The following is a 123,272-nucleotide window of genomic DNA, read 5'->3' on the forward strand; positions in this document are numbered from 1 at the left end:
TTTGTAAATTACTGAATCAACAGGTATGAGAAATGTGGAGTTTGTGGGGCAGCATGTTTATAATGGAAAGGGCCCTGGCTTCAGTCAGAGGGCCTGTATTCATATCCTGCCTCTAATTACCTGTGTGACGTCAGGCAAGACATTTCATCTCTCTGAGCTTGTTCTTTCATCCTGAGGTGAAGGGTCTTTAATAAATATCCTGAAACTATGATCTGATGACCCCCAAGATAGGAAGATTATAGTGTAGTCATGACTTTTCTCTGTCTGTTTATGTAGTAAGACATATCCACTTAGGTAAATTATCCAGAAGTATAACAACCATAGTAGAATTTGGGTATTTGGCCAGATTCTTTTGTGTTTCTATAGAGTATTAAAGTAAAAGAACTCTTTTTTAGAGTTGTCCATGTATATCTTTCATATTGTTTAAAATGTTGAAACAAACCATTTTGACCCCTAATGTGAAGTGAACAAAAGATAGTCTTAGGTCCCATAGGGTATCACTGGTTTCTGCTTAAGCTCATATTTCTTGACAGGCTTCATCACACAAAGCAACTGAGAGACGTACTTCCAAGACACTCAAGTATGAAAAAGATGGTTTTATCAAGTCAGAATTACAAGAACTAACAACCAAAAAAGAAAAAACTTCTTTGCCAAAAATAACATCTGAAACCTCAAGTGAGAATGAGCCTTTGGAGGGTGTTGAGCACAAAGCATTGCCGCCAAATAATGAAGCTAATACTTCCAAGATTTGTGAACAGCAAATAGAGAGGAATGAGAATGGTCTTTCTCATCATGCTCACTCCAGAGATGTGGGTAACAGTTGCTTAGCAAAGACTGAAACTGACTTGGCCCTCTCAAAATATAAAGAAAATCTGGTAGAGGAAGATGTGTGTAAGCACAGTGCTGTGCTGCTCGGGGAGGCTGGGTCAGAGGCAGATCCCCAGAAGACACCATCCCACATAGACAGTAGCATCTTTTTAGACGAAGATAGCAATCAGCCAATGCCAGTGAATCGATTCTTTGGAAATGTTGAGCTCATGCAAGTAAGAATAAGTCATTTGTTCTCTTTTCTCTTTGAAAACAACAAGGTGGGCAGGTAGTGTGTTAGAGTGGAAAGATTGCCAAACATGGAGGCCCCAGAACAAGGTTCACATCCAGCACTGCCACTTTCTGAGAACCCACTCTCTTCATTTCTAAGAATGAAAGGGCTGGATTCCGGAGGTCCCTTCCAGCTTTAGATCTGGCATTCGATGTGGGAACAGTATTCCTAAGTTCTCAGGGTATGGTTAAAGTAGCAAGGATAAGTGAAAGTGGATGAAATGTACTCACTCAACAAGTAACTTCTTGCCTCTGCCAGATACTTCCCTAATACATGGGGTGGACCTCCTGTGGCCAACTTATGGCCGTAGGCAGGAGCTACCAGGGTGGGCTGCATGGGTGGGTTGGGATTGGCATCATTGGAGGGAACTTCCGAATCCATAGATGTTTATGTGCCAGGAACTGTGCTAACCAGTATTGACATAGAGACAAAAGATGATCAGCACTGTCTATTGGAGGGACACAAAGTAATTGGGGGGTAGAAGGGTGTACGGGAAGCAGGAGGTCAGTAGACTTTATGGAGGAGACAGTGTTTGATAGGGATCCTAAGAAGTCAGAGCAAGGAGGGAATGTGAAATTCTAGGTGGAATGTCATGGTGGGAACAAGGAGGCCAGTTTGGTTGGAAATCATAGCTTTCGTTAACAAACTCCATATCTTATTCTTTTCCCCAAGGACCTTCCTCCAGTTTCTCCACCTTGTCCTTCAATGAGCAGACGGGAATTCAGAAAAATGCACTTCAGAGCCAAAGATGATGATGATGATGATGCAGAAATGTAGATATTTAATAAAACACTATAAAATTATATCTATTTTTTATACAATAAGGACAGTTACCAGTGTCATGCTATTACAGATGATTCTAGTTGCCACATGTCAGTATCAATATAAAATCTGTTCCCATGGGAACTTTCCAGCTTGAGAAGTAAGCTACTCCTAGTTGATAAGTTTGTAAAGCCACTGTGGGAAACTCATTGAAGTGGACTTGGAGATTGTAAAGCTCCTATTTTTTCTTTTGGGGGATGATTGAGCAGAAAATTTTGCATTGCTTCGTTCTTAACCATGGCAGCTCCAACTACTTGAGATGACTATACCTTCTAGTGAAGTAGGTATATTATTTTTTATAATAAATTATGCTTTGAGTAAGCCCAGAGGGGCTAAGAAAGGGTGGCACCTTTATAAATATAAAATGGCATCTAAAATTTGTTTTTACAATGTGTAAGCAAGCATCTGTTCTACTACCAGTCCTGGTTATTTGATGATTCCAACAAGTTACCTGATAAATTCACCTGTGAGTGAATTTTGTACTTTTGTTGTTTCCATATACATATGGACTAGTGGTTACTAGAGATGTTTTAAGTTAAGTTTTGCAAAGGCAGTCTTTAACACTAGAAAAGTTTGTGGGTTTTTTTACAGTCATAAGAACCTTTAATTTTGTCCCTAAGTGAACAGTATTATTCCTTCCAGAAATATCTGACCCGTTAATGGAGAGAGCAATTACTTGACTAAAGACCAAGCACTTAATTCTTTCTCCTAGGGGTTTAACTAGTGTTAAGGCTCCAGCACCCATTAAACAGCCTCAAACAAGGAGACTGGAATAAAAGTAGGGCTCCACTTAAAAGGAAATCACCCCATTTTTTCCAATATTGAAGGGATTTTTTCCCCCTTTCTATCCAATATATCTTTGTGTAAGTGGTTACGAGTAAAAAAAATAGTAAATAATGTTGAATATATTCTAATTACTTCCCCGCCTTCATTTGTAGAGTAGTTTGATAGCAAATTAAAATGAAGAGAAATTTTTCAACTTCATTTCATATGCAGTTCAAAATATTTGCCCTAGTTGACTTATTTTTTCCCCCAGCAGTCAGTTTTTTTTTTTAATTTGATCATTTTCCCATTAGGAGATATGACCTTCACTTACTCCAAATAATTCTATGATTTATTGGTCAGTGAACTACAATACATTTAATAACATGGACATGTTGCTTATAATCCATTCATATTATGAAAGCTTGGGAAAATAATTTACAGTTTGAGATTACTGCATGAACTTGACTATTAATCATAACACCTCTCACTGGTGGTAATTGAGTTGCCTCAAAATTTTAGAACTTTGTGTTTGCTCTATTAGTTTCTGTGTACTTTTGTTTTAAAATTAAATCAGAATGTTACTGACCAATACTGCTCATTATTACTGCTGTGTTCCAATAAAAAAAGTTATATTGAAAAAATTGTGTATTCATGGTGCCCCTGTTCATTTGCAATTTTTAACTTCAACTGGTAACATCATTATCCATCATGTTGGTCCATAGCCACTTTCAAAAACTTGGTGGGGGTTTTTTTCCCATTTGAAATCTAACCGAGTTAATTTGTTCTCACACATGAATCCAGTGCTTTTCCACCCAAGTTTACTTGGGAATGTTTTAAATTCTTCAGACACAGTACTGCATTGCCTTGGCTTAAGTGCTCCAAGTTGCTAAGACACTTGACTAGGCTTAAGATGGGGGCTTTAGGCAGAATCATTTATAGCCACTCCCCACCTTTGAGCTTCTAGGGCAACGACTATTTAGATATGGTGTGTAAAGTATACCTGTGCTCCATAGAGGATATAAAATACAGTTTGTGCCCCACAAGGACAAACTGGTTGGGGAAATCAAGACGTGAAAGATAATACATAGTGGCACTGGAAAGGTGCACAAGGGCCCAGGGAGGGAGCAGCCCAGGTAAATACTACAAGGTCAAAGGGTGGGTGCAAGGGTGGCCAGACCAGACTTCATGGAGTACTTGAGAAGGGGGAAGATCAGGGAGGTAGCAAGGACAAGGTGCACAAAAACAGTTGTATATTTAGGAATAAAACCTCCACGTGATCCAATAACTTCACAAAGGAAATTTCCTAAAAATGTTTATAATCTGAGCAGTTCTAAATTGGCCAATTCAGAATTATTCTGGAACGAGGCTACATCAAGTGAATGTATGATGTTCCCAGGCTTTAATAAGGTACAAAATAAAAACTTCTTTTTGAGACATTTTCTTTATTAAAAAAAATATATTAACCAAAGTATAAAAACGTATTACCAAAAAAAACCGCCTTTGTTGAATACTCCTGTGGCAATTATAGGACATTTATGAGCATTTCAACTGCTGCTTTCATTCCACTATCAAGAACTGATGAGGAGGCTTGAGTTACCAAATGCAGATAAAATTTCTTGAGAACAGCGTTAGATGACAAAACTGCCAAAGGGCTCGGGCTGTCAGAGCATGCCCAACTAGTTCGTACATTAACTAAACCTCTGGTTTTTTCCTTGAAGGTATCTTTGGTGGAATAATGCCATCGAGAGTGTTTCATCTTAAAATGTCACCATCAGACAGGGGTCAAACTTTAACCTGTCTTCCCCCATCACTGAGGGTAGCATTCTTGTCGCTTCATCAGTCTGCCTCCCCCAGATTTGGAGTCCGTGAACCTATATGAGAAGCCCAGCTCTGCCACATATGTTTTCCCTATTAGAAGTATGCCCCTTGTGAGTGTGGATTGTCTCATTCCTCATATTTGTAGCTCCAGCACCTAACATGGTGCTTGGCCACACAGTAAATATTTCGTACTTTATTGGTTCATCTTGGGCAAATCACTTTCCCGTTTGTAAAATGAGGGGATGGAATCTCATCAACATTCCTTGATCCTGTTTGCTGAACTTGTTAGTCCAATGTTCAGGCTGGACACGACAGAACATCAATTGGCAAGTTTTCATGCCTTCGTTGAATTCTAATTCATGTCGATTTTGCTATAAGTTGAAGTTTCAATTGTTTCCCTTTTCATTTTTCACATTTTCCAGATTCCCCATTGCCACAGATATTTAAGTCACAGAATTTCAGAGCTGGAAGGGTGGGTGGTGATCTTGGTGGCCATTGGCCTGAAACGTGAGCCTCTGGTCTTGAAGACCTCAAAAGAGTGAAGCAGCACTACCAAGAACAGTAGTGTAGTAGTGTGCCCATTCTGCTTTGGCATAGTTCTTGTCATAAGGAAGCTTTTCCCTGACATCATCCCTGAATTTGGTTCTTCGGCACTTAAATCCATTGCCCCTAGTTCTACCCACTGGAGTCAAACAAGAACACGTCTGATCCATCCTCCATAGGACAGTATTTCAAGTACTTAAAGACTGATATGCCCCCTGAATTGTCTTCTCCGAGCTAAACCTCGCCATTTCTGTAAACAGACCGTCACATGGCATGGACCTTCAGAGGGTCTTCAGGATTCTGGTTAACCCCCTTCTAGATCCTCCATAGCTTATCAATGCCCCTCCTAAACTGTGCTGCCCAAAACTAAACACAAAATATCCTTCCCTGTCCTCAGGGGGCTTAACTCTAATAGGGGAGACAACATACATTTATCAAACCAGACAAGACAAATACAGGCTAGATGGAAGGTAACATGGGGGTGACTAGCAATGGGAGGACCAGAAAAGGCCACTGTGGGGAGGTGCCCCTTGAGCTGGGTAGAAGGCAGAGATTCAGAAAGTCAGAAGTCAAGATGGAGAGCATTCCAGGCATAGAGAAGAGCCAGCCCAATGCAGAGAAATGAATGATGTAATGTTGTCAAGCAGACGGCAATGGCTGGACTGTAGGGTGTGTGGAGAGAAGAATGTGAAATGATTGGAATAGAGCCAAGTTGTCAAGAGCATTCAATGCGAAAAGACTTTCTATTACTAAAAATAATAGGGAACCACTGCAGTTATCGAGGTGGGGTGAGACCTATGGTGAGACCTATGCATGGTTTAGGGAAATCACTGCGTAAAGGGTAGATCAGAGTGGGGAAAGACTTGAGGTAGGGAAAACAACTGAGAAGGCTGTATTATAGCACAGGTGAGAGGTAATGGGAGGGCCTCAATTAGGGTGGTGGCTGTGTGCGTGGGAAGAGAGGTATAGGAGAGACATAGGTAAATTACAAGATTTAGCAACTAATGGAGTATGTGGGGTGAGTAAGGAGGTGAAGATGACACTAAGGCTTGAACCTAAATGACTAGGAGGGTGGTGGGGCCCTTAGTAGTAATGGGTAAGGGTAGGGTGAAGCCAAGATGTCAAAGTAACAGGAAGCAGTGAACTTCCTCCCTGCCCTGCCAACACTGGGAATGGGGTCTGGCCAAGAGCATGGAGGGTTTTAGCAACCACAGAGGGTTCTAGCAACCACAGAGGGCAAGAGGAGATCCCAGATCCATCCTGGGGCACCTTGACAAGGACAGGTAGCACCTGGAGCTTTGTCACCTACTATCCAGTTCTGGGTCATAGATGCAGGGTAGCACACACACACACAGCACAGGTCCAGGACTGTGTAGCAAGGGAGGAACAGGTGCAGAAGCAAACATCGGTAATGTGGCTCAGAGCAGAGCTGGTTAGCTTTTACCCCAGTCTGAAGCCTGCAGAGGAATACCTAGGATGGGAATCCCAGACCAAAGGGAAGCCTATAATTCTGTCACTCTGAACCAGCAAAACTTCCTAGCTGGCTGACAGAGGCGAGTCCAGCAGCAATCTATTTTGCTCAGGCCCAAACCCAGGTCAGAAACTTGCAGCATGCAGGCCAGAGGTAAAGCAATTAGACTCTACCCTGAATCAAACTACTTTAGGAGGGCTGAAAGCTTACAAGTTTCCCGTCTGAACTGTCTCCCTGGGATTCCGAAATAACACAACTCTCAGTTCCCCCAAGAAACCAGCAATAGGATCAGCTTAGACTGGAAACAAACAAACAAAAAAACACCATAAAAAGCTACTATGGTGACAGGGATGCTCAAGACACAAATCCAGAAACAGAGGATGATTCTAAAAATCTACAAAGTCTCAAAGAAAAACAGAACATGAACACAAGTTCAACTAGAATTCTTGGAAGAGATAAAGTGTTTTAAAAAGAGCTAAAAAGATGTTTTTGTCAATAAAATGAAAGTGCTAAAGGGAAAAAAACGAAAGTGAAAACTGTGGAAGAAAAAAAATTAGAAAAGGAATTAACAGTTTGGCACAAGAGGTACAAAACCTTGCCCAAGTAACAAACTCCTTAAAAATTAGAATGGGCCCAACAGAAGCCAATAACTCCATTAGAAAACCAAAATAGTAAAAACAAAGTCTGGAAAAATAGAAGAAAATGGAAGGTATCTCACAGCAAAAACTGACTGATGATTAAAAAAGATTGATGATTAAAAAAAATTAAGAAGCACTGCACTACCTGAATGCCATGACCAAACAAGATCCTAGACATTATATTTCAAGAAATTTTATAAAGAAAACTGTCCAGATCTCTTAGAACAAAAAGGCAAAGTAGAAAGAATCCCACCGCCACCTCCTGAAACAGAGAAAGAGGGAAAGAAAATTAGAGGAAAAGTAGATTAAAGGACAGACTAGTCCTAAGCAAAGCAAACTCTCAGATGATACAAAAATATTTATAACTCTTTTTGAGGTAGTATAGAATGGGAATTTGAGAGAGCACCCATAAATTGGAGAATGTCTGAACAAGTTCTGGGAAATAAAGGGGATGGGATACTACTACTGTGCTATAAGAAATGATGAAAATGTTAGCCGAGAAACATGGGAAGACTTACATGAACTAATGCAGAGTGAAGTGAACAAAACCAGGAGACTAATGCAAACAATATGGTAAGGACAAACAGTTTCAAAAGAATTAGGAATTCTGATCAGTATAATAAACAACCACAATTCCAGAGGACTGATGATGAAATATGCTTCCTACATCCTATCAGAGAGATGACTCAGAGTGCAGACTGAGACACATATTTTTAGACATGGCCAATGTGGACATTTGTTTTACTTAACTATACCTATTAATAACAGGGTTTTGTTTTTCTTCCATTCTCAATTTAGGGGCAGGGAGAGGAAGTAGATTTTTGCTGATGAAAAAAAGTAATTTTTCTAAAACAGTAATAGGTAAATTCATAAAGGAGTTTTAGGGGCAGGGGGCAGAGCTGAGGGGGTGAAGATGAGCTCTGTTTTGGCAATGTTGACCTTTCAATGCCTAAAGGATATCTAGTTTGAAATGTTAAATGCAACTGGTGATATAAGAGCTCCGGAGACAGACGAGGGCTGGATAAAGAGATCTGGGAAGCATCTGTACAGGGATGGTAACTGAATCTCCAAGCCGATGAGGTCACCAACTGACATACTTTCAGCTGTGTCCAACTCTGTGACCCTATTTCTTGGCAAAGACACAGTGGTTTGCCATTTCCCCCTCCAGCTCATTTTACAGGGTTAAGTGACTTGCCTAGGGCCACCCAGCTAGTTATTGTTCGAGACTGGACCCTACACTCTATCCACTGCAGTGCCACTTAGCTGCTCTATACTATAGATATGAAAAAGAAGCCCAAGAGAGAGCTGCAGGGCACACCCATAGTTGTGGGTCAGACAGATAGGAAGACAGCCAAGAGAGAGCAGTCATGAAAACCCAGAGAGGAAAGAATATATATCCAGGATCAGAAAATGGTCAATGGGGTGAGAGGCTTTAAAGAGGTAATAAAGATGAGGACTGAGAAAGATCAATTAAGAGATCACTGGTAACTTTGGAGAGAGCAGTTTCATTTGCATGAGGATTTTGGGAAGCCCGAGTCCAGAAGATTTAGAAGGGCATGAGAAGATGAGAGAGATCAGGTGTCAATGGCTTTGTCAAGGAGTGTAGCTGACAAAGGAAGGAGAATATAGGAATATGGTGGGCATGGTGGGTTCCTGGCAAGGTAGTGGAGTACGAAGGTGAAAAGGAGGGCAGGAATAAGCCACAGTGCTAGGAACTGAACTAAGCACTTTTACAAATATTATCTCATTTGGTCCTCCCATTTTATAGTTAAGGAAATCGAGGCAAACAAAGGTTAAGTGATTTGCCCAGTCACACAGCTAGTGAACATCTGAGGCCAGATTTGAACCCAGGTCTTTCTGACTCTAGGCCCAACATTCAATCTACTGCATGCCTTTGTGGGCAGCAAGGAAGGAGTCAGTAGGTAAGAAGATCTGGAAGATCAGAGAGAGAGTGGAGTTGACAATATGGGCAGTCTGCTAAAGAAGATGGGAGAGGGTAAGACAGAGGGGCTAGTCTTGGCAAACAGAGGGGCCACCTCCTCAGAGGTTGGAGTGAAGGAGGATATAGCGGGAGACAATGTCAGAGTATTGGGAGATGAAGAATGGGTGGAGAGATCTCTCAATGAGTGGCCTCACTTTCTTTCAGTGAATCAAGAGTCAAGTTCCTCAGCAGAGAGGTTTGAGGAAGGAGTGGCATGGGAGGCTTGAAGGAAGATGAAAAGGTTGGGAATATCTATGCCCCTCAAGCAGCTAGGTGGGACCATAGTGCACAGAGCACCAGGCCTGGAGACAAGAAGAAGCATTCCTTCAAATCTGACCTCCGACACTTATTCGCCTAATGCCCAGAACATTTGTTGTTGTTTAGTCATTTCAGTTGTATCCATGCGGCCCCATTTGGGGTTTTCTTCACAAAGATACTGGAGTGCTTTGCCATTTCCTTCTCCAGCTCATTTTACAGATGAAGAAACTGAGGTAAACAGGGTTAAGTGACCTGCCCAGGGTCACACAACTACTGTGTCTGACGCTAGATCTGAACTCGTGAAGATGAGTCATCCTGACTCCAGGCCCAGCACTCTATCTGCTGCACTACCTAGCTGCCCTGCCTAGAACACAGTAAACATTTAAAAAATATTTATTTACAAAATAGAAGTGGTATTTTTTTCTTAATTCAATATGTATGTTTCAGGAAGATGACTAGCATCATCTTTGCAGATAAGAAATTTTGGCACAGGAAAAACAAACTTTAAGTTAAAATTAAAATTAAAATAACCCATGATAGTACATGATCAGAATACATGTCCATTTCCTTCTTAAGTGTCTCACACGCAAACACACACACACACACACACACACACACATACCCCCTCTACCACCACCGCCAGCCCACTTATAGCCTAGTAAGAATTCATGCATAGGGTTCACAAAACTGAATGATGTCCCCCAATGGCTTAGAGACCCAACATGCCTGTTCAAACCTATATCCCACAAGCTAGAATTATAAAAAGCAAGGATTACTATTTTTTACTATGGAAGAGATGCCTTGAGTCAACAAAATACTGGATCAATTACGGGGGAAGAAAGTTCCTTAGTTCACAGAGCACCATTTTCTCTTAGCTAGAAACTATTATTTCATGCTGAGCGCCCAACAATCTGTTTTCTAATAGAACTAACAACATGACCAAGGGGAAAGACCCAGAAATCAAGAAAATTGAGGAGAAAAAAAGTAACAGAAAAGACTCTATCTAGAGCTACTACATACTATATAGACACAGATCTAGATACAGAGAGCCAAACAGAGATAGAGGGATAGGGGCTAATATTGTTCCATTCATATGGGGAACTCCCAGGTGAAAAAATTCCCTCCACCGATGCAGGCCAGCACCTTCTCAGCAATTTAGACAGTTGTTTAGAGCATGAGTTAAGTCACATGCCCAAGGTTACATAGCCAGGATGTGTCAAAGGTGGCATTTGAACCAAAATCTTCCTGGCCATTCTGAACAGATATATATGTGTGTGCATACACATACACACCTATATATACATATACGTGTGCGTGTGTATGAACATACACAGAGATGTGGGGTAGCTCAGGGGCACAGTGGATAAAGTGCTGGGCCTGAAGTCAAGAAGACTCATCTTCCTGAGTTCAAAATTTACTAACTGTATGACCCTGGACAAGTCACTTAATCCTGTTTGCCTCCATTTCCTCATCTGTAAAACGAGCCAGAGAAGGGAATGGCAAACCACTCCAGGATCTTTGCCAAGAAAACCCAAATAGGGTCACAAAGAATTGGACATGACTGAACAACAACACAAAGACAGAAACAAACATACATTTTCAAGCTTGGAATTAGCCAGAGACAAACAGAAAGTAGCCCCTTTATAGAGGCCCTGCATTAAGGCACAATCAGATGTGTACATGAGGTAGGCTCCCTCCCTGGCTTTCCACTACTGTTCCCTGTGCCTGGACTGCACTCTTTTCTTACCACCATCTTTCAGAATCTCTGGTTTCCTCTAAGCTCAGCTCAACTGCCACCTCCTACAGGGAGATTTTCCTGATGCCACCTGTTACCAATCCTTCCTCCCAAAACAGAAATTGTCTTCCATTAACTTTGTAGATACTCTATATATCACTTTAGGTACATGTGTTGTTTCTTCTCCTCCTCCAATATATATAAGCTCATTGAGGGTGGGAAATGTTTCGTTTTTGTCTGTGTATCCATCCCCAGCCCTAGGGCAGAGAATAGTACACAGTAGGTGCTTAATAAATGCTCGCTTCTTCTCCTATTTGAGCCTGTTTCTTTCTCTATAAAACAAGGGGAATGGAGCAGATGATCCCCAAGTCCCCTTCTGGCTCTAAAACCTAGGAAAGCAATGGGATAGACGTCACTGACATCTGCGGGCAGCACGTTTTCTGACAACCTGCTTCTTGGGTTTGTAAATCCTGGTTTCATCGCAGCTGAGGTTATGACTACTTTTCTTATGGCAGGCAATATGCACCAATTTGAGATTATCGGAGGTAAAAAGCAGGCTATAGAAATATTCCCAGTCTACTTCTTTCCCGTCTTGCTCAGCAACAGCTTCAGCCAGGGTGGGCACAATGGTGCGTTTTTTTTCTATTCTGCAAGAAAAGATGAGTTAGTTATTGGCTCTCAGAAAGTGGGCAATTTCCTCCTCAAGCCAAAAGAACATCCAAATGACAGGCTTTTTACTTGCTCATTTGAGGACCAGCCAACACATTAAACCTAAATTCATTTTTAGCAGGTTTTTCCTTTAAAACATAGCTCAAGTACTATTTCCTTCCTTTCCTGGCTCCTCCCTCCCCTGGCTCTCCAATTTCTAGCGCTCTCCTTCCATAATCCCCAGAGATGAATTTGTATTTTTGTTTGTTCCACATCAAGAAGAATATTGGGCAAGTTACTAAAAAATTATTTTGTAGAGCTAGAAAAAATATTTACAAAAGGTCAAGAATATCAAGGGATTCAATGAAAAGAGAGAAGGTGACTTAACAATACCAGAACTCAAACTGTATTGCAAAGTAATAATCATCAAAACAATCTGGTACTGGCTAAGAAATAAAGTGGTAGATCAGTGGAATGGATTTGGTACACAATACACAGTAGTAAATGACCAGAATAATCTAGTTTGAAAAGTCAAAGGATCCAAGCTTTTGGGACAAGAAATCACTATTTGACAAAAATTGCTGGGAAAACTGGAAAGCATGAGGTATAGATCAACATCTCACACAACATACTGAGAAAAGGTCAAAATGGGTACATAATCTAAACAATCTAGACATAAAGGGTGATAACATAAGCAAATTGGGGGGGCATGGGATAGCCTGTCAGATTTAAGGATAAAGGAAGCATTTGTGACCAAACAAGAGAGAGAATATTATGAGGTATAAATGATGAGATTTGATTATATCAAATTTTAAAAGTTTTGCACAAACAAAATCAATGCAGCCAAGGTTAGAAGAAAAGCAGGAAACTGGAGGAAAAATTTTACAGCAAGTTTCTCTGGTAAAGGCCTCACTTCTCAAACATATAAGGAACTGAGACAAATTTACAAGAACATGAGTCATATCCCAATTGATAAATGGTCAAAGGACATGAAGGCAATTTTCAAAAGAAGAAATCATGGCCATCCATAGTCATGTAAAAAAACGCTCTAAATCACTATTGTTTAGAGAAATGCAAATTAAAACATCTCTTGAGGTACTACCTCACCCCTATCAGATTGGCTATTATGACAGAAAAGCAAAATGATAAGTGTTGAAGGGGATGTGGAAAAACAGAGACACTATTGCACTACTGATAGAGTTTGATTTGCTGCCATAACCAATCACTATAAATTAAGTGTCTTGATAAGTTACCAGACATTCTTAATAAGGTTATTAACAGAAGCCCAGTAAAGTAAGTACATAGGTGCCAAACATTCAGCCCAGGGTGTGGCCCCAACCAGATTAAAATTCAATTGGAAAATATTTGGCAAAATTAATAAAAATACAATAGAATATAGATGATATTAATATGTAGTTTTCAAAGCTGATAGTGGCCTGTAGGGATCCTTAGGTATGGTTGAGTGATCCCTGTTTCTATTTGAGTTTGACACCACTGGCACAGAGAATAAAGAGCTGGCCTTAAAAGAGCCAGATTGACATGAGTTCAAATCCTACCTCTGACACATGGGGACTATTTGACCTTGCACAAGTCACTTCACTTTTATCTTCCAGGCAACTCTCTAGGATAGCAAGGTATTAGTAGGGGAAGCTCCCTCACGAAGGAGTTCCCAGTATCAATGAAATCACACATCAGGTCCTATCCCTATTAACAGCAGACATGCTGCTCCCTTGGTTGAGTCACTTGGCTCTGGATACATGAATGGTGCTGAAGATTCCTAGTTTTACTTACTTGTGATCTAGGTTCCATGTGCTGAAGAGAATTCGACTTTCCCGATTGCTATAGGGGTTGATGGAGTGTTTAGACAAACAAGCATCCAAATCGAAAGGACCCTAAAACAGCAGAAAGGGAGACAAGTAGATTTAAACTCCAGTGAATTCACTGCCCTTCTATCAAAGGGCAAATTTCTGTAAAACAAATTTCTGTAAAAAATGAATTCTATTATCCCACTGAATTTTATGCCAAAATGGGCAATAGCTTCCCATGGAAGGGGGAAATAAGCTCACAATAAAATAAGCTGCAAAGCTAGACATCACCTCCTAACCAAGAGGAGATGGGCTTCTCCTACCTGGAGGTAGAAGAGATCTATTTTTGGACATGGCCAATATGTGTGCATTTCTTTTGCTTGATTGGGCATATTTGTTACAAGGGTTTGGTTTGGTTTTTCCTTTTTCATTTTCCAAATGCAAACGGAGAATATAAATGCTTATTAATTGAAAAAACTATTTTTGAGACCAAAAGAAAAAAAGAAAACACCAGCAGCCTCTCTACACACAGTGATGGTTTTAGTCCCTAATTAGTAGTTGGTTCTAGAAGTATTTTCCTGATGCCAGAATTCCCTCCTCCATAGCCTTGTACCACTAACCCCCTAGACCACAGAAACTCCAATTCTACCTAGAGAATTCCCTGATTTTGCTCAGAAGCCATAGACTTTTTCTAGAAACATAGTAAGTGCCTCATAAATACTCTTGGGATAACAAATTTATTATCTGGGCAGGTACAAAGTCTGTAAGACTGGGCTGAAATATGACATATTAGTAAGTGCCAATGTAAAATAAAGCAAGCTCCTTGACAGCAAGGAATGTTCTGATTTTGTCTTTAAAGCCTTAGCCTGGCTCCTGGCATAAAGTAAGCATTTAACGCACACTTGTGGAAGGAAGGAAGGAAAGGAGGGAAGGGGGGAAGGAAGGAATTCTCCAGCCAGAAAGGTTCTTACATTCTGTGCTTCAGATTAGACAAAATAAGTTCTCTACCTTTCTAATTTAATCAGTCACTAAGCATCTATTAAAGCACCTACTATGATTCTAGCTGTAGAAGTGAACTATATGTTATGCTTGTTACATTCTAAATGTGTTTTCAAAATTGTTTGTGGGTCTCGCCCCTTAGCACAGTGCCTGGCACATAATAAGAAATTAATAAATGTTATACAGCCACATCATGACTAGTTTAAATAATGAATCCCTTCAAGTGGCCAAATGTGGTTGAATTTACACTGAAGTTTTAACTGTGGAAAATGTAACTGGTTCAAACTCAATGGAAATAGACAGTGAGAATGCGAAGTACCAAAATACTGCAGCTACTTCAAGGGATATATCGTTCACACTAATTGGTGTGTGTGTGTGTGTTTGTCTATGTCTGTCTCTCTCCCCCTTCCCTCTCCCCCTCCCTCCCTCCCTCCCTCTCTCTCTCTCTCTCTCTCTCTCTCCATCTATCTACCCATTTACCTATTTCTCCATCTATCTCTCTCTCCATCCATTCATCTGTCTCTCTCTCTCTATCCTCTCTCATTAAATTGGCAGGCCCTGATGGGCAGGGATAATGTCATTTTCGTCATTCTTTATGTCCCTAGAGCCTAGCATAGTGCCATAGCACAGAATCAGCATTTAATAGATTCTTTTTGACCAAGGTTCCATCTTCATATCCTTAGCACCTCAAAGAATATCTTTGTTTCACATGGTCACAGAAGGGCAGAGATAGAAGGGACCTCAGAGGTCATCTAATCCAGCACTTCTTAATACGGGGTTGCGACCCACAGTTTCAGAAGTGCTGAAAGGGTCTCGAGTGAAAAAAGTTTGTTTAAGAAGCCCTCAATTCTAATCCAACCCCTCATTATATGGAATTAGAGAATGAAGTTAAAAGAGGGAGGAGATTTAGCCAACATCCCCCAGCTAGTTAGTGGCAAAGCCAGGGCTAGAATCCCACTGCGCCCCTGCTGTGTGCACTGAGCACCATGTGCCTTGAAGATCTTTCAAACCAAAGCTCAATAACCACTTGTCAGAGATGTTATAGCGATTCCTTTCACATATGGCTTAGATTAGCTGGCTACTGAGGTCCCTTCCCATTCTCAGGCTCTGTGATGCTGTGACTGTTCTAGCAAACACAGAGAAGACAAAGGAAGTACAAAGAAGTTGTTTCTGGCCCAGAGTAGATATATAGCGCTTTTTATGCAGGGCACATCTCTTCGAAGGATGAGATGGCAATGAGGAAAGAGTAGAAGGCAAAGTTAAAATGCATCCTCCTCCTCCTTTTGGTTCCCATGCTTTTGGGTATGTCTTCTTCCTCCTCCTGGACTGCCCTCCCTTGCTCCTTGGCTCATCTAAATTCATTAAGACCCAGCTCAAGACAAAGCCTTCTCTGATTTCCCCAAAATCTTTCCTTTTCTGAATTTCTACATCCTTGATCATCAGAATTATAAAGCAGTGCTTTGTACTAGACTCCAGACTTGGGAGGTCACCAAAAGGGGGAACTCCTGGTATACACACTCCCTCCTCAGATGCACATATGAAACTCTTCTTAATACCTTAGCTTTGTACAGAAGGCTAGGGAGTAGGGAGTCTTGAGTTCATTGACAGAGCAGATTCTCAGGTGAGGGCACTGCCTCTGCCAATGTATGTCGACACCTTCTTTACAACTTACAACTTCAGAGACTGACCTAGGAGCAATGAGAGGTTAGGCGATATGGCCAGTCACTCAGCCAGTAAGTGTCAAAGGTGCGACTTAGGTCTTTCTGAATTCAAGGCTCGCTCTTCTGGCAGGCTGCCTTCCTAGTGAACACTTGATACAGAGTTGTTGAACTGTAGGAAAGACGTCTTTAAGGTCAGAGCTGTTTACAATCAGCTACACAAACAAAAAGGAAGATGATGAGAAAAACTGCAGTCTCCCCAAAGATACTGTTGCAGCAGGAAGTCTTTTAATGTCCCTTCCCTTGCTTGGACACTGACTGAAGACTGAGCAACACGCCACCTGCTGCTCAAACCACTTAGCAACTATAGGAAGGCCACAGCTTCAGGAGGTGGCTTGTGCTGGAAATTCAATTTGCAATTTATAAATGGCAAAAAGTGCCACTTGAATTGCTATTCACACCCCAGCAGGGACAAGGCATTAGCAAAAGCCCCAGGACCTCATCACCACCATGCCAGATGAAATCTGCCAGACCTACTGCAGAAGAAAAATGGAAGAGGCTAAGGAAGTGCATGATTTGCATATGAATCACTCCCCCCTCCACCTAAACCCAAGCAACCTGGTTTCAAGGTCCTGACATAGATATATAATAACATATAACATATACACAGGGCAGCTAGGCGGAATAGCAGATAGAGTGCTGAGCATAGGGTCAAGAAGACTTGAGTTCAAATCTGGTCTCAAACACTGGCTGTGTGGCCCTGGGCAAGTCACTTAACCCTGTTTGCCTCAGTTTCCTCATCTATAAAATGAGATGGAGAAGGAAATGGAAAAACCGCTTCAGTATCTCTGACAAGAAAACCCCAAATGGGGTCACAAAGAGTTAGACATGACTAAAACAACCAAACAACAACATAACATATATAATAATAAGCAGAAGACATATAATATATAATCATTTTAGGATTATTAACATAAACTCTGACCCACATGGAAAAGAACGCTAGTACGTAGTACTATTTCTGATCCTACCACCTACTTGGGATTTTGCTGACACTCAAAATCCAAGCCCAGGATTGAACCCCTGAACTACATTTCAGTCACCCTATTTGGGGTTTTCTAGGCAAAGATACCAAAATAGTTTTCCATTTCCTTCTTCAGCTCATTTGACAGATGAGGAAACTGCGGCAAACAGGGTGAAGTGACTTGCCCCAGGGTCTATGGCTGGATTTGAACTTAGGAAGATGAGTCTTCCTGATTCCAAGCTCAGTGTTCTACGGTGCCACTAGATGCCCCCAGAACAACATAAATGATTTCTACTATCATGCAGTAACCATAAGGCAAAGAAGCAGCTTTCTTTCATAGAATCTCAGAGTCACAAAGGACCTCAGTGCCCAGCTAGTCCGATCCATAATGGAATAAGAATCCGCTTTATCACCTCTCCAACAAGTGTTCTTCTTACTCAAATGAGACACTCCACTTCCCATTTCCACACACTGGCTGTTCTCAATGCCTGAAATTCACTCCATCCTCCCCTCTGTGTGCTAGAATCCCTCAAATGCTCCCTTCCACATGAAGCTGTTCCTAGTTCTCCTTTCCCCTGCTAGTGCCTTACCACCACCACCCCCAAAAATTATCTATCTCATATATACCTTGAGTTTGTTTACCCTATTGGATATTAAGTTTCTTAAGGGAAGGAACAGTTTCTTTTGCCTTTGTATTGATGGATACCCTACTCAGTGTTTTCAACAATCTGACTAGCAGCTGCTGTGGGGGTGAAAAACCAACACAAGCCCAACAACAAGAACGCTGCCAGCATAGGTTCTTTTGATCTGCTTTACTAAGGAAAGCAACGTTAAGGGGTTAACAATTTTACTTTAATCCAGCATATAGACATCATTCACTTAGTTCAGGAGAAAAAGCAAGCACCCTGAACTTCAGAGCAAGTACAAACAAATTACAAACATCGACAGACAGCCCTTGTCTGATTCAAATCCCAAACCAGAGTTTAACAAAGTCCCAACATCCGGTTTACAAGCTGGAGGGCTCTTAGCTACAGCTGCCCGGAGTCTCCGCATCATTGAGATACCAAGAGTGAGAGCCCTAAGAAAATGGCTCTGTCTTCCCTTTTTTATACTGTTTCAGACATTAGCAACTAACACCCATACTTCTTGCTGATGTGAACTGTTGCTGTCCTCTCCTCGTACAGTCATGTTTTGGTCTGTTTTTTAATTCCTTGGTGGGCCTTGACATTTCTCTTTATTGAACTGAGTGCCCTTAGATTTGGCCCACTGTTCTAACCTGTCGAGATAACTTTGGGATGCCAAAGGCATCATCTGATGTAATAATTAAGCCTCCTAGCTTTGTGCCTCATTGATAAACAAGCATCTCTTATCTCCATCCCAGTAACTGATAAAAATATTGAACAGGCAGTAGCTATGTTTTGCCGAGATGTTGGTTTGTTTTATTTCCTCTTTCTTTTTTATTCTTCCTTACAAAGGCTCACTGTCTGAACAGGGCCGGGGAGCTGGAGAGATCTGGAGATGAAGCTGATATATACCATGCAAACAAAACATATCAATGAATTTTTTAAACCACATTGAACAGAACAGGGCCAAGGACAGATCCCTGGAGCATTCCATGGAAAGAGGTAGGATAAAGAAAACTAGAATCGGAATCAGAGGAACTGAGTTCTGGGCTTCAGTGTCATCTGTAAAACGAGAGAGTTGGATCTGATAACCTCTAAGGTCTCTCCTACCTCAAAATCTATCATCCTGGATACTTCCTCTCCAGGTCCATTAATCATTCTGTTACAAGATACTGGATTGGGTCTACACTGGCTATGCCACCCAGTTGTTGTTAATCTCCCCTTTCTTACTTCTTAAAGAACCAAGTCATAGCAAGCTCTTTGTTTTTCCCCCTTCCATGCAAACTCCTCTGTCTGGTATTTAAAATTCCTAACAATCAGACCTTTATTTAATACCAATTGTCCCTTTCTTTAGGAAACTCACCAGTTCAGGCCCACAGATGATTGGATGACCACTTGTTGGGGGTGTTGTAGGAAGGAATCTCACAGGTGCAGACTGGACTAGATGGCCTCTGAGATCCCTTCTATCTCTGAGATTCTGAGATTCTAATCAGAAAAGGGTAGGATGCAAAAACCTTCTTTTAACTAAAAAGCTAGGAGCTTCCATATACCTCCCAATTTGGTTCCCTACAACCCCAGATCAGAACTTGGCAGCCCTTCAGGATAAGAGCAGAGTGAGATCCTGAGGGCTAGTCCCATAGGTAACAGCTGCTCACTCTTGAGTGAAAGCCCCACCACTCACTTGACAAGAGAACCAGCCTTCTGCTGTACAAAGACGCTCTCTCCCTTTGTCTCTCCTATCAAAGTAGCTGCCATTATAGCGCACCGATTTCAGTTTCTCACACATTTGGCCGATGATGTTCAGATATTCTGCTCGAGGCTGGGGATCGAGGGTGGAGGCATGCGCATTCACCTATAAGAAGACATGAAGCCCAGAGAATCAATCATACAAGATGTGATACAGATCCTTTGCTTCTATCTGATGCATGGTGCAATGGAATACATTTTTCGGGTGGACCTGCTAAAGTGTCCTGGCTTTCAACTAATCACTAAACAAATTAGCCATAAGGTAAGAGGTGCCTGGGGCATAGGAATAAAGAGCTGGCTTCATCATTTGGAGAGCTGGTTTCAAGTCCTACCTATGACACATGGTGGCCATGTGACCCTGATCAAGTTGGCCCAGGCAGCTCTCTAAGCCTATAAAGCTGCACAGAAGGTACATTGGTATAAGAGATTTCTTCACTGGGAATTTCTGACATCAATGAAATGCCAGATCCAATCCAGTTTTTTTTTTTCAAATGCCAAGCTGAAGTTTCAAAGACACAACATAATCACCAATTAGGTAAATAGATACAAAATAAATTCACAGAGATTTGGCATGGGGCATTAACCATGGGAGGTAGAGAGATAATCAGGAAAAACTTCTCTAAGGAGGTTGCATATAAACTGAACCTAGACAGGACTAGCAGGTACAAGAGGTATCAGTGAGGCAGAAGTATAATCTGAGTACGGAGGCTGGAAATGTAATGTCATTTATTGTATAGTCGTTTCAGTCCCGTCTGACTCTTCATGACCCCATTTGGAGTTTTCTTGGTAAAGATGCTGGAGTGATTTGCCATTTCCTTCTCCAGCTCATTTGACAGGTGAGGAAACTGAGGCAAACAGAGGTAAGTGACTTGCCCAGGGTCACACAGCTAGTAAGTGTCTGAGGCTGGATCTGAACTGAGGAAGATGAGTCTTCCTGACTCCAGGCCCAGAGCTCTATGCACTATGGCGCCACCTAGCCACCCTAAATGTCATTTATTAGAAAAAGTAATAGGCCAATTTGGCTGAAGCACAAAGTGTAGGAGGAAGAGAAACAGCCTAGAAAGAAAGGCAAAAAAGGAGTTTTAAATGCCAAACAGGAGAGTTCTGTTTTATCCTAGAGGCAGCAGGGGGCTTCTGTAGCTTGCTGAACAGTGGGGTGACTTGGTCAGATCCATTTTTTGGGAGTAGTTTGGAGGCTGAATTGGAGAGGGGAGAGAATGGATGTAGAGAGACCCATATGGAGGCTCTTCCAAGAGTCTAGGCCAGAGGCGATGATGAATCAGGATGTTTGTGGTAGAAGTGAGACGGGGACAAATGCAAGGGACAAGATGACATAGAATCAACAAGCCTATGCTTTCAAAAATAAAAATGAGACCAAAGCCCAGGACCTCCACTTGCATCTTTATTTACTGGAGCATCTATCCAGGCTTACTGGCAGGCTCTGTCTCAATGGGAGCATCACACTGCTTTTCTATTAGGCTAAGTTCAAGCAGGGCACGTACATATCATCAACCTGAGAGCCCCGTGAAAATTCGTGTTTTCACTCAGAGATGCTTTGATTGGTCTTGACCCAGAGGAAAGGGTTGACATGCCTGCCGCTGTGCTATGCACTTGTGTTGTCCCAGGAAGCGGATTCTTCAGTGCTACAGAAGAACGCAGATGTTATGTTCAGCCAGGGCAGAATGGGTGGGAAGAGGCGGGAAGAGAAAAAACGGAGATTCCAGCCCCTTGGAAACAATAGCACCAGCTGTCATCTTGCATGTCGGGAAAAGCAGAGCCCCGGTAACATTCTTCCCCCAGTGAAAACGATGCAAAATCTGTTCAGATACTTAATAAGGACTGGGCCCAAGGAATCCTTCCATGACAACTCCAGGAAAATGTACCCACTACTTTGCCCTCACTTTTTTTAAAGTCTGAAATTCTAGAGCAGGTGTGATCTTAGCTATGAGTTAAGTGGGGTAAGTGGGACATGTCATAAGACCTTTCTCATCTCCCAAGATCTCAGTTTCCTCATCTGTAAAATGAGAGGGTTGGACTAAATGACCTCTCAGGTCTCTCCCAGTTTATAATCCATGATCTTATGATCATACTTTTAGTAGCAAAGTACAAGATCTCAAGAGGGGCAGCTAGGTGGCAAAGTGGATAGGGTACCAGCCCTGGAGTCAGGAGGACCTGGGTTTAAATCTGGTCTCAGATACTTACTAGCTTTGTGGCCCTGGACAAGTCACTTAACCCTGATTACCCTTTCCTCCCCCCCACCCCACCCCCCTGCATATACACACACAAAAAAAGATCTCATGAATAATAATAATAAATAATAATACTTAGCATCTATGTAGAATTTTAAGATTTATAAGGCACTCAGTTCATCCTCACAACAGTCCTAGGAGGTGGGTGCCTGTTACTAACCCCATTTTACAGATGGGGAAACTGAGGCACAGAGAGGTTAAATGATTTGCCAGGGTCACACACAGCTATTAAGTATCTGAGGCAGACTCATTTCTAAAATATACAGGGAACTGGGCCAAATATATAGGAATACAAGCCATTCCCCAATTGAGAAATGGTCAAAGGATATGAACAGGCAGTTTTCAGAGGAAGAAATTAAAGCTATCTGTAGGCATATGAAAAAATGCTCTGGATCACTACTGATTAGAGAAATGCAAATCAAAACAACTCTTAGATACCACATCTCTCCTGTCAGATTGGCTAAAATAACAAATCAGGAAAATGATAAATGCTGGAAAGGATGTGGGGAAATTGGAACACTGTTACATTGCTGGTGGAGTTGTGAGCTGATCCAGCCATTTTGGAGAGCAGTTTGGAACTATGCCCAAAAGGCTATAGATATGTTCATACCCTTTGACCCAGCAATACCACTTCTAGGGCTGTATCCCAAAGAAATCACACAAGCGGGAAAAGGACCCATGTGTACAAGGATATTTATAGCAGCTCTTTTTGTGGTAGCCAAGAATTGGAAATCAAAGGGATGCCCATCAATTGGGGAATGGCTGAACAAGCTGTGGTATATGAAGGTGATGGAATACTATTGTGCCATAAGAAATGGTGATGATGCAGACTTCGTAACAACCTGGAAAAACCTACACGACATAATGCTGAGTGAGCGGAGCAGAGCCAGGAGAACGTTGTGCACAGCCACAGATATATGGATCCTGTGAGGACCAACCCTGACATACTGCGCTCTTCTCAGCAACCTAAGGGGCAAGGACAACTACAGGGGACTCAAGATGGAGAATGCTGTCTCCATCCAGAGAAAGAACTGTGAAGTTTGAATACAGATCGAGGCGCACTACATGCTCGCCTTTTTTGCTTCTCTCTTGTTTTTGTTTTTGGGTTGTTTTTTTTTTTTGGTTCTGTTTCTTCTTTCTCATGATTCATTCCATTGGTCAAAATTCTTCTCCACAACTTGACTAGTGCATAAATTAATTCAATGCAAAGTTATACATGACAGTTATATGAGATTCCATGCCGTCTTGGGGAGGGAGGGGGGAGGGAGGGGAGAAAATCTGGAACTCAAAACTATGTAGAACCGTATGTGGTAAACTAAAAATAAATAAAGAAACTAAAATAAAAAAAAAAAGTATCTGAGGCAGAGGCTGAACTCAGGTCTTCCAGAGTCCGTTTCCAACTCTCTACCCACTAAACCACCTAAGCTGCCTCAGAAATAAGAGAAAAATAGATCTCTACAACTAAATGATTCTACGGAAATCTTCTGGGTTCAAATCCCAGCTCTGGCACTTAGCTGGCAGAGTCATCTGTGTGACTTTGGGCAAATCATTTCACCTGCTGTGCCTGTTTACTTATCTATAAAAGGAAGAGGTTGTACTAGATGTCTGGTGACCCTTTTAGCTCCAAGTCCATGATGCTATGAGTCTTTTATTCGTAAGTGAGCTCTCAAATCTAACCATTTATAGCTATAGAATTAAGTGGAACCTTAGAAGTCTAAATCTCTTATATTACACATGAGAAAACTGAGGCAGAGAGAGGTAAACTGACTTGCCCAGGGTCACACAGACAGTAGGATTTGAGGCAGGATTTTAATTTGGGTCTTCCTGATTCCCCAATCCAGCACTCCCTCCACTGATACATAGGATCATAGATGGCATAGCTTCAAGATGGAATCTAGTTCAACTCTCCCATTTTACAGATGAGGAAACGGAGGCCCAGGATGTTAAGTGATTTATCTGAGGCCAAGGAAGCAAGATTTGATCCCAGGTCTTCTGACTCAGGAGACAGCATTCCTACCACTCCTACCATACTGAGATTCTGAAATAACAAGAGGGCAAGCTCTCTTTCTCATCATCTTCAAAGCAACTGCAGAAGAGTTGGCTGAGCACCTGGCCAAAGCAGGGCCCAGGACCATGGGAAGCAATCCCACAGGAGTCTCCTGGATTTGGATCCTTCCCATAGGGTCCATTCTCACAACACAGTGGGGATCTGGCCAGCCAACAGACCTGGCTTGGAACAGACACTCACCTCTTTCAGATAACCCCGTATGCGGCTCTCACAGCTGTACCTCAAATAGCTAGACTTACTCTTGAACCGAGACTCCAATCCTGGAAGGAAAGAGAGGATACCAACATGGAACACACCAACAGGTCAGAAAAGGCTTTCCTAATGGCCTAACAGCATCCTACCGTGGATTCAGATTGCATGGACCTGTTCTCTTGACCAAAATGTTTATCCTCATGGGCTTTTCTTAGCCAAGACTTCTATGGCCCCATCCTGACAAACGGCCTGAATTTTGAGAAATAAGATTATATGATCATAACTTTAGATCTAGAAAGGACCTTACAGGCCATATAGTTCAACCCCTTTATTTTTCAGATGAGGAAACTGAGGCCCTGAGGGAGCACCAGGCCTGAAATCAGGAAGACCTGAGTTTAAATTCGGCCTCAGACACTCACTAACTGTGTGACCCTGGGCAAGTCACTTAAGCTCAGTCTCAGTTTCCCTATCTGTAAAATGAGGAAAATAACAGCACCTACCTCCCAGGGTTGTTGTCAGGATCAAATTAGATATTATTTGTAAAGTGCTTAGCATGGTACCTGACACATAGTAAGATATGTGTGTGTGTATACACACACACACACACACACACACACACACACACACACACACAGGGTGTCCACAAAATCCGTGTACAATTTAAAATAGTTGCAACTTGTAAATTGCACACAGACTTTGTGGACACCCTGTACATGTGTATGTATGATAACAATATAAATATATTATTATTATCATTATTATTATTATTATTATTAGACACGAGGTGGTAACAGAGACAAGATTTGAACCGAGGTCCTCTGGCTCAAAAGTGAGTACCACAATGATGCAGAATCCCTTATAGTTAGCTTAGTAGCAGAGAATGCAGTTCTTAAAATAACATCATAATAGGTCTCTGGTCCATTAGCACACACAAAGATACCACCATCTACAAAAACTTTCAGCTCTTGGGAAGCAAGAGAATTAGGTCCTCCACCTGCAAGTTCAGATATTTAGGTCTATACATTCATTTTCCCAGTAAGAGCATGATTCAGGTGATACATACACACTTATACAGGCAGCATAGCACAGTGGAAAGAATACTGAGTTTGGAGTTAGGAAGATCTGGGTTCGAATCCTTCCCCTTACATCTACTAGCTGTGTGACTATGGCCAAGTCGCTTGATTTCCCTGAACCTGTTTGCTCATATGTACAATGAAGAAGGTTGGATTAAAGTATCTCAAAGGTCCCTTTCAGATTTAAATCAATGATCCTATCACCCCTTTAAGTGACACCCTAGGACTAATCTGAGAAATAAACAAGCATGGCAATCTGCATTGGTAAGGAAGTTCCCCACGCTGATGAAACATGAAATCCGAGATCCCATCATATATTTTGATCACGGGTCTGGAGATGGAAAGAACTTTAAAGGCTAAATAGTACCACTCCCTCATTTTACAGATGAGCAAAGCAACCCTCAGAAAAGTTAAATGACTTGTCCAAAGTCACCCAGGTAGGAAATAGCCATCAGGAGATTTGAACCTTCTGATTCCAGATCAATTGCTCCACAGTTCCACATTGCCTCTTAACTTCATGCTTTTACACAAGCCCTTATATTTGAAAAACAACCAGGGTGAAGAGTAGGACTTCTATAAAGTCCCCAAGTAATCCAACAAGCTCAGTTGTTGTGAACATTCTGTCCATGGTTCTCAGCCCAATTTGAAAGGACAGGAGCCTAAACGAGCCCCAGAGAACTGTGCTCGTTGGATCTGACCTGAGAGGGTGTCAAGTCCAATCCCCTCCTTTTACAGATGGGGGAACTGAGAAAGATAAATCGATTTGTCCAAAGTCACACAGCTAGTAAGCAGCCCAGCCAAGATCTGAAACTGGGCCTCTAACTCCAAATCCAGCAACCTTTTCTTGCTTACACTGGTCTCTCCTTGGTCCAGTTTGCTTGGATAACTGAGACAGGACTCAACTTCCTGGCTCAGGGGAGCACCTTCCACCCCCAAATCACGACAGTTAATAAAGCAGCTCTCTGAGGGAGCAATAACGCAGAACATGCCTTCAAACCACGGCCCATCCTCCTCTCGGGTTTCTGCCTGGATGTTTTCATTAATGTTGTGAAGAAAGTCCGCAAGAAGCTTCTGCCTTGAGGGAGCCTGCTCATCAGAGAGCAGTTTCTGAGCTGCTTGAATGATGTCCGCCTGCGGCTGGTAGAATATGGTGAGAAAGCGATGGATGTCACTGATATCTGCCCCAAGAAGGAAAAACAAACAGCATGCACAGTGCACTTTAGAAGGTTACTCATTCCAGACTTCACCATGAAGGCCACAGTGGGATCCAAAAAGGCTTTTAGGACTTTCAGGACTTCAGTAATTCAAGACATCAGAGCTGTCATTTCAGAACCCCCGATTCCCATAGTAACTTAGCTCACATTTAGGGAAGAGGAAAGTAATTTTCTTCATTATATTCTTATCCTGAAATTAAGTACAGTTTCTCATCCACCCAACTGAGCTACTTTGAAAGGCACAATATGGAAAAAGCTAACTCTGGTACATGACAGGAACCATTAGCTTTTATTGCTGCTTTCATGAGATGCTGTACTTTCTTCACATCCTCCATCCCAAAGTTCTTCAAGTGTTTGTTTTACAAATAATTAAGCCTCCCAAACTACTGAGAGGTAGGAATTCTTAGTCCCATTTAATGCAAATGGTGCATTCTCACTTCTACTGTAGCCACTGTTTCATGGGGAAGTGGGTTTTGTCCTGAGAATGAGCAGAAGCCAGTCTTGGCTGTCAGGATCTTTCTGTATATAGGTGGAAGGAAGCAAGTCTTGCCTTCAAGGTGCCTCCTCACCTAGATGAAGCCAACAGCCTATTAACTGGTCTCTGAATCTGCTAAACAAAACCAAGAACAGACCACACCAGAATGAACTGAGCCAGGGTGAAGAATGTGAAAATAGAAGCGTGATGCAATAATAAATAAAAATCATACCAAAAGGCAGGTCCAAGGACCAGTCCTAGGGCCAGAGAATAAGTGATGAATTATGCCATCCTCCACTCAATAAAGAGGTAGGGGAAAGGATGTGGTTCTCTGATGTGGTCATGCTACTAGTAGGTCATGGGGTCACAGAATTAGAGCTGAACTGGCCTTCATCTGATAGATGAAGAAACTGAGGCCCAAGGAATTTAAGAGACTTGTCCAAGGTCACACAGGTAGTAAAAACAAAGGTAAGATTTGAACCCAGGTTCTCTGGCTTCTGAACCAAGGTTCCTTCTACTGCACCATGACAGTTTGATTCAACTATTTCCATTGTTAAAAATGTTTTGTTTGGCCTTGGTTTTCGAAGAGGACCATTAAAAGTGATGATTTGGTGGCAGGAAGGCCTATCAAGAAATGCCTTGAGGTAAAAACAAAAGACATCAGTAAAACTTAAAATAGAATTAGAACAAAAAAAACCCCTAGAACATTAGAAATAAAAAAGGAATGCATTATATAAGACTATGCAACACAAGTTCCCAGCAGGCAGGGGCACATGCTGGGTCCATGGCTCTGAACACATTTGTGGATGAAATCACAGAATAACAACATGGGGCAGCTAGGTGGCACAGTGGATAGTGCACCAAGCCAGGACTCAGGAAGACCTGGGTGCAAATCTGGCCTCAGATACTTCCCAGCTGTGTGACCCTGGGCAAATCACTTCACCCCGTTGGCCTCAATTTCCTCTTCTGTAAAATGAGTTGGAGAAGGAAATGGCAAACCACTTCAGTATCTTTGCCAAGAAAACCCCAGATGAGGTCACAAAGAGTGGGACACAACTGAAAAACAACTTGACAACAAAGCATTTACATAACATTTTAAGGTTTGCGAAGCACTTGACAAATGCGACCTCATTTATCTTCACAATAACCCTAGGAGGTAGCTGCTATTACTGTCCCCATTTTAGAGATGAAATTAGAAGGGACCACAAGGGTTCCATACACCCTGCTTCTGGACATGACTGGCTTCACTGATACAATACCAAGGGTTCTATCCTCCTTACAGAGCTTTGCAGAAGGGAGGCTTCATCCCAGCCTCCCAACTCCTGTCATCTTCCTTAGGTCTCATCAAAATCTCTCCTGTTTTAATATGATTCAACAGGCATTTCAGTAAGTAACTACTCAGCGTCACGCGCTGCACTAGGTAGTCAGGGGGTTAACAAGTATTTAAGTGACGGTGATGTATGCCAGGTACTGTGCTAAGGAGGAAGGGATAGAGAAACAGCAATGAAAAACAGTCCCTGCCCTCAGACAGCTTCTAATTCTACAACCCCAGGTTAAATCTGTTTTCATCTGTGGAGATGGGCGATTGTCTCCAGGATCATGGTCATGTGCAAAGAGCTCTGGGCTGAGAGTCAAGACAATGCGGTTCTTGAGAGACACGAGTGCAAATTCTCATGCTCTGTGACTAATTCACCTATAAAATGAGGTGGTTGGACGATACGGGATCTAAACATCCCTTCGGGTTCTAAACCCACGGTCCTCGGTAATGCAATTCAACAAGCGTCAAAATAAGGCGATGCACCGTGCGGGGCATACAAAGAAAATACATGGAAAAAGTCCTTTCCCTCATGGAGATTATATCTTTTTGACGTATATAATCCCTTCTTTTGATATATTTTGTTGTTGTTCAGTTGTTTCAGTCATGTCCAACCCTTCATGACCCCATTTGGGGTTTTCCTGGCAAAGATACGGGAGTGGTTTGCCTTTTCCTTCTCCAGTTCAATTGACAGATGAGGAAACCGAGGCAAATAGTTAAGTGACTTGTTCAGGGCCATACAGCTAGCAAGTGTCTGAGGCTGAGTTTGAATTCAGGAAGATGAGCCCTCCTAACTCCGGGGTGGGGGGGGGGGGGTACTCAATCCACTGCTCCACCTAGATGCATATGTGGGTATACGTATTATATGTGTGTGTATGTATATATATAAATATATATGTATATGTACATGTGTATATGTATGTATATATACTTATATTCACATATAAATATATATACTTATATTTATACACTTATATTTATATGTGTGTGTATGTATATGTATGCACATATATAAAATTCCTCCTCTTCGTCCCAGTTTCCTCCTCTATAAAATCACTAGATGGTCTCTAAGGTTGGGGTTGGACTACATCAGTAGTTCTTAGCCTGGGGTCCTTGAATGTTTTATTTTCAATATTTTGATAGCAGTATTTCAACATAATTGGTTTCCCTTGTATCTGATGTATTTTATTTTATGCATTGAAGAATATTATTCTGAAAAGGAGTCTATAGGTTTCCGCAGGCTGCCAAAGATTTCCAACCCTAGACTAGATGGTCTTAAAGGTGCTTCCTGGTTCTCAAGCTCCCCTGACCCTGGTCTTGACTCTGAATCTGTGTAACCTGGGATACACTGATAAATTAAATGGGCATTTTATTAAGTGCCTATTATGTACCAGGCACACTATGCTAGGTGCTGAGGTTAGAACCACCAAAAAAAAGAGACAATCTCTGCCCTCAAGGCTTCTTTATCTCTCACTGGAGGATAATAATGCCTGCTCTTCATACCTCACAGGGTCCTTGTGAGGGTTAAATGAGACAAGGTGGAATTGAGAAAGAACCTACAGCCCTTTGAGGCAGTTAAGTGGCACCATAGTGCATAGAGTGCTGGGTCTTGAGTCGGGAAAGCTCGAGTTCAAATCTAGCTCTGTGACCTTGAGCAAATCATTTAACCACTGTTTGCCTCAGTTTCTTTAACTGTAAAATGGGGATTATAACAGCACCTACCTCCCAGGGTATGCACTTAGCACAAAGTCTGGCACACAGTAGGTGCTATGCAAAAGCTAGCTATAATTGGTTGGTTGGATGGGTGTTGTCCTTTGTTCTCGAAGAGGACCAAGATGATGACACTATGCTACAGACAAGTTTCAGTGTGCCCAACTGTGGCTGATCAGACCAATATGAGCTCAGAATGCTCATGGTAGAGCATTGGGCACAAATAGTCCATGTGAATATTTGGGGTGGATTCTCTAAATTTGCACATCCTGCTTTTCCTTTGAGCTGTTTCAATTCTGCTTTGCTCATAGAGCACAGCACCTTCTCTGACGTGGGCACACCATACTGAGCAGTCCTGTGCCAGTGTCTCTTATTTCACACAGTCAATTCCAAAGTTCTCAAGAGAGACCTTGAAAGTGTCCTTGTGTATCTTCTTCTGACAATAAAAGCATCATTCATCCTAGACCACCGAAATGGATCTGATGTCTCTCTTTGGCCTTCCCTTGTTCAGCACAAATCAACCCAAGTCGTTTTGCCTTTCCTTGAGAGTCTTAATACCCATACCCTCTCATCTCTTTCACAGCTCTCTTGTGGAACTATTTTTTTTTAAACTTAGTACTTAGTAATTGTTAAGGGTAACAACAATTCTGCCAAAGAAAGAAGAACAAAAGCCTCGATGGAAACAAAAGGGCCTTCCCAAGATAGACATCTCTGCAGCTCCTGACAGCTTTTACCCATGACAAGGACCAAGGAGGGGCCAGACCAGTGTCCCAGCGCTCTGCTGCCCTCATGGCGTGACATCACAGTCATTCCATTGTCTGGCAGCCTGCTCTAGAAGAGCGAGCAGAAGCCCAGAAGCGGGGCTCACATCCTGCCCCTCAAGCTGGCTGACACTATGACACTTAACAAACGATGCCTCCTGTGAGATGCAGACACCTGTGAGGTATTTTACAGTTCCTTTCTTGACCCGCCCCCTCCCCTTCTCTCTCCTCCTGCTCCTCTTCTAGTAAAGAAGTCCTCCCACACCCCAAGGAGCAAATAGTTCTCTTCCTGATGGAGACCATGGTCCAGAGGACCCAGTGCTGGGTTTGGATTCAGAAGATACAATATCACTGATTTAGAACCATAAAGGACCTGAGGTCATTGAGTCCAACTATTTTATTTTATAGAAGAAAAAACTGAAGTCTGGAGAATGGTTCACTCAAGTGGTTAGAGTGAGACTCAGGATTTGAATTCAGGTCCTTTCCACTGGGATGAAGTCCCGGTTCTGTCATTTACTGTGTAACCTGTCAACCTCTCTAAGCCTCAGTGTTCTCACTTCTAAAATGAGGGTGTCAGATGAGATGTCCCCTACAGCCCCTTCTACCAACAGGTCCTGCTCTATAATCCAATTATTTTTAGGATACATCAGTAAAAGCGTCATTAAACATAACTCTCCTTTACGCAAAGGGCTACACAACTGAAATTCAAGAGAAGAAAAATGGCATTGTCTTTCAAAGGAAAGTACTCATTAACAATGGTCGGACGGGAAGCAGAAAAACGTATTGGTCCTTTAATAGGGATAGTAGCTAGCAATTCATAGAGCCATCAATTTAGACCTAAAAGGCACCTGAAAGGCCATTTAGTTCAGCTCCCTCATTTTATGGATGAAGAAACAGACTTAGGGGTGAAGTGCCTTTCCCAAGCCACAGAAAGTGGAAGGGCTAGGATTCGAACCCAAGTGCTCAAACGATGAATCTTGCACTCTCTCCATCATACCCAGCTCCCTCAATTATATGACAGTTTAGGATTTACAGAACATATATCCATTATTTCATTTGTAACCCATCGGGCTTGGAATCAGGAAGATTCATGTCTTCATGAGTTCAAATCTGGCCTCAGACACTTACGAGCTGTGTGATCCTGGACAAGTCACTTAACCCTGTTTACCTGTTTCCTCACTATTAAAAAAAAGATGAGATGGAGAAGGAAATGGCAAACCACTCCAGTTAGTATCTTTGCCAAAAAAAAAACCCAAAAAAAGAGGTCACAAAGGGTCAGACACAACTGAAATGACTTAACAACAAAAGAGTAAGGGCAGATTGTTATCCCTCTTTCATAGGTGAGGAACCAGGCCTCGAAAGGTTAAGTTCCTTGCCCAGGATCACACTGAAGGTGCTGGAAATAAGATTCAAAGGCAAGCCCCTTCTCCCTCCAGGGCCAACATTCTATCCCTATACCAACTGCTTCTGCTGTGGGGTTATGATTATTGGTGGTTGGTCTTTGATCCCTGCCATGATAGATAGATAATAGATGAACAGATAAATGGATATATGAATGGATAGATAGATAGGTGAGAGAGGGATAGATAGATAGGTGAATGGATAGATGGATAATAGATAAATGGACATATATTTGGATGAATGGATAGAGATAGATGGATTGCTAGATAGGCAGATGGAAAAGAGAGAAAGGATATATAGATTAGATTAGAGAAATCTGATCATAGGTAAATATAAAATCTGATGCTTTGCCAAAATAAGTATTTAATATTTATTTTGTAAAATTTATATATTCTAATCATTATCACACAGCCTATTAGAGATCCAGGAGCCAGATGATGGCTCCTTTAAATTTAAAAAAAATTCATCTGCAAAATTTATGAATTGCATATTTTATGACTTCCTTGGAGACAAAAAAAGTGATCACTGCAAAAGTAAAAACGCTGCAGGGAAATATCCTACTGATTCCACGTTTTTAAAAATCTTATCTTGGGACTTAGCAGAAATACCAATTAAGTAAATGTTACTTTAAATTTTTTTTTGTTTTATTTTGTTTTGTGTCATCTGTGAAATTGAACTAGTATGGTGTTAATATGTGGAGGAGGAGGAGCCCTATTCTGAATCTACTACTTTAGTTATTATACTAAAGGATGACTACCCCAGTCATCTACAGAAAGATAGAGAGATGGATGGATGGATGGATGGATGAGTGGAAAGACAGATTCTGTTGTTCAATCATGTCCAACTCTTTGTGACCCCAGTTGGTGTTTTCTTGGGAAAGATACTTGGAGTGGTTTGCCATTTCCTTCTCTAGATCATTTTACACATGAGGAAATTGAGGCAAACAGGGTGAAGTGACTTGCCCAGGGACACACAGCTAGTAAGTGCCTGAGGTCACATTTTAATTCAGGTCTTCCTGACTCCAAGTCCAGCACTCTATCCGCTTCACCACATAGTTGCCCATAGAGAGATAGATAGATGATCCCTTCTTTTGATAAATTTTGTTGTTTTTCAGATAGACAGATAGATAGATGGAAAGACAAGGAAGGAAGGATAGATAGAAAGGAAGGAAGAAAGGAAGGAAAGAAGGAAGGAAAGAAAGAAAGAAGGAAGGAAGAGAGAGAGAGAAAGGAAGGAAGGAAGGAAACAAGGAAGGAAGGAAGGAAACAAGGAAGTAAGGAGGAAAGAAGGAAGGAAGAGAGAAAGGAAGGAAGAAACAAACAAACAAACAAAAAGAATTGGCCAAATGAGAAATGAGGCACAAAAATTCACTGAAGAAAAGAACTCCTTAAAAAGTAGAATTGAGCAACTGAAAGCTAATGACTCTATGAAACATCAAGAAACAATGCAACAAAACCAAAAGAATAAAAAAAATAGAAGACAATGTGCAATATCACTGGAAAAACAACTCACCTGGAAAATAGATCCAGGAGAGACAATTTTAAAATTATTGGATTACCTGAAAGCCATGATCGAAAAAAAGAGCCCAAATATCATCTTTTAAGAAATTATCAAGGAAAACTGCCCTGATATTCTAGAACCAGAGGGTAAAACAGAAAATGAAAGAATCCACTGATCACCTCCTAAAAGAGATCCCAAAATGAAAACTCCCAGGAATATTATAGCCAAATTCCAGAGCTTCTAGGTCAAGGAAATGATAGGAAGGAAGGAAGGAGGGAAGGAAGGAAGGAAGATGGCATTTATTACCCACTTACTATGTGCCAAGCACTGTTCTTTGGACCCATAATGTTCATAAAGGCACAGATACAAGGAAGTGCTGAATGAAGATTAGCATTATGTCTGAGTTCCAGCATGGGATGCAACTTGAGAGTAACAAAGTATCCAGTCCATCTCCTCTTTGAAAAGATTCTTAAAGTAATGGGCATGCCAGATATAGTTCTTAGGACCCCGGAATATAGGTAAAACCTGTTCTGATACAAGGTTACTAAGAGTAATACAGAGCTTGTCTTGCCTGAAAGTGACTTCCTCCCACATCTGACTACAACCTGGGAGTCCCCACTGCATGACTGTCCCAAGTCTTCTCTATTTCAGTGACACCCAGCAATCCGTTCAGACTACTACTTACAGCCCTGCCAGGCCTGCCCAGGGGTCAGAAGCATGAGTTCGGTGTTGTTGGGGAGGCTCTGGAAGTAGCCTTCGGTGAGCTCAGTGCCATCTTCATACAAACACAGGCGGCAGCCAGAAATAGGAAGCTGTTGGTGAGGTAAGAAGGGAGAGGTGTGAGAAAAACAAAAGCAGTTTTATTTACTTAGTTTCCTAGGGTATAATCCTACCCAAAAGCAAAGGGGAAGTATGGTGGGAATTGAAGTTTCTATCTTCAATAATCACGTAGAAATGAGCAAAGGAAAGTAAAATGCTTTAAAAAACAAAGCAAAATACTCAGAGAGGGGCAATTCAGTCAGGTTTGACATTCCACTTCACAGATGAGGTAACTGAGGCTCCAAGAAGAGTTGTGTGACTTGCTCAAGGTCACACAGCTACCTCTAGAATTTCACCCAGCCAAGGGGCTAGATAGATCATAGGCTCCCAGAACTAGACCTGGCATGGCAATTTCAGAGGTCATTTAGTCCAACCCTGTCATTTTACTTTACATTCAACTGAGGCACAAGGTTAGGTGACTTAGGATCATGACTCTAGAGCTGGGGACCTCAGAGATCATTTAGTTCAGCCCCATCATATGAGGAAAGTGGAGTGACTTGCCCAAAGTGTATCTCTGTCTCTGTCTCCCTCTGTGTCTCTCTGTCACACACACACACACACACACACACACACACACACACACACACACGCAGAGATTTAAACTCCGGGCAGCTCCCACCTTGTGCCTGGAATGTTCTCCTGCTCTAATCTGTCTCTTGGAATTCCCAAGTCCCTTCAAGGCTGAGCTCAAGCCCCCAACTGTGAGTAGCCCTTGAAATATTTTGTATTCAGTTTGCATGTATTTTGTGTTTTCTTCTCTGTGTCGATGTTGATCCCCTCCCCCAAGAGAACATAAGCTCCCTGAGGGCAGGGTCTGTTTAATATTGGTCTTTGAATCTCTAGGGCCTAGCATAATATGTTTATTGAATTGAAGTTCCTTCCTCCTTAAAATGAGAGAGGATTGGACTACATCAAAGGCATCAAACACGGAGAGACCAATGTGGGAAAGTACAAGCTGAACCTGATTAAAATGTAATTGGAAATCATTTAACAAAGTAAATAAAAATGCAATAGAACCCAGATAATGTTAAGATGTGTGAAGTGCATAGAGCACCGGGTCTGAAGTCAGGAAAACTTGAGTTCAAATCTAGCCTAAGACACTTACTAGCTGTGTGTCCCTGGGCAAGTCACTTAACTGTTTGCCTCAGTTTCCTCACCTGTAAAATGAGCTGGAGAAGGAAATGGCAAACCACTAAGAAAACCCCAAACAGGATCAAAGAGTTGAGACATGACTGACCAACAACAACAAATGTTAAAATATGGTTTTCTAAGTCAATATGCTGCCCCTGTGGATCCTTATATACAGTTTAGTGGCCCAGTTTCTATCTGAGTATGATACCACAAAGAATAGACTAACTCCAAAGACCCTTCTAGCTCTAAATCATGTGTTTGAGATTAAAAAAAAAAAGCATCTTATACCCCCTCAGGGCTTCAGCCCCACTGATCAAGGGAGGGAAATAAATCATTCACTAGGCACTGCTGAAGCTAGCCTGTAAGTTGCCAGGAAAGCCAAAGTTCAAATCCTACCTCAGGCACTTACTAGCCAAGTGACCCTGGATAAGTCACTTAATATTTCTGTGCCTCAGTTTCCTCCTCTGTAAAATATGAGTAATAATAGCTCCTAGCACACAGGTTTGTCGTGGGCATTTGTAAAGCACTATATTATATAAATGACTCTTAGCTATTATGAATTGCATCTATCTCCCACGGTAGTTGTTGCATGGAAGAGAGGGCTGGCGAAGTCAGGACTGCCTTAATTCGAATCCTCTTTCAGGTACTTCACCCAAATATCTCTGCTTCTGTTTCCTCCTCTGTTAAGATGGCTGGTTGTGAGGATCAAATGATACGTGCTAAGCACTTTGCAAACCTAAACGTTTATAAATGCTAGCTGTTATTATCTATCAGTGTATTAAAACTCGAAGTTCTAAAGCTGGAGAGGACCCCAAAGGCCACCGAGGAAACTGAGAATTGTGGCAGCATAACTAGCATTTATTTACCTAGAGCACTTTATTGTGTGTTCCCCAGGGCTTTACATACTCATGTGAGTCTCGTGACAGCTCACTCTGAGGCTGGCGCTATTACAAAGGAGGAAACTGGGAAACAGTTTAAGGGACTCTCCTGGGGTCACATGGTGTCAGAGGCAAAATTTGAACTCAGGTCTTGCACCAGCTAATTAGCTATAAGGAGTAGTTCAGGCAAATGCTAAATGATTCCACTGGAGTCCAGCCTCGAGGGATTGGGCTAGCCAGCCCGGGTATGCTCTAAGCAGGCATGAAAGGGGACTGTTGTACCATCTGCGACCCCCAGGATGGGCATGTCCCGTCTCCTGAAACCGGACACAAGATCTGCCCCTCTCGGGGGCCTGCCAGCGCTGCGGATTCCCGCGGACCCCAAGGAGGTCTGCAGCGGGTCTGGGCTGCTCAGAGCGGGGCCGATCGTGATCTTCCGGGGTGCAAAACAGCGCCGAAGCTCCCGGGATGCGCCAACGAAGAGCCACCTCCCTCCTCCCCCCGCCTTAACCCCCGGCCCCCGGAATGGCAGCTGCGATTCCCATCTGCCTGCGAGCTGTAGCTCCCGCCTCCTCCCCAAACCCAGGACCGCCCCGTCGGGGGGCAGTGGGGGGGGGGGGGGGTCAGAGGTTGGTGCAGCGGGAGAGGCCGCGGAAGCAAAGAAGGGGGTGCCCCCCGAGCTCCCCGAGGCCGGAGGGAGCGGGAGGAAGGAGAAAGAGACGGAAAAGGGGGCGCAGCTGGAGGACCTGGAATTTCTGACATCCTTTCAGCAACACTTCCTGGCAGTTCTTTCCCGCCACCCCGTATTTGTCCTGGCTGTGGAGCGCCCGCAGCTTGAAGGTCCGGGGCCTCTTGGACATTGCAGACCTCTGCAGAAACACCTTTCTCGTGGCCGAGCCGGAGGATTGCTCGACTGAGCCGTCCAGACCCAGGTACGCTTCCCAGCCAGCCCGCCAGCTGGGTTCGGGGCTTGTGCCGCCACGGAACAAAATAGCTAAAAGCAAGTCACCTTGCCCTCCGGGGAGAAACTACATTACCCAGAAGACTCTGCGGCTTGCCCCCTCTGCGCAGCTGCACAGAGGGCCCGGCGTGGCGAGAGGAGAGGAAGGAAACTACATTCCCCAGAAGGCGCCGGAGAGTTTCGTCGCCTCTGCGCAGGTGCGCGGCTGGAGAGGCCAGGGAGGGGAGGAAGGCGAGGGAGGAGCGTACTCAGGCGCGTGCGCATCGGGGCCCCCGCCCGCCAGGCCGGGGCTCGGTTGTCATGAGAGCCGCGGCGCTGGTCCAGGCGATGGGCGGAGGTGGCGGCGGCTGCCGCTCCAAGGTACCGGTGCCGGGCCACCGGGGGCGGCGGAGGAGGAGGCGGCGGGGCCTGCGCCTGCGCTCGGCGGACTGGAGCGGCGGCCGCGGCTGCTGCTGCTGAGTAGGTGGTCGGGGGAAGAGACGTTAAAAGACCCCCTCCCCACGTCGGGCCTCCCTCCCTTCAGCCGCCCCGGCCGGACCCGAGGAGACCCCGCCCCTCCCCCCTGCCCCTTCCCCCTCCCTCACCCCATCCCCAGCGGAGGGGGCAGGCCGGCTGGGGGAGGAGAGAGATGGGAGTCATGGGTTATCAGAGCTGATAGGGACCCCCAAGACCATCTCGGGCCCCATTCTCGCCCTGCCTGCCCCTCCCCCTCCCCCCATTACCTGCTGGGGGACCTGCCTGGGGGGATGGGTTGGGGAGAGGGGGAGATGAGAGGTATGGGTTACCTGGTGAGGACCCCCAGGACCATCTCAAGCCCCATTCCAGCCCTGCCTGCTCTCCCCCAGCCCTTTACCTGCTTGTAAGGGGAAGAGATGAGAATTATGGGTTATCAAAGCTGATGGAGACCCCCAAGACCATGTCGAGCCCCGTTCTACCCCTGCCTGCCCAGTCCCAATCCCTTTCCATTGCCCGGATGGGGGGGGGGGGGTGGGAAGGGTGGAGCCCTGACCTGGGAGGCATTCAGGATCCTAGTTCGTCCGATCTGGAACAGACCTTAAAGACCATGGGAGCCCCACCCCAGTCATGCCTGCCCAACCCCCACCTCTACTAGGGAACAGGCCTTAGTTAATCAGTCCCCTGATGGGGACGTGGCCATAGTTAATCAGTGTGTAGTGGGCTGGTGGAATGAGCCCTGACCTGGGAGTTATGTGGGATCATAGGCTTGTCAGATCTGGAAGGGATGTCAGGGACCATTTCTAATCCCATCACAGTACTGCTTGCTTTATCTTCCTCCTACACCGAACCCTCAGTCCTAGCCCTTCCTTCCCTGAGGACCTGACAGTGGTGTTTAGTGTCTAGCGGACTGATGGAATGAGACCTAGATTAGAGTCATCAAGGATCAGAGATGGTCTGAGTTGGAAGGGACTCACCTTCCATCCCTGATCCAGCCTGAACACTGGAATGTGGCTGGAGTTAAGCAATAGGAATGATGTGGTGAAGGAGAAGGCCTTAGCCTGGCAGCAACTTAGACCAGAGATTATCAGAGATAGAGGTGGCCCCACCCCATGCCTGTGTGTATCCACCCCAACCTCCCCCCAACTCATACACAGTTAAGCAGTCAATGATTAAAGCAGTATAAGTAACAGAGTGAGATAAATGCCGTATCCTGGAAGTCATATAGAATTATAGATTATCTACTTTTACCTAAGTCTTTTACAGAGGAGAAAAATGAGATCTGTAGAGGGGAGACAAGGAGGTTAGTGGTAGGTCAGGAAGATGGACTGAGGTCATTGCAGGAGTGATTCCTATTTCTCCTTTTGCAGATAGGAAAACTGAGGCCCAGGGAGAGAAAAGGAACTATTGTAAGGTGACAGACGGGGAGTTTGGACCCAGGGTCCTCTGTGTGATTCAGCCATCTCATCTTACAGATAGGAAAACAGGCCCATTGAGGAGTTGTCTAGGCAAAGATTACTGTACAACTTAGTGGCAGAGCCAAGGGAAGGGGAAAGGGAACAAGCATTGATTATCTTTTAAAAAATACATAGATGTAGATAAATTTTCTCCCCAACTACATGTTAAAATTCTTTTAAAAATGTTTCAAAGTTTTGAATTCCCTCTCCCTCCCTCCCTCCCTCTCACCCTTTCTTCCCCCACCTGTCCCCTCCTCTCCCCTCTCCCCTTCCCTGTCCCCTCCTTTCCCTCTCTCTCCCCTTCCTGTCCCCTCTCCCTCTCTCTCCCTTCTCCCCTTCCCTGTCCCCTCTCCCTGTCTCTCCCCTCTCCCCTTCCCTGTCCCCTCCTCTCTCCCTCTCCTCTCCCCTGTCCCCTCCTCTCCCTCTCCCCTTCCCTGACATGGTAAGCAGTCAGATATAGGTCACACTTGGACCAAGCACTTATTAAATAAGTGGCTACTATGTGCCAGGCTACTATGTGCTGAGCACTTTGCCATTCCTATCTCATTTGATCCTGGCAACAACCCTGGGAAGTCTGTGCTGTTATTCTCATTTTGCAGTTGAGGAAACTGAGGCAACCAGAGATTAAATAACTTGCCCAGAGTCACACAGCCAGTAAGTGTCAGAGGCTGAATTTGAACTCAGGATCCTGCCCCCAGGTCCAGCACTCTATCCACTGTGCCACCAGGTGCCTTTGGGCCAGGACTCAAAGCTACTTCTAATTCATGTTTAGTTCAGGACCCTTTCCACTCTTCAAAGAATTTAGAGCTAGAAGGAACCTGAGTGATATCAGGGTGATCGAAGGAAAAGTGTGCTGGCTTTGGAGTCAGAGGACCTGGCTTTGGGCAGATCCCATCACCTCCCTCGGCCTCAGGTGTCCTCATCTGTCAGATAAGAGGGTTGGACTCGTGAGTCCTTTCCAAGTCTAAATCTGTGATCTAGGCCAACCCTCTCATTTAACAAATTAGGAAAATTAACCTGGCTGAGATTTGAGCATAGATCCTTTTGAGACTAAATTCCAGGCTAATTCATTTCTAGCAGGCTGCGGAGACCCAGGGTCCATCCCTGCTCTCCTGGTGGCTAGTAGTGGGACCTTGAATAAAGCCTTCCCTCACCCTGGGCCAGTTTCTCCATCCAAAACCAGTGGTATGAACTTGGTCTTTAAGGGCCCTTCCAGCTCTAACAGTGAGTCTTCAGTACCAATTCCCAGTGGCATTTTGGAGGAAATGGAAAGACTCCTCTCCCCAGAGTCAGGAGCCCTGCATCCCGAGAGCATTTCTGCTGCCAGTTAGTGGTAGAGCTGTCTCTGGACCTGTTCCCTCATGGGTAAAATGAAAGAGCTGAACCAGCTCGTCTCCAAGATCCCCCCAGCACCAAAATCCTCTGCTTCTATTTCATCCCTGTCATTTGAGTCTTGTGGGAAAGCAAAAGAGAGTGTAAGGTAGAAGCCAGAGGATGAGTCCATATTCTACTTCCAGGTCACAATGTGACCTTGACCAGGTCACTTCCCTTCTAGAAACTCCTTTTCCTTAGCTGCACAATGAAAAGATTGCTCTTAAGAATGCCTTCAGAGTCCCTGATATCCTTCTGCCTGTGACTCATATGTGATTTTCTAAACCATGGTCTGGAGCTAGAAGGAATCTCTGAAGCCATCTCCTCCAACTTCAGATTACCTGAGAAGGAACTCAGGTCTAGTCATGGAAAGGACATGCCCCAGGTCCCTCAGATTTTGTGCAACTTTGAGGGGCTGATAAATAGAATTCATCAATGAAGTACAAATAGTGCAGCTCGGTGGCGCCATAGTGCCAGATCCCTGAGCTTGGAATCAGGAAGTTATCTTCATGAATTCAAATGTGGCCTCAGATACTTAACTAGCTGTGTGACCCTGGGCAAGTCACTTCACCCTGCTTCCCTCAGTTTCCTTATCTGGTGAAGGAATTTGGCAGATCACTCCAGGATCTTTGCCAAGAAAATCCCAGATGGGGTCACTGAAAGTCAGACATAACTGAACTACAAGAAATGAGGTCCAGATACTTCATCGAAGTAGGAGAGGAATATAAGTTTTGAAATTAGGAGATCTGAATTCCAGGCCCAAATCTCTGCCACTTAACTCACTCACAGGGTACTATGTGACTGTTTAGGAAGGCTTCCTCTCTTGAAAGTTTAGTTTCTTTATCTATAGAATGGGATTTAAAATGCTTGTGCAATCTTCCTCATACTCTGTATGCCCCTAAGTGTTTACAAATGTGGGCTGTTACATTTGTGACATTGCATTAAGCTTTCTTACCAAGGAGCCAAGGGTGACTGGGAGGCAATGTAGGTAAAGGGGAAATGCACCAGATGCAGAGTCAGGAGATGCTTCCTGCCCCAGATACTTGTTAGCTGTGCTGGTGTATTGATTGGGTAGGGCCCTGGGTTCAATCTTGCCTCAGACACTTGATTGTCTGACCCTGGGCAAGTAATTAACTGTGCCTCAGTTTCTTTATCCGTAAAATAAAGGTGTTAGAATTGATGTCCTTTCTCTAAGGCCCCTTCTAGTTCTAAGTTTTTGATCCTAAGGAGCAACCTGTCAGAGCCTTCATTTCTTGAGCTGTAAAATGTGCACTTTTATACCTGTATGGGCTCCACAGGGTAGTTATGAAGTAAGTGCTTGGTAAAACCTAAATGGTTATTGGCATGGGCGGTAGAGGGCTTGGACTTTCCCTCCTCATTCTGCTCAGGGTAGGGCTCAGGATTTCCTGGCATTCCCACTCTTCGGAGAAGGAGAATTTAAGAGAGAACTGGAGAGTATCTCCCTCCCATCTCGGGCTAGTGAATACGTGCACTCTTGTCTTTGGAGGATGGCAGGTTTGCTGAGTATTGTCCTAGATCCTTGGTGCTGTGTGCTCCTCCGATGTCTGCCCCTCTGAATGTCTCATGGCATTCTCAAAACCCAAGCTCTGGCGGTTCTCAATCTGGAGAGCCTTCAAGGAGGAGCCCTCAGTGAACAGTGTGTTTCTTGTCCTAGAACTAACCTAGCTTGGCACAGAGACTCATCGGGGGTTGGCTACGAAGGGATGGCTTATCTCCTTTGGTCACCGAAGCTCAGGAAACCATCTCCCAAGGCAGGACTTCTTAACCGTTTTTGTGCCTTTTCACCAATCTGGGGAAGTCTTTGGACTCCTCTGAATCATGTTTTTAACTACCAAAAATGCATAGGATTACAAAGGAAACCAATTCTCTCAAAATACAGTTACCAAACTATTTCTAAAAACTGTCACAGCCCCCAGGTTAAGAACCTATGTCCAAGGCATGCAGGTGTTGCCATCTGTGTCAGTAGAAGGATTATCACCCACCTGGGCCGAGGGTGCCTTCTCGAAGTGAGTAACAAGTAACAAGATGTGTCCCAAGCCTGAAAAGTGTATGGGGGTGCTTAGGGCTATCATCCTCTGAAGGGCTCATACCTGCTTTGGCAGAAGAGCCTTCCCACCAGGAACCCCTCCTGACAGGCTTGACAGCTTCTCGTTTGACCCTCCCAGTGGCATCAAAAGTACTCAAGAGAGACTAGAACAATTCCCAGGGTGATCTGAAAGTGAAAATGTTAAGCTTGCACCCACAGAGCGGGAGGTGCTCAAATCCAGCGTCTCTGTGAGCGGCAACGCTTCTAAATTCATTCATCGTATGTGGAATCGATTTTCTTTTCCTTTTCATGCATCCTTGAATTTCTTCTGGGCAAACACGCACCTTGTTGTACTAAATTAGAATTGCATGTAAGTTGTCACAGATTCTGTTTTCAGCTCTGGCCCTTTCATTTTTTTAGAGAACAGCTCTCTTAACTCACCTTTGTTAGGTTATGGAGCCTTTGGAGATTTGGGGTATAGATTTTTCAATCTCTTTGAGTCCATAAAATTGCTTGATACTAAAGTGTTGATGTTTCCTTGTACAAAATTTAAATTTTCTCCAAAAGAAAATGGGGAAATAGGTTTTGTTTTTCTTGTGTCTCGTTATATGTTGCTGAATTGGATTGTCTAGGTCATCTCTAGCCATACAGATAAAACCAGGTGCATAAAGTAGATTTGACATAAAGGAAAACTGTGTTTGTCTATTACCGTTGGGTACTATTCCTGCTGCAAGGGCCTAATAGAAATGCCCAGGGAGCCTCTGACACTTGGTACTTAGGAATATTGCTGAGTAGTATAACAAGCATACAAGTGGTTGCGTGGGACTCAGCAGGTCCTGTGAGCCAGAAGTCCATTCTCATAACTATTTAGCAAAACATGGAATCTTACTGAGTGTTGATGGTATTTTTTTTCTGGCCTGTAAAAGCAGCTTTACTTGTTCTAGTTGTGGATATAATTACTGCCCAAGCAATCCCTGCAGTCCTTGAGGGACTCACAAAAAGAGGGCTTTGGGGTATATGATGCAGACATTGTTACATGTGCCAGGATGAGAAGGGGATGCTTCCAGATCCTTAGTCGTAATAACAGTGTTGCTCAAAAGGTTCTAAAAAAGCGTAAATGGAGAAGTGGAAAAAAAATTGGCTTTGGAGTCTGAAGATCTAGGAACAAGTCTGGACTCCACAGCTGACCACATACTGTGGAACCGTTGATGGGTTTCTTAGCCTCTCTAAGCTGCACTTTCTTCATTCATAAAATAGGAATAGACCCTTCTTTTCCTCACTTCAGAGGGTCAAGTTAGAAATGGTAGGTAAAGCACTTTAGCAACCACAGCATATCCTATCAATGTGGGATTTCTATTTTGATGGGTTTTTCCACTTCTTCAAAACTCAAATAATTTTGAAAAACCCAGTTTCAGCAGTATGTCTGCTCCATCAGTTCCCAAAGTCCACATCCCCTACCCCACCACAAACACACTCACACAAATATATACCCCCCCCCACACACACACACATATATATATATACACACACCCACACACACACACAATACATGGCTATACATGTTCACATATACACCTCACACAAACATACCACACATGTGTACACATACTATACATGCACACACCACACAGTCTCACATATTCCACTCAGACACATACCACATGCACATATGCACACACACACCCTTAGTAGACAATTAGATTCTGTAGTTGGGGGGAAAAAAGTCATCACATGGTCTGCACCCAGCTGGTCTTTAGAGGACAGACACACCACCTGGTCTGCCCTCGTGGTGAGACTGCCTATTAAAGCTTACATTTTGATGCCATAGCTTCTCAGAGCGTTGGTTCACTTCCAGAAGGTGAAGAGGCACCTGGAGGGAATTTGGATGCAGAAATGCTGACGTCTTGTTTGAATGGGTGACTACAAATCTTTAGTCGTTGCTAATAAAATTTTTCAGTGATGCCCTTCCTCATTCTCTGGTACTGAGCATTTTCTAAAAGCAGGCCTTTGCTGATTTCCTTGATGCCCGCTTTCACTGTTGTGGCTTAGCAGGACATACTCACCATGATTTTTTTTATGACATCCTGTAGTAAATTTTATATAGCATTATCATTAACATTCTTATCATCGTTGTTATTATCCTCTACCGAAATTATGTACTCGAGGCTAATGTGGAAACATGTTTTGCATGCATGCTTCATGTGTATAAAGGGTATCCTATTTCTTCTCTATGGGTAGGGGAGGAGGGTGGAGGAGAGTATTTGAAACTAAAAATAAAGAAAAAAGTAAAAGAAAAAAATGAATACTCTACAGTCGTGCTACATTAATTGCCCCAGCACAGTGCTGACTTTGAATTCTGAAGGCTGTGCCAGTGGAGAAGTAACTCTGGCAGGTCCGAGCAGGCTGGAAAGGCTTTGATTGTGGGCGTAGCCCCCTCTTGGTCAGAGGCCGATCTGAAGAGGGGCCAGCCGCCAGGAGATGGTCTTGTTTCACAGTGGCTGTGAAGGTAGAGAGGTCGGGATCTAGGTTGGTAGCAGGAGGCCTCACACTAGCAAGATTGAATTTTGTGGAGCATCATAGCAGCATCATTAGCATCCGTGGCAATAAAGATAACCCCAACCAGAGCTTTAATAGTGGTAAGCAGTGTGGTTTTAATTTACTAGTATTCATGCAGTCCAGTAAATATCCCCAGCGCCAGATCATTACCTTGGACTCTCGTACAGTGCTTCTAGTCTGTAAAGCACTTGAAGATACATTATTATTGGAGCCTTACAACAACCTGTCATGTAGAACAGACAGTGATAATGCCATTTTACAGGTGAAGAAACCGAGGCTTGGCCAATGGAAGGTCACATAACTAACAGCAAGAACAACCATAACTGCCGCTTACACAGCTTGTTAATGTTTGAACAGTCCTTGACTTACGTGACTTTGTTTGAGCCCCACAACAATTCTCTGAAGGTACTACAGATATTCCCATTTTACAGATGAGGAAGCTTGGGTGTTAAATGCCCATGGGCAAAACACAAAACTAAAAAGCGTTTTAGAGGCTACATTTGAAGGCAGGTCTTCTGTCTCTAAGTCTAGCACTCTATGTATCATACCATGCTGTTTCCAATGATCTTATCTTTATGTTAGAATTAACAGAAAATCACCAGGTAATTTTATATATATTCGGGTTTAATAGGAAGAATCTAGATTTTGATTCACTGCCTGCTTGTGATGAGATTTTACTCATGAATGCTTCTTTGCCCTCCAAATATATTGACCTGAAAATTGAAAAATTATTGTTCAATGAAATTAAGTTCAACAAATTTTTAGGCTAGAATTCTGATTAATCACTGCTTTCCTCCTTTTTTCTTCTCTCCTCTCACTTTTTCCTTTAGTAAATAATTGTCCCATTGGTTAAATTATCTTTTCTCCTTAGATAGCCCATGTAACCTTTTTAGCTTTAGGAAAGATAGAGCAAAACTTAACCCTACCTTGTATAATAAAGTTAAAGCTGTCTATAGAAATAGGGTGATGAAAAGATAACGTTTAGAAACCATTTCAAAGGAATTCATGAGAATTATTTTGATTTTGTTTTACTGAAATTAGGCTCAATTACCTTGTGTGTAAATTAAGTCATGATAGGAATTAGTAACAAATAGTGTCATAATTCTAATATTTCTGTGGGGTCTTTTACTTAAAATAAATCTTGTTTATTTTTATGAACAGCCCAACTGTACAGAATGCCACACAAGATTGGGTTTGTAGTCGTCAGTTCATCTGGGCACGAAGATGGTTTCAGTGCAAAAGAATTAATGGTCCATGCACCAACAGTTAACGGATGGAGATCACCAAGGTATTATCAATGAAAGGGAAATGGAGGGTGAAGTAACAACCTTCTGTTACTTAGGGACAGTGTGTGTTGTCCTGAATTCCAGGCCCCTAATTTCATTGTAAATCAGATGATCAAGAGGCTGTGAAGTGGTCATAAGACCCACCTCCACTACAGTTTAATTTATAGTAAGCTGACTGCCTTTAAATAACACCCCACCTAGCAGTAGATGTGTTTCAGCTGGTCTAGAAACCTATCTAAGCGTTCCTTATCCAACAACAAACCTCTGACTTCAGTCTCTTTCTGAAATCTTAAGTCCTGTTTCTGGGTTACTTTTTCTTCAAGAGAGTGGTCTTTTTTCCATGACTTACAATGCCTCGTTGTACTGTTTGTAAAGTTGGCCTCTTCTGTGTTCTTGGGTGTATCTGACCAGTTTTGTTACCATCAGAGGAAGGAGATTTGTTTCTCAAATTTAAATGGAAATTCCTGCATTTGACATGTTAAAATGATTCATACAAGCGTATGTCACATTAAAAAGTTGAGTACAAGTTGACTTGTTTTAAATGGAATCTTTTTTTGTCACTCACTAACACCTTTCTCTGGCATTTTATGTTGGTTCCAAGATGACCATGGGCTCTTAAAGACTCTGTCACTGGGGCCCATGCTCTCTTTGCTCCCACCAAGCCCCAGTCAAGAGCTAGTCAGGTGAAACAGATTATGTGGAAGGCAGCCTAGCTGAAGACAGAAAGGCAGCCGGTTAGTGATCAATGTCACTGCCACAGCACCATAGGAAGACCATCTCCTAAGGGACTGGGGGCAGGGGAGAGTGGGCTCTGTTTTTCATCAGTGAACAGAGACCCCAGCCAGGTGACTTCCCAGAGCCAGGTAAGTGTTAGTATTGTGCTTTACCCGACCCTCTCGCTCTTGGCTCATAAGTTCTTTGTATTCCATCGTTGCCTGCATTAAAGGGTCTCTTGTCTCTATATTTGCATTCCTGGGGCCTTCACTGTACTTGTTGCTCAATTGGCATGTGATAAATGCTTGCTGAGTCAAACCTTATCAGCTACTTTGGCCTAATGTTGACAAGAGCCAACTGAAAAGCCAACACTTCAGCTTTCAGCTAAGGACTTGTTTGGGGTTTTGAAAGCCACTTAAATATATATAAGAGGCCGCTATTGTAGAAAGGACTCATCCTGATAATAGAGCACAGTGGATAGAGTGCTGGGCCTGGAGTCAAGAAGACATCTCTTCCCGAGTTCAAATCCAGCCTCAGCCACTTACTAGTTGTGCGACCCTGGGCAAGTCACTTCACTCTATTTGCCTCAGTTTCCTCATCTATAGAATGAGCTGGAATCAGAAATGGCAAGCCACTCTAACATCTCTGCCAAGAAAACCCCAAATGGGGTCACAAAGAGTCGGTCATGACTGAAACTAATAAACAAATTCTGATAATACCAGAGATCTCTCTGCTTATGTTTTATAAGTTGATAGGATGCTTTCTTAAGGTGGGCAATACCTAGACTAGCCTTGACTGTAGAATATTTACCTACATAAAATGCATACTGCTTGTTTACCACTGAATCTCAGCTGAGCGTGTCCCAGTGGCCCCCTGACTTCAACACAAGCAAATTCCCTGAGGTCAAATGTGTCCCAGGAAGGCAGAGGAAATTCTTCAATGAAGTCTCCCCAGATTGGGGCAGAGTTAACTCTGCAAGTTCAAGACAGCTATCTCAAGGGGTAGAAGCCCATTCTGCTGTCTTTTTGTGGCTTTTCCATGTTGCTCCTAGTTTGGCCCTCAGACCGAGAACAACTCTAACCTCTTCCATGGAAACAGCCTTTCAAATTCTTGAAAAGAGTGATCATGCCCTAGCTTGGTCTCTTTTACTCTGGGCTAACCATACTCAGTTCCTACAAAACCAATCTTCATGGCATCCTTTAGAAGGCATTCTTTCCTGGATGGAATCTTTTGATCCCAACATACTTTGCTTAGTTAGGAAGTTAGGGATTTCAGAATGTTTCACTGAAAATTCTCAGGTTAAGTGGCATCTAGAAGTCAGGTCTATAAATACAAACTTAATTTGCAGCAATAGTTCAAAGAAGAAACATTCTCTTTCAGATTTTGCCAGTTTCCCCAAGAAATTGTCCTTCAGATGGTGGAGAGATGCCGAGTTCGAAAGCTTCAGTTACTTGCTCACCAGTATATGATTTCCAGTAAAATCGAGTTCTACATTAGCGACAGTTTGCCTGAATACTTTGCACCATATCAAGCAGAGCGCTTTCGAAGGCTTGGGTGAGAATGAAAGTACAAAGTTAATTCTTAACTTTAGTTAGTCTCATGATCTGAATTTCTCCCTAGGTCAAAATTTGCATTATTTCTTAGACATACAGCTTCAGTATCTGTTTTGTGTGTTTTTAACAATCATGGAAATATAGTTTGGTTTAGTCTGATAGTTCATTCCCTATTCATGAATAGGCAATAGCTGTGTATGCAGAAAGAACATAATTCCTAAAAGCTGAGTTATCACTCAAGAGTGTGTTCCTGGTGCTACATAAAATATAGATTGACTCTCGGTGTAAACTGCCAACTAGGATCATATTGACATAGCATCGTTAGTTTTTTCACATGCGCTGTTAAAATATTTAAACCACATTACTGTGCTAACTTATTACTAGTTCTTATTCGGCTTTTTAGATATAGAACTTTATCAAACTAAGAAGTCTATTGCTCAGTTACTCATTATGTGGTGATTCTTTTTTTCCCCAGTTTTCAGTGCATTGGATGTTTAGTTTGGTTTTTAACCTGAATATCCTATGGGAACAAAGGAACAATTTACTTAATTGCACATACTTACAGAAATAAAATTCTTTAATTTTGTTTGGTCTTTGCAGTTACGTGTCTCTCTGTGACAATGAAAAGACAGGATGTAAAGCTCGAGAACTAAAATCAGTTTATGTGGATGCCGTAGGACAGTTCCTCAAGTTGATTTTTCATAAAAACCATGTGAATAGGTACAACTTGTATAGCCAGGTAAGATTAATCAATCTTCCTCCCTAGCTTTAATACCCTTTTAAAATTTTTTGTCTAGTATAGTCAGAATACTACATTGTGATTTCATTTTCTTTTTTAAAAATAAATTATTTTATATCCTTTGCTTTTACATCATCAAAATTTCTCTCAAGTATCCTTCCTCCTGCTGTCCCCAAAGAGCCTTTCCGTATAACAGTCACATTTTTAAAATAATCAAGAAAACTGATTCATACATCACAAAAGTCAGAAAACGTGCAGTGTTACCCAACCATGGCCCTCCTGCCTCTGCAAAGACATGTCTCTTCTTTGGGGCCGCACTCGGTCCTTGTAATTTTGCTACGTTCACTTTTAATTGTTTTGTGGTGGTGGTTTTTTCCTTTTACATTGTTGTTGTCTTTGTTTATTGTTTTCTTGGCTCTGCTCATCTCACTGTGTGTGAAGTAATGCAGTGATTCACGATTCTCTGTACTCATCATTTCTCATAGCACAGTAATATTCCATTACGTTCCTCTATCAGTTTGTTTAGCAGTAAGTTCAACTTTGTTTACAGTTCTTAGCTACCACAGACAGTCAGTGTCACTATAAATATTTTGGTGTGTGTGTGTAGCCTTTCTCCTTGTCAATGACTCCTGGGGTTGGGGGGCTTATGCCTAGTAATGGGATCTCTGAGTCAATGGATATTCACATTTTGGGTCACTTTGATGGCATAATTCCAGATCATTCTCCAAAGTAGTTATACTGATTCACAGCTCTGTTGGCCATGGGCCACCAGTGTGCCTCCCTTCCCCTAGCTCCTCCTACATCAACTATTCCCAACTTTTGTCATCTTTGCCAATTTTCTAGTTATGAAATAAAATCTTAGGGTTGTTTAGATTTGCATTTCTCTTATAATTGGTGAATTGGAACATTCTTTCATATGGTTATTAGTAGTTTGAGATTCTTCTTTTTGGGATATGAAGGACATGATTTCATTTTCAAAGTAAACTCTTCTGAATTTTCCTTAAACATAGCATCTTTCATAAAAGAATCTCAAGCTGAATTTAAACTTCACCAAACTTCTATGAAATGATTGTTCTGATCAAAAATTGAAAGCGTTATTTGTAAATGATAGATTGTTCTAGAATCCCATTAGTACCCCTGACTTCTCATTCTTAACAGTTTCCTCTCTTGCAGAGTGATAATGGAAATGGATTTTAATGCAACCTTGTGTGAGTAAATGGTTGCAAAGTTTGCCAAACATACCCATACCCCTCTTTGTCACAAGTGACACACAGGCTTTCAAACACATAGATAAGCTTTTTGACAATGTATAGAATGACAAAATTGAGCCAGAATTGTAAAATATGGTTTGCTTGTTTTATTTTCCTAACCAAAGTCTATGGCAATAAACTAAAAGCATCGGGTTTTGTCACTTCCAAAGCATCAAGAATGATCTCCTGGGAAATCAGGGCTGTTTGTGATTCCCTTGAGTGGTTCCCTCTGGCTTAGAGACCTTACTTGAATACTTAGGTTAGGTGGTTAACTATTTTCATAGCTGTTTTAAAATTTCCCATATTCTAATTAAACATCGTTTCAGCAAGTTTCATCCACACATTTCCAAATAATTAGTAAAACTCTAGGCTTTTCATTTCTATTACTTTTCTCCATAAAATGCCTGTAATATTGATGTGGTCTGGAGGTGACCCTACATTCTCAGAGAGTGCTCACAAAGTGCAGGGCCCTGACAGGGCTTCCCAAGCTGAAAATACTTTGAGTCAGGGCCCAAGAGTGGGATGTATGTCATCTGAGACCCAGCTTAGCAAAATTAATAGCAGCTTCTCACTTGTGAGCAGGCCACCAAGTGAGGAGCTTTTCAGCTACAGCAACCATTTCTTAAACCCAGAGGCATAGTCGGAGCAGAGAAATGATCCATACCAATGCAGCCACAAATCCTTAAAATATTGAAATCTGTGACTGATGGCAACTTAAGATTTTTTAGAACATGAATGATGTATTATTAGGGTTAAAGACAAGGTAGAAAGAATCGTAATGGCCCAACTTAGGGCCTGGCTACTATGGAGACCAAGGTTTTTGTAATTTTGTGTTTCAGTTTTTCTTTTCCTAAGTGAAATTGAAGCTTTTTTTATTAATTTATTTTAAACTTAAATACACAATAAGAAAGGGAAAAGACACATTATAAACTTAAATACTAAAACCTAAATAGAAAATAAGAAAAGAAAAAAAGCATTGCCACGTCCATAGCAGAACATAAGAGAGGATTCAAATTATACAACAATAAAATTCCATTTCAAGAAAGCCTATATAATAAATACTGTACATTGTGTTCAGAGTTGTCCAGCTTTTCTTTGCTTCTTTTTAAGTTTTCTTTTGTTCTCTGTTGTGCATTTTTTCCTTCCTCCCCCCACCAAATTGAAATTTTGAAAGTGCATTAAATTTATTTGTAATAGTATGGTATTATTTATGTCCAACCTACAGCATGAGCAGTCATTTTATATATTAAGCATTCTAGCTTTTGGTAGATGAAGAAGTTATTCTTTTAAATTCAGCTTTTTAGTGTTCACTTGTGAGAAGTTTAGAGAAAAGTAATAGTACAAATTATAGTTTGTTTTGAAGGCACCAAAATGCCTCATACCCTCTGTGTTTAATTTCTGTTGTTTTGAATTTATTTTAGGTTGCTTTAGTGGCAGTTAATATCATCGGGGACCCTGCAGACTGCAGTGATGAAAGCAATATTGTAAGTTTGGGAAGTAAAATTCCAAAAGAAAAAAAATTATTTCTAAATGAAAGTGTTTCTTGGAAAGAAAAAGTGTAATCAAACTGTCATGCAAAGAAACTAACAAAATTTACTATAAGGTGGCCGGTTTTAACTCCTATATAATAATGAAACTTTTCTTTTGTCTGGCATTTCTGGCTCTTTCTCCAGTAAACAAGGGACAGTGAGCCATTTTGAATTCTCAGGGTATTAAGTGATGCTGCCTTGAAAACATAGTTTCTCTATTTTTAGTATGTAATCTTCTATGATATTAAAAAAAGAAATATTCTTGTCTCCAAAGAGCTCCAGAGAGAAGTTGATTGACCATTATCTTGGACAGAGTTCAGAGGATTCAGGATTAGATGGATCATATGTTGGGTAAGAATATTGCCCCTTTTGGAAGATGACTTTGTATAACCATTTTCCCAGGGAGCTTAAACTATTACAGAAATATGAATCATTTCATTAGAATCCTGGTTTTGTGTGCCCTATAGTCTCCTCAGTTCTCAATAAGCCAGTAATTGGATTGTCATAAATATATTTACAGATTAAGGTCAGGAATTAAAAAAGAAACATATTGCATTACCCTTTCAAAGATGACCATATACTTTAGATTGTTCTTCCGTCTAGATAATTGAATTTATCAGGTGCTGCTGAGAAGTTAAAGATATACAGTCATACAACCCAGAGACATCCAGACTATTTCATTATTGCTACTCCCTAGGATTCGCCACCCCTTCCTCCCTGGCCTACTTTTCTGCCTGTGATTTAGGGCTCTGCTAGCAACAAGCAACTTCCCCAAGGCCATTTATCCACAAGTACAAGTCACAAATACTCTGAAGAAGGAAACTCCCCACTTCCCCATCCTGGCCCCTCCCCTTAGTGGTTTTCTCCAGTCTCAAAGATTCAGTGAAGATGAGCCTTGTGGTGATCACAAAATCTTGGAATTTTAAATTTGGGAAGGACCACAGAAATCATAAAGTCCAACCCATATCCGAAAGGAATCCTCACTATGGTCCCCAACAATGGCTGCCATCCAGCCTTTGCTTAAAGTCTTCCAGGGAGAGGGAACATACTTTGTCCCAGGGCAGCCCTTTCTCTTCTGGAATAGCTCCAATTTCTAGGAAGTTTGTAACATCAAGCCTAAGTTTGCTTTTTTGTAATGTTTAGCCATGGTCCCTCGTTCTGACATCCAAGACCAGACGAAACACTGAATCCTTCTTCCACATGACAGCCCTTTCTGTCTTTGAACATGTGTGTCACACGCTCTCAAATTCACTCCTGGTTCCTCCAGTTGATACTTACATGACTTCCAAGGGTCAGGCACTTTACCAATCTGGTTACCTTCCACCAATGATGGTCTCAAACTTCTCAGTGTCCTCCTTAAACAGTGTGCCCAGAACTGAATACAATATCTGAGATGCAGTCTGGCCTGGGCAGAGGACAAACTAATTATCACCTCCTTCTTCCTGGAAGTTGTACCTCTCTGTAACTTCACACCCCGTGCCCATTTTCAGTCTACAGTCCACTCAAACACCCTGATGATCCCTTTCAAACCAACTGCTCTCAGGCTCTGCCTGTCCAGGCCAGGTCTTGGGAAGCTGATTCTCTTTAATGCAGACGTAATCCTTTGCATTTATATCTATTGAATTTCTTCTCATTTGAATTTGATTGGTGCTTATATCAACAATGCTGTTAGCAGCTGCTGTGGAGGTGTAAGACCAAAAACCACCAGCACACAGGAGGGCTGCTAGCACAAGTTCTTTGATCTGCTTTTCTAAAGAAAGCAACTTTAAGGGTTTTACAATCTCACTTTAATTAAACATACCTATATCATGCACTTAGTTCAGGGGAAAAAGTCACCACCCTGAACTTCAGAGAAAACACAAACAGACATTACAAGCAGAAATTATATGAACAGAGCAAATAACACAAATGAGCAGACAGGGCTTCTGTCTGTCCATAGCAATACATACATAGTTTGCAGAGAGAAAAGCATCAACATCTGGTTTTCAAAGTTGGGGAGGCTCCTTAACGGCTACCCAGAGTCTCATCTGGTGAAATCACAGGAACACTCTCCCAATGAGTGAGCCCCAAAGCAAAATATTTACCTCAGAGTATATATACACTTCTTCAGGGTCAGCCCACAGAGGGCATCACAACCATGTGACCCAAACTCATGTGACTTAGGCTTTCTTGTGACTTAAGCAGGTCATCAAAGACTCTTGATTCAAACAAAGGCAAGTCTTAATCAAAGGCACCTGATTACCTTAGTGCTGAGAAGAACTAGAACTCCGAAAGAAAAAACTGCAAAACACAAAGTCCCACTTTGCTTGCCATTCCAGTGCTCTAGCCTTCCAAGATCTTTCTGGATCCTGACTCAGTCATCCAGTGTGTTAGGCATCCCTTCCAGCTCCGTGGCTTTTGCCTCTTGGCTGAGCATGCCATGTCTGCCTTTGTCCAAGTCATTGACAGATGTGGAAGAGCCCAAATCAGCACCAAGCTGTGAGGCACTCCTCTGGAGACCTCCTTCCCCAGGGGCAGCAGTGAGCCTTAAATCCATCCAGTCATGTCAACACCTCGTCCCCATCTCTCCATCTTTGCCACAAGAAGAGTATGAGACACTTTATCAGGAACCTTGCTAAAATCCAGGTAAACTCAAGCTACTAGTTAATAATGGTCTGAAGAGGAAATGAGGTGAGAATCATGTGACCTGTTCTGGATGAAGCACTGCTCACTCTTTGTCATCACTGCCTTCATCGCTAGATGTCTCCCAACCATCTCTTTAATGAGCCTTTCCATAATTTACTCAGGAATCAAAGACAAGCTCACTTGCCTATCGTTTGGAGATTCTTTTATCATCCCTGTTTTGAAAATCAGAACAATGTTTGCTGTCCTCCAGTTTTGTGGTACCTCTCCCATTTTCCATGATCTTTCAGATACTCCAGACAAAAGTTCAGTAATCATAAGTGCTGTTACCATGACACTGCCAGCACTTAGCATAGTACCTGGTATACAGCAAACACTTAATAAATACTTGTTCTTTTTTTCTTCCTTTTTTCCCTTTTTTCTTCCTTCATTTCTTTCTTTCATTCTCCTTCCTTCCTGCCTTTTTTCCTTTCTCCCCTCCTTCTCTCTCCCTTCCTTTCTTGCATTCTTTTATTTCTTTTCAGTACACAAGGATGTAGTTCACTTGGACAAAATGATCTGAATTTGTCAAAAGTAACTAGGCATTCAGTTGCTATTTCCTCAGTCATCTTTTTTTGTCAGTTTTCTATCAGCCGCTTTGGTTCTCTCCTTTGCAGTACACAATGAAAACCAAAGTGAATAAGCAGTGAGCAGTTCTGCCTTCTCCATGTGGTTGGTGATCACTGACCTGTCCACTCCAGGCTTTGGTTCTATCTCTTCTTTGTCCTCCCTTCCCTCCCAGTATAGATTTTAAAACAAAACAACAAAAAACCTTCTTGTTGCCTTTAGCTTCCTGGTGGTATCAGCTCATTCTGAGCTTTACCTTTCCTGACATTAAATTTACAGGACTTTGGCACACTTTTCTATTTATCCTATTACCTGACTTTGCTTCCATCTTTTGCACATTTCTTTTTTTAATTCTACGTTGGTTAGTCTGATCTCTCTGCATCATCCGTATGAGCCTCTTGAGACAAATTCCTTTTTTCTTTCAGAATTTCCTTTTTGTCAGTTTCCCATCCTTCCTTTCCCCTGCAAGAATACAATACATGAGATCTTCTCTATCCTTTTTCTGGGCCTTTTGAAATCTCCTTTCCCCCAACAACTTTTCTCTCCTCTGTCACACACGCTAGGACGGAGTGGTCACTTTCCCCCAAGGTTCCTATCATTTACAACCAAGCAACTAGTTTCTCTCTAGTAGTATCAAATCCAGAAGAAAATGTCCTTTTGTTGCTTCCTCCTGCTTTTGAAGGATGAGGTTAGCATTAAAGCAAGTCAGTAAGTTAGTTGCTCTGCTTTGGCAGAAAAAGAGCACTCCAGCAGATGTCTGGATAATTGAGTGTTTCTTCACAATTGGATCTTGCTCCTGTGCCACACGTGTGATCTATTTCCCAGATTTCTCATTTATTACCTCTTCCTATTTAGACATGGTCTATAGTATATTCCATTGATAAAATATCTTCAGTTTCTCCCACCATTGTTGACCTTAATTCAGATGTTTTCCACCATCCTTCCACCCTTGAGCTCTTGGATTTCTTCAAAATCTAACCCTACTATATAATGCTACTTCACCCCACCCCCTTTTATACACCCTATTACTTTGGATTAATGTATCCTCATCTACAGCATCATGATTTTTATCTAGACAACTCTCAGATATGTGTATGGTCAATTTTTTCTCCTTGCTAATTCCTTTTGCTTAATTCCTAAATGAGCCATTTGTATATAAACATTTGAGACCATGAGTTTACTACTAGATCCTTCCTTGGGTTTTGTTTCCCTTGAATTCCTGACTGCCTTAACTATTAATCCCTCATATAACTACTGTCTATGGTATCTAGCTTGGAAGATATACAAAGACAGTTGTCTCCACCTCCCATCCTTTTTAGTTTAAAGTTCTTTTCATTAAATTTGTAACACTCCAGGAAAATGCATTATCCCCAGCCTTTGTCAGCTATATTCCTTCTTTGGCCTGGAGTCTGTCATTGCTTTATTGTAAGCTGTGGTCTAGAAGTCCATATCCCATTGTCAGATACCACATTCTGAGCCAACTGTTCTCTTTCCAAATCATTTTTTTCTTTTTGTGTCTCTTGATACTAATGGGCAGCTTTGAAGAAACCACAACCTGTTCCCTGTTTTCTTCAGTTTCTTACTCAAGTCCTGATAATAATGGACAATACTTGTTAGATCCTTTCTGCCTTGTCATTTGTGCCCATAAGAATCACAAAAAATGGATAGTTGTCCTCCAATTTGATAAGCCTTGAGAGGTTCTCTGTATGTCTTGGCTACATGCCCTGGGGTGACAGTAGGCCTCTATGGTTATTATCAGGTCAACTTGCTTAAGTTCATAAAGGTGATAATGGGCAAAATCAGGATTGTAAGCAAGTCCTCTGACTCCAGACCCCATGTTCTTTCCACTACACCATGGAATTTGACTTGTGGCAGAAATTTAGCAGCAGCTGGGTTGGTTTTGTTGTAAGAGTTTGACTATAGAATCCAACCATTTACGCCGCTCTAGGATGGAGAAGGAAATATACAGCGATATTTCTCAGGAATATGGCTTGATTGGGTTGCTAAAAGATACAGACTATATTGACTGCTGTGCCTCTGACTCCCTACAGTACTTTATAGCCTGTACCACTCGATTTAGCAACTGTTCATATATATTATGCTCTAATTGCTTCATTTAGGTTATCCTTGGCTTCCCAAGATTATAATAGACTCCTTGAAAGTGGAGATCATGTTTTATGCTGCTTTTGTGTTCCCTAAAGCTGTGATAATAAGTCATACATATCTGGCACTTTCCAGCACACAAAGTACTTTTATAGAACATTCAATAAATAATGCTTATTGAATTATTAAAATTATTTTTAGAAATATTTGCTGTTTTTCCTTCAGGAAACCCGACTATATTTCTCCCCTGGATGATTTAGCCTTTGATATGTACCAGGATCCAGAAGTAGCCCAGATAATCCGCAGGTTGGATGAGAAGAAACGAGAAGCTGTCCAAAAGGAGCGCTATGATCACGCCAAGAAACTGAAACAGGCTATTGCTGATCTGCAGAAGGTAGATTGAATGGGAGAGAAATAACTGTAATGATAGCAGTAGCTAGACCTTTCAGAGTGCTGTGTGCTAGGCGCTCTACACTGAGCGCTTGACAAGTGTGATCCCATTTGGTCCTCACAACAGCCCTGGGAGAGAGGTGCTGTTATTATCCCCTTCTACAGATGAGGAAATGGAGACACACAGAAGTTAAGTGACTTTTTCTAAGGCTTATATAGCTATTAAGTGTCAGGGTCCTTCTTGAGTTCACATAATCAAACCTGGTTAGCATGCCTCCAGCTAGGCTTGACCCTCATGCATTGATGTGAGAATGTGAAAAAAAAGCCACGTCACTTAGCACAGGCAAATAAAAACCTCTTAACAAAAATGGAACATCCAGTACCTAAGAGTTGGACTGTATATCAGTCCAGTATAATGAAGCTGAGATGCTTCATTATTTTGTTTCTGGCCATTATAAGAAAGTATAACTTAAAAATTAAAGCATAATGCCAATTAAAGATGAAATTTAGGCAGCTTAGAGGACTTTTTAATGGTCAATAAAACAGGGGCATCTAGGTTGCACAGTGGTTAGAGCACCAGCCCAGGAGTCAGGAGGACCTGACTTCAAATATGGCCTCAGACACTTGACACTTACTAGTTGTGTGACCCTGGGCAAGTCACTTAATCCCAGTTGCTGCACCCTCCCCCCCCCCCAAAAAAAGTCAATAAGACAAAATGAAGTTTTTGCCTTCTCAACACAGCCAATATTTGGAGACAGAGTTGCAACTCCTGTGTCACTTCAGTGAATTGAAACTTGAAATTGAAAGTGAAATTTCTGCCTTTCAGGTTGGGGAGCGTCTTGGCAGGTATGATGTGGAAAAGCGCTGTGCTGTGGAGAAAGAAGACTATGACCTGGCCAAAGAGAAGAAACAGCAAATGGAGCAGTATCGCAGTAAAGTGTACCAGCAGCTGGAGCTCCACAATCTCCTAGATTCTGAGATGGTAAGTCACGGTACCAGTGACAGATCAGAATTTATACCATTTCTAGGACAGGCGGCTTTAAGGCTGATGGGCAGAAGTTACAGATGGTCTATAAACATATTTTAACACAAATATTTAACAAAACATTCATTCATTCACTTGACATGCATTTTTAAAAAAATACCTGTTAATGCCTAAGGCTCTGTGAAGATACAGAGATGCACAAGACATTGTACCTGACCTTGAGACATCTACACTGTGGTAGGGGAGAGAGAGACAGGTGCACAGATAACTAAAATATAAAAGAGAAGACTCAATTAAATAGCCTCCAGTCCTGTGCTTATGCGAGGCTTTGTGACTTAATCAAGTGAATCATTTTATGTTCTCTCTGCTTACATGCTGCCATGTGTATGGCCAGCACGATGAGGATACAGCTGGAATGGCATATGATGTGCCTACCCAGATCATCCTCAGTGCAGAAACACTGGCTCTTAACCCGTGTTGTGTGCTTGAAGATTTGGTCTTGGAGCTGCGAAGACAATTGTTATGTAGTGAAGGAAAAAGACAGTTTTAAGCTAAATGTTCTTGTTTCTCTTTCCAGATTCGAAAGCCTTTTGATTTTCCCCTCACACCTCTGGTGCGTACTGGCAGCCCCTGCCTGCAGAAATCTGCACAGTCACCACTGCGCCGAGAGGAGCGAACAGGAGAAAAACCCTATGTGGAAGCATTCCCCCCAGCCAAAACTCAGCTTCACAATTCTTTGAATGTTCCCCCTAAACAGCAAGCCACTGTGGGCCGGCTGTCAGCCTCAGATTCTCTTTCAAAGATCAATGTAAGTAGCTCAAAGCCAGGATTGCCTTGCCTGGACCCAAAGGAATCATCAGGAGACATTTCATTCACACTTGATCACCAGTACCACAGAGATCCTCTTTCTCATCTCCTCAGCCCCCAGCTCTCAGCTCTTGAGTTCATCTCCTTTAGTCCATCCTGTGAATCAGTTAACAAGCATTATTAAGCACCTACTATGTGCTAGGCCCTGGGCCAGCATGTGCTCTGAAGCAGAAGCTTTTCTCCTGGTCAAGTCCAAAGAAGGATCACCTCCAATGACCACCTCTTTGGGCTTCACTGTGAACTTCCCTTTGGTCTTTAATACTGATCTGTATCACCTCTGGCTTGTGGACAGAGAGTCTGGGTTCAAATCCTGGCTCTGCTACCGAATGCCTGGTGGCCTGACCAAGTCGCTTTATTTCTTTAGGCCTCCATTTTCTCACCTGCAAAATAATGGGATTGGACTATGTGACTTCCAGTCCTTTCACACACAGCTTGTGATCCCATCACCATCTCTTTACTATAGTTATACTTACTATATTTATATTTATTATTTATATAGTAAATGTAATCTAATATATTTATATTTACTATGTAAATAATATTTTCCATTAAATACACATCATAGGTTGCATATGCATTTGATGCAAACAAATGTTTGGTTTGTTTTACAAATAGGGATTAATTTGAAAACATGAGCTAGCTAAGCATTTCTGTATTAAATCATTGGAGTATTAAAAGAAATGACATGACCAAAGGTACGTGTAGTAGCCTCCTAATAAATTCTTTATTTAACAGAATTGAAAGCCTTCTGTCTAGCCTCTGGTTTCTTTAAATCGGTACTTTAGACTACCGAGTGAATGACTGTGCTCAGAATTATTGTTTATCCCCAAGCATACAGGCATCTAGGTGGCGCAGTAGGTAGAGTAGTGAGCTTGGAATGAGGAAGACTCCTCTTCCTTAGTTCAAATCTGGCCTCAGACACTTACTGGCTGTGTGACTTGGGGCAAGTCGCTTCAGCCTGCTTGCCTCAGTTCCCTCATCTGTAAAACGAGCCGGAGAAGGAAATGGCAAACCACTCCAGTATCTCTGCCAAGGAAACCTCAAAAGGGGTCACGAAAAGTGGGGCATGACTGAGAAATGACTCAACAACAACCCAAGCATAGACTTAGCTTGACATTACAATAAAATAATGGAGACTTTGTCAATATCAACTGACTTTTTTTTACTTTGTCACTGCTTTAGTGATTTAATCTCTTGTTGAACTTATACTTTTAATGGTAAATAATTCAGGAAGAATTTATGCCACCTTAGTTACATGTAGTAAGTATTAAAGTACATAGAGCCATAATCTACTTTTTTCTGAGTTAAGAGTCTTATACATATTGAATTGTTCTAATGTAGTAATGTTGCTAAACCCTCTATCAGGTATGGCTTAAACTGATATCTTTCAGATATGACCTTTATTTAGAGAGCATTGAAACAGAGTGAGGGAATATAGGGAAAACCACAGAGCAGATCAGAGGATGTGAGACGTTTAAAATCATTTTTATTTTTCTTCGCTTTCAGGTTGATCTGTTGCCTTATGATGAAAGACCTCTTCCAGCTGTTCTTAAGCAACAAGGAGAAACATATGTGGAACCAGAGAAGGTTGAAGAAGATGTCAGTCTGGTTCCGAAAGGCAGCTTGGCGGGAGAGCCAGAGCCCTTGACTGAAAAGGCATTGAGAGAAGCCAGTTCTGCCATTGAAGTGCTGGGAGAAACTCTGGTAAAAAAAAAAAAATGCTCATAAAGCTTGCTGTTAGTCATCTGAATGATGATCTGACTTCTAAAATCCCTTAGTGAATGGAAATGTTTTAATTATAAAATACATGAAGTTATCAGATAGTAAAACTAAAATTTAAGGTGGTGCAGTGCGTAGAGCGCTGGGCCTAGAGTCAAGGATTCTCATCTTCCTTACTTCACATCTGGCCTCAAGATGTTATCTAGCTGTGTGACCCTGGGTAATTCACTTAACCCTGTTCACCTCAGTTTCCTCATCTGAAAAATAAGCTGAAGAAGGAACTGGCAAATCATTGTAGAATCTCTGCCAAGAAGGCCCAAATGATATCATGAAGAGTCGGACGTGACTAAAAAGCAACTGGACTGAATTCTGTTCAAAATGAACGCCTTTTTGTTTTTAATATCAGTAGAGTGAGTGGTAAAAATATGTTAACTGTAGTCATATCACCCAGAGTAAGAAAAAGGTCAGGCTTTACCCCTTGAGAAAGGATCTTCTTGGATTTTTGCAGGTCGATGTCTTCTCTTGATCAGGTTTTCACAGGCTGATATTTTTTTACTGGCAAAACTTTTCATTTCATTTATTTTTTCCTGTTTCACATTACTTTTCTTCAATATACATATTTATCCTGTAGTAATTTTGTGATTGGTATTCCCAGGTTTTTAGTGCTTCATTCATTTTAAAACCTCTTCCTCTAAATGTTCTTTGAATAAACAAAAAGAAACCTCAAATAGTATCGTGCTGTAGATATAACCAGAATTCTAATTTTTCATTTTATGTAAAAAATGAAATTTTTTCTTTGCCTTAGGTTGCTGGAGCTTATTCAAAGACCTGGTCATACCGAGAAGATGCATTGCTCTCCTTGTATAACAAACTAATGACAATGCCTGTTGGGACACCAAAGGAAGATCTAAAGAACCTTCTCAGAGCGGCTGTCTTTCTGATAAGAAGAGCCATCAAGGACCTCGTGCCTTCAGTGAGTAACTGTACTCTCTAATGCCAGCAAATAGGCCTCCACATTCTCAATGTAATTGCATAACAGACCCCAGACCAGACTGAACAGTATCTAAATGGGTAGTGTTTTTCTCAACTCCAGAGTAATTACCTAAGTGAGGATTAGGCTTCTCTGGAACCAACTTACTCAGTGTATTAAGAAAAATGGGTGGATAATAACACTGCTTAATTCTAAGTAAAAAGAGTGGGAAGCTGCCTTTTTCTGAAGTCCTTTCTGATCTTGAGTTGGACAACAACATCAGCACAGTTTTGGTTTTCTCCACACCGCCTAAGTGCAGATTTCATTTAATAGTTTACAGAAATTTGTTTCACATATGGCACAATATGTGCATTTTTATTTTCGTGAAACCCGAGTAATGTGAAAGATGAGTTTGACCTTTTGAGTTAGTACTGAAACTCTTTTGAGTCCAGATGGATGTGATAAGTGACCCCCTCCCTGCCCACAAGGGTTTGCCTTCCCTTAGGAAACAGCATTTAAGCACAGAAGGAATGTTCTTATAGCAGAACAAGAAAAACGGTATAGGGATTTAAGGATGAAGATGGTTTGAGTCCCCTAGCGTTGCTGTTCTTGGCTGTCGCCTTCAGCCTACAGGACGGTCTGTAGCTTTAATCCATATTTGCCATAGATGTCAAACCCCACTTTCCATTTCCCATCTCTTCTCCTTTGCACAAGTTACCCCGTACCTGAAATGTTCTTTCTCCCCAAACCCCCTCTTGTAGCTCAAGGCTCCCCTTCAGCACCACCCCCTCCCTGAAGGCCTTTCCTGGTTCCCCTTGTTCTTGTTAGGGCTCCCTTTCCCATGCCTCCTATTATTTAATATTTTTTTTTATGAATACTGATGTTGACTTTTCTGTGGACTTGTTCCCCCCACCTTCTCCCAATGGATGAAAGCTCCTGGAGAGTCGAGGCCGTTTCATTTTGCTCCCTGCGTCCCTAGCGCACAAGACTGTGCTTAGCTCCACTTGCGGAATGGAAGCAAAGTCCTGGATAGCTGGGCGCAGGGCTTCCTAAGGCAGTTTATGTACATATCTCTGGTTGTTGTTTTACAAAGGTCTTTCAAGCATCGCTGAAATTATTAAAAATGATCATCACACAATACATTCCTAAGCATAAGCTTGGTAAGCCAGAAACCACCCTCTCTGTGGAGAAGACTCTTCCCAATCTGCTGACCAGAACTGGGGACTCGTCTGCTCGCCTCCGCGTCATAGCATCAAATTTCATTCAGGTAAAAACCTCCTCCTGTGACTCAGAGCAGGTGACCCACAGAACTGTCTCAGTGTTTGCTTTTGGGGGTTCCCACTGTGAGCAGCTGCATGCTGTAACCCAGAGAAGCTGAACTGTGATCATTTCAACGTCAGCTGGGAATGGGATGTGCGGCTCTCATGGGGCCTCCCATCGTCAGCCTATCAGACACTGAGTGGGGGATTAGAAAAACGGGGGCAAAGGCGCAAACCCAAAAGTAGTCGTGATTCTGACACAGTCCACTTTCAACAGCACAAAAATGATCTTCATTTTCTTCAAGTTATCCATTTGGCCCAGTCCCATCAGCAGACTGACAGCAAGTTTCAAGATAAAACTGCATTAGAAATAAAACACATGATCAGTCAGCCAACACATTGCTTGTTTTTCTACTGCCTGAGAGTGATTTCTACCCAAATTCTGGAGGATTACACACTGCTTTCTCCAAAGGATGTGAGAAAATGGAGCAGCAGCTCCTGTGTGCACAAGGTTTAAGCACATTCCCTGGAGGGCATCACTTGAGTCATTGACTTTGGATTATTTACTGTGGCACACATCCAGACTTTGGGTAAAGGGAAAAAAAAAAAGATTTTAACTCTAGGTTTTTTTGACTTAAAAGTTAAGAAAGCTGTGGGAGCTGGTTAGTTTTATTCCAGAGATGCCCGTTATCTTAGGGCACTGTTTACCCCTTAGAGAATAGGCTTGTAGCTATATACTTGAAAGGGAATGAGAAAATAAATACAGCTGTTGCTTTAAAATCAGGGCATGTAACATTCACTTTAAAAGAAGGAAAAAAAAAACACGAGTTTTAATGCAGCCAAAAACACAAAAGAGGAACAATGTTCAGCGTTGATTTTTTTGTAACTAGCCAGTTTTTAGCACTCTCTACTGCTGTAGTGCCCAGGTTTCACTTATAAAATATGCATCTCTGCCTAAGTCCTCTGTGTCTGGTGACAGCACATTTACCTAGGCTCAAAGCCTCTGCATTCCTTGATTCTTTTCCCTACTTCACCCCCATATCCAATCAGTTACCAAGGTATGCTCCTTCTGTTCCATAATATCTCATGAGTCCATCTGTGCCTTGCCACTCTCACTGCCACCGCCCTATTTCAGTCTCTTATAATAACATTCTACCCAGTCCCCTTACCATTAATTTCTCCTCTCTCCATCCATAGTCTATCCATAATGCTGCTGCCAAGACAATTCTCTTGACAGACCGCTCCAGTCATGGCGTGTTCCTGCTCAAAGACCTCCACTAGCTTCTCATTGCCTACTAAATGAAGTGTCTGTTACTTAGCTCGGTACTCAAGGTTTTCCCTACCCCAGCCTGCTTTGCTTCACAGCATACTCTTTGTCACTTCCTAATACTTCAGACATATTGAATTCTACTTGCTATCATTTGATGTCTCCTTGCCCTCTCTTCCCTCAATGACTTTGCTCAGTCTACTTTCCTTTCTGGGAATAGACCATCCCCTAATCTCTGCCTGTTGAAGATTTTTCCTCCATGGTTTACCTTCTGACTTCTCTGATCACAAGCAAAAAGTGATATTCTCACCTTTGAATCTCTCATACCACAGGCCTGATCACTGTCTAACTGGTATTACAGTTTAATTATGCGTCAGCTCACAAGTCTCAGGAGGCCAGGGCCGACCAATGACTAAGAAAATACCTTACATACAGCAGGCCTTTAATAAATGTCTTTTGAAATGAATTTTCTTTCCTTATAAAATGATTATTACAAATATAAATGTGAGTAGCACACATGGTTAATACTTAGGTTTTTGTCCATGTTTGTATATGAATAATACTTTTAATTTTATTTGTCCTATTAGTAATCATCCTAAGCTGAATACAAAGCCATACCAGCACCACTACCATTGGCATTTAAAGCCTAAATGATAAGAATACTAGCAACAAAGCTGCTACAGCTTAAATTTATTAGCATTTATTAAACTGATTTTATGAGAACAATGATAGGAACAAAAAATCTTAAATTTTCCATTAAATATTCATATTTCCCCTACCATAAATGATAAAATAAATCCTCAAATGATCGAGATTTCAATTACTATGCTCAGAGTTTGAGCTTTTTTAATTGGATTATAATAAGCTTCTGGACCTTAATCATCTGATTTCCTCACCAACTATTTAATTTTCTATTTCTCTAATCTTTATTGGGTGGTGTTATATCATAAAAGTTCTTCTAAATCAATGTTAAATCACAGCTAGGATCTCCTAGTACAGTTGACAAATTGTGCCCTTCTCTTTTAGGAACTGGCTCTGTGTAAGGAAATTAAGCCCCTCCAAATTATTCCAACTTATTTAGTTCAACCATTAAAACAGAATTCTTCAACTCATCTGGCAATGAGTCAGACGGACCTCCTGGCACGGTTGTTAAAAGACCTGGGGACGGAAAGCTCTGGATTTACTGTCGACAATGTTATGCGGGTAAGAGCCCTCTGCAGCACTGCGCTGTCGTTCAGTGGGTTGTTTAATCAGAAGAGACTAGACCCCAGAGGTGAGCTGATCCAGCTCTTACCCAGTGCGTGAGTCCCTCAAAACAGTTATTGCTGTTTTATGTAAAGATGAAGAACTGGACCAGGTAGCTTGTGCCAGCTGGGTTCTGACTACCCAGAAAATGCCACAGGCAGTTAGAGGAAAGAGGAATGATTATTCTAGGCTGGGATAGATGGGAAGGGTGAGGAGAAGGAGGAGGAAAGGCCTCAGATTGGAAATCATGGTTGAATCTTCGGTCTTGATTAGCAGGTAGGACTTAAGTAAGTCCAAAAAAGGGACCCAAGAAGAGAGGATGTTTGAGTAGAGGCAAAGATTTGGGAGCACATGCAACATTTTCAGAAAATAATGAGTTAGCTTCCGTTTGACTGAAGCCAAGGGCTCATATAAAGCAGAAGTCAGAAAGTTGGAGGTACAAGTAAATTGGAGTCACGTTGTAAAGGCTCTTGAATGCCAGACCAAAGAGGCTGGACTCTATCGTGCAGTCTGTGGACAGCCGCTTGAGGGCTTTGAAAAGGGGGCTGACGTACAGAGCCGTGTTTCACTAGCAGTTTTGCTCAGGTAGATCAGAAGAGGATGAGACTGGAGGTCTAGGGGGCCCAGCTCTAAGACTCTTGGAACCGTCCAGGTAAGGAGAACCTGCAGTGTCCCTTCGTTGTAAAGATGTCCTCTGTTTTTAGTTTTCAGTGAGCGCTCTAGAGCACAGAATCTACGAAATACGAGAAATTGCTATTAAGATTATTTTGGACATGTACAAGAAGCATCGGACGCTAATTCTGGAGTACTTGCCTGCCGACGATGGCAACACTCGCAAGAACGTTCTCTACAAGACACTTTTTGAAGGATTTGCAAAAATAGATGGCAGAGCTCCGGCGGCAGATGTCAGGGTCAGTCTTGAAGATTCCCATGTAGTCTCCTAATTACAAAAACAGATAGGATGAACATGAATCTACAGCTGGAAAAAATGTAGGAGCTGGGTCAGAGGCCACATGTGGGATGTTGGTTATATTATATGTTTTTGAAATGTTTTCCTTTTCAAGTTAAACTGCAGAATTTACTTTTCATCTGAATGCATCATTAGTCTAAGTGAATGTCGTAAAAAGAAGGCATTTTTATATGTAGTAATTGCATCCTGTTTCCTGAGATGACACTGAAAACACTTTAATGAGTTTTGTTTTGTTTTTTTTGTAACAGGCTCAAAAAAAAGCAGCAACAGAAGAAGCAGAAAAACAAAAGAAAGAAGAAATAAAAGTTCTGCAAGTACAATTGGCAGCATTGAGAGAGATTCAGGCAGAAGCTCAAATCGAAAAGGTCCGTCCATCTTTGATACCTTAAAACACTCAGCCCTGGCCCCTTGGTTACTCTTCACATGTACCTGCCGATCTTTTACTCTTCACATAGTCATGTAGGTTAGATGGCAGTCTTTAATCCTCTTGAGTCTCTGATTTTTTTTTTATAAGATGCATTAAAAAAACATTTCTCATTGGATAATAAAAATGATTTGTGAAATAATCTAGTTGTTCAGCTTAGGGATTAGAGTCTGAGTTGTTGTATATTTTCAGAGAGAAGCCCACTGGGGGTTTATGTGTAAATGGAGAGAAGTTGTCTTCTTCCCATAGGATCAGTGGTGGCTGGAGGCTTTTCTCTTTTCCATAATTCAGAGGATACTTTTCCTCCTGCAGAAATGTCAAAATCAATTCGAATGCTAAGATTTTACTTAAGTCCACATTAGAAAGAAAGTTCAGAGTAAGCATTCTAATTGAGCCAGAGAATTGAAATTATACTGGAGAGGTCCAGCAGCACAGATGTAATATATGGGATCATTCACTACACATACCTTCATTCCAGACTACATGGCTTCTACAGTTTAAACCAATGTCATAGACACTCCAAGTTTCAATCATTAAATTCCTTGAGAAAAAGAGTTTCTTGTAAGAAGAATAAGAAAAGCCATGATTAGTATGTGTGGAGTCACAAGGGTCAGCAACACCTTCAACCCAGGTGCCATGGCAGAGGGAAATGACCAGGGATACCACTAGCAAGCACAAGTCTAGACAGTGAGTTTAAGGAAAAAAAAGAAATGGAAGGGGAAAGAGAAGTTTTATAAATGCCATCTCAATTTAATGAATGTTATTACAAATCTAATTCTGTATATCTGATATCCAATTCTGTATAACAAAACAGATGGCACTTTCCTGGAGAGAACCCATAATTATTTTACTTGTCAAGTTAATGACAGACTCTATTACATACAGAATTTTATGACTCAGCTAACTTCACCAGCTCATGCAATCAACAGTAGTATCAGTTGATCACTATAACTAAGGTGTTGCATGGCTAACATGGAAATGCTTTTCATGAATTCATATGGATAATTGTTATCAAATCGCATGCCATCTTAAGGAAGGGAGAGAATTTGGAACTCAGAATTTTTTTAAATGAATGTTAAAGATTTTCTTATTGTAATTGGGAAATATTTGATGAAAGAAATAAAAATATATTAAAAAATATACCTAAGGTGTTGCTTTGATAACAGTTTTATTTGTACACGGTAGATGCTTGATGTTTGTTAATTGAGTTCAACCTCAATGCGTTGTAAGATAGTCTCATTATTTGAGAGGTCTTATAAAAGATACCAGTATTTAGGATAGATTGGGGGGTGGGGCAGGGAAGTAAAGTGTTTCCCATATTTTGGAGGGGTAAACAGAGAAGGAAAAACGATTGATGGTCAGGGATTAGGGTTGGGGTTGAGAAGTACCTGAACCTAAAACTATATCCTTCTCTACATAATTCTTTTTTAAAATTCAGTACCATGTAACCAAGTAATTTTTTATTTTTCTGTCACATTCCCTTTAGTAGGATTCTCTTTATCTCATCTGCTGTCATTAGGCCTCAAAAGCATTGCCCTTTGAGGTCAATGACAAACTCAAGCAGTAGAGAAATAAAACGGGACTAGACAAAGGAAAGCGGGAAAGGGAATAAGAGAACAGGATCTATTTGATGGAGGAGCTGGGATCAGGCCACTAAAGATTACCTCAGTTCCCATAGAGTGCTTACCTCTGATACTAATAATATTTGTCTCTCAGAATACATGAGCCCTACCGAGACCAAAACCTAAAAATGTCCCTTTTGGCAGGAGACTGGGCTTATCACCAAAAGGTTTCTTGTTTGTTTCTTCATGTGACCTTATGTTTAGCCAACAGAACTTTGACCTCTCCATTTTTCTATCTTAGGACAAAGAAAGCGACCCAGGAAAGGTGAAGAACCAAGGTGTGTAGAAGGTGCATTGTGATACCAGCACAGAGGAAATACTGCTGAACGAGGCCTTTGAATGACCTTGCGTTTGTTTTCTCTTTTACAAAATTCCATGGGATGCCCACTTTACTTCCCATGGGTCTGGTGCATGTTGAATGTCAGGAATATTGATAAAAGAACATTTCTAACCAAACTGATTGTAGCCAGTGTTGAAAAGAAATGTTAAAAATGAAGTCTCTTTACTTAAATCACTTCTTTTCTTTTGCTTATTTCTGCAGATGACCCCCAGAAGAAAGCAGTTCGCCCTAATGCTCCAGACATTCCCGATGATCATGCCTCCGTGGCAAATTATTTGGATTAGTAAGTAAAGTCATGGAAAGCTGCCTTCTAGGGCACTTAGAATGCAACAGTGTGTAAAATAAAATTCCCTCCTAATTGTTCAGTTGTAGTTGTTTATTGAACCCATTTTTAATAGTTGAAAGGAACAGAAAAATTCTCTCCTTTAGTCAGTATCAACAGTGGACAAGTCATGATCCTTTTATTTCTTCCTCCCCCATTGCAGACAGTGAGGGAGTTGCTATTAAAAACTCAGGATGTTATGAAGTAGCAGGATTGTTTCTGAATGCAAAACGGCCATAGTGAAATCTAAAGAAACCTGGAAATTAGGGCGCCTACTTCCAGTGACAAGATTTCTCTTCTGATCTGCCATATGATAGAATCCCAATAACTCACATGGCTGGGCTACTTGAATGTCCAAAAAAGTTTTCCTTAGAACAACCCTGGGGAAGGCCAGTGTCATGACCTCCTTGCATAGATTAAGAGACTGAGTTATCTCAGGAGTCAAGTGACTTGCCCAGGGTCATGCAGACATTGTCAGAACTCCAATGCTTCACTATTCCCTTCTGGAGTCATCAAATCTCTGATTTGGGAAGGACCTCAAAGGCTACTGAACTCAACCCTCACCTCCCAGGCCGGCTCAGCCCAAGGATTCTCTTAGTATCCCTGATGCCTCTGTAGTTCCAGTAAGGACAACCACCTGCCATCTGGATCAACCTTTTCTGTGTACAAATTGAAAGTCACAGTATCAGCCATTGTGTGGTAAATGGCCCAAGATGCTGTGCTGAGGCCACCACTGGAGAGCAGAGACCTTTCCCTTATCTCTAGACTAGCTGCCAAATGCTTTTGACTCAGTTTCCTCAACACTCCCCACATGTGTCTTCTCAGACAGTCAGCACCCTAGTTCAAGCCTTCATCACTTCTCATCTTAACCTCAGTAATAACTTCCCAGCTGGCCTCCCTGCTTCTAGTTTCCACCACAATCCAGGGTCCAAAACAGAAGTATAGATCTGATTGTGCCACTCCCCTGCTTAAGAAAAAAAAAAAACACTTTTAGTGACTCCCTGTTGCCTCTAGGATCCTATTAGATTGTAAGCTCCTTAAGGGCAGGGACTAGCTTTTGACCTTCTCTATCCCTAGTACTTAGCACAGTGCCTGGCACCTCGTAGGCACTTAATGCTTATTGACTGAAGTATAGACTTGCTCAGCCTACTGTATGAGGCCTTCCACACTCTCCTCACCTTTCTAGCCTTATTTCATATCCCTCTCCATTCACTCTGCTATTCCAAATTGGATTATGAGATGCTGCCCATATGTGAGATTCTCTCCCCAGACTCAGGACCTTCACCTAGGACCTGTAGTCTGGCATGTGTGCAATACCTCTGTGACCTGCCCAAGTGCCACCTCCTCTTGACCCAACCCGTTAATGCTGGCTCCCTCCACAAATCAGGATGTGTTCCCTTATCTACGTACATCTTACACGCCTAGTGAAATCTCAGCTCCTTGAGGACAGGGACTATAGTTTTTGTCTGAATAGAAGAGTGCCCTGTACATAGTCAGCGTTTAATAGATTTCTGTTATATTGAATTATTAAACTTAAGAAAATTAAGAATGGTTGAATAGGACTGGATGATTGTTAATATACCAGATATTTGCATCAGTATTTCTTTTCCTGCTTTATTTTAGTCTTTGCATCTTTTGTGGGGAAAGAGATGACTCATTCACAGAAGAAGGCTTGGATCTCCATTACTGGAAGCATTGTCCTATGTTGACCAGATGTGAACACTGCAAACAGGTCCTGCATTCTATTGAACACAGTTTGCATCCAAGCAGCACTGTCTGAGCGTCATTTAGTCATAGTTTATGAGAAGGCAAAGAAAGGCAGAAAAGGAACTGAGGCCCCATCTAATAAGAAAGAAATCCTTAGGAGAAAAGCCAAAATTTGATAACCTAATTATTAATGAAACCACTAGAACAGTCTGCTTTCTTTCCAATAATGATGGAAGAAAGGGAACATAAGCATCCTTGGATTCTAGATTTAGAACTGGAAGGGACTGGAAGGAGTCCATCTTGTATGGTTTTACAGATGAGAAAACTGAGGCCCCATGAGATGAAGTGATTTGCCCAGGGTTACCCAAGTAGTAACTACTGGCCCAGGGATTCGAACTGCCTCTCCCTATGCTCCTTACTTCAGATCTAGTACTCTTTCCATTACACAGTCTTTTTCCGCTATGCTTTAGCCCTCAGTTAAAAAAATGTTTAGTTGAACAAATGGCAAACACAGTGCTTGCTCCTCTTCTCTAATAGGCACTAAGCTCAGCTGTGAGGAACCAAACACTGGAGTTATTTAGAGGAAAAACGTCTCCTTCCTTAGAGAATTTTGAAAATTGGATTGACCCACACACGTCTCTTGGGCGTTGGTTTATGCTGATCCAAGAGGATAGCTAGATAAGCCCTCAGAATCACTTCTAGGGATCTAATAGGGCAGTTCACCAGTGACTTTCATTCCTCTAGTACATCTGTGCTGGGGAGCTCAGATCTTCATATGTACCCCCTTATCCTCCCATTTAATGTCAAACAGCCCTGTGAAGTTGGCAAAGACTCTCTTTGGCCCAGATTCGGAGCTAGGTTTTATGTCTTTGCTCCATGTCATTTATTGTAAAATAAGAGGCTTGCCTCTAGGAGCTATTATTTGTGTGACCTTGGACAGGTCTCTCAGCCTCCCTGGACTTCAGTTTCCTCAACTGTAAAATGAAAGGGTTGGATTGTGTGGCAGCTGAGATCCATCCCTTCCAACTCTCCAGCAATGATGCCACAAGGTGAACTGTTCTTCAGAAACAACCTAAGGAATTTTGAGACCTACTCTTTTATGATCATTGTGTTTCCAGAGTATATTCTGCTTTTGTGTGCTAAACACTAGTTAAGCTTACTCTCCAGTATAACCTTTGCCTGTAGCTCCTTTAGACTTTCTGTAACAAAGTTTACAGTGACCGCTTTCGCAACAGTGGTTCTGTGGCAGCATCTGAATTGCTTAGAAACTGCCAGCCATTAAAAGCCCAGTCATTTCAGGGAGGGTAGAATGTGTATAGTGAGACTTCTGTGTTGAACTTAGGTGGGTTTTGGTAATGGCTTATGTTCCAAATATTTCCAGGCATTTTTAGAAAAATAAGACCTTCTCTGAATGAAATGTGTAAACTTACTTTAGTTTTAGTCCTTAAAAATCCTAAATGGAAACCTGTGCTTAGCTTTGTATATATTCAACATATTAACAATATAATATCAAACCAAATCAGGATCTGAGAATTCCGTCTTCATTCAGGAATTCCGTAAGTGCTCACCAGCCTACATTCTCTATTTCTTACCCCCTTTGAAATGTCCTTTTATTTGACTCTTTAGCACAGAAATAGGTGAGGGATTTTTATTCTTTGTACTTATTGGCTGAGTCTAAGTCCGAACATGGAAGGGATAGCTAGTTGTTAGAGAAGATGAACTTCCTTCTTAAATTCAGTTACATGTGTAACTGTAATAACTGTACATATAGTATAATACAATAAATGTAACTGTACATACACATAGAGATCATGTGCATTTGTGTATCTGCATACACTCACATACATAAGCCAGAGGTGTGATTCTGACTTGATGTGAAATAGAAGTTTAAACTTGTCCCTGTCCCCCATAACTCACAGGCTTTGTTGGTTCTTGGTTTCTCACTCCAGGTGGTTGAGATAGCCAGCCTGACAGAGCACCTGCTGACGGAGTGTGATAGAAGAGATGAGTTTGGGAAGTGTCATCGCTGCTGTGAAGCCATCTTAAAGGAAGAGCTGCCCAAACACATAAAAGTCAAAGCTTGCAATCGTACGTAGCCAGCTTCCCCAGGCATCATTGCGCCTCTGGTGTCCCTGCTCCCTCAAAAGTTCTGTGATAAGTATAGAATAAACAGAGTAAATAAACTCTCCAGAAGACCTCTTCTGGCCAGACATTGCAACAGGCATTTATTGAGTGCTTCCTGTGTGCTGGCCCTGATGATAGCCCTGTATAACATCTACGTGTCCTTTGCAAGGTGTAATGGTGGTCTTTCTTCTGTGTGCTTGGAAAGATGATTGTGTGATTGGGAAACATCAGCCTTCTCTACCTGTGAGAGGATTAATGCCTCAGGTTACCCAGCCTCTTCCAATGCTGTCTCTGTGTGTAACTGATAATATTCTGTCTAGTTAACTCAACAGCATTTTACTTAATGTCATTTTAGCTGCCAGATCAGAAAAGCTTGCAAACCGGTGTCCCTTGTGCCATGAGAATTTTACGCCAGGAGAGGAGGTAAGCAGTCTAAGTATTAGTCTAGCAAATTCTGGCCTTTATGATATGATATTTAATTCTGTTTGAGTGAAATCGAGGTAACTAGTCTAAAAAACAGTCTGAATTTTATAGTATAAAGTTTGCGTCCTACCGATCAACACAAACTTATCTGGACTTGCAGAACAGTTATTCCATTCAAGCCTAAAGTACTCTTACTCCTGATAAGGTCTGAATCACTAGAACTAGACTTCATTGTGGAAATAAGGTTCCAGAGTTGTACATCAGAATCACCTGCCTGTTTCCCATACCTTCATGCCTCCCTAATTCAGAATAATTAAGAAGCTCCCAAACAACTCAGTTAGATCTGTGATCTTAGGGACTTCTGTAACTTCAGTGACGAGAAAGCAACCCCTCTGTGCCTGCCTCTTCGATGCCCTCTTGTCTGTGTCCAGCTGTGAGTTCACCACAGGGAGCCCACCCAATATTGGCCCATCCTTGATTTCTCTTGACATCACAAGAATATGAGTGAGTCACTCCAATTATCCACCTTTTATTCTGAGCCCTTGCCACTCATCTTTTCTTATTATACATTTCCCTGATGACCTCTATTATTCCTGACCTTTTGATTGGATAAATCAGAATCAATTTCTTAAATGCCTGAATGAAATCCAAAAATATATTGTTTGTGGAAAACACACTTGAAATATAAAGATTGATGCAGTTAAAGTGAAAGACTGGAGCAGAATGTGTTATGCTTCAAGTACATTCAGAAAAGTAGGGCTGGCAATCCTGATCTCAAGTCAGCAGCACAGATAGATATGATTAAAAGAGATGAGCAGGGAAACTACATTATGCTTAAAAGAAATATAAGTAATGGAATATATCTGCAGTAAATGGCATAGTTTCTAAGTACTTAAGAGGAAAAGCTAATGAAATTATAGAGGAAAATAGGCGGCAAAACTGTAATAGTTGAGGATGACAATATGCCCCTTTCAGACCTAGACAGATCTAAGAAAAAGATAAGAAAGAAGCTAAGGACTTGAGTTGAATTTTAGAAAAGTTAAATGTACCATCTGTGGTGTTCACTGAATGGGAATTAAAAAGCACATATATTTCTCAGCTGTGCCTGACAGTTTTACAAAAATTGTGGTAGGCCAGAAAAAGCCTCAGTGATCCAACATTTTAAAGGAAATGGTGTTTTAGTACTTTCAAGTCTATATAGTAGCCTGAACTGTGCTATCAAAAAGGACCCAAACTCTCTATGATCCACTTGAATTGTTACTAGAATAGTTTGTTCCTATTCTCTTGTGGCACAGTCCCTCTACTACTGACTCACATTGCTTCTGATGACTTTTTTCCACTTCAGTAGGTGTAAGGTGGTACTTCTAGGTTGTTTGATTTGGGGTCTCCTTGACTTAGTCCCAAGGCTCAAAGAGTAGAAATGAACCAGGGGCTGGAGTCGAGTCTAGCCCAGGTCCTCCAGCTCCAGGTCTAACTCACTTTGCATGGAGAGACCCTCCCCACTTCACCAACCAGTCAAAGCTTACAGTAACTGTTTCCTTTTCAAACTGATTGACCATTTGTTTTGAGTTGGGCACAGCATTTATCCTGAAGCAAGGACAACTATGTCAGCTTCCCAGTGAAGCAGCGCCATAGTAGAGTAGCAGTGCTGATGGGCTGACATGGGGACGAGAACTGCTCAGCAGGAACAGGTTTCTTTACTTTGTGTTCCGAAACCAAGGACATAGGAGGGTTTGGTAATAGAGAGAAGGCTTTGTGAAGGAGACTTTCCGCAGGTGCTCAGCTGTCATGCTGGGCTGTGGGCTGGCTGTCTCACTAGTGCTACAGCTTCTCAGCCTGGTGACCCTGGGGCCCCCCTGTGCTCATCCCAGGGGGCCCTGGGTACCCTGGGCACTGTCCCCTCAGCCCAGGGCCCTGATGCCTTTGTGACTCATTCCTGTCTTCTGTGATTTTCAGGCCTGGAAGTCTCACCTGACAGGGCCAGCAGGCTGCACAATGAACCTGCGCAAGGCCTACTACCTGCAGAAGACACAAGCCACGCAGCTGGGTAGGGTATTTCTGCCACGATGGTGCAGACCCATTAGATTTTTTTCTTTTTTTTTATCAGGATCTGCTCCTCAGGGAAAAAAGATAGATACTTTTCTACATAAACTTAATGAGGGCAAGGGCCATGACATATGTATCTTATCTATCTTTGTCTTCTCTACAACTCTTACACAGGGCTGGCTGGGCATGGGGGCATTTATTCATTCTGGGAGAGTGAGCGAAGGAGTGTATGCCAGCCTGGCTATGATGGCCATTTGAAAGGCCTACAAAATAGTTTCAGTTGAATATATTTGACCTTGCGTGTGTGTGTGTGTGTGTGTGTGTGTGTGTGTGTGTGTGTGATAGTGTGGAGAGACCTGCTGAAAACAAGAAGACCAAACAAATGCAGTTGTATTTAAAACCGTGAATTCATGGGGTGCCCTTTTATAAGCCTGCTCCAATAGTTTATAGCCCTCATTTTGGCCTTTACATGTGCCAGGTTCAAAGTGACCTGTTTAAAGAAATGTTTCGTTTCATTTTTAATTCCTTTTTCTTCTGACCGGGAAAAACTTTGATGATGCCTTTTTATTATAGATAGAATGAACATAATTCATGATTCAGGTATTAGAGGCCTGAAGAAAGTTATTATTTATTTAATTGTGGCTACAGGTTTTTTTTTTTTTCAATTGTAATGACAAGGCAAATGTGACTCAATTCCATTGTCTCCTGGATGTGGATGAAAGTTTATTCAGTCTTTGGTCTTTCTGCTTCCGCTGCCAATAATCATTACATATTTTACTGGTAGTTTGGGTTCTTATCCAGAGTACTTTTGTTTTCTCCTTACCCACCAATCCACCCAGCCAGATGACTGGGTAGGCCCTCTTCCAACATGTTGACACAGCTTGGATTCGGGCCTATTGGGCTGATTCTGTCCATGTACACATCTCAGTGCACCCCTCCCATCCCTACTCCAGGTCAGATTGCATGCAGTTGCAGCCTTTCTTGGGATACAGTCATGCATAAGAGTCTCCGTTTTAATCCTCTGCCTGTATTTAACATTTCTGTGTATTTTCACTGCAGGGAGAGCAGTAGACTCAGTGATGGCCAAATCGGGCACTTCAGGATCCAAATTTGGAAGCAAGATCCCCACCCCAAAAGGAGGCCTGAATAAAAGCACTAGCAGGGCATATACAAAACGGTGACACGTGACAAGTCTTTTGTTTCCCTTGTCTCCATAAGTGACCGAGGAAGTTTTCTGATTCCATAGCATTTCTTGTAAATCCATCTTGTGGACGTGGTCCCATCCAGCCCTCCCTTCCTTCCTGAATTGCAGGTGGCTGTTCCTCTTCCATAAATAGTATCCCCGAGTTACAATGCCCCAGTCAGGCCTTACGTGGTGACGTGTATGTACTCTCCCAGAGGAGCTGCATCTCAGATATAGAGCACGGAAAGCCTGGTGGCTGTCGAACTTTCCCCATTTCTGATCCTCTCCTGGATAACAAAAGGAATGTCGTTGTCTTAGAACAGAATCAGCAGCCACTTCAGTCGAGGGTGTTAGCAGCAGCTGACCAGTAGGGCAGGGAGCCAAGGAGGGCCAGGATCACAACATCCTTTTTTAGTTGTTCTCAGCATCTTAACAGTAAATAACATGCATTTTGCCAACTGATCCCCACCAAAACCTGCTTTTCTCTGTGTGGTACAACCAAAGTGATGTTAGATCATCAGAACCTTGCTTCCTGCTGGCCCCAGCCCAGTGTGGCATTGGTGAGAGAGCTCTTCACAGTCCTGTTAGAGCCTTGCTTTCTACCTATCCTGTTGTCCTTTTTTCTTTGTTGTGGCTTTGTCTGTTCACATTCTGCCAGATGTAGTGAGGTGGGGTGACCCAGCAGCATGTTTCTTGCTGCCACAGAAAATGAAGGTAAGACAGAAAATCTCCAGGAGGAAGCCACTGAGCATCTATCTATAGTCAATGCTCCCTGTAACTAAGCATTTCTCTGCAAGTAGCTTTCTGCCTGTTATGCTCTGTGGGCAGCAGGGTTATGCCTGATCCTGACTACAGAGTCAGTCCCCCAAATGTAAATATCAGAATAAGACTTGGATCCATATCATGCCCTTTTTTGGGAGGGGCTCTGAGGTCATTACATGTGTAAATATTGCTTTTTATAAAATAAGGAAAGTGCTTTCTGGTTGATATCATGTGATCATCTGACTACATGTAAATCAAACTGATTCTTCTTAAAAAACGTAAAGTAAAATTTGGGGCTGGTTATATTCTAATCTGGCACACAGTATCTTCCCCAAAATGCATACCACATACACAAACGTGTATCTGTTATTTATGAGGCAGAGTTGAGCACGTGGTAATTTGGGACTGTCATCCCATGCCCTTGACATCTGTACCATAATTCCAAAAGGAAGTTTACCTCTCAACAAGGAAAAAAGCCCTTTTCTTTAATATACCAAAACATTTCTTTTAAGACATGCTGAATATAAGACGGAAAAAGCCTTCAAAACTGATGTGCTCAGACCCATTTGTCAGACATACTCCTGTGATGATACCTCAACAAACTAGCAGGTTTCCTCTCAACGGCTATTGCCAGAGATCCTCTCTTTATAAAGTAATAGCCACAAAAACCAGCCAGTATTTGACTAAAGTAACTTTTCCGACTCTATGGGTATTCTGCCTAGAGATTTTTTTTTTAAACAGCTATTCCTTAAATAGCCAGTCTTCTGTCTGACAGATTAAGAACCTAGAAAGAAGCCATCACCAGATCTTGTATTAAGATCAAAAAATCATGCTTTTCCCTGGAAATCACACACTCATGCTTTCAGAAAAGACTGGCAAAATGAATTAATCATAGGTGGCAGCCTGTTAGAGATTTTTAAATTGCTAATTACGAATGAGTTTATATATTATGACAGCAAACATTTTCGGTTTGGTTTGCTTCTGTGAAACAAGGAAAGTCTCATAAGCATCGGGGGGAGGTGTTCTTTTTCTGGCTACCTTAGTAATTGTGAAACTTTGTCTGTAAATCCCCACTTGGTAAAGTAACACTTTTTAAGATTGACTCATTTTAAGACTATGAAAGTAAAAATTACCATGAGGCTTTCCATTAAAATTATTTTACATAAAAAATAAGGAATGAGACTAAATGGTGCATAAGAAGAACATAGCATCAGAGTGTTCAAAACTTTTTAGTGGTGATCACTTTAGTCTCAGAGAGCGGGGACAGGTGGCTTTTTCTAATATTTTGAAGTGCAAACATACAAGTTGTTCTTTAAACTGTCTCATCTTGTTTCAGTGAAGGAAACATTTGCCCTTCACCCAGACGAGTTTTGCAGCTGTTCTTTGTGTGTTCATAGTACAATTAAGCAGTTCCATCAGCCAAAGAATGACTTTCTTTTTGGTGTGGAGGGGCGAGGGAGATTCAGATGAAAGGCAAGGTATACGTTATAAGTAGGCCAGTGTGTGGTGGGCTGAAGTTGAACTGTTTTGTTATCATTGGGCGGGAAGGATTGCTTGGTTTGGTAATGATTGATTCCATTGAGAGCCATGTGTCACCTCTTAGGCTTCCCTAAAGAAATTGTGTTTTAAAAGGAGCAGAAGAAAAGTCCAGCAACCATAAACCATTATGTCATTCAGAAGTAAAACATCCAGATTGGAAACATTTGCTTCACAAATGAATTTTCATTCGTGAAAAAGTTGTGTCTACGTCATAGTATCTTTTAAGGTATGGTTCTTTCCACGTAACTGATTATTCAGAGAATTTCACCTCTGAGTTTTCTGCAACAGAGCTTTAGGTACAGTTCTATGTAGCAATTTGGAATGTAATTTTGCTACTTTTTAATGTTCTAATTTTCTTTTGTTTTTATTTTAAGGAAATGGTTATAAGATAACTAATTCATAATTTTGTTTGACCGTTTAAAGATCAATCCCTCCCTATCTTAAGCATATTTATTTAAAAATTGATCACCTCATAAAGTTTTATATTTTTATTCTAAGAGCTTAAGAAAATAATTATGTTATTAAAAACTAAGTTTAAGTTAGATCTGTTCCAGTTGAATAGCATCTACGCTAACTCAGCACTAACACCCTAAAAAATTAGATGAAAATTTTGTACAAAGAGAAGAAATTAGTGCTAGTGTTGCTACAGAGAGTTTGCACCTTCAAGTCAGCCCAGGCTTTTCCTATAGAACCTCAAAAAACTTCAGATCTTTGCTAAGGCAAGAAATTACTGATCAAATGGACGAGCAACATTAGCTCAGTGTTCTGTAAAGACAGTCATACGTTTGCATATGTAAGAATTATACTTTATAATAACTTATCTTTGCATAATTAATTCTAGCATCCTTTCACCTTCAGCTGGGCTTCTCCACTAGGGAATATAACTGGTCTATTAATCTCTTTTTGTTTTTTATATAAAGATGCATCACTTTATAGAAATTGTAGTGTACAGTTTTGTTACCTTAATATTAGCACTGTATATGATTTTATAATTATGTTTCCGTTTTGAAACCATATTGTTTAAATCTTTATACAAAAAAATGTATTTATTTTAAATTGCTAGATTATAGTTACTTAGTGGACAAAATTTGCTTTAGAAATGCTCTTATAGTAAATGTCACCCCATCACACATTGTGAGAGTATGTGTATGTATATATGAGAGAGACAGAGGCAGAAATAGTGCTGTATAAGCTGTAAATTAAAGTGAATTTAAGCTCTTTCTCATTTGGTAAAGAGTCTTACCTTTAAAAGAGTTCTTAGACGGCTGTTCTGAATTAGGTTTTCATTTTTTGCAAATGCAATTTACTTTCAAAAAGAAATAAATGAATTCAAAGAACAGCCTCCTCTTATTGGGCACTTCTAAATCCATGCTATTTAGGTGGCTCTTAAAAATATTCTTGTTTCTCATTCATATGTCTTTAACACAGATTCCACCAAATTTGGGGGTTGGTCTCTCACTGCCTTACCGTTATTGGCCAGGGGCAGAAATCCTGTGAATGGAACAAGGAGGCCGTGGGTAGGCAAAATAAAAAGATGGTGGGTTTGCAGCACTGATTCTCCTATGTCCTTGCCAAGGTTTTAGATGGCCTATCAGTGATACAACAACCAAAGGGAACATCGTGTGTATACTTTCCTATAGGACTTCAGCAGGGAAACAGCTGTCTTTGAACAATGTTGGAAATCCCAGTGCAAATAAATCCTGAGCATTATATGGATTTTGAACATGAAAGACTGGTTGATGTGTGTTAAGTTTGATACAGGCTCTTTTATTAAATGACGTGTTTGTTCTTTTAAGAAATGTGCCTCATGGCCAAGGGGGATGTCCAAAGGGATTGGTCTCAAATATAATGGGTTGGGGAGGAAGAGAAGTAAATCACAAAGAAAAGGAGTCAGGTTTTTCTCTCTAGCTTGGCCTCCATCCCTGATTCACTGCATCGAGTGCTTGTATCTATGTTCCCATCAAAACATGAGTAACAAGATTCCCTCCAGAAGAGGTACCCGTAGTGTAGTGTGGGAATCAGGTCTAGAACAATTTTATTTCCTCCACCACAGATGAACTACATGAGATCCAGGACTTGCAGGAAAATATTAAAAAATACCAAAAACAAAACATCTCAAAGAACTCATTCTACTTCCCCTGGAATGCAAAGACCCTTTATGGGACTTCTGGACAGATAGTTCACATTTACCTTGGATACCTAGCCAATCCACTCAACAAGGTCCTCATCTGTCTAGCCAAGGGCTGACTTTTTCGGTCCTTCAGCTGTGAAATAATTCTGATAGAGGTTATCCCCAATAATTGCGCTGTTATATAAATCTCCCTTTAGTTGACTGATGCCTAAAGCTGCAGATAGATACCTGTTTCTTAGAATTGCTCGTCACTGACCTGTACTTGGGAAATAAAAGGGCAGCCAAGAATCTTCATTTCTACCTGGACTGCTCTATTTTTCATGGAGAACGTGTTTGTGCTCCAGGATACCTTTGAGAGCTGGTAGGGTTGAGGAAGGTGTTAAGACTTTGTTCCCCTTTTTGTCCAAGGGAGAAAAAGGACTGGAAAAAAATCACCCAAAGGAGGTTAGAGTCATGTTTCCTCATCGTCTCTGAAAGACTACTGAAAAACGTGGTTTGTTAACCGAGTCCACCACACCCCACCCTCTGCCCCACCCCCTAGTCAATTAGCTTCAGCTTAGCTGTAGTCACCAGGGACCAATTGAGTTCCTTCCGTCGTCTCAGCAAGGAGCCAGAGCACAAACCCAGCTCCGTCTAGGATTCCTCAGACCGTGCACCTACTACAGAGAAATTGGATCCCACCTCTTGCCTAACTCTCTGCGACTCCAAAATTATACCATTTCCCTTCTATACCACTGTAAGTCTGTGTTTTCACAACCTTGTGGTTATCCCCATTTTATAGATCTAGGGAAGCAGTAGGATAAAGTGACTTCTCCATGGTTACCCAGGTAGGGGTCATAATCACAATTGTTTAATGTTTAAGGCTTACACAATGCTTTTGTCTAAGCCCTAGCAGGGCATCAGTGCAGGTACCTCCATTTTACAGAGTGAGTTTCCCAAGTTCCAACAAACAGCTACTGCAGACATCTGAGCCGCATCTCAAACTCACATCCCCCAACTCCAAGACCATTGCCTTTTCCCGTGCACCACAGTAGTTACTTCATATGTTGATGTAGAGCCTGTGACCATATGTACTCCATACAAGCATTGCCTCCACACTTCCTACAAAGCATGATTTGAAGGCATTTAACTGAAGTGACACACCCAATCAGATTCCTAGCAGGGTTAACGCCAAGATGTATTTTCACCTCATTGGCAAAGCAGAAGAAAAAGGGGATTGTTATGACTGATATCATAGAAGAGACTGAAATGGATAATTCTGATTTCATACAATTGTTTGCACAAATCTGATGCAGTTAAAGTTAGAAGAGAAACAGATGACTGGGAAAGAAATCATTGCCACAGGTTCCTCTGATCAAAGTCTCCTATTCAAGCCATTAACTGCCTGGGTTTTTTCTTTTAAGAACTGCCTGGTTCATATTTCCCCAATAGATAAATTGTCAAAGGATATGAACCAGGCAGTTCTTAAAAGAAAAAACCCAGGCTCTTGACAGCCATATAAAAGAAGAAATGTTCTAGCAAAGGAAAATGACAGTTGTCAGAGGGGCTGTGGGAAAACAGGCACACTGGTGTACCGTTGGTGGAGTTAAGAATTGGTCCAGCCATTCTGGAAAGATTTGGGGAGTTATGATAAGAAAGTCACCAACTGCATATTCTTTGACTCAGTGATACTACTACTACTAGGCCTATACCTCAAGGAGATCAAAGAAAAAGGAAAAAGATCCGTGTGTGTGTGTGTGTGTGTGTGTGTGTGTGTGTGTGTGTATACACACACACACACATTCAGCTCTTTTTGGTTTAGCAAAGAAATAGAAACTAAGGAAATACCTGTTAAATGGGGAATGACTGAACAAATTAATATGGATGTAACCATATCATTATCTCATAAGAAACAAAGGGATTGTTTCAGAGCAGTATCAGGAGACATATGAACCAAGGCAGAAGACAGTAAGCAGAGACAGAAGAACAATTTATATAGTAACAATATAAAGAAAAACAACTTTGAAAGACTTAAGAACTGTGAATAATATAATGACCAACAGTGACTCCAGAGGACCAATCACGAAGAGGGAAGGGAATGAACATTTATATAGTACCTATTATGTGCCAGGCTTTGTGCAAAGTATTTTTTTTACAAACATTCCAATCCTTATAACAGCCCTGAGACATCAGTGCTATTATAATCTCCAACTTACAGTTGAGGAAACTGAGGCATCCAGAGGTTAAGCGATTTGCCCAAGGTCACATGGCTGGAAGTGTCCGACTGGACTAGAACTGGGTTCTCTCTGACTCCAGACCTAGGGCTCTATCCACGGCACCACAAGCTGCCTCTGTGTCATGAAGCATGTTACTCAACTCCTGACAAATAATGTACTCAAGGTCCAGAATGAGACATACATTTTCAGATGGTCATTGTGGCGATTTGTTTTGTTTGTCTATATATTTGTTACAAAAGTTCTTTTAAGTGGGGGAGAGGAGTTGGAAAAGTGGTCTAGCAATAGGGTTGCCAAAATAAAAGAGTCACTGAAGTATTTCTCTAAATGCACAGAAGAGAACCAAAGGAAGGCTAGAAAAAAAAAAAACAGACAAGGAGGACAACTTTGAGAGTTCTATGTTGAGTTGTTTTTCTGGAGAGAGAGCCAGGATGGCAAAGTAGCATAGTAGACCTGAGCTCCCTTCCACAAAACTCCCCCAAACAGCCCTAGAAAACATACAACCAAATCCTGGTGGGAAAATCCAGAAAAAGTCATAGTCATTTCTCCAGCACAGAGAGAGGGAGATGTGTGGACACTGTGGGTGGAATCTAAAGCACCCAGGAGGAAGGGCTGCACACCAGGGCAAGAGGAGGCCCCAGAACCATACCAGGCACCACAGTGAGGATAGCTTTGTCAAACACTGCCCAGTTCTGTGTCACCAATTCAGGGCTGACTTAAGAAGGAGACTTGAGCCCAGATGGTGTGCCAAGAAAGAAGGAAGTTCAGAGGCAAGAAGCAGTGTAGCTCAGACCACTAGTGTAGTGAAATCTCACCTCTGTCGTGTAGACAGTAACCAAGGCAGGAATCCCAGACCAAAGGAGCCTGCAGTTCTGTCACTGGACCCTCAGAGCTTTCCAGCTGACTAACAGGATAGACTCTAACAGCAGTCTACTCTCGCACAGACCCAAACCCAGGTCAGGAACTTGCAGAGCCCAGATTGGGGTGAGGGAGGGGGGGAACAAAAAGACTGCCCTGGATCAGACCACTTTGGGAGCACCAAAAGCTTGCAGGTCCCCAGCCTGTTTGTTACCCCATTTGAGGATTTTTTGGCAACTAGGGGGCAAGGTGGTAAAAGAAAACACCAGTCCCTTCCTGAAAGAAACTTCAAGATGAAAACTCCTTGGAACATCAAGGCCAAAATCCAGAGCTTCCAGCAAATACTAGTGATTTGCCATTTCTTTCTCTAGCTCATTTTTTACAGGTGAGGAGACAGAGGCAAACAGGATTAAGTGACTTGCCCAAGGTCACACAGCTAGGAAGTGTCTGAGGCTAGATTTGAACTCAGGTCTTCCTGACTCCAGGCCTAGTGCTCTGAACACTGTAGGATAAATAGCAAATAATTAGCAGAGGGAAGGCATTAGAATTAAGAGGGATTGGCAAAGGGGAAAGGCTTCTCATACAAGGTGGGGTTTCACTGGGGACTCGAAGGAAGCCAGGGAAGCCAATTAGCAGAGAAGAGAGAACATTCCAGGCATGGGGAGGCCAGCAAAAATGCCCTATGCCTAGAGATGGAGTGTCGACTTTGAGAAGCAGCAAAAAGGCCAGTGTCACTGGACCAAAGCTCTCTGAGGGGAAGGGGGTGCAAAGTTTAAGAACACTGGAAAAGGTAGTGGGGACAGGCTGTGAAGGGCTTTGAATGGAAGAGTTTATATTTGATTCTCAAGGTAATAGGGAGCCACAGGAGTTACCTGAGTGAGTGAGGGGAAGGGGATGACATGGTCAGACTGAGCTTTAGGAACATCATTTTGACAAATGAATGGAAAATAGACTGGAGGAGGAAGATATTTGTGGCAGGCAGACCAACCAGCAGCCTACAGCAATAGTCCAGAGTAGAGGGGCAGCTAGGTGGCTCAGTGGATAGAGTACCAATGCTGAAATCAGGAGGACCTGGGTACAAATCCAGCCTCAGACACTACAAGCTGTGTGACCCTGGGCAAGTCACTTAACACTGATTGCCTAAGTTTTTTTTTAAAAGTCCAGAGTAGGGATAGGGCCTGTGATAGGAGGGGGTGGGGGTGAGGGTGGTCAGTGTCAGAAGAGTCGTTGGGGAAAGATGTTACAAAGGTAAAATTGTCAGACCTGGGCAACAGGTTGGGTATGGTGGGTAAGAAAGATTGAGAAGTCAATGCTAAGTGCTGGGGCGGGGCGGGGGGGGGGGGGGGGGTGGAGAGATTCAAATGCAAAATAAGAAACAACTCCCTGATTCCTCAAGAAGCTTATATTCTGAGCAGAACCAAGAGAACATTGTACGCAGTAACAGCCACATGATGGGATGACTGACTTTGATAGACTTAGCTCTTCTCAGCAATGCAAGGACCTAAGGCAACTCCAAAAGACTCATGATGGAATAAACATGATAAACACATCCAGAGAAAGAACTACGGAGTCTGAATGCAGACAGAAGCAGACTGTTTGCTCTCCTTTTCTTTTGTTCTGTTTCTTCTTTCTCGTGGCTCCTTCCATTAGTTCTAATTCTTCTTTACATCATGACTAATGTGAAAATATGTTAATATAAATATATAGAGTCTATATCAGATTGCATGCTATCTTGGGGAAGGGGGAGGAGAGGGAGGGGAGAAAATTTAAAACTCAAAATGTTACAGAAGTGATTGTTGAAAACTAAAAACAAGTTAATTGTTTTTTTAAAAAGAGGAAGCATATATTCTGATAGGGTGGCAAGAATATGTATGTATGTATAAATGTGTATGTATATATACACATAATATTTACATAGTATTTATATATAAATGGGGTCAGGAAGAGACGAATACGACTGAACAACAAAATTACGTATAGCTTGTTTTTAATAAGTATGTAATAAATTTGCCATATTTTAAAGCTGTCCTTATCTGTTTCTTTTCAAACTTCCTTATGTTCTCTTCTGTATATGCAAATATTATATAAATATTATAAAATTATCATTTATTAATATAATATTTTAATGTATGTATAATGTATTTTAATTTTAATATAACAATTATATAAAATATAATAATTTTATATAAATTATATAAATATGTAATACAACAATATACATAATAACTAAATTAAATTATATTATTAAAATACTTTATTATACTATTATGTAGATGTTTATATATTTATGTGTTTATGTTTAATATGTTTACATATATTTGTGTGTGCGTGTGTGTGTGTGTGTGTGTGTGTGTGTGTGTGTGTGTGTGTGGACATGGGGAAGAGAAAACTTAGTATGAAAATAATCACAGTCTATAAGGAGTGAAGGGCTGTTCTGTGGAACAGAGTTTTTTTAGATTTGTTCTCCTTACCTTCAAAGGGCAGAATAGAGCACAGGGAGTGGAAGTCAAAAAGACCTCAACTTTAGGGTTTTTTAAAGGAAAAACTTACTAACCAGTGGAGCTATCCAGAATGGAATGGGTTATTGGAAATACTGTCAAGTCAGGTCAACAAGCATTTATCAACAAGCACTTACTATGTACCAACCACTGTGCTAAACAGGGATACAAAGAAAGGCAAAAATATAATTCATCCTATAAGGGAGTTCACAGTCTAATGGGTGAGATAACCGGCAAACAGTTGCATACAAGTAAGCTAGACACAAGATAAACTTAAGATAATCAATAGAGGAAAGATATTGGCACTGAGGGAGTCTGGGAAAGGCTTCTTGTAGTAGAAGGTGGGTATTTTTAGTTATGGAAGAGGTTCTGGGTCAGATGCAGATCAGACTAGATGGCCTCTAAGGTCTTCCCCAACTCTAAGGTTGCATGAATATTTCCATATTCTCAGAGATGCCTGGGATTTAACTGAGTCACTTGGTCTCTTAGCATCTAGTTATTCATTCACAGAAACTTCAGCATTGTGGCTGAAAATGGCTGTGTACCCACCTTCCCCAATCTTATTTTTAGATCGTCTACCTTTTTCAGAAGAAGGCATTGTTTTCACAAGGGTCGTCTCCTCACATGCTTGGAAGACCAACAGTTGACAAGTGAGGTGTGACCAGCTACCTCTGCTTAACCAACACTTCTCCCTGTACCTCTGCATGCTGGCAGTGGCTATTAGTTTCCAACATTTGCCATCAACCCACCTGCCAAATCTGACTCCGGGCTTTCCAGACCTCCCTCATTGTTTTGCAGAAGACACGTCATGATGCCTTGTTAGAGACAGAACTGGACAACAAGAAAAACATAACACATACACACAAATATGTAATAAATAAAAATAGGCAAGGCAAATGTTAAATAATGAATTTTAAATTTAATCATGACCCACTACTCCCATAATTTACAGTCTCAGAAGAGCTACTAGCCAGTTGAACTAATTATAAAACAGCTTTTTAAAATTCCAGTATATGGCTAATTTAAAAGCTGTCTGTATTCATTTAGTCTGCAAAAGTGTTCCAGATTAGTAGAAAAGGCACAAGAAAAGAGGAACACTTGCTGAATGAACACTTTTTTCTCGGTCCTTTAAAAGGCTACGAGAGTTGCCTGTACAAATATTGCCTCGCTGTGGAGAGAACACTGACCAAACTCTTCTCAGTCCCTCATGTGGGTTTCCTTCCTCTCTCGCATGACTGTGAATTCAAGAAGTTTCTGCATTCTCCAAAATGGCACCCACCCCGAGAAGGAAACTCCTCAGGTCCTTTGCAGCTAGCGGCAAGTTTTAACTGTCAGCCAATGAAGACCAATGGGAAACCTCTTCTGCTTCTGTTCCAGTTTGGGAATTGAAGGGGAAACAGAGTCCATCAAGACAGCCTCAAAAATTGTGCAACTATTCCTTCATCTGCTCTTTGCCTGGGATTGCCCAGGTGAGGGAAACAGTCCTTCAGACGGTCCAAGGGTCCAGGTACTCTTACAGAAGATCTGGGGGAAAACCATCCAGCTCTTCTATCCCACTTAAAGAATTAAAATCACATGAAGGGTGAAATTATTTGTAGGATCTTAGACTTGAAGCAGGGAAGGCCTTTATAGGTCATCAAAGCCAGTTTCCTTATTTTAGAGAAAAGGCAACTCTGATTCAGAGGTAAAGAGCATAACCACACAATTAGTAAGCGATAAAGATCACACGTCATAGAACTGAAGTTAAAAGAAACCTCAGACACCATCTAGCCCAACCCCCTCTTTCTTCAGATGGGGCAACAAGCCCGGAGAGAGGAGAAAACAAAAGTGTTAAAGACCCTTCTGCCTCAGGACCATAAAGCTGTTCCCTGCCTCCATTACTGACCGCCAGAGAGATACTAGGAAGACTCAGGTTTGGGGAAAGGCCACAGCTGAAAGCTTACCTTACACTCACTCTAGACCTCTTTCCCTATTTGTAAAATGAGATGATTAGACTAAATGATCTCTGAGGTCCCTCTCTGAGACTGTCAATGTATAAGCCAATGCCAGAACTCTGAGACATCAACAATTTCATGGGAAACCCCATGTAAACACTTTGTAAAGGTGGACGTATATGACTGTACATAACATAGGACTCTATTGATCTGTTGGTGCATTTTGTTAAACTACTTCCCTTCTCTCTTTTTTATTCTTTGTTATAAGGGACAGATCTCTAGGAAAGAAATGAGGAAGGAATACATTGGGAAACATGAGTGTTGTAAAAACAAAGATGGCAGCAAAAAATCTTAAAAAGTAACAACTAAGGTGTCAAAGCACAATGGCAGGGCACTGGGGACTTTGGAAAGTTTAATTCATGCTTGTATATTTTTTGCTTTCTCTTCAACTCTGTGGTATAGCCACCGGAGCTCTGCTTCTAACACAGGAGTGGGTGTGTTGGAAACCACAGGATGCCCTGCCACCATGGTGACAGGGAATTCTCGAAGCAAATAAGATCAGTGGCCAGAACCTGATTTATTGCACAAGTCTGGCAGACTGTGGCTTAGATTTTTCAGCTGAAAGGGATTAACTCTTGATATCCTGGGTCACGCCCTAAAACAAAGCCTCAGCTTTCACCACTTCATGACAGCATCGCCAAACTGTGCTAGTGAATTCAAACTCTCTTCCCCTCTGGGCATATAGCCTGTTCTTGCCTGAGGGAAATAGCTGTTAGCTTTGTCAGATGTACCTTTAAGCTTTTTCTTTCAACAGGACAGCTTTACTGTGGCTGAAAAACTGCCTACTTTCTAGCAACCTCGAGATGAAGAGCATCTCTCCAGTTTGAGCAAAAGGAAACTGAGCTGATTTTAGAGCTGTCTCCTCCACCTGTTTGAAGAGAAGGCTCTCAAGAGATACCTTCTATTATGTTTTGGGCATCTCAGTCCCTGCTGTTTTGGCATGGGCCTAGGAAAGACTTTATAATCCATCCTATGGATTATATATACTACCTATGGTTACAAAGCACTTTTCACTCAGTTGCCTCATTTGATCCTCTCAATTCCTATGAGGTAGGCAGAGGAAATATTACTATCCCATTTAGTGTCTAGAAAACTGAGGCTCAGAAAAAAGTGATTTTCCCAAAGTCTCACAGCAGGCATGGGGCAGAGATAGATCGGAAATCAAGTCCTCAGTCTCCAAATAGAGTGTTCATTCAGCTACCCAATGCTGTTTCCAGATATAAGGGGTCTATACTGCTAGTCAGCCCTGCCTTGGTCTTTTCCAGATCCTGAAAACAGCCCTGCTGAGGCAAACTGACAAAACACTCACTTTCTCCTTCAAAGCATGATTTTACAAAGCAAATCTTTCCTAGTCTCAGGTGTTTAAGGGCTGGGGTTAGAACTGGCCGGAGAGCGGGTAGCATCAAAGGATCCCTAATCCCAGATCCATTCTCTAGTCCAAGCTCTAATTCTGTCAGTGTGGAAACATAGGCCACAGGAGAAATCAGAGGGGGAGATTCGGAATCCAGATCCTCTGACACCTAAGTCAGTAATTCTACTGGTTGTCACACTCCACCAGCAAGGAACTGAGGAAGAGTGAAAGTAGGACGGGAGACTCCCCGTGCGTGGCAAGAGACTCAGAGGAAGCTGACAGTCTTGGCACAATGCAGGTCTTTGCTATGCACGGCCTCCCACATGCTGATGAGGGCAGGGGGCCCCAGCTGGTGCACCATGAGCAGTTCCCGGTAGAAGCAGGGATCCCAGTTCAAGGGATTGGTGCGGGTGCGGTGAATGCCGAAAGTACGGAAGCCTGGGTGAGCCTGAGGCACCACCCCAAGCCGCTTCAGGCACATGCCCAAGAAGACATCATCTATGGGGAACAGGGGAAGATACTCTGAGACTGGCAGCAGGCGCCGAACCAGCGGGGCTGCCATGAGGATGCCTCCCCCTCCAGCGTAGGGTGGGTAAGGCTGGTTGAAGAGCTCGGGTGGGATGTAATACTTGCTGTGCTGGTTGCGAATGGGCCAGGCCCGGCGAATCACGTCGCCAACAAAGAGCTGAGGCAGCCTAGGGTCGCCCTGTCGGGAGCGTAGGAATTCCAGCAAATTGGCAGGATGTACAAACACATCATCGTCACCCTGGGGATAGACCCAGCTCATCTCAACATGGACTGATACTGGCTTTTCCCCTGCCACCCCACTACAAAACACCTTAGGGTCGTCTAATCAACCAATCATTCAGTCAATTAAGCATTTACTATATGACAGACATATGTGGAACAGTGCATAGAGCAGTGGTCTTGGAGTCAGGAAGACATATTCAGGAGTTCAAATCCAGCCTCAGACATGTACTAGCTGTGTGACCCTGGGCAAGTCACTCATCCCTGTTTGCCTCAGTTTCCTTATCTGTAAAATGAACTGGAGAAAGAAATGGCAAACCATTCCAGTATCTTTGCCAAGAAAACCCCCAAAATAGGGTCACAAAAAGTCGGACACGACTGAAATGACTTTACAACAATAATAAATGTGCCAGACACTGTACAGTCCCTATACCCTACAAAACTGAGGTCCCTCGATCCTTGTATATCAGGGTGGTTAGGAAAATCAAACAGGAGAATATACGTAAAACATTTTGCAAACCTTAAAGTGCTATTCAAATAGCTATTATTATTATTATTGGATTCCTCCCTCTTCCTTTCAATCAGTGGTGCCTGCAGCATGATATATGGGGGGCGGGGAGGCGCGGGGATGCTGAACTGGATATCAGAAATGAAGATTAAAGTCCTAGCTTGGGCCACTCTAGCTATTGTCAGCTGAGTTGAGTTGTTTGGAGCCTCAGTTTCTTTACATGCCAAATGGGAATGCCAATATTTGCCCTAAATCAGGAGGCCAAGAACACGTAATTGAAATTCTCTGGGTCTGCGCTTCAACTTCATCTAAAAACTAAGTATAGATTATCCTGGAGGATTTCTCAGCTTCCTTCCAGCTCTGACATTCTATAATACCTCAAAGGGTTGCTGTGAGCATCACAGGAGATGATCATAAAAATAGCATATTCTAATAATAATAATTTGGCTTCCTTCAAGCCTCAGCTCAAATCCCACATTTCACAAGAGGTCTTTCCTGGTCTCCCAGCAGCTAACACCTTCTCTCTGAAATTACCCTTACTTACCTTGTGGATATTCTGTTTGCACCTAGCTATTTACACATCTCCCCTATTAGTCTGTGGGTGGTTGGCACACAGTAGTTGCCTAATAAATGCTTGTTGGCTGAGTGACATATACATAGTACAGTCTATAGTGCTTTACATGGCATCTCACTTGGCCCTCGCATAATGTTTATGAAATAGGGAAAATATTATTATCTCAATTCCTCAAGCTAAGGAAATTGAAGCTGAGAAGGGGACAAGTAAATTGACCAAAGTCAGAACTCCGCAAGTTCATAGAACTGAGGACTGGAAGCAGTGTTAGAGGGAATCTAGTCAAAGTCCCTCATTTTACAGCTGAGGTAACTGAGGCCCAGAGAAGTGACTTGTTGAAGATCACAAAAGCATGACATGGAAGTCGGGCAATCCAAACCCAAATCTCCTAATAGTGATCACTACTTAAGGTTTGCCAAGCACCAAACACGTATTTTCTCATTTGATCCTTACAAAACCCTGGGGTGGGGGTAGATGATATTATTATTAGCACCTACCTCCCCATTTTACAGATGAGGAAACTGAGCATGAGAGAGGTCAAGGGACATCCCCAGGTTCACAGAGCTAAAAAGTGTCGGAGGCAGGATTTGAACTTGTCTTCATGACTCCAATGGGTCTAGCACTCTCTCATTTAGTTACCTAGTCCCTCTCTTTCCATTATGTCCTGCTATAACCCACAAAGTGTTCTATAAATCACGAGTAATCTTTCAGTTTCCTGCCCTGTATTCCAGCCTATTTATTCATCTCTTTCCATCAGCTCTCAGACACACACCTCCCCCAAGTCCTGACCCCCTTCTCAGCTCTTAGATATTCCACCCCTTCCTCCCCACTCTTCACCACATGAGTCCTTAGTACTGACTCTGTTACTAATTTGCCATAGGACCTTGAACAAGTCCGTCCAGTCTTCAATTTTCCCCTCCGTAAAACGAGATTGGACTAGATCATGTCTCAAGATCCATTCTTGCTCTAGGCTGATCTTCAGTGCCCTGTCCACCTGTCCGTTTCTCCCCAGCCCCAATCTCCCAGCCCTTTGTCAATCCAATCCAGGGCCCTCCCTGAGACCAGCCCCTCCCTCATCCTGGCTCTCAGCCTGGCAGAGGAATGCACTGTGAGCAGACCAGGCAGGTGGCAGGTGCCCAGCTTCTGCCTGCCGCTGCGGGGATCCTTCCCTTGCTCCACTTACCTGGAACACGAATTCCACACTGGGGCAGCGACGTTGGAACCAGCGCAGAAAGTTGACAGCCTTGAGTGTGAGGTTATAGAAGGTGTCATCGAAGTCCCAGCGCAGAAGATCCCCGTGCGCCCGGTCTTCCTGCTCCAACCTCTGACGAAGCGCCTCCCCGCTGGGCCCCTCTTCTGCCGCTCCTCTACCCAGCAAGAACACTGTGCGCACGGCTGCGGCGTCCGAGCCCGAGCCGGGCCCCGTCAGTTCTCGGCCCCATGTGCGCCTTACAGCCTCTCGCCGATCTCCGTGTTCGGGTGCCGACTTGACGGCCAGCAGCAGCCGCACCCGACCTCCACACTTGTCCGGGTGGTCGCTGCGCAGGGGAAAATAGCGACAGTGGCTGTGGCGGAGGAAGGCGCGAAAGCGTGGCTCTTTCGGCTGCCGAGGAAGGACCTGGGGCTGCGCCGAGGCGCACCGTACGGTCCTCATGGCCTCTCCGTCGTCGCCACCGTCGAGCTCCAGACCAGAGTCAGGGCGCAAGGATGCGTTGGTACCAGCAGGCTGGCGGGGACCCTGGGGCAGGCGAGCGAGCTCGGGTCGCGCGACACCCAGCCACAGTAGCGCTAACAACGCTACCAGCGCTGCCCCTAGGGCGCACCGCCTCCTGCCCGGGCCGCCGGGCACCGGCCACCACCGCACACAGCACAATGACATGGCACTGAGCTCGCTTGGTTGGGGTGCCCGTTCTTTGTCCCGGCCACGGTCCGCGCCAGCCTGCCTCTGACCAAAGCTGAGGAGAGCGGTGCATGCACTGAGCCCTCGGCTCCTGAGAAGCTATCCCCAGCCACTGGCGGGATTTGGGACTCCACCCCGAGAAGAGTACAGGTGCCTCCCGCAAGAGGCTAACCAAGGGGCCACCCGCCCCCACCTTGTGTCAGCAAGACCCACAGTCCTGGTGCTATGGCTGGGGAAAGCGAGAGGTGAAGCAGAACCCAGAGGTCCCGCAACTTCCGAAAGCCTGGAGACCCAATCTGACAACTTCTCTACACCTCTCAGGGTCGCGTCATAGCGATGCACTGAGCACTCAGAGGCGGAGCTGCTCACCCGTCTCTCCTCGACCCATCGCCCCTCATGGAAATAGATCCACCTCATCACCCGGAGAGGGAGGTTTGGGAAGTCCCCAGCTGTTTTCAGTGCGTTGTGGCTGCGTTAGCACTTCTGAGGAATCGTCCAGAAACCAAAAGACTCTCCTCCCCCTTCCCCGGACCAATCACCCCTGACTTGAGAGAAATTACGCTGGTTCTGCACATGCAGCGTCAGATGGCCAAAAGTTCTCGGGAGATGAGCAGTAGAAAAGATCAAAGGGTCCTTGCTCAAGATTCCAAATAAATGCAGGGCATGTAGCTTTGTGGTCAGGAGCCCAGGGTGCTAATCTCACCTCTGAAAATGTCTAAGTGACCTGGGCACCTCCTTCTTTTCTCTGGCCCTTTGGAAATTGCCATAATGGACCTGTGATTTCTTTCGTTTAGGGAATCTCTGTCAAAGAAAATCTCTCAGCCAGTGCGGATCAGCAGCATCTGCTCTGCGACTTTCAGTCTCTGGGGAAGCCTGAGGCAGGGAAAGGTTAAATGACTTGCCCAAGGTAACACAGCCATTAAGTATGAGCCAGAGGAAGACTCTGACGTTGCATTTTAACTCACTGCCTCTTCATAATTTTAATAATAATAGTAATTCATCCATGATATTAATAGTGATAATAATATCATAATAATTTCCACTGTGCTTTTCTCACAAGATAGCTCAAATAAATAAAAGTAAAATAGTCTTGCGTCAGTCACCTCTCTGCCTCAGTTTCCTCAACTGTAAAATGAGGAATTTGGATGAAATGGATGATCTCCAGTTTAGAAACGCTATTATTACCCATGGTCACACAGCCAATAAGTAGAAGAGCCAGAGCAAATATTCCAACCCTGCTCTTTTGATTGCAAATCTGGAACCCTTTGCACTCTAATTGTTTTCACTACCCCTCTACCACACTCTTTTTGTTTTGAGGTGGGGGCACAGTGAGGTTAAGTGACTTGCCTAGGGTCACACAGTTAAGTAAGGGTCTTCAGTCATCCTGACTCCAGAGCCAGTGCTCTATCCCCTGCACCACCTTGCTGCCCCACCTGTACCTGGCTCTAGACAAGGACTTCCTCCTCACTGCTATAACCCCTGGCTTAAGTTAAGAGATCCAAGTCTAAGATTGAGATTGGCTTTTTGTCCTCAACTGCCTTAGGGGTATCCTCTGTCTGTAACTGAATATGATCATAGCACTTAGGTCTGGAAGGGACCATAGAGATCTAGTCCAGCCTCTTTTCTTATAGAAGAGGAAACTGAGGTACCCCAGTAATCCAGGAACCCATTCATTTATTGAATAAAAAACATTTATTGACTGCCTTCTGTATGTAGGGCTCTGGGCTAAGTGCTGAGCAGGACACAAAGTTAAGTAAGACAGTTCCTGTTTTCCAACAATTTACAGTCTAATGTCTTGTTTTCTAATTGTTTCATAGTGTTGCCCAGAGAGATTGTGCCCTCCAGGAAGGCAAGGATTTCATTTTACACTTCTCTTCCTGTAGCTCCCACAAAACCTAGCTCTGATTTAGATAACATAGTAGATACTCAGTAAGGATTTGTTGATCAATTAATCTGGGGCACCTCTGGCAGGTGTTTCTGCCAATCCCAAATTGCTCCCAGACTCAGCCGTAATATAGTAAATCAACGGATCCTGAGCAAATTACTTAACTTCTCTGGGCCTCAGTTTCTTTGTTCTGTAAATTCAGTAAAATTAGGGGTTGGACTCAAAGGTTCCTTTTGGCTCTAAATCTACAGTTCTATGACACCAGTAATCAAATTGAATTCCTACTACCTCTGTTGGAAACAAATCTTAATTCAGAGAATCTCTGAGTTGCAAGGACCTCAAAGTTCATCAACTCCAGCCCCCCTGAACAAGAATCCCCCCTACGTTATCTCCCAAAGTGGTCATCCAACCTTTGCTGGAAGGCTTCCAGTAAGGGGGAACCCAATGGCTCTCAAAGCAATCCACTCTTCTTTGGGGTAGTTCTAATTAAGAGATAGCTTTTTCCTTATTGTCAATTTCTCTACAAGTCCCATCTATTTCTCCTAATTCTACCCTCTGGGTCCAAGAAGAACAAGTCTAACCATCTTCCATGTGTCAATCCTTCAAATACTTAGAATCATAGTATGACACCTATGACACTTGTGGCATTGTAAGCAGTCAAAAATCAAGCAATCTACTGTTTGTCTTAAGTCTACAGAAAGGCAGCAAGTGACTGTACTGATTATCCAGCAATGGAGTGCTATATCTCAGTTGCCCACCACAGTGCTCTACTTGAGCCAGCAGCCCAAGGATTTCTTCGGAACCTCTTTGGTTGTGCACAGGATAGCCTTTTTAAAGGCTAAGTCCCACTCCTTCTACCTTCAGTTACAACCATATCCACATCTTCAAACTAGGCTGGAATTTTATCTAAGGAATGAAATGGAATATAACTTCAAATATTAAATATTAAATCTATAGTCTGTCAACCTGAATTAAAGAGAAGGCAGCCAATGCAGCAAAAATTATGATCTTTAGTTGGGTCAAGAAAGTTGCGACTGGGGTATCACATAACAGCAAGTATTGGGGAGTCCAATGAGGGGGCTGGGATTCTCCCTTACTGGAAGCCTTTAAACAAAGGCTCGATGACAACTGGTTAGGTATACATAGCTTGGGTCAAAAAGAAATTGAGTTGTTTGGGGAAAATAATTCTCCATTGGTGTTCCTGAAAGTTTAAGTGACTGTTATTCTATCAGATGAAGAAAGTTAACCCTAAACTTTTTTATCACATTGTGACATTTATCTACACTTATATTTATAATAGGTAATTAGGTAGGCAGATAGATAGATAGATAGATGTATACAGAAATTAAGCTTTAATAGCATAAAACTACACTAAGACTTTTGGGACATCCTGTATAAATAACTTTTTATATAGTTTTTTGTTTTGTTTTGTTTTTACCCAAGAAACCATTTTTAATCTTCTACCTTAAAGATTTTCAATTTGTTTTAAAGCAAAAGGAATTAGACTACATTACAGAATATCTTTAATGGACCAAAATTTCCTTTGTATAAAAACCAATTAAGCTTCATCAAGTGCTTAAAAAAAAATAAAAATCCAAACCCATACAGAATCTTTGAACATTGTCTTCTTCAGCCCTAACTCAATCTATAAAGGGAATTCTTAACAATATGCATGTAAAACAAGAAAGGAGTACCTATAGTCACAGACACAGATATTTTTTAAGTAGAACAAAAACATATGGGAAGGGTGTAAATGCCAATAGGATCATAGAATTCTAGATTTTAAAGCTAATAAGGACCGTGGATATCACCTTATTCACATTCTCTATTTTATAGATGAGGAAAGAAAGACCCAAAAAGAAAAAGTTGCCCAGGATCACAGAATGAATTAATTCGAGCTAAGGCTTAGAACCCAGGTCTTAACTCCTAACCCAGGGCTCCTTCTACTCACGTGGGGAAGTACCCAGTCAGGGGCAGCTAGGCCATGCAGTAAATAGATCGTGGACCCTGGAGTCAGGAGGACCTGAGTGCAAATATGACCTCAGACACTTAACATTTACTAGCTGTGTGACCCTAGGCAAGTCACTTAACCCTGATTGCCTCAAAAAAAAATGCCCGGTCAAAAACACTACATAAACAAACGTGCCTCTTACACTAGGAATGAGGACACACGGTAGAGAGAGGAAAAAGTCTAACATGTTAAAAAAAAAAAAGGTCTGAGAACTTCACTGGGAAAAGTTAACTTTGGCAAGTACAGTCAGTGCTCAAATCCTGCCAACTTTATTGTGTAATAATGCCTCCCCCCACCAAAAAAAAAAGAGAGAGTGATTAAGCACTTACATTTCATTGTTCATATCTCTAACCCTACTAATGAGTCACTTTGGGCAGTTGTTTGTTCTGTCCTCCATGTAAACTCACATTTCACCATACCAATGCATGATCACCATGTGGTGTCAAGAGAGTGCATGGGGAAAAAATTTCCTCATCATTCTGCTTTCCAGGAACAAATATACTGCAGTGAAAGCAGAGACTGAAGGTATGTCATGGGGGAGTTGGTTGGTGGATAATCTAAAGAATATAGGATTCATTTTTATTTATATATAAGAAAAAAATTACATGGCTCCAGATTATCATAAAATTTAATGTCTTTCAATTAAACATCACACAATTCCCACCACAATTATGCCCTACATAAAACCTAAATGATATGACAAGTTTCTATCCCAAAATTGTAACTGAGAAATAGCTGCAGAACTTGGATGCCAAACAGGAATCTGTGTGTGGCAAGAAAATTGGGAAAAGGAACAGAGGGCTGGGATTCCATCCCCAGAGTGTCACACCACCCCACCTCCCACTCTCCATCAGTCAGGTTCCTGCAGACCTCCAACTCTCTGTCCATATCTCTCTGCAAGAGGAGAAGTGTTCAAGGGGTGAAGGAAGCAGCAGCTCCCCAGCATGGAGTGTTCCCCTTCTATTTCAACACGTGGTAGCTCATCACTGATTTCAGCTTTCATTGTGTCCAGAACAAAACAAGCTTCCTCCTGAAAGTTCGGAATCATCTCATCACTGATGAGCACATGGATCCCTGTTGGCCCCTGTTAGTAGATCTGACTGATCTGATGAGAGGAAATACTGAAAAGCTGAGTGATTTTCTCTGTCAGCTCAATGGCTGTTAGTTCTTCCAGAGAGATGGCATGGTACACAAAGAAAGCATCCATCCTCGTGTTTCTGCTGCTGTTAGTGCTGTTGCTTGTCAATTTCAAGGATTCCTGGAGAACATGAACCATCAGCCTGGACCTCACCATCTGTCCCCTTAAGGCATTAAGGAGTCAGATTCCATCAGCGTGGTCACAAATTTGCATAAGGTTGACTCTGGTTAACTTCAATAAATCTGCACCTGAGAAGTTTGTGAAAAGCCAGGAGAAGGTGACGAGTTGGTTGTGACATAATCTCTGTTGTGCTTCCTGAGGACTAATTGTTGGCAGAAGGTTGTCTGCCATTGGAGGTCGACCTGGTGGTTTGGTGAAGCTCCAATTGAAAAACTGCTATGGGAATTGTTAACGCCAGGTATGAGGAATTACTGCCAGGTATGAGGAATTTCGAGAACACTTGAAAAGTACAGGAAGGTTGGTGTTTTGCCTTTTCATGGGGGGGGGGGGGTCCTTCTCTATTTTCTCCCTGTCTGTTTTTTGTTCCCTGTCTACACCTTTGGGCTTGAAATCTTTCCCAGCTGGCTGAATGCAAGTGTTCCATTCTCATTCTCCTTCAAGGCGTGGATCTCGTCTCCACCATGTTTTCTCTTAGTGGACTCTGTGCTGATACAATGTACCAGAATAAACACGGATGGCCTCCTTGCAGGGTCCCAGAGGAATTCCACAGGATGCAGTTGTGTTGGATTTGCCCTACAGACACTGGAATATCTATAGCAAGGAGTCTATCCCCAGGCTTGTTCCATTTCTGGCCCTCAAGCTACTGATGCGCGGCGTTCTGCAGGTGTCTGGCATGGAACACGCTTGAAATACACCCTTAGTTAACTTGCCACTGGACGGTGTCAAAGTTTCCAGTTGTCCGGCTTTCGGATTTCATCAGACTGTCCTGGATTGAGATACGTGAGTGTTTCATCGTGGAGCTTTACTGCAGGAGAGGTAGCAGCACAAAGCACATACTGGGAAAGTAGGGTTTTATTCTCATTATCAGGTGGCGAACTTGGCTCTTCTTGTTTAAAAATGGGCAATGCCAGGGCATCACTCAGGCAATATAGGCCCCGCGACCCATTCCTGGCCGAACCCGGACAGACTCGCGTCAAAGTCCTGCACCAGCCCGGACTCGATCGCCTCGTCCACCAGAGGCAGCTTCAGGGCGCCGGCCATCCCTCCTCCTTCCAAAGGACCCCCTGCAGACACGGGTCCTTCTTGCACTAGGCAGGGGCTTCGCGAGCACCGACCAGAGAGGCGAGGTGCTATTCCGCTCCACCCGACGCTGGCTAGTGGGAAGTCTGCACACGCCCACCCCGACTCCGACACCCGTCCTTCTGCCCTGGGCTGCTCCTCCCCGGATTCCGGGTCCTGCTGCCTAGCCCCTGGCTCCAGAGAAGCGTCGAGGCCCCTCCGGGCTCCTCCAGCGCAGACACACAAACCCGGGATCTCCCCGCCGTCCCACTCCAGGCTGAAACCAGTCCCCGACCCCCGGCCCTGGCCCACCACTCCACCCACCCCGGACAGCTCTACCCGGCTCCCCATCCACCCCACCCTTACCCTCCGCACAAGTATCCCACCCCTCCTATATAGTACTTTAAGATCTGCAAAGCATCATATATATCTTGTCTCATTTGATCCTTATAGCCACCCTGTGAGGTAGTTGCTGTTTTTATTCCGATTTCACAGATGAGGAAATCAAGTGTGTAAGAAGTCAAATGACACATAGCCAGTGAGTGTCTGAGTCAAGAATCAAACTCATGTCTTCCTGACTCCAAGTCTGACACCATCCACTGTGCCCCCGAGTTGCCTCATAGACAGGCAATGCCTGGGAAGTGGCCAAGCTTCTTCAGCAATATCATTCCAGAATGGAAGACTTTTCCTATTTAGTCCAAGGCTAATGAGTGAGACTGACTCGGCATCTTTTCATTTATGTTAAATGGGAAGGGGCTGAATAAATTAACCAGCCCCCCCCCCCTTACACTGTGATCATCTGGTTTACTGAATGAAATGAAAGAATGAAAGGAAATAAATCAGGTGTTCCCACATGGAGCTAGTCACCTTTAGCCAGTTCATAAACCTCTTTGCACTTGCCCACTCAGATCCTCTGAGCTGTGGAGCAACTAGCCAAACCACTCACTCTAGTGCTCATGGAAAGGGATAAAAAACAGGGGGTGGAATGAGGAGGGGAGAGTGGTATGGTATGGTATGACATGGCATGGCATGGCATAGTATAGTAATCCAGTATCCCAACTGTGGATCACAGATTATAACAAGGGGAAAATGTGACAGGGGAGAGATGAAGAGAAAGCATTGGAAAGCCATCTCCCATTCCCAGCTCATCAGCCCAACTAGATTTGCAAAACTGGCACCTGGCATTTCCTATTACTATAGGATCCTGCCTCTTCCTGCTCCAGGCTCAAAATCTCTTCTACCACACTTGGTCTCTGGCAGCCTCAGTCTTCATCCAAAAGAGTTTTGGATGGCAGCAACCACGTCAGAAGGGTCTGCTACAGCCAGAGTCCAGTTGTCCCACTTTATCCCATGGAAGTCCCAAAGTCACAGTCCAATGGCTGCTGCTGTTCACCCACAGACTCAGGCCAGCAGGCTGATTAGGACATCTATCTCAAGGACAACAAAAAGAGGAGGAGTCAGCGGCTAGCAAATAGATCTTGAATTCCTTTCTCCCTATTAAATTAATTTTACTGTCTCTCACAAGGATGCACTCCCCAAGGTTGGGAGGAGGAGGGCAATCAGCCTCTCCCATGTGCCAGGATCATCAGAAAGTGCTTTGCTAGTTCCCCGACCCCAAATAACTATCACCCCAAGACCACGAGGAAAATCATCATTCAGAAAAATAAGAAAGCAAATCTTGGGCATGGGTTATAATAGAATCACAAATTTAAAGGTGAAAGAGAACTTTAAAGTCTTCTAGCATTCTAGGGTTATAACTCTACAATGAACTGGGACTTCAGAGGCTTGATAGCCTTCCTGCTTTTTGTTTGTTTGCATTCATGTTTAAATGTTTCCTTTGTCTCTTAATTTTGCCCACTGGGAAACCTTGTCACAAAAAGGTTCTCAGTGAACATTTTCACAAAATTTGTTAATCATGACAGTTTGGAGTCTTGCAGCTATGTGTGACTTCATCAGTATTTTCCCCTGATTCGTGGAATCCTACATTCAGAGATGGAAGGAACCCCCAAGGCTATAAAACCCAACACCTTCACTTTATAGATGAGAAAACTGAGGCCCAAAGGTGAAGTGACTTGCATAAGGTCACATATGTCAGAGAGGCAGGATTTGAACTCACATTCTCTGAATCCAGAGACATTTTGTATTTCACTACAACTCACTGTGGCTATCCAGCTGTCTGAAAGTGAGATCTTCCAGGCTAATAGCCCAGACTCTGACTCTGGGAGTAGAAGGTCTAGATTTCAGAGAGAATAAAGGAGAAACCTCTCTTCTGAAAGAAGTCCCCTTTGTTCAGCCTTACTGACTGGGCAAAAGAGTCTTAAAACAAGCAGAATCCTAGGGCACATTTTCACAGAATTGGCTAATCTTCTTAGCAGGGAGACTGGCAGCTGGTTTGTGGCCTCATCAGCATTTCCTTCCTGTTTTAACTAAACTCAAAGAAGTATTTCAAAGGTTAACGATGTTTGAGCTCAGAATTTTGGGGAGGGTGGAGACTCAAATCATTTCAAGATCTCCCAAAGCCAGGGTAATTGACTCCACAAACTTGTGTAACAGCCCAGAGCATCATCCCAGTTCTCACACCCTACCTGGCATTCACATCTACTAAAATGAATGCTCTGAGCCCCCATATCCCTCTCTCTGAATCACCTTCCCCTCAAACCAGCCAGTTGGATTCATCATATGACTGCATATCTAGTGCTGAAAAAAGGACAATTTACTTATGATAAAAAAGCAATATAAAAAAAAGACGGTATTAGTTAGAAAGCACTTCCAATATCTACTTCCCAAAGCCACCAGCTCCTCACAGAAAGGAATACTGAGGATCAACGGTCTGCTGAGACCAAAGGCACTCATGATGATGTATATACATGGAGATTAGGGAGTCTTTTAGAGAGGTTTTGTTTCCCTCTGCACAGCAACTGGGTCAACAGGATGTCAACACCAATTCTTCACTTCCAGCTCCTCCCTAATTTCTCTCTCTCTCTCATCCACAAACCTCTGAGTTTCCTTAGCAATACTCAGATCAAACCTTCCCCACGCTAAAGGGGGCTATGTCCCTCAACTGCTGGAGTTTAGCTACATCACAGTCCAAAACCTAGCATCACAGTAGAGGAGGAGAAAAGCCTCAGTCTCTAGAAACCACAGTAGGATGAGGGGTGGCATTTGGGAAGTCTCCCGGCTCTGTGACCAATTCATTCCCTTCTGATTCTTCTTTATCTTCTCTTTCTCCTCCAACCACATGCCTCTCATCTCAATCTCCCATGCAACTCGTATGTAATGTCATACCCTGATATAAGCTCATACAGAATTCTGGAGGATGTAGCTTCCAAAAAAATGGTGGATCCATAGTTGAGGTTATACCTCATGTATAGTTCCTAAAACAAAGAGTGACTTCATGAACCTGATTTATAGTTTTGATCTGTGACTAGGTCGGTGGTGATGGAAAGACAGTTTGTATCTTGGGTGTCTTTATGAATCACTTTCACCACTGAGTGGTTCCGATTTGCCTTCCTATGTACATACAGAGCTCACCAAGAGACTCTCAAGAGCAAAAGAAAGCCTCATTGGATTATAATAATGTGAGAAATTCCAGACCATATCAGACCTCTGATCTGCCCCAGCCCAGGACTTTGTTTCCAAAAAGAACAACAAAGTTTTCTTCAAGATACAATAATAACTATAGCGAAACATTCTAATTTTGCCTCATAATTCATTCTGAGGTCACCGGTCACAAACTTGAATGAACTTTTTAAGATGTTTTCACTTTTAATATCACTTGCCAGGGTGAGGAAGGTGTGGAGCTGGTAGATCATAAATTCCACAGTTTCACTACCAGTGGGGTAAAATGTCCATTCTTTTATGTGTTCCAAACTTACCTATGAGGCAATCTGATGACTTGGATCATAGACTCAGAGACCTAGAGCTAAAAGGGACCTCAGAGGCCATCTAGTCCAACTCCTTACTTTACAGATGAGGAAACTGAGGCCTGAACAGGTTAAGGGACTTGCCCGAGGTCACACAGGTATTAAGGTAACTAGGCAGTACAGTAGATGGGGTAATGGACCCTCAGTCAGGACAGATCTGAGTTTGGATTCTGCGTCACTTACTAGCTTTGTGACACTCAGCAAGTTTCCTCATCTTTAACATGGAAGAAATAATAGCACCCTAATCACAGAATTGTTGTGAGGATCAAATGTGGTAACATGCCATGTCAATGTTAGCTGTCACTGTTGTAGTAAGCGGCAGAGGTGGCTTATCTGTCTCAAGCCAGTGCTCTTTCCAATGAATTTAGAAACAGAACTACATCTGCTTTTCAGAGAGGCAATAGATCCAGGGTGCAGAATGAGACTTTTTTTGGACATAGCCAATTGGAGGATTTTTTTGGCTTAACTATGGATGTCTGTTATAAGGGTTTTTATTTTCTTTTTCCCCAGCATGAGTCCCTGAGTCATCATGATCAATAAAACCCAGCTGGAGGATATCTATACCTGAATTGCTCTGAATTGAGGTGAGGAAGTGGAGTAGGGAAGGGACCTTTCACCTTTTATTCCTGGAAACAGTCTCATTCTGAGCTTCCTTAAGCTTGAGTGGAATACTGACTGAGCATGCTCCAAGGGAAGGGTCATAAGGGGGTGCTACACTAATGTGATGAAATTTAATAGGAACAAAATGGCGAGTACTGTTCTTTGAGTTAAAAAATAATCTTCATGAGCCCAAGGTGGGTACAAGACTCGTTACATACTCATGTGCTTGGGTACATGAACTCATTCTTCTTAGCACACTGGTTGAGACAGGGTAGTTGGAATACTCCTTGCTCTCCACTGCCACTTCCAGGTTCTCCCCCTCCTTCCATCACTCAGTAATCTCTCCTTTGAGGTTCATACCATTCACATGTACCTATATTTATGTGCTCGTATTATCAAAATCTTGATACTTGATGTGCACAGACACCACCTCCCCACCCCTCAGGTTACTCCCTTTCTTTCCTCTTTGAGTTCAGTACATGGCTCACAATTTTTCTCTACTCCCCATCTCCTGCCTTCATACTAGGGGATTTCAGCATATATGTTGACTATCTCTTAAACACCCTAACCACTCAGTTCCTCAACCTACTCACTTCCCATGACCTTCTCCTTCACTCGACCTCAGCCACACACAGAGACAGTCATACCCGATTTGATCTTGCAGTTACTCATGAATGTACAACGTCCGTGTTCAAAAATTCCGAAATCCCCTTATTCGACCATAATTATTGGCCTTTCACCTCTACCTCTGCCTTCCCTTACAAAAATCCTACTTCTCATTTGCACTGTGACCTCCAGTCTCTTGACCCCTCAATCCTCTTCCAGGCAATCTCCCTGACACTAGGCACTCTTTCCTTTTTCCCCATCCTTACCCTTTGGTGAACCAACCCAATTCTACACTGTCCTCTCTTGAATCTCCAACTCCATTACCATTTCACTGATTATGTCCTACCTATGAATCACTCCCACCCTTCACCTCTTTCCCTCCTATACACATGCTGCTGAATGAAGGTGGAAAGAATCAGAAACCATTCTAACTGGATCTACTATAAATTTATGTTATACCACCTCAGCTGGGTCCTCAGTGCTACAACCAATCCTTCTATGCCCACCTTATCAACTCACTAACTTCACAATGGCTCTTTCAAATTTTTCCATCCCTCCTCAAATCTCCCATGCATCCCCCTTCCCACACCCTCTCAGCTCAGAATTTTGCTCCATATTTTACAGTAAAAAACTGAGATCATTCCCCTTGGGTTTTCTCTTTTCCCCTCTTCTTCATCTCCTATAACTCAGGTGCCATTATCTCCTTCTTCACTGCAATCTACATGACGAGGTGGCCTTATTTCTAACGAAAGGTAATCCCCATCTTCACTAAAGTGATCCCGTTCTACCCCACCTCCTCCACAGATTGCTCCCCTTGTTATCCCCACCCTATTACTTTTTCTAATCTCTCCCTATCTACTGGCTCATTCCCTACTGCCCACAATATGGCCCTGTTTCTCCCATTCTCAAAAGCCATGGCTTTATCCTTCCATTCTCACTACCATACTATATCTCCTCTGCCCTTTGTCGCTAATCTCCTCCAAAAGGCTTTCTACAAATGCCTCCACTTTCTCTCCTCTCACTCTCTTACTCACTCAACCCCTTACAATCTGACTTCAGACCTTATTATTCGACCAAAACCATGCTCTCAAAAGTTACCCTTGACCTCTTAGTTGCCAAATCCAGTGGCCTTTTCTCAATTCTCATTTGACGTGATACTCCCTTCTCCCTAGGTTTTCAGGATACCACTCTCTCCTGGTTCTTCTCCCACATATCAGACTATTCTTCTCTGTCTCCTTTGCTGGATCCTCTCTAGATCATGTTCTCTAACCATAGGTGATCCTCAGGATTCTCTCCTGGTCCCTTTTCTCTTCTCCCTCTATAATACCTCACTTGGTGATCTCATCAGTTCCAATGAATATAATTACCATCTCTTTGCTGATAATTTTCAAATCTACCTTTCCTGCTCCTACCTCTCTACTGACCTCCAATCTCACATGCCCAACTGCCTTTTAGATATCTCCAACTGGATGTTCAGTAGACATCTTAAACTCAACATGTCCAAAATGGAATTAATCATCTTTCCCCCTAAATCCTCTTCCTCTCCTACCTTCCTTATTAATATAGAAGGCAACACCATCTTCTCAGGCACTTAGGCTCATAACCTGGGAATCATTCTAGACTCCTCAGTATCTCTCATCCCTAACTCTATCCATTTTTTTTTGCCAAGATCTGTTGATTTCGCCTTTAAAACACCTTTTCAATATGTTCCCTTCTCTCCTTTGAGGCTGCAGGCTTCTCATCCTCTCATACCTGAACTATTGTAATAGCCCACTGGTGGGTTTGCCTGCCTCAAGTCTCTCCTCATCCTCCATTCATCCACTAAAGTGCTATTTCCAAAGCACAGGTCTGACTATGTCACCCTGCTACTCAATAAACTTCAGTGACTCCCAATTGCCTCCAAAGTCAAATACAAAATGCTCTGTTTGGATTCAAAGCCCTTCATAACCTGGCCCCATCCTACCTTACTTTACTTTCTCCACATACTCTTTGATTCAGTGACACTGGCCTCCCAGCTCTTCCATGAACAAGACACTCCATCTCTCTGACCTGGACATTTTGTCTGGCTATCCTCCCTGCCTGGAATGCTGTTCCTTCCTCCTCTACTCCACCTATTGACTTCTCTGGCTTCCTTTAAGCCCCAACAAAAATCCCTTCTTTTACTGGAAGATTTCTCCCATATTTCTTCATTCTAGTTCCTTCTTTCTATTAATTACTTCCTATTTTTCATGTATGTGGCTTGCTTCCCATACATTTGTTTGTATATTGTCTCCCCCCATTAGACTGAGCTCTTTGGCAGCAGTGACTGCCTTTTGCCTCTTTTTGTACCCCTAGCCCTTAGCACAATGGCTGGCATATGGTAAGCATTTAATAAATGTTTATAGGTTGATTGCTTGATTGAATATGGGAGAGTTATGGCTAGTCCGTAGTTCTTCTGAAAAATGTTTGGGGGTTCTAGGATCACTACAAGTTCAAGGACTCAATCATGTGATATGAGCATCAAGAGAATTAACAGTCTGGGGCCAGGGAGGTGTAGCCATAATGGCTTTTGTTTTCTTTGAATGGCTCAGCTTGCCTCATTGAGCCTCTGGACACTGTGGCTTGCTCTTCCGGGGCAGGAGGCCCGGGGAGCATGCCGGGAGGCAGACGGCTTCCTGTGTGGGGAGTCATGGGGCTGGCTGAGGGGAGGTGTTAGCTCCAGAACCTGGTCTACCCTAGGGGGAGGAGCCAACTCAGGAACCAATCGGCCCTGGTCATTTGGGCGGAGCTTGATGATGTCAGAAACCCTATAAGAGGGGAGAGGACAGCTTGAAGATTCCTCCTCTCTTTCCTTTTCCGGTTGGAGCCAGAGGCAGTTACAACGACCGTTACAGAGGCAGTTACGACAGTTACATCGTCAGTTTCAGTTGCAGCTTCAGTTTCAGAAACAGACACAGCTGAGGCAGGAGCTGCCAGCAGCAGAGCTGATCTACGGGAGGAAGCTGAACAAAGACTTCAGTCCAGTGGGTAATCTTATTACCATCAAGGGGGAAACATGATTTTGCTTTACGCAATCATGTTTCTCTGTAGCCTCCTGGTTACTCTTTCAAGGCGTACCTATTGGGCCTGGAAGATTATGACCAACATATCAAAATGGGGCTTCTGGTTCATGGGTTGGTTACTGTGGAGCCTAAATAAATGTTTTGATTCTTCTGCCTTCTACTTTGAGAGTTTCTTCTATCCGGCGATTCCGAACCTTTCAGACATGTTTATGATCTTCTTTGAGATTATAAACTCTGCCCTCCTGATACAGGAGGATAATAGTCTCTCTGTACTCTGCCTTAATCATATAAGATAGGAACTGCCAGTGAATGATCTTAGGCTGAGATAGCATCAGTTTCACAACTGGTGAGCTAGCAGCGGTTACATAAAAAATGAGTCACATGGTGGGGAGTATGGCGGAGTGGATGAGAAGTCAAATGACTTGATTCTGCTAACAACTAACCCCACCCCTCGAGTAAGACACTGTCTCAACATCCCCTTTCTAGCCCAAATTTAAATCTCATCTCCAAGGTGTTAGACAAAGTTCCAAATCAGGAATAAGAAGACCTGAATTGCAGTCTCAGCTCTTACTAGCCCTCCCTTCCATTTCTGAACCTTAATGTCATCTATAATAAGTGGAGATAAGAATCCCTACCTTGCCTTTCTCACAGGGTTCCTGTGGCCAGCACTCTATCCAAGGTACCATTCAGCTGCTCCTTCCTTCTACTTCTCACATGGAAGACCATTCTTTCCCCATCGGCCTGAGACTTTAGGGAATATCATTCTCTGTAGGTCTGTAGATCCAGCTGTGACAAAAAGAAGCAGTGGGATGCCAGAAGCCCACCCCTACCACTGAGGCTTATGAGAAATTCTGTCAGGGAAAATTTCCATCCATGAGGGGGATCACAGAATCCTAGAATCTCAGAGGTGGAAGGAACATTACAGGTCATGTGTAGTATAGAAGGAGGGTGTGTTTCTATGTGTGTGTGTGTGTGTCTGTGTGTCTGTCTGTGTGTCTGTGTCTGTGTGTGTGTGTGTCTGTGTGTACGTGAACTAAGCCTTGGTCGCATAACTCTATAGTTTTATGGAAGGGGATGTTAGAAAATAAAAACAAAGAAAAAGGATTTCAAAAATGTTTTTTGACCAACAGTGTCCAATGCTATAGAAAAGTCAAGGAAGATGAGGACTAGGAAAAGATTATCTGATTTGGCAGTCCAGAGAGAGCAATTTAAGACTAAATTGGCTTAGGAAGATGGGAGAGAAATAGAGGCCTGGTGGTCAAAATCATGAACCAGACAAAGTCCAAGAGTTTGGGGCATTTGTAGAACTATAATATCTTAAAAAGTGAGGAATTTGAATCCCTCGGCCCTCCCACACTTCCCTTGCACAGTTTTCACTTAGAATGCAGATCCTCCACAAACAACCTACTCTGATGCTGCATCCTATCATGGCCCTGGGGCCGAGGAGCTGTTGACCCTGTTGGCCACAGACTTGTGTAACCCAGATTTGTTGAAGGCTATGGTGGGGAAGCATAAGCTCTGATGGGTCATACCATACTAGAAAGGCTTCAGATATCGTCCCAACTATAAACTGTGCCTTTTATCTAAAGGATGCCTTAGCTCAGCCAACCACAGGTTGGTTGGCCACTAGATGAAGAAGTCTATTTCCCCCATTAGAATGCAATCTCCTTGAGGGCAAGAACTATCATGACTTTTTCATTTGAATCTCCAGCACTCAGCACAGTGTTTGGCATGTAGCAAATGCTTAATAAATGCTTTTTAAATTCACAGACAAAATCAATAGATACAAAGAATTAGCAGATAAATGGAAGAATTCCTCACTGGTTTTCCTTAGATAGGCAAATAAAGGAGGTGGATTCCATTGTGCACTCAAAGATGATGAGAAAAATGAGAGGCAGTGCGACTTAGTAGTTAGCCAACCTGCAAGTCAAGATGTGTATTCCATGTTCCAACTCTGACACATACTGGGCAATAGTAGAAACAGAGCTAGATTTGGAATCAAGGAGACCTAGGTTCAAGTTCCAGCTGTGACAATGACTGTCTGTGTGACCAGCTTCTTAAACTATAAAGTGAGGGGACAGCTAGGTGGCACAGTGAGTAGAGCACCGGTCCTGGAGTCAGGAGGACCTGAGTTCAAATCTAGCCTCAGATACTGGACACACCTACTAGCTGTGTGACCTTGGGCAAGTCACTTAACCCCAATTGCCCTGCCTTCCCCCCTGCAAAAAAAAAAAACCCACTATAAAGTGAGACTAATAATACTGAATCATGAAGAAAGTGTCTTTTAGATATTAAATCATTGCATAAATATCAGTTATTAATAATAGAAGTAGGTCCTCATACCCATCAGATTGGCAAAATTGATCAAAAAAATGACAAATGCTGGAGGGGCTGTGGGAAAATAGGCACTTTAATGCACTATTGATGGAATCGCGACCTGTTTCAGCCATTCTGGGACACAGTTTAGAACTATACCTAGAAGGCTACTCAACTGTGGCTACTCTTTAGCCAGTCATGTCAATATTATTTCTATATTCTAAAGGGTTTATAAAAGAGGAAAAGGATCCATATGTACAAAAATGTTTATAGCAGCTCTTTTTTTGTAGTGGTAAAGAATTAGAAAGTGAGGGGATGCTCATCAGCAGGGGAATGGCTGAACAAGTTATGACATATAAATGTGATGAAATGCTACCGTACTGTTGTTCATTCTTCGTTTCGAAGAGAGTCAATGACATCATGAGATGATATCTTGACTTGCCCATGAATTGGATTTAAGGGAGGTATCGTTGCACAAAGTCAGCCTCGCTCTCTCTTTTAGAATCATCAAAGTTCAGTGGCAAGTCAAGATAACTGGTGATGGCCCGGGATGCAGATGACCTCGGTGTCTTCAGTGTCTGACCAAACTCTAAACACTCCACAGCACCTGCTTCATCTGCCTTCACTGCTGTTGGAACAAATTGTTCTCATCCACCCATTGTGTCAGGGGAAGTCTTCACATATGTGAGGTGGATGTCCCCTAACTTACTGGTGGGTTTGAGGCTTGTTGGTTATCAACCTGGCATAGCCTGTCTGCCAAGACAGTTTATCATGGTGTGCCCGCTGTGCATGCTACAGTTTCTTGGAGCCACAGGTGAGAGTTGGATGAAAAGAAGACCCCAAAGGTGGATGAGCAACCCTAAAAAGGGCTCAGCAAGCCCTCACACCAGAGGTGCTAGTCCTCCCTGAACATCTGTAAGAAATGATGAAGAGTGATTGCAAATGTGTAACTTATATCAGATTGCTTACTGTCTCAGGGAGGGGAGAGAGGAGGAAGGGAGGGATAGAATTTGGAATGCAAAACTTAAAAAAATTTATCAATGAATATTAAAATTTGTTTAACATGTAATTAGGGGAAATAAAATATTATTTAAAAAATAAATCTCTGAAAATCGAGATAAAAAAGAAAGAAGGGAGGAAGGAGGGAGGGAGGGAAGGAGGGAAGGAAGGAAGGGAGGAAGGAAGGAAGGAAGCAAGGAAGAAGGAAGGATGAAGGGGATGATTTCAGAACAACCCAAGAAGACTTAGATGAACCAAGGCTGACTAAAGTGAGCAGAAGGAAGAGAAAAATTTATAAAATAATTGCAAAGGCAAACAACTTTGAAAGAGCACTGATCAGTGCCATAAACTACCATGATTCCAGGGAACTCGGGATGAAACATGCTACCCACCTCTTGACAGAGAGGTGATGGACTTACATATGTTGGGGTTTTTTAAATGTTGATTCTATATATATTTGTAACAGTTTTGTTTTTATTTCTTGGTGGGAGGTGAGGCAGAATGTTACCATTTCTGGACAACCTCAGCTATCACTCCGTTTTTCTGATTCTGGAAGCCTTCACATTACCAACTTCCTCAGTTCCACCTCACCCATGCCATCTGAGTCATAATCCCCAGAGAGAGAGAGGGAGGAAATAGAACTTACTGTGCAGAGAAATGTCAGTTTCTCTTTCCCCGGGGGAAGACTTCTTTCGAGTTTAATATACTGTCCTAGAATATCTCTCTACTCTGGACTAAGTCAAGGGGAAGTTCCATCTGAATTCAAGAATATTTCTTAGAGAAATACTGTTATAAAACATTCAAGTATATAGACTAACTCCAATTGGGAAAGTGAAGTGTTGCTTTAGGGGACCTGTTTTAATGTACAGATAAGGTCATGATGTTGGGACAAGAATTGGAAGCCGGGAGAGCTGGATTCTAGTCTTATCTCTATCACTGACAAGCTCTATGACCTCCTCCCTGGACCTCAATTCCCTCATCTGGAAAATGAGGTGTTTCAAGGAAGAGTTAATAAGTAAGTTATATTTAAGTATAGCATCAAACACTTATTACAAAAAAAATGAACATAAACCATTTTTCTTTGAGATCAACCACTGACCTTGACATGCTAATTCCAAAGACTGTCAAAGTTCTTGATTCCATCAAGAAAAAAAAGTTTTGGGGTATAGTGCCCCCTAACTACTGCCAAGGTTTCAAAGCCTGATTCAATCTACTCAAATTAATGCACAGACTCCTCCAGCTCCCTCTGAATTTCTTCCTCAAAAGACCAGGCCATCTTACTATTGATTATTTGATATCACTTGGTAACATGAAAAGGATTCTGCCATTGTGGTTGTGGTTGTTGTTGCTCTGGTCGTGTGATTTCTTTGGTGTAGGTGACTGTCTGCGAGGCTATTCCCTCCACCAATGTGAGATCCTTAAGAGTAAGGTATGTTAATATTTACAGCAGCTCTTTTTCCGGTGTCAAAGAATCAGAAGTTGAGGGGATGCCCATCAATTGTGGGATGGCTAAACAAGTTGTGGTATATGATTGTGATGGCGTATTATTGTGCTATGAGAGATGAGGAGCAAGATGTTCTCAGAAAAACCTGGAAAGACTTACATGAACTGATACAAAGTAGAACTAGGAGAACATTGTACACGGTAACAGCAATATTGTCAGATGATCAGCTGTCAATGACTTAACTATTCTCAGCAATATAATGATTCAAGACAACTCTGAAAGAGTCATGATGGAAAATGCTATCCATCCCCAGAGAAAGAACTGATGGAGTCTAAATAGAGATTGAAGCATACTTTTTTACTTTTTTTAAATTTTTCTTGAGGGTTTCTTGTATATTTTTTTTACAACATGACTAATATGGAAATCTCTTTTGTATGACTACACATGTATAGCCTGTATCAAGTTGCTTACCTTCTCAATGAGGGAGGTAGGAAGGGAGGGAGAGAATTTGGAACTCAAAATTTTAAAAACGAATGTTGAAAATTGTTTTTAAAAGTAATTGGGGAAAAAGAAAATACTAAATAAATAATTTAAAAGAGAGTAAGGCTTGTTTCATTTTTGTATTTGTATCCTACGTACCCGGCATAAGGTGCTTTAGAATGCTTGTTGATTGTTAAGTTGAAGGCAAGTCAACAACTCTTCTTTCTGCAGAGTTATCTGAAGCAAAGCATAGTTAATTGATTCTCCCAGGAGAAGGACGTGTGAGAGGAAGAACATCTCACTTCTATCACCATGCCATGCTACTTCTTGGTGGAAAAATAAGTAACTGACTTAAAACAGAAAAGTAGAGTAAAATCAGGAAACCACATTAATGATAAACATTCGCCCTCACATGTCCCAAAGCAAATCCAGCCTGGTACTCCTCCCACCTGCACCCAGTGCCACTCTAGGCACTGCATTAAGGGCTGGTGATACAAAGAAAGGCAAATAACACGGTCCTTGATCATGCTAACTGTATTTGCTGAAGACTCCAGGGACTCCAGCACCTGCAGCTGCAGCTGCTCAGTAGGGTCTCTAGCGGGTTGTTCTCTTGGGTCCGAGAGGAGTCAGTGGTTTGACTTGCTGGACACATCCTGCCTTTTATCTATCTTTCAGGGCAGGATGTTAGGGTGAGAGAGTCAGAAGTCTTGGGTTCAAGACCGCAGTTTACTGTTCACTGTCCAAGTGACCTTATTCTCTCTGAGACCAAGTTTTCTCATACGCAAAACAAAGGTGCCATTACTTGGAAGCATGTAGGTAGAACAATGAATAGGGTGCTGGGTCTGAAGTCGGGAAAATCAGAGTTTAAATCCAGCTCCAGACATTTACTAGCTGTGTGACCTTGGGCAGGTCACTTACCCTCTATTTGACTCAGTTTCCTTGTCTATAAAATGGGAATAGAAATAGCATCCACTTCCTAGGGTTGTTGTGAGATCAGATGAGATATTTGTAAAGTATTTAGCACGCTGTCTCCTGATACATAACAGACTCTTTACAAAGAGGACCGTGACATCAGGGAGATGATGACACGACTTGCGGTGGACTTTGATTTGAGGGAGGGAGGGCTGTGCAAGGTCACCAGCCTCATTTTCTCCTTCAGAGTCATCTAGGTCCAGTGGCCCGATGTTCACCAGGATGACTGGAGATGGCCCAGGATGCAATGGGGGACCCTGGCCCTTTCAGGCTCAGGACTTCTCAAGTACTCACTTAGAGTGAGGTAACCCCCATTCAGTGAATAGGCCTCTTAAAGAAGTGAATCAAGGGATGGCCCCTTTAATTAGAAAAAAGACTTTCTGAAAAGGCAGGACAGAATTTAAAGTTTGATCTGAGTTAACATTTTCTCCACCACTTTCTTAGGCGTAGGCCAGAGATGTCAAATACCCAGCATGTGGCTGCTTGTTGTGTTGTTTCTCAGTCCCATCTGAGCCTTCATGACCACCTTTGGGGTTTTCTTGACAAAGATCCTGGACTGGTTTGCTATTTCCTTCTCCAGCTCATTTTACAGATGAGGAAACTGAGGCAAACAGGGTGAAGTGACTTGCCCAGGGTCACACAGCTAGTATCTAAAGCCAAATTTGAACTCAGGTCTTCCCAACTCCAATCCCAGCACTCTATCCACCTCTCTGAGCAGAGGATCGGTTGTCTATCTTACATCCTTCAGTCTATCTACATAAACAGGATGCCCCCTTTTTCAAATATACACATCCTTGAGGAGGCAGCTGGATGTTGTGGAAAGAACCCTAGTTTTGTAGTCTGGAGACACCTGGCTTTGCATCCTGACTCTGACTCATGAGACCAAAGGCTAGTTATGTGATAACATCTTTCAATCCCAGTGCCTTACCTGCAAAATGATAAGATGACAGGATGTAAAATGTAAAGTGATAGGATGATAAGACCTGTAGTACCTACTTTATGGGGTTGGTGTGGAAGTCATTCATATAGGCCTTCCAAAAACACTTATTAAATGTTACTATGTGCTAGATACTGGTAATACAAAGACAAAATTTTAAAAACAGTCCCTGTCCTCAAGGAGCTTACATTCAATCGGGGGAAGTGACTAATATATTGAAAATTAAATATAAAATATGTAGAGAATTTCCAGGGAGAGGACACTAGTGACATAGATTAGAAGTGAGAAAAGAGCAGGCTAGACTTCCTCTAGAACATGGTGGTTTTTACTTCTATAGACTTCCTCTAGAATATGGTGGTTTTTACTTCTATAGACTTCCTCTAAAATACGGTGGTTTTTATTTCTATAGACTTCCTCTAAAATACGGTGTTGTCCTTGTTTGTCATTCATTTTTTTAAGAGGTCCAATAACATCATGAAGTCATGTTTTGATCTGCCCATGAATTAGATTGAAGTGAGGCAGAGTTGCACAAAGCCATCAGCCTCACTCTTTCCTCCAGAGTCATCAGAGTCCAGTGGCAAAACAAGAATCAAGACAACTGGTGATGGCCCCAGGATATGGTGTTCTAAGGAAATTTTTAAGGAAGCCAGGGAATTCTATAAAGGAAGAAGCAAGAAAGAAGCACATTCCAGGAATTGGGACCAGCATGTGTAAAGGGAAGGAAATGGGAGATCATTTAAAGCTGCATGAGACTCAGAAGCCATCGAGTCTAAACCCTTCATTCTATAGATGGAATGTGTATGTGTATGGGGAACAGCCAATACAACCATTTGACTGAAGCCTAGAATAAATGATGGGGAAAAATACACAAAAAGCCTGGGAGTGTAGAATGGAGCCAGATTGTGAAAGGCTTAAAGAGTTTTTCAGATCTCAAAGGGCTATAAAGACGCTAGTTAATATCATTATTGTCGGGAATAGGAAACTTGGGAAGAGGTGAGGTTTTGAGATAATATACGCAAAGTGCTTGCCAACTTTAGAATGCTATATAAATATCAATTGTTCTTATGGTTTCTTTTCACCTTTATGTTCTATGGAACTCAGAAATGATCCTGGAATAACTCACTATGGTGTTATTATTCTTCTATGATTAATATTCAGTAAACTATTATACAGGGGGGTAAATGGTTGATTTTTTAAACAATTGAATAGAAGTATTAGAATTGTGATGAATGAAAAACCCCAAGAGACAGAATTTCTGAGTAATTAATAATCAATTTATCAATTGGGCTAGCAGGCAATTAATAGATTGATGGTCAATGGTTTCAGTAACTAAAGAAAAACCCATGAAGACTTTGAATGCCTTAAATACTTTTGTAAAAGGAAATGCCCCTGACAAATGAAAATCAACCCTGATTGGTGGACATTTAATGAGGAGGTAGGCTAGAAGTCTTTAGCTCCTTCTACTGAGAACTTGGTTTGATCATGAAACTCAGTCACCTCTAGCCATATGGACAGGGGAATTCATCTCCAGCCAGACCGCTCTAGTTGGCTTTCTCTTCATGAGCTGAATCACCCTAAACTCTAATGGGCTAAGGACAGGGCTCCTTTCCCCTGAGTAAGAACTTACCCAGATTGGATTCTGTTTACATTCTAAACAGAAATTAGGTTTCCTAGTTGGGTGGAGTCCTGACCAAGATTAAACCACATTTCCTTGAGGGTTGAACAAACCCATCAATCAACCTAGTCCTTCAGAGACTGACTTGTTATAGGGGCTAGGCCTTAAATGAGGATATAAAGGAGAAAAGCCTAGATCCTGATTTAATAACTGGTTATTAATACAATAGTAAAATAAGGATTTCTCTCAGGATGTAGGCTCATCTATAGAGTCACTGAAAGCATCTTTGGGAAAACTCCAAGAGCAAATAGTGCAACTGGGTTCATATGTATTTCTTCCTATTTCCATGTGGTTTTGTTGTTCTCTGACATGTTTCTATTATTTTAAAAGCTTCCCATTCTGTGTTGTTTTGAGATTACTAGTATTCACTATGGTCAAATCTATTTTAAAAGGCATTCTTCAGTTCTTGTTGATCAATGTTATGTCTGGGGTGTTTATTTTGTATAAGATAGTGCCCTCTTCCAGCACAGTTTATTTGTCAAATTCTCAAAGATATTTTGGAATTTCCATTTGTAGAATGGAGATAAAGAGTCATGAGCCTCTGGTGTATAGTTCTGACCATCTGATTATATATTTCTAACTATCTGGAAGAGGTTTGTTACAGAGTTGTGTTTCCTTATAAAGTCTGAATCAATTATTGTCAGCGCTCCTTAAGAATGTACCTTCAGTAATTTTTTATAACAATAATAAAAGTGAGGCTGGTGACCTTGCGCAGCCCTCCCTCACTCAAATCAAAGTCAACTGCAAGTCATGTCATCATTTCCCTGATGTCATGGTCCCCTTTGAGAACGAAAGATTAATTAACCATTACACAGGGTCCATCTGGTAGTGACTGTTGGGGAATTCCTCAACCCAGAGATGCTAAGATCCTCCCACAGAGTAATTCTTCCCACCTTGGTCCATTTGACTAGAAGTCACTAAATCAGGAAGTAAGGCTGGAAGATAAGAAAGTTTAATTAGCATCAGCTAAATGTCAATTGCTAGGTACTGGACAGAAGCTGGACATGGGGTTATACACACAAATACAGGGATTTTCAAAGCCTTGGGGGGACATTGGAGAGGAACTTGGGGCTGACATTTTATGCAGTAAAAGGAGCTGGTCAGGTGAGGCTGCTTGGCCACTTTGCTTATTTGGGAGGCTCAGTAATAGGGACAGGATGTTGGGTGATTGTGGAGAGAATGTGTTAACCTTGGGGCTGGAACTACTCACCACGGGACTCTGGAGTTTGCAAAGATCATATTTGTCCTAGTGGGGATGTTTTCTTTTTGGTTAATCTCTTTAGAATATCCTAGTGGAGCAGGAGATCTCTAAGACAGTGGAGAGCACCTTCTAGATAGAAGTCAGTAAGGCTCATCCTAACCTTGCAAGCCTTAGGGTCTCTATTTATACAACCCTGTAGCTCTGTTATTTTGATTTCTGAGGGAGATGTGTCCCCAGACTCACAGTCTACTTTCTCCACATGACTAACATTAGTTACATTCAATAACTCCAAGGACATATTTCTATCATCTGCTTTTACTATCCCTCTGAGCAGCGGTATCTGTTTATTCAGGAAATATTTCTGTATATTTTTAACTTATTTGTCATGTATTCTGAGAACATCTCTCAGTTTTCTTCCTCCTTTTTTATTATGGTATGTTAATCTTTCTGTAGCTGCTTTAGGGTGGCTAGCTTGTGTTTAGTTAATAATGCATGAATTTCTATTTGGATATTTGTCCACCCATCTTACTATCCCAAAGGCTTATGATAAGATTACTGTTGCAAAGGTGTTAATTGCTCTGAATGTGCTCTTATTATTAATGCAATAGCTTTTCTGCCAAGACTGGACTAATTGCCTACAAGGAGGCATAAGTCACTAAAGACTTGGAGTTTTAGATCTTCCAAATAGAGAAGAGAAGACTCATAGTGGGATCAGAGCTCTAGGTACAGCAGGAGTTTAAAATAACTCTCTCGAGAGGAAAGAGAACGACCACTGAATCACATGAACAACAAAATTGAGGAGCAGACATTTTCCCTAATCCTCAAGATGACTGAAACCGCTCCAGAACTGAAATTAAGTGCCAAATTGTAATATTAATTAACTTGGGATTTTCTTACTGTTTTAAAATGATGAATTATCTTTGATTGAGCTTTACCCCAGGCCCAAACCCCTATCTACTAGGTGCTAAGCCTATGTGGACATGAAGCCCTCAGGGTTCTGAGGGGAGTTGCTAAGACCAGAGCCAATAGTAGGAGCCTGAGTTCTGGTCCCTCAGATGACATTTGATGACGGCTAAAGAGTGTATAAAAAGAGAGAACAGAGCCATTTGCTGGGGGCTCTCACTCTTGGAGGTGTGTTAATGTGGAGACTCTGGGCAGCTGTAGTTAAGAACCCTCCACCTCGTAAAACCCAGATGTTGGGACTTTGTTAAACCCTGGTAACTATGCATTGAGATTTGAATCAGACAAAGTCTGTCTGTTGATGTTTGTGATTTGTTTGTATTTGCTCTTAAGTTCAGGGTGGTGGCTTTTTCCCCTGAACTAAGTGAATGATATTTGTACATTCGATTAAATTGATATTGTTAACCCCTTAATGTTACTTTCCTTAGTAAAGCAGATCAAAAGAACCTTTGCCGGCAGCGATCTTGTTGTTGGGCTTGTGTTGGTCTTTCACCCTCACAGCAGCTGCTAGCCGAATTGCTGCAACACCAATATAAAGCAACTCAGCTGTCTCCATAATCCAGGACATGAAGAACCCAAAAGAAGGTTAAAAAAAATTGCCATGAACTAATGCCTGTGAGATGTGCGCTCGCTCTAGAAAGAACAATACTCGTTGTGAAGCCGGGAAAATCTCTTATTTTATTTTACACTCCTTGTGAATGGGTAACTCAGTAAAGCAGTACACTTGCTCAGATAAATGCAAGGCTTTCTATTTCCTGTCCCAGATTCAAATTTCCCCCTTGGTTCCCCATTGGCTAGATGCAACTTCCTGAATCGCCTCTTCCATGTTCTTCTCCTTGATATGTCGCCCCTCCCTTATCATGCCTCACATATGCATTTAAATTGGCTTGCTCTGCCCTGGATAATATTAAACAGCTCCTTAAGCATGTGTACAAGCTTCTGACCTTTTGTTTGATCAGAAGCCTGGTTCTGCTTGGTCATAGCTCCAATTAGAACCAGTCACCTCTTACTTACATCCTGTTATCACCCCTGTAAAACTGGGAGTCGTAATCCTGTGGAAACAGAATTCCTTCTTTTGTTTCTCACATGCCTAACTTGCATTACCAGTACCCTCTCCCTGACCCCCCCCACACTTCCTGACAACAAGGCTGCACTAACCGACATGACCTGTAAGCTTGGAATCAAACGCAGCCCCACATCCTATATTCCTTCCTTCTTTTCAATACTATGGGGACTGAAGCTCCAAACTACAAAAATCATCTGAGGCTGCAATAAATAGCACCAGCGTGGCAATGTTATATATGATCAGACCAGAGAACTGAAGAGTAGAAGAAATGGGACAGGACACCACGTGTGTGGGCTGTGGGTTGGGAAGGGGTGGGGGGTAGGGGATGAAGTGATGGGGTGCTTGGGTGCTTGTGCTTGGACCTCGATTCCAAGATCACATTTCTCCCTAGCTTCAAAAAACTATCCCTGACAGTTTTCTCCCCTGCCCAAGGACACTATGCCTAGCAATAACTCATGAGTAGTAAAACAAACTACATTTCCCCACAATTACTCATGAGTGAGCCCCAGTAAAACAATCTTTCCCCATCACAAGAACAAGTTGACTTCTGAAAAATTCTCTTGTAAAAACAAGACTATCTTGTAACCACAGAATTATCATGTATTGATTCCCAAAGTTATCACATTCAATTCAGAGGTCAAGCTATAGACATCAACTCTCAAAGCTATCTCACTACAGACATAACAGACCAGAAATACACCCCTGAGAAACCCTTTCCCCTGCTTTCCAGTAGTAAATGATGCCGGTGCCCAAGGTAATAAGTTATCGCCTAATTAGCATGTGTGCCAGATAATCCACTACATTTCCTGTATAAACTTTAGCCTCATTCCTATTTAGTTGCAAGTTCCTTAAGGAATACAAGTTCTCTAAGGAGCTCTGCCCCCTGTATTGGTGTTACAATAAACCTTTGCCACCTTGATTTGAAGAATGCTTGAATCTATGAATTCATCCCAGACAACACTCTCCTGTACTCCAGTCCTTGAGGGGTCCCTGAAACCCACCTCAAACCTCATCAGAAGGACTATACGGCCCTCCACTAAGCCTAAAGAAAAGATCCCAGCATCCATTAAAGCAAGTTCTGTCCTCCAAAAAACTACTTAAAGCAAAAGCTGCTGACCAGCAATTCATGAGAGGCTCGGAAGCTTTGAGATATAGCCTCCAAGGAAACCACCATTAGAGGAGAGAGTGACTGAATTCTAGCTTCTTGGAGAAAACCATAGAATGATGTTGAATCTACCCCACTCTCTGTTTTTCCGTTTTGTGTTCTTGGCCAAAACAATAGATTTAGTTAAGACAAGGTCAAAAAACTAAGGGTTGCTTTGATATTTGTTTCCTAGCTATTTACTTTTTCTAAATATTGGTTTGAAAAATATGATTTTGGGGTGTGTTTTACTATATATAGGAAGTGGGGGGAAAGGGAAGGAAAAGAGGTGGACATTCGATCAGGCAAAATTTAAGTGGGTGGGGAACCTCCATCCAACTTGGCAATTAGCAGATTGTATAGGGGCACAAAGCATCTTATAAATTATTTTGCGATGTGCGTTTTAAAGGCAGCTTTTTAAAAGTTTTTCAGAAGAGGGAAACCAAATGGAACTGAGACCTTCTCTTTCAATTAAAGCCCTTTATCACCAAGTAGCCTGGTCATTTTGTTCCAGGATTCCTGTGGTTCCCCCCCCCCTTTCTATTTCTCCATTTATCTCTGGAATAAAGAGAAGCTGAAAAGACCTCAAGAAAGCCATGACCTGAGCCAGCCACACTGATTTTTGATGGGCAACATTAATATTGTTGTTGCTGTTAATGCGTATGTTACACTACTTTTATGCAAATCATTGCTGTTTGCATGCTTTAACTTACTTATATGCCCACTATGAATCTCTCTGCCCCGCTGGGGTTAAGTGAAATTTCCAATCTTCAAAGATCATAGTGTTCCATAATTCACATCCATATCTGATTTGTGTTCCATAAAAAAGAAAAATTGGGATTTGAAAAGTCATCAAATTAAGGTAGTTTGTTTCAGTTTTTGGTTCATGGGTTCTTTCTCTTCCCGCCCCACTTTCCTCTTCTTATTCCTTCTCTTCCCTCCCTCCATCTTCCCCATTTGCTTCTCTTCCTACCTTCCTCACCCTCTGTCTTTCTCCTGACCTTCCCCTTTTCTAGGGCAATGGTCTCCAAAATAAC

The 123,272-nt window shown here is 42.3% G+C and overlaps 4 protein-coding genes and 1 pseudogene across 7 annotated transcripts in view; 2 read left to right on the top strand and 3 right to left on the bottom strand.

Moving 5' to 3' along the window:
• The window catches only part of C2H1orf174 (chromosome 2 C1orf174 homolog), a 10,258-nt gene extending 6,927 nt beyond the window's left edge, over positions 1–3,331 (top strand). The window contains exons 3-4 of the mRNA XM_036747304.1: positions 534–1,043; positions 1,772–3,331. Of these exons, the coding sequence (XP_036603199.1) occupies positions 534–1,043; positions 1,772–1,876 (615 nt within the window). The 3' untranslated portion in view covers positions 1,877–3,331. The remainder of the gene's footprint in view (positions 1–533; positions 1,044–1,771) is intronic.
• An 8,211-nt stretch (positions 3,332–11,542) lies between these two features.
• On the bottom strand, positions 11,543–37,279 carry DFFB (DNA fragmentation factor subunit beta). 2 transcript variants are annotated; one of them, XM_036742654.1, is made up of 9 exons: positions 37,166–37,279; positions 34,273–34,403; positions 31,688–31,691; positions 28,108–28,129; positions 26,205–26,432; positions 24,131–24,210; positions 19,569–19,739; positions 13,570–13,670; positions 11,543–11,777 (listed from the first exon to the last, which is right to left on the bottom strand). In XM_036742654.1, the coding sequence occupies exons 1-9, from the start codon at positions 37,277–37,279 to the stop codon at positions 11,543–11,545; spliced, it is 1,086 nt and encodes a 361-aa protein (XP_036598549.1). The 2 variants fall into 2 exon arrangements, with proteins under 2 accessions (XP_036598549.1, XP_036598550.1); XM_036742655.1 differs by lacking the exons at positions 28,108–28,129; positions 31,688–31,691 and having other exon boundaries at positions 26,205–26,393; positions 34,277–34,403.
• On the top strand, positions 37,021–81,580 carry CEP104 (centrosomal protein 104). 3 transcript variants are annotated; one of them, XM_036742651.1, is made up of 22 exons: positions 37,021–37,577; positions 46,426–46,552; positions 48,645–48,818; positions 49,418–49,556; positions 52,228–52,290; positions 52,610–52,686; positions 57,892–58,060; positions 58,883–59,038; positions 59,619–59,849; positions 61,415–61,612; positions 62,433–62,600; positions 63,691–63,864; positions 66,150–66,326; positions 67,073–67,279; positions 67,587–67,703; positions 69,626–69,662; positions 69,926–70,007; positions 71,670–71,778; positions 73,703–73,841; positions 74,233–74,300; positions 76,257–76,347; positions 77,406–77,527. In XM_036742651.1, exons 2-22 carry the CDS (start codon positions 46,440–46,442, stop codon positions 77,525–77,527), a joined length of 2,811 nt encoding a protein of 936 aa, XP_036598546.1. In that variant the 5' UTR covers positions 37,021–37,577; positions 46,426–46,439. The 3 variants fall into 3 exon arrangements, with proteins under 3 accessions (XP_036598546.1, XP_036598544.1, XP_036598547.1); XM_036742649.1 differs by lacking the exon at positions 37,021–37,577 and adding an exon at positions 37,631–37,839 and having other exon boundaries at positions 77,406–81,580; XM_036742652.1 differs by lacking the exon at positions 37,021–37,577 and adding an exon at positions 45,533–45,669.
• Positions 81,581–91,119: 9,539 nt separating this feature from the next.
• On the bottom strand, positions 91,120–94,661 carry LOC118835466 (UDP-GlcNAc:betaGal beta-1,3-N-acetylglucosaminyltransferase 7-like). Its single transcript, XM_036742653.1, has 2 exons — positions 93,885–94,661; positions 91,120–91,641 (listed from the first exon to the last, which is right to left on the bottom strand). The coding sequence occupies exons 1-2, from the start codon at positions 94,578–94,580 to the stop codon at positions 91,141–91,143; spliced, it is 1,197 nt and encodes a 398-aa protein (XP_036598548.1). The 5' UTR covers positions 94,581–94,661; the 3' UTR covers positions 91,120–91,140.
• Positions 94,662–99,347: 4,686 nt separating this feature from the next.
• LOC118836309 lies at positions 99,348–100,856 on the bottom strand (annotated as a pseudogene).
• Positions 100,857–123,272: the final 22,416 nt, after the last annotated feature.

Source organism: Trichosurus vulpecula, chromosome 2, assembly GCF_011100635.1.
Source record: "Trichosurus vulpecula isolate mTriVul1 chromosome 2, mTriVul1.pri, whole genome shotgun sequence".
In the NCBI taxonomy this organism is placed as follows: Eukaryota; Metazoa; Chordata; class Mammalia; order Diprotodontia; family Phalangeridae; genus Trichosurus; species Trichosurus vulpecula.

Excerpts from the sequence above, each read along its gene's own strand:
- LOC118835466 (XM_036742653.1), bottom strand. The coding sequence starts at position 94,580 with ATGTCATTGTGCTGTGTGCGGTGGTGGCCGGTGCCCGGCGGCCCGGGC. Across the intron at positions 91,642-93,884 it reads GTGTGGAATTCGTGTTCCAG|GGTGACGATGATGTGTTTGT; the intron begins GTAAGTGGAGCA and ends GTCTATCCCCAG.
- DFFB (XM_036742654.1), bottom strand. The coding sequence starts at position 37,279 with ATGTCCAAGAGGCCCCGGACCTTCAAGCTGCGGGCGCTCCACAGCCAG. Across the intron at positions 19,740-24,130 it reads TACGGGGTTATCTGAAAGAG|GTGAATGCGCATGCCTCCAC; the intron begins GTGAGTGTCTGT and ends GTCTTCTTATAG. Across the intron at positions 11,778-13,569 it reads ACATGGAACCTAGATCACAA|AATAGAAAAAAAACGCACCA; the intron begins GTAAGTAAAACT and ends CTTTTCTTGCAG.
- CEP104 (XM_036742651.1), top strand. The coding sequence starts at position 46,440 with ATGCCACACAAGATTGGGTTTGTAGTCGTCAGTTCATCTGGGCACGAA. Across the intron at positions 74,301-76,256 it reads ATTTTACGCCAGGAGAGGAG|GCCTGGAAGTCTCACCTGAC; the intron begins GTAAGCAGTCTA and ends TGTGATTTTCAG. Across the intron at positions 76,348-77,405 it reads GACACAAGCCACGCAGCTGG|GGAGAGCAGTAGACTCAGTG; the intron begins GTAGGGTATTTC and ends TTTTCACTGCAG.